Source organism: Balaenoptera ricei, chromosome 16 (genome assembly GCF_028023285.1).
Source record: "Balaenoptera ricei isolate mBalRic1 chromosome 16, mBalRic1.hap2, whole genome shotgun sequence".
Taxonomy (NCBI): Eukaryota; Metazoa; Chordata; class Mammalia; order Artiodactyla; family Balaenopteridae; genus Balaenoptera; species Balaenoptera ricei.
Window position 1 is genome coordinate 117,439,699 of NC_082654.1, and position 144,179 is coordinate 117,583,877.

The following is a 144,179-nucleotide window of genomic DNA, read 5'->3' on the forward strand; positions in this document are numbered from 1 at the left end:
TGGGATGGTCTTTTATTACCCTCTCCTCTGTAGCTGGCTTTGACCCCTCTGCCTGGCTACTCACCTGAGGTGGAGAGCCAAAACTTGGACTGGGAATGGGAAGAGGGAAGGTGGGCCTGAGAGCACAGCTACTCAGCAGTAGAATAGAGAGGGAGAGCCGAGACAAGAAACCAAGGACAGGCTGCTTTTGGGGAGGGGGTGGCATAAGCAGGTCGGCTCTTCCCATAGTGAAGGGCACTGCCCTTTGAACAGAGAAATATGCTGGAAAACCATTAAGAATCAGCCAAGCTGGAATGGCATTCTGGAGAATCATTTTTAACAGATGCTTCTTGTCATTACAACAAAACACATGCTATGCACTGATGAAATACGCAATGTTCAGATCAAATTTTAAAACATGTTTATTTATATACTTTGAAAATATTTCTTTGATCAATCAAAGGAATGATGTATGTATCAATGGTTAACTCTTTCCCATTCTTCAGAGTTAACACCACTGAGGAAATATCAAGAAAGAGGAAGGAGAGAATATGGACCTAATATTTAGTAGTCAATAATATTACATCACTACATGCCCTGTGCAAAGAGGGTATACTCTATGTATAGCCTCTATACTATATCACTACATAGTTACTCCGCCAGGATGAAAACTCCCCTTAGGAAGCTTCCTGTCTATCTGGCTCACCGTTGTCTTGCCTAGCGCTGCACCTGGCATGCAGTGAATATTCCTGTATTGCAATGAATGTTCCTGTAATATACAAAACGCTACAGGGTGTAACTGAATATTAAATTCCATCATGTAGTTTCCAGTGGTGTAGAAAGACCAAGAAACAGAAAGATAAATATAGCTGAGATAATGAGGGAAGTTCTGAAAAGGAAGTGAGACTTAGCCTGAGTTTTTAAGGATTTTAAGCCCATGAACCGCTTCTCTCCCCTCCCATCCCCTTCTAGTTCCTTCTTTTCTCTTCTCTCCTCTCTCTACAACCACTCCTTGGTAACCTCATCCAGTCCTATGACGGATACTGAACAGCACCCTGTGGGGTTCCTGGGCACAAAAGCCCTTCTGTGTCCCCCACTTCTTGGAAATAGGCTTCACTTAGCCTCTATGACCTTCCCTGAGTTCCAAAGGGCGGGTTCAAACAGCTGCTAATCAGGAAAAGGAGGGAATGCGGAGACGATGGAGGAGCAGTCAGGAAACAATAGCGCAGCCTTGGGGCAGGGTCCTGCTTCCCCCTTAAGGGATACACGTAATAATATCTTTGAGCTGGTTTGCAGATACTTCTCCCAGGTGGGAGAAGTTAACGGTCTGCTGCCCACAAGCACGTAGACCCCAGACAGGTTGGAACCAGAAGTTTGATGATGCTGACTCCCAATTACCTCACCACCAACCAATGAGAAGAATGTCCACAAGCTGACCACGCCCTCCTCTTTGAACCATTACTATAAAACTCCTCACTACCCCCTCCAGGTCAGGACACACAGTTTTGAGGGCATTAGGCTGCTGTGGCCCCCTTTGCCTGGCAAAGCAATAAAGCTATTCTTTTCTACTTCACCCAAAACTCTGTCTTCAAGATTTAATTTGGTGTCGGGGTACAGAGGCTGGATTCATTTCCACGACTTCAAATACCATCTATATAGCACAGCAATTCCACATTCGTATTTCCAGGCCTTAATTCTCTCCAGAAATCCAGACTCATATATCCAGCTCCAAATATGTCATTTCCATGTGGGGTTCATTCAAAATTGAACTTTCAATGCACCCCACCACTGCCACCCTGACCCTAATCAATCTTCCCCATTTTGGTAAATACATTCTCCAATTTGCTCAGGCCAAAAACCCTGCAATCAACCGTGACTCCTCTCCTTCTCTCCGTCCCCACTTCCAAAAGCAGGTCTTATTGGTTTTCTATTCATAACATATCCATAATCTGACCACTCCTCACTAACACTGTAATCTCCTGCCAGAATTTCTTCTATAATTTCCTGACCAGCCACCTGTTCCCACTCCTGGTTCCTTCCAGCCCCTTCTCCACACAGCAACCAGGGGAACTCATTAAATATCCAAGGGACCTTGGAACTCTTCTGATCAGAACCCCCCACTGGTGTCTCATCTCACTCAGAATAGTGGGCTACCCCAAGTCCTTACCACGATGCCACCTGATCTCACTGACCTGTCTCCTATTCCTTACACTGGATGAGATCAAACCACGCTGGGCTGTAATTCCTTTGACCCTTCAAGCGCACTCCAGGCTCATGATCTTTGAACTTGCTGTTCCTTCTGCCAGAGAGATTCCTCCAGACATCTCCATAGCTCATTCATGGACCTCTTTCAGGTCTTTTCTTAAATCTCCCCAACAACACTATTTAAAATAACACCTCACTCACTGCCATGACTCTTAGCCATTCACCCAGCTTTCTCACTGTCTAAGATTTTATTAGTTTTTTCATAGAATATAAATTCATGAGAGTAGGGACTTTGTTATGTTCACTGCTACATTCCCAGCCCAAAGAACAGTGACTGGCACACTGTAGGTCCTCAAAAGATATTTGTATAAATAAATCCATGCACCCCTATGTTCATAGCAGCACTATTCACAATAGCCAAGACATGGAAACAACCTAAATGTCCACTGACAAATAAATGGATAAAGAACAGGTGGTGTATATGTATACAATGGAATACTACTCAGCCATAAAAAAGAATGAAATCACACCACTCGCAGCAACATGGATGGACCTAGAGATTATCATACTAAGTGAAGTCAGTCAGAAAGAGAAAGACAAATACCATATGATATCACTTATGTGGAATCTAAAATATGACACTAATGAACTTATCTATGAAACAGACTCACAGACATAGAGAACAGACTTGTGGCTGCCAAGGGTGAGAGGTGGGTTGGGGAGGGATGGATTGGAAGCCTGGGATTAGCAGGTGCAAACTATTATATATTGAATGGATAAACAACATGGTTCTACTGTATAGCACAGGGAACTATATTCAATATCCTGTGATAAACCATAATGGGAAAGCATATGAAAAAGAATTTATACATATTTATAACTGAATCATTTTGCTGTAGAGCAGAATTAACACAACACTGTAAGTCAACTATACTTGAATAAAATAACTTTTCAAAAAAATAGAATGAATCCATGATTTAGGTTGATGGAAAAGAGGATAAAGATTTGCAGGGAGGGTCCCAGCCTAAGCAAAAGTCACAGGATAGGACGGTGCATGATATGGAGAGCAGACGGGAAAGAACATGTCTAGAATGTGGTGTTAAGTTGACATTAATATACAGTTGGAAATGGTTGGGTTTAAAACAAAGCTCTAATGAGATATACTGGGATAAATACTGTCTAGATTATCAGGGAAGAGTATCACAAGATAGGCATCCTAAAGAGAAAGAATAGTGCATGATAAATAAGACTATACACAAAAGGAGAGAGAAACTAGCAGAATATTAATAACAGTTACCTCTGGAAGGTGGAGTTAGTTATCTTCCTTTACTTTTCTATTTTTTTCAAATTTCCTTAATAAGTATGGATTAATTTTACAACTCGAAAAAAAAAGATCTTTGAAGTTGCTTTTGAGTTCTAAAGTACTGAAAGGTAAGTTCCTCTGTAAATTCACTATTCTGTTTGAAATAAGACTGTTTAATGAATTCCATATATATTTCTGAATAGGCAAAGACAGGAGAAGAGTTTCAAGAGAAAAAAAGGATTTCAGAACCTCTCTAAGAAAAGACTTTTGAGCTTGATGCGAATGACAGTATGAACCAGCCATAGCATAGAAGGGGAGAATTTTCCAAATTTTCCAGGTAGAAGGATTAAGTGCAAAGGCTCCAGGCTGGAATAATCTTCAAGTATTTGATGCTCAGTGAGCTTATAGGATCTGATTTACATTCTCTTCCTGCTGTGTGAAAACTGAAAGGGGTTGAGGCGGCACTGGGGAGTGGAGGAGGGGGGCAATAGTAGAAAGCGTGGAATGCAGTCAGAAAGGCTAATACAGGGACTTCCCTGGCGGTCCAGTGGTTAGGACTCCGTGCTTTCACTGCCGACGGCCCGGGTTCAACCCCTGGTCAGGGAACTAAGATCCCGCAAGCGTCTGGGCGCGGCCCAGAAAAAAAAGACTACTACATAAACCTAAAAAGACGACTTGCTCTGGGTTAATAACAGTAGACAAGGAGAAAAGTGCAAAGATTTTGGATCTACGTTAAAGGCAGAGCTAACCAGACTTGCTAATGAACTGGTTCTGGCAGGTGAAGAAAAAAAGAGAAATAAATTACTGCCAAGTCATATGGAAGCTTCTAGATTAGCATCACACTTAGAACACAACACTGAAACTCCCACATTACTTCTCCAAAGAGCTACACCCAGAAGAGAGAAGTGTCGATTACTCACTGTTATCAAGTGCCCTTTGGGTGCTAAAGCACTGCCCGGGAGGTGGGGGGAGCGGGGGGGGGGGGGGGGAACACTGTGAGATAGAGTGTAAAAGAAAAGGAACGGATGAATCTTTTCCTCTTGAAGTTTATGAACTTATAGGTGAGACAGGACAAAAACAAAGATATATATAAATGTGACTTCTTCATATGCTTGATCGTTGACATGAATGCACACTCTGATTCATCAAAGAGGCTCATGTGCTTGTTGCAATTTCATCAAGAATTATAGCTCTAGTAAATTACACTCAAAAATCCAACTTGGTGGTTTATAATTACAAGATCAGGAAATGATCACAGTTAAAAACATTAATGCATAGAGGGAAGTCGATTCAGATGCCCACCTTTATCCTCATAGTTATATAACGGCATGTCACTCAAAATGACAGGCCCATCAGTCTATTTTATTCTAGAGCTGAATTTAGCCAGCACCAAAATGAAAAGGCCATCTGAATGATGGGCTACATTTTCACTTGTCACACACGTGTTTTGAATTCTGTCATAAAGACAGAACAGAGGGAAATAGAAGAAACTTGCCTTCGGAGGAAGCTACCCAAGACAAATTTGCCATCAGGATGAACCAAGGATAGAAGTGGAAGAAATTCTGATACTTAGGAGTCACCTGCAAGCTTGTTATATGTAAACATGAACTCGGAAAATAGAGCAAATTTTAAAAGTTAGGTAATTACGGCATTGTTTTTAAATTAAGACTCATTCAGTACTGATAATTCATGAGATTCTGGAAAGTTTTACTTAACGCCCATAATAAAACCAGAGAATGAAAATAATTATCAAATTTCGCAGATGTTTTTATTCTACATAATTTATACCTACTGAAACTCAGCAAACTTCAGCAAATGACTAATCAGTTAACAACTTTTCTTTCTCTCCCTTGTGGTTAAACTATGATTGCTAATTTTTATTTTTCACATTTTCATTCACTACCAGGAAGAATAAGATTTTAACAACTTGTTCAATTACCAAAGAACCTACAGGCCAATGTATTAAAGGTATTGGGAAGATTTCCTTCCTTCTTGAAAAATGAGTGTCATATAGACTTCAAGGGCTAGAAGCTCTAGGAGTGCATTCTCTCACCTGGGAACTGCCAACAAAGGAATCAAGGCAAACTAATGGTTAAGAACATAGGAACTGGAGTCCAATACTGAGTTTTAAACCCACAGCTATCGTGTGTGCTTTGCGTGGGACCACTGGCATGTTATTTAAGCTCCCTCAAATGTAAAATGGGAATTCTAAAACCAACCCGTACAGATTAAGTAAAATAATGTGTGTTAAGTTTTGGGCACAGTGCCAGATATACAGTGTTCTAAGTTGGCTAAAAGGATTATCCAAGAAACCCTCAAGCTCTCTAGGTAGTTTACCATGACTGCTGCCTTCTCTAGGCTACCACAGCTCTTAAATTTTGCTCCTTTCCTGTTCCTGTGTTCATGCCTTCATTTACTCAACAGTTGTTTATTGAACATTTATTCGTGCCAGATATTGGGCCAAGTGCTAAAGATATAGCTATAAACATGATAAATGAGTTCCCCACCCTTATGATTTTATAACCTACTTAGGGTTGGAGAAAATATAATATGGTATTTGCCTTGCTGTGAGAAATTCAGGCCATAATTGGATCCCCTAGCACAGGTTAGGTTGGAACCTGAACTTGAGGGTCAGGGAAGGTTTTCTTGTGGTCAGTGTATTTAAGTGGTAAATAAAAGGGGAAGTAGGAGTCACTAGGAGAAGGGAAGAAGAATAGTATTTCAGGCGGAAAGATCAATATGAGCAAAATCCCATGAATGAAAAGCACTGGTGGGATTTCCCTGGTGGCGCAGTGGTTAAGAATCCGCCTGCCAATGCAGGGGACACGGGTTCAATCCCTGGTCCAGGAAGATCCCACATGTCGCGGAGCAACCAAGCCCGTGCACCACAACTACTGAGCCTGCGCTCTAGAGCCCGAGAGCCACAACTACTGAAGCCTGCCTGCCTAGAGCCCATGCTCCACAACAAGAGAAGCCACCACAATGAGAAGCCCGCGCACCACAACTAAAGAAAGCCTGCGCGCGGCAGCGAAGACCCAACACGGCCATAAATAAATAAATAATTTTTTTTTTTTTTTCTTAAAAAAAGAAAAACATTGGTGCAGTATTCACAGTGCTGAAAGTATAAGAAGGTCATGGGAGATGGCTTTGGAAAAAGAGCAGAGCCCAGTCATAAAGACACCTATTGCTTTTTTCTACCCAGTAACCACCAACCTGCCTCCCATTCTACCTAAATGATTTTTATAGGACCTGTCATGTGTTCACCAGACCCCATCCCTCTCTAGATTGATCCAGGAGTAGTCGCTGACCTAAGCTGCACCAATGACCACCTTCCCTAGGACTGTTGGTCTTCAAGGTGATGAGAGTAGTGTTATTCTTTCTCTGCTGGATGGAGCAGTAAGCTATAAATTCAGGAGCCACAAGCTCATGGTTTATGCGGTGTGGAGAAAGTGAGTCTATGGCAAGAGAAAAGGATGAGACTCAAAGAGAATCAGAGATGGAAGACAGAAGTCGAGTCTTGATTGTGTTTCAGTTCCTGTTTCCAGCTGTTACTTCCTAAGGTTTCACGGCACCTCTACCATCCACATGGCTTGCTTTTCCCACGAGTACCCCAGTACCCTTCCAATAAATTTCTCTTTTTACTTAGCCTGGTTTGAACTGGGTTTTTAATCAGCAAACAATTTTTTAAAAGAACTAAAAATATTGATACAAACATTTTTAAATTCAGTTTTTTCAATCAGTTCTCTATTTCAAAAGAAGTCTCATTTTGTGTTAAATTCATAGCTACTTCTTATTCAATAATGGAAGTAATATAATACATAATAGAAGAAATTTTCCCACAAGACTGATTTATAACAGTAATAGGAGATCAGAACCAATCTCCACTCCGCATCCTCTGAGAAAACTTCTTAGGGTGAAGTATGTTAGTTTGTGTAGAGCTAGCAATTATGTATGATGTATGAATTGGTTATGAGAAAGAGTGCATGTTGACTACAAGGCTCTCTGACAAATTATACAGTATTGATATCAGTCATCATAAATTATAAACTTGGAAAAATGAATCCTGTTAGGAAAAGACTGGAAAATACATCTTGAGAGCTTGAAGTCCTGATACTATTTTAAAAATATTCAGAATGCTGATTCATGAATTTGCCTTACTTTTCTTGCCTTAACTTTACAGATAAAGATCTGTAAAAAAATTAACTTTCCATAATGCATCAAAATTGATTGCATCACATGAAAAGATGCTCAACATCGCTAATTATTAGAGAAATGCAAATCAAAACTACAATGAGGTATCACCTCACACCCGTCAAAATGGCCACCACCAAAAAGTCTACAAACAATAAATTCTGGAAAGGGTGTGGAAAAAAGGGAACCCTGTTGGTGGGAATGTAAAATGGTGTAGCCACTATGGAGAACAGTATGGAGGTTCCTCAAAAAAGCTAAAAATAGAGCTACCATATGATCCAGCAACCCCACTTCTGGGCATATATCCGGAGAAAACCATAATTTGAAACATGCACCCCAATGTTCATTGCAGCACTATTTACAATAGCCAAGACATGGAAGCAACCTAAATGTCCATCAAGAGATGAATGGATAAAGAAGATGTGGTACATATATACAATGGAATATTACTCAGCCATAAAAAAAAATGAAAAAACACCATTTGCAGCAACATGGATAGACCTAGAGATTATCATACTAAGTGAAGTAAGTCAGAAAGAAATAGACAAATACCATATGCTATCACTTATGTGGAATCTAAAATATGACACAAAGGAACTTATCTATGAAACAGACTCACAAACATAGAGAACAGACTTGTGGTTGCCAAGGGGGAGGGTGGGTTGGGGAGGGATGGACTTGGAGTTTGGGATTAGCAGATGCAAACTATTATATATTGAATGGATAAACAACAAGGACCTACTGTATAGCACAGAGAAGTCTACTCAATACTCTGTAATAACCTATATGGGAAAAGAATCAATATATGTATATGTATAACTTAATCACTTTGCTGTACACCTGAAACTAACACAACATTGTAAATCAACTATATTCCAATATAAAATAAAAATTAAAAAAATTTTTTTCAATCCCATCACACCTTCAAAGGAGAGGGAAGGTGACACTTCACAGATTTCCTGTCATGTATCAGGCACACTGGGCAGGGCTTTCACACGTTATTTCATTGAATCCTAACAGCTCATTTATAGAGGAGGATACAAAAGTTCAAAGATGTTGCTCTGCTTGCTAAGGGTCATGCAAGTGTTTAAAAGGGGAGATAAAAAAAAAGGGGGGGGGGGAGATAAAGTCTTTTACATTCCAAAGCCCACACCTGAAATAATAAAGTCCTAATCATTCAGCAATTTCAATTCGCCAATCATCATTCAAAATAAATGGGTCAGGGACTTCCCTGGTGGCGCAGTGGTTAAGAATCCGCCTGCCAACGCAGGGGACATGGGTTCGATCCCTGGTCCGAGAAGATCCCACATGCTGCAGAGAAACTAAGCCCGTGCGCCACAACTACTGAGCCTGCGCTCTAGAGCCCACGAGCCACAACTACTGAAGCCCACACACAACTACTGAACCCGCGTGCCTAGAGCTGGTGCTCTGCGACGAGAAGCCACCACAATGAGAAGACCATGCACCACAACGAAGAGTGGCCCCCGCTCTCTTTTATAAACAAATTTATTTAAAAATTTTTTTTAAATGGGTCAGTGGCAGGCCTTGAAAATACTTTTTTTTTATAATTTATTTTATTTTATTTATTTTTGGCTGCGTTGGATCTGCATTGCTGCACAGGTTTTTTTCTAGTTGCAGCTAGCAGGGGCCACTCTTCGTTGTGGTGTGTGGGCCTCTCATTGAGGTGGCTTCTCTTGTTGCGGAGCATGGGCTCTAGGCACGCGGGCTTCAGTAGCTGTGGCTCGCGGGCTTGGTTGCTCCGCGGCATGCGGGATCTTCCCGGACCAGGGCTCGAACCCATGTCCCCTGCATTGGCAGGCGGATTCTTAATCACTGCGCCACCAGGGAAGCCCCAAGCCTTGAAAATATTTAAAAATTAAAACGGTATGATATTCTTCAGTAGAATGGGAAAACGAAATAAATGTATAATTTGGGGATGGCTTATTAAGAGCTGTAACTAATAAACCAAAACAGTTAAGAGCCAAAATGAAGTGAATATTTTAATTAGCTAATAATGACTTTTTAAAAATTGGGGTATGGGGGTAGAGGGGAGACAATGTTGGTAATAGTGTTTTTATTTTTTAATTTTTTTGTTGCTTGGCTTTGTTTTAGGTTATTATATAAGCTGTATTAAATCTGCTTAGGGGAAAAGATTTAATACAAACAAAGCACAAGAACAAATGTCTTCATTCAGCTTCTATTTTACTTCCATCTGCTCTGTCTAAAAGCATTGTTGTCACACTGGGAAAGGTGAAATTAATACTGTTAAGAGGGAATTGAAGCCACAGATGGATCGGGAAGTTGTAAATGAGGACCTAGGTGTCCTAAATGAGTTTCAAGCAGACAAAGAACAGGGCAGGGATCACAGAGAATTGCTGTTGGTAATCTCTGAGGAATCGGAGAGAAGAAAACGCATAATTATAATCCCCATCCTCACAAAATAAAAGAAGAAAGTGGATTCTACAAGCTCTAAGTGGTTTAAATATCCAAAGAGAAATAGAAGGCTTAATGCAATCTACCAGTGGTGCGATGGCTGTGTGGCTGGCCAGGAGGTGACAGAAGACATCAAACCCGTTCCTTTCCTCTAATTAACTTCACCTTTGTGCTTCATGAGGGTAGAGAGGAAGGGAACTGGATGTTCACTCCATGTCTGAACAAAAAGCCAGGATTTGGAGCAAAGATCCGTAAAATGGCCACAGCTGAGAAGCTGCAACTCTCTGGGAGTTGAACGGTTATAAGCATTCAGCCCCAAGTCTTCATCTATAAGTACAGGGTAGATGAAGCACTTGCAAAATTAATTTTTTATTCACATATATATTCCTTCCTGCCATATATATATATGTACAGTATATATATATACAGTATATATAATATATATATACTGTATATATATATACAGTATATATAATATATTATATATACTGTATATATATATACAGTATATATATGTACAGTATATATAGACAATATATATATATCATATATATAACTTATATAACATATATATATAACTATACAGTATATATATTATATATTTATATATATATGTATATAGGTACCTATGGCAGCTTTTGCTAAAACTACTTTAAATATTGAGAATAAAGGTCTGACACTACCTGTACACAAATCTCCCAGCATTCTACGTGGGAATATAATTGAAAGTACATCACAGGGCCATGTGATGTAAAAGACTCCTGAAAGGGAAATTTCAGGATGAACAAATTGTGCATGAACAAAATTAACAGGAAGATATTGCTATAGGCTACATGGCTTTTGGGTTCACTCTTCCAACGAGAGGTCGCAAGTTCCACGTGTCATCTGTGGTAGTGGGTACAACACATTTATAGCGTGTGAGATGACTTCCATCATGTCTCTGTGCGGCGCTAAAGAGCTGTCTACCCCCTTTCAAGAGAGCAGTGGCACACAGAGTCTGACTCATGCTAAGAGAGTTGAAAACTATAACCTTTCAGTAGCACATTAGTCTTCATTTCCCAATTTATTTGTAGCATTTTCAGGCTGCAAGGCATTTTTACAGCATACATATATTACTGAAGTTATGTAAAAGTCACATTTCATTCTAAAGCAAAGATGGGTAATGAATAGGCTGTCATTCTCCACTCCCCCAGAGAAAACAGATTGTGGCGCGTGAGCTTACCAATATAATTTGAGATCGCAATTGAAGTGAGATAAAGAATAGTTTAGCAGGCGTTGGAATACTAAACTGGGAATCAAGAGGCACAGTTGTATCCCTAAAATTCACGATGCAACCTTGAACATGTTAATTTTTTATCATTCATCTTCCTTTTTGATAACGTGAGAACGATATTCCACATCTCATCTATCTGCTGGGGATGTTCTGATGCCGGAGGAGATGAGGCTGGAGACCAGGGAATCAGCAGAGATACTCAAGGTCTCTACCTATTTCCTTCCCTTAACTTGCTCATCAGAATAATAAATTTCTCTCTAGTGCACCTACGGCTCTTACTCCATGCCGGTATTACAGTATTTTCTCAGTGATCATATGGGTGGCTTTTTTTATGTCTCTCTTTTTTTAATTTTATTGAAGTATAGTTGATTTACTTTTTTAACATCTCTTTTTCATTTTGTTTTGTTTTTTACTTTTTTGTGACTTTTATGATGATTTTTATTGATGAGCTTTTTTTTTTTATTATTTAGAGGGGAAAAAATAAATCCTAGCCACAGGCAATTTATAAACTGGTACTATAGGGAAAGACAAATACTGGAGTTAGCTGATGCAGAAATCCACTGAACACTCTGATACCAATGGGTAATACTATGACCAAATTATTCCAAACTAGCAGGAACTAGTTTGTCAATGATGTGGTTGGAGCCCCACACCCAGTGGTCCCTCGGTGCTTATCATTTCCGTGCCTATCTGCTCAAATTCCCACGGCCAATACCTCAGCTCTTTGCCTAAGGGCTTTGTCTGATCGCAGGAACCCACTCTGCTCCCGCTGGGCAGACCAGGAATGCCAGGGAATTAATGCTCCCCCAGGACAGCCTTCAGCCAGTGACTGATAGGAGCTGATGAACAGACACTCCAACTCTTGCCTGCTTCTAACGTCTCCTCTTTTTTAATTTTTTTAGCCATGCCACAGGGCATGTGGGATCTTAGGTCCCCAACCAGGAATCGCACCTGCGACCCCTGCATTGGAAGTGTGGAGTCTTAACCACTGGACTGCCAGGGAAGTCCTTGCCTCGTTTCTAGACCAATCAGCTCTCAGATCCAGAGCCAACCAGTTGAAGCCACTGAAGGCATTTGACCTGCGAAACCAGAGCAAGTACACAGAAGAATTCCCCTAATCCTATGCCCAAAGGACCCATAGCCATTTACTCATGTAATTGTACACCGAGGAGAAGAGAATGACCAGATCACTTGAAGATTGTTTGGTACAGGGTCCGAGCAAGTCACCATCCGGCCTCTTAGTGGGGTGGAGGGAGTGAAGGGGAGACTAGACAATAAATAGAGAACTGGCCCAAGTCTGTCTCTCAGTGGATCGTTTTCTCCATTCCCAGATGCATAATTTAGATAATATCCTTACCCCAGATAAAACTCCCACGTTAGTTTAGGTCTGGGGAATAAGGGTGTGGATGGGCCAATGGTGAGGGTAATGCTTCTACCAGAAGAAACAGTAAGGGTTCCACCAAAATCTCTCATCATGGGCAGGTCAAGCAAGTAGTGTCTACATTGCCAGAGCTCTGGCACTGTAGCTCTGATAATTATAAGCAGATAGGGTTGTTGCTATATCATGGGGCAAGGAGGAATAGGTCTGGAACCCAGAGAAGTCATCAGAGCCCCCCTGATGCTTCCATGTCCTCCAGGATCTCTAACCAAGCAACTGTAACTACAGAATCACTAAGACTCTAAACAGCGGTCCAGGCCGCAGGAGACAAAGGTGTGGGTTCCCCCACTGTGTAAGCCAGGGGTCCCCAACCCCCAGGCTGCGGGCTGGTACCAGTCTGCGGCCTGTTAGGAACCGGGCCGCACAGCAGGAGGTGAGTGGCGGGCGAGCGAGCGAAGCTCCATCTGCCGCCCCCCATCGCTCCCATTACCGCCTGAACCATCCCCCCCCACTTCCCCAGTCTGGGGAAAAACTGTCTTCCACAAGAGCGGTCCCTGGTGCCAAAAAGGTTGGGGACCGCTGGTAAGCGACCTCCAGGTGCTCAAGTTCGGGCTGAGGGTGAGGGGGATTTCGGTGGAGGAGAGAGACGATAAGTAGCAGTGATGTCCTTGAAACCAGTGGCAACAGCGGGGACTGTAGCTTGTCCACTAACTCCTAGTGACTGGCCTCAGACTTGCAGAAATAGTATGAGATAAAGTTAAAATGGGACACAAGGGGATGTGTGAGAGGCAGGAAACAGACTGTAGCAGAAACCGTCAAAGCCTTGCTGCATCCCCTTGACACTTAACAACTTTCTTCACTCAATTTCCAATGGCCAGCACGCTTAACTGCTTGCCTGGGGGCTCTCTCTGTCCTGGAGCTAGGGGACGTGCCAGGGAATTAATCCATTCCCACCCTGGAGCACACATCCTCCAATGCCAAGGGGAGCTGGTAGGCAAATACCCAGATCCCTCACTCCTGCAGTGAGATAACGCTGAGTCCCAGCTTCTCCACTGTCTCTCAGACTTCTCAGAGGAATTCAACTCCTGCTGCCTATAGTGGTATCTTGTTGATAACACATCCTTTTGTGGCTGCCTTTCCTTCCTTGTTTCATTTGCCTACTCCTCCAGAGTGTTTTCTCTGATCACATTCTAAATAAACTTCAATTCTTATCTCGGGTTTGTTTTTGAGGGCACACAACTTATTAGGGATGTATATTCTGTTAAACAATTGCAAAGGAAGAGGTATTTACTGGATAACATCTCTTTTGTAAATAAGCAAAGTAGATTCACTCCTCTCCCTTGTGTAAACCCATTGGGTTCATCCCCTCCTTAATAAGGGACCAAATACAGCTAGTGCTTTTTCCTATAGACCTCCATGTTCTCCTTGATGAGGGGGTGGGAGCAGCTATGGAACTCTGAAATTCTTCACTTTAGGTAGAAATAATCTGAATGTGAATGCATGCAGAAAGGAAAGGTTATGATCAAAACAGGTAATTTATTCAGCACATCTGTATACCAGATCCTCTGTAACGTACCTTGCATGCATTACTATTTCCTTTTATTCTCACAGCAACTTTATGAAGTAGTGAAGATTATTATCCCCACTTTCCTGGTGAGAAAATGGAAGCATGGAGAGTTCATACAACTTGGAAGATTCAAGTTTGGGCATGGCTGCTTTGGAATTCCACGCATGCATTTTCCCCTGTGCTACAGAGACTCCTTGCAATAAAGTAAAACAACCTTTGTACATCTCTTAGGTTTGTAGCTTGGAGCACAGACCACCTAGTGCAATCCCCAAAACCAGAACCACTAAAAAGCCTGAGAAAGAATCTCAATTGTGAGAACAAGGAGGAAAATGTCTTAATAAATGCAGTCAGCACTTCCCAGGACTCCAGTCATCACATGCACTGCTCAGCTGGCTATAAAGCAAGTAATCAAAGTTCATCCAACATGAGTAAATTGCTGAGTATGAAAACACAGGGAACTCACAACAGTGCCCTACTCAAAATTTTCCTTTTAGCTGCAAATATGTATAACTCAAGAAAATAGACAGGGATAAAAATAAAGTGTAATACCAAAAACATGATCCATAAGAGGAAACATTGATAAAAAATTGAAAAATAGACTTCATTGAAAGTAAAAGAAAAAAATTTTTTTTTGCTCTGTGAAATATCCTGTGAAGAGGATGAGAAGACAAGCTACAAACTAGAAGAAAATATTTGCAAACCACATATTTGACAAAGGAGTTGTATCTAGAATATATAAAGAACACTTAAAAAAACAATTAGTAATAAACATTTAGAAAGTGGGCAAAAGACAAGAACAGATATTTCACTGAGGAGGATAAACAGATGGCAAATAAGCACATGAAACAGGGTTCAGCCCCATTAGCCACTAGGGAAATGCACGTGAAAACCCCAGTGAGGGGCTTCCCTGGTGGCGCAGTGGTTGAGAATCTGCCTGCTAGTGCAGGGGACACGGGTTCGAGCCCTGGTCTGGGAAGATCCCACATGCCGTGGAGCAACTGGGCCCGTGAGCCACAACTACTGAGCCTGCGCGTCTGGAGCCTGTGCTCCGCAACAAGAGAGGCCGCGATAGTGAAAGGCCCACGCACCGCGATGAAGAGTGGCCCCCGCTTGCCACAACTAGAGAAAGCCCTCGCACGAAACGAAGACCCAACACAGCCAAAAAATAAATAAATAAATAAATAAAGTAGCTATATAAAAAAAAAAAAGAAAAATAGCAAGAGACCTGAACAAGATTTTTAAAAAATAAAAAAAACCCCAGTGAGCTATCATTATATACCTATCAAAAGGGCTAAAATAAAAAATAGTGATAACCTAAAATGCTGACAAGAATATGGAGAAAGTGGATCACTCATACATTGCTGGTCCGAATGTAAAATAGTACAGCCACTCTGCAGGAGAGGATGGCATTTTCTTATAAAAATAAGCATGTGCTTACCATGTGATCCAGCAGTTATTCTTGGGCATTTACCCCAGAGTAATGAAAAGTTAAATTCACACAGGAACCTGTACACAAATGTCCATGGCAACTTTACTCATAATATCCCCAAACTGGAAGCAATCCAAATGCCTTTCAACCAGTAAATGGTTAAACAAGCAGCGGTACATCCAGATGATGGAATAATACTCAGCAGTAAAAAGGAATGAACTATTAATACACCTAACAACCTGAATGGATCTCAAGGGAACTATGCTAAGTGAAAAAAAAATCTCAAAAATGTATATACTGTAGGAGTCCATCTATATAGCATTCTTGAAATGATAAAAGTATAGAGATGAAGAACAAATTAGTGGTTGCCAGGAGTTAGGGAGTGGGGCAGGGAAGAAAGTGGTCGTGGTTATAAAAGAGTAGCGCAAGGGTTCCTTGTGATGAAACTATCTTGTATCGTCAATGTGGTGGTAGTCCCACTATTCTACACATATGATAAAACTGCATGGAACTAAATACATACACACACATGAGTGCAGGTAAAACTGTTGAAATCTGAATAAGGTCAATGGTTTATATCAATGTTAATTTCCTGGTTGTGATATTGTACTATAAATTATGCCAGATGTTACCACTGGGAGAAGCTGAGTGATGGGTACACGGACTCTCTATAATATTTCTTATGAGCACATGTGAGTCTACAATTATCTCAAAAAGTTAAAAATATCGGGCTTCCCTGGTGGCGCAGTGGTTGAGAATCTGCCTGCCAATGCAGGGGACACGGGTTCCAGCCCTGGTCTGGGAAGATCCCACATGCCGTGGAGCAACTGGGCCCGTGAGCCACAACTACTGAGCCTGCGCGTCTGGAGCCTGTGCTCCGCAACAAGAGAGGCCGCGATAGTGAGAGGCCCGCGCTCCGCGATGAAGAGTGGTCCCCGCTTGCCGCAACTAGAGAAAGCCCTCGCACAGAAACGAAGACCCAGCACAGCCAAAAATAAATAAATAAATTTTAAAAATAAAATAAATAAAATAACAAATGTTCAAGTACAATTGGTGTCTAAAACAAAAAAGTTAAAAATAATTTTTAATACAGTGGAATTGGATTATGTAATATAGCAAATTTTATGTTTGCTTCTATTGCTTAAAATGTAGTTTTACCTTCACAAAATGATGGACGGGCAGTTTATTTATATTTCGATGCCAAAGTTGATCACTTATTTCTTCAACATAAATAGAGCAATGAGATCCAGCAGTAAATTAAAGTATTTTTGGATCTCCAACAAGAACTTTTAGTTTTTCATGTCCACATGTAACTCTTAGTTCATGAGTCCACAGAGCATAGAGCAAATGACCTTACATGGTAGTTAGGAACCCTATGTTCTAAGTCTGGTTTTGCCTCTTTCTGGCCTAGGCCAGATTTCACCTCTAGTAGTAACACAACACAATATAATTTCCTTTAAAACATCCGTATTTAGAATGTCCCTCCTTACTGAATATTCTTGAAGTATCTTATTTAACTTACAGCAGGCAAGAAAAATTTTTCTCATATTTCTCCTACTGAACTCATATGCCATGATCCAACCTTTTTTTCTTTTTAACAAATGGTTGGAGGACCTCAATCATATTTATGAAACTTTAGACATCTGTTTAAACAGCAAAATGTCCCCAAGCCATAACCTCTCAGATCTCCTAGCAGACTTCGTCCCTTCCACACAATGCTGATATCCTAGGAGAGCAGACTTTCCCCAATAACTCACTCCCTCTTCAGCCAAAATAAAACTTGAATTCATTCCAAATAACTGTGTCATTAGAGGAACATTTGCTAGCTGGGTGCAATGATCTAACTCTACTTTCAATAAGAGCATAGCATGATTTATAAAGCCGAGGAGGCACATGCTGACGTGGTCTCACGGTTTTTCTTCATCTTTGGTTTATATCTGGACAAAAAGGTTATGAGCCTTAAAAACGCCAAGCCACGACTTTGTATTACAAGTAATGTTGCTGTGTTCACGTTCTAATCCATAGCTGACTGATACTATTTTTTTCTCTCTTGAACGATCAGTCACAATGTTTGGAATCCTGGGGGGACACATTATAACGTGGGGACCCCTATCCCCAATACATCTTGCTTATGACTTTAAATCAGGTAGGTTTTAAAGGAACTTTGGAGAAAGAGATGGCCATTCTCAGTAAATAGACAATGGAAAGAGAATCTGGTAGAAATACCTTTAGATTATTGTTGCAAGCGAAGGTTTTGATTAAAAGAGTTTGTAGCAAATATTCTTTAAGGTAAGAAAAGCTTTGAACTTGGGTGAATACATTTGAAACTTATAAGCTAAGAGATGGTAGATACAAAGTGATCTTCAGAATAAATTCTGAGGGGAAAAACAGGACGAAGATTTGCGGGACCATATAAATAGGCAACATTTAAAGCTACTATCATAAAGGGAATCAAACCTTTAAGTCACCATATAGGGTCTAAAGATCTAGAATTTTTTTTTCTTTTTTCTTTTTTCTTTTTTTTCTGGATAATGCACTGGCCTGTAGTGGGTCTAAAATTTTGACGCAGCTGGTACAAAGAAAAAGAACTTAACTTCAGAGACGAATGGATCTTTGTCAAACAATAAGTAGCAAATAGTTATCACCATATTAAAAGGTTATTCGTCCCTAAAAATAAATAAGCAAATAAATAAATACATATGCGTTTCTATGCCACTGACCCCTGCCGCCCCCCCGCCCAAGTAAGTCAAGGCCTGTTTGGGATCATTCCTTCGTTGGCACCGGCTTCCTGAGTGTCTCAGCGCTAGGACTTTACAGGGTGAAGGCAGACATGATGGTATTAATGGGGGAGATCTTGGGGTATATAGACATTTCTGGTGATTCTTGCCTAATCTTCCTCTCATCACTGCAGCCAGCACTCCCCCTACCACTATGTCAAAATAATAATTCTGAAACAAATAAAACCAGGGGAGGAAATCAGTGAATAAGTCAAAGAAAATCATTTTCTGGATTTCCCTCTTTTTCTGGAGCCCCACAGTTGGAACTGTGCAGAAACGCCAGCAGCTAAGCACCAATCACGTGCTGCAGGGTCCAGATTTCACAGTGCTCTCTGTGGCATGTTTCCCTTTTGCTACCACCTAGGCTTTAGCAAAGCCTTCTTCTGAAGTCTTCTTCTGACTGTCCCAGCTGCATCTCACAGGTATTGTGAGAAAAAAAGGGAAGAGTCAGTTGTCCATGGTGGGCTGGAATTCTAAAAAGAAGATGGGAAGAGTTGGGGTCTTGTGCTCCTGGCAGCCAACCCACAAAGACATCCTCTTACAGGTCAGTCTTGAGTCTCTGGGTTTGTTTCCTCAGTCACTTTGGTGATAATGGCATTCCCCATCTTCCCCCTCCCCCCTCTTATAACACTACTGAGCCCATTCACTGCCTCAGGCTTCACCCCATGCGTAGTCACCAAAGCCAATTTGTCCAGAAGAACATGCAAAGCTGGATATAGATCAGGCCCTAAGTGTGCCCATCAGGACCAGGCAAACTATGACCCTTTGGCCAAATCTGGTCCACCACCTGTTTTTATCAATAAAGTTTTATTGGAAACCTGTCATGTCCGCTTGCATTGTCTATGACTGATCTAGTGCTACAGAGTTCAGTAGTTGTAACAAAGACCACATGACTCCCAAAGCCTAAAATATCTACCATCTGATCTTTATAGAAAAATGTTGCTGACCCCGGTATAGGTAGTAAAAAAAAAAAAAAGGAAAATAAAAAGAAATGCATTCTTCATATTCAACTTTTTAAAGCTCCTTTCATATACATAACCCTATTTCAATCTCTCAGTATACTCTCTGGTTTTCCCACAATAACCCTGAATGAGAAAAACTACCTTTTCAAAAAATATCCAAATAAGCACAGAGCTCTAGTACAATGTGTGATAATAATCTACTTACTATAATTTTCACACACTCCACTTGCTAGAAAGGGCAAATGCCAATCATGTTGTTAATTCCTGACCTTCTCAGGCCTGGAGTAAAATTAACTGCAGACAATTTAATGAGCAATTCCCCCGTCTGACCTAGGGATGCAGCAATGAGAACAGGACGACAGAGGGAAGTGGGACCTTCTCTGCAGGATGTCCTGTCAGCCCTGACCTTTGAGAAGAGACACATGTAGAAGCTACTTCAGTTGGAAATCACCCATGGAAAGAGCTGCAGACCTTCAAGATATCAAATATCTTTAATGCCTTGTACATTGAGACTTGTTTTGAGATGGCTTTAAATTTTTCTTCTTTGAGCTTTTTGATATTTTTCAAATTTTCTAAGATAAATATAACTTTGTAATCAGAAAAAAAGCTATTTAAGAATTACACAAAAGCATACTCTTTTCATATGCATTATTTAGATTATATATATGTCATCTGCAAAGCTAATCTTATAAAAAAAAGAGCCATTAAAAAGTGAGTGTGTTGACGTAGAGAACAAACGTATGGACACTAAGGCGGGAAAGGGGGGGTGGGATAAATTGGGAGATTGGGATTGACATATATACACTACTATGTATAAAACAGATAACTAATGAGAACCTGCTGTACAGCACAGGGAACTCCACTTCATTGTACAGTAGAAACTAACACAACATTGTAAAACAACTCTATCCCTATAGAAAATAAATAAATAAGTGACTGTGTCGCCATATACACTGTTCTATGGCCACTTGAGTATTTAGTGTCTATCCCAGAACAATTCTTCACCTATAAGATCTAATACAAGATCTCCCCAAACCTCCTTGGTAGAGAATGTATTTTTTCAAAAATAGAGTTTTCTTTTAGAATAGTTTTAAATTTTACTCCTCCCGCAAATTGAGAAGATAATACAGAGAGCTCCCACATACCCAACCTAGACCTAGTTTCTTCTACTAAGGTTTTACATTAGGACAGTTACGTTTGTTATAATTAATAAACCAGTACCAATACATTATTAACTAAAGTCAACAGTGTATTCAGACTTCCTTAGTTTTTTACCTAATGCCCTTTCTCTGCTCCAGGATCCCAACCAGAATATGTTATATTATATCTCCTTAGGCTCCTCTAGGGTGTGACAGTTTTTTAGAATTTCCTTATTTTTGATGACCTCGACAGTTTTGAGGAGTAATGGTCGGGTGTACTGTAGGATGTCCCACTATCAGAATTTGTATAACGTTTTTCTCATGATTTGACTACAGTTACAGGCTTTGGGGGGAGGAGGATTGCAGAAGTAAAGTAACATTTTCTTTACACTGTATTAAGGGTATATAGTATTAACATGATACGTAACTATTGATGTTGACCTTGATCAACTGGATAAAGTAGTATTTGTCAGGTTTCTCCATCATACGGTTACTCTTTTCTTCCCCTCTCCCTTTCCATACTGTTCTCTTTGGAAGGAAGTCGCCACGCACAGCCCGCAGTTAAGGAGTGGGGTGCTAGGCTGAACCTCACTGAGGGGGGAACAGATCCACAAATTATTTGGAATCCTTCTGCATAGGACATTTGCCTCTTTGCCCCCATATTTTAATTTATTCTATCCTTTACTCATCAGTATGAGTTCATGGATATTTATCGTATGTTTTGTGCTATATAAGGGAATGCACTCTTACAGACCTATAAAATGCAGTCTTCCCAAAGAAGAATTCAGGCCCTGCCTGAACTGCTGAAACAATCAATACTGGTTATTGGAACAATCTGTTTCCACGTCCAGCTCCATCCCTCTGGGGATAATTCTTCCGCTATGGAAAACAGAAAGGATTCAAACTTAAATGCTGAGCCCAGCCTTTCTCATTCCAGCCACACCTGACTTGTGGCTTCTGCCCGCAAAGGTCATTTAAGAAATACTTGCAAAATGATCAGTCAGCAGAAGAATGAGTCCCTAAATCTCTTAAGAGCGCTGAGTATCAGAGAATGCGGTAAAGAACATTTTCCCCCGGATACACTGTGGTTCAGACAGAAGCCTTGATTTTGCAAAAAAAATCTTTCTCATTTATTTTCCCACATATAACCATTGGATTGTTGACTTTCCCCACAAACGGGCGAAGACACACGCTTGCCCCTGTCATTGAATTTTGATGCTGAACTCAGAATCTCTTATTTCTCACATGAAAATTTATACAAGCACATTTGGATTTTTAGTTCATTACCCAAAAGACAAGGATCTTTTGAACTAGGGGAGGGCATTCCCCGAGAAACAAAGCACTAAGAGGGGGTCAGGATTGTGGGCCGGAGCGGTACCTGCTTCACTGTACCCCTCACACCCACATAGAAGAGATGATGATATACGATGAACAAACTATTGGAAGAAAGAAACCAAGGATCAGGCATCAGGAGGCCTGTGTCTGTCCTCTAAGCAGCTGTCTGTCCTAGAGTAATCACTTCCTGACTCTGGGTCTCAGGTTTTCTTGGGCAGGGATATGGAGAGGCAATTCTTTCCAGCTATTAAGAAGCAAAAGTATTCAACATACCTTGCCCTGGACGTTCTTAAGCTTTAAAATATGTTCCAAGAACCCTACTGAGAAAATGCCTTTGCTGGGTGGAAGTAGCCAGATTGATTACAATTGCGTGACAGTCACAGAAAATATTTAAGGCGGCCACTTCCAGCAGCTTCAACAATTGCTCCTGAAGGGAAAGGGGGAGTGAGAATAAACAATACAGCTAGTTTTCAGAGCTGTTTTTCTAGATCGAGCCAGATTTCGGCAAAATTGAGAATTAACCAGGCAAGGCTTTTCCATTCTCTCCCCTCTGTGTGTTTGGTTTAATAATTTTTAAAATAACCTTTTAAAATAAGCTGTTATTTATAGAAACAGGACCTATGCATTGTGGAAAATAAAATGCAAACAAGTAAAACTTAAAAAATAAAAACATCACCTTTCAACCATGCAGAGACCACCCCTGTTAATACCTTATTTCATGTCATTCTGGGTCATTTTCTACATATATATCTACTTACGTTTGACATAAGATCATACACTATTATCTATTTTTTCAGTGAATGATCTCTACATTATTACATCAGCTAACATCCAGACAATATTCAAATTTCCCCAATTGACTCCAAACGCCGTTTAGCCGGTTTGTTCAAACCAATATCTAATCCAGGACGATGATGGCATTGCACCTTTTTCTTTTTTCCCTCAGTCTCTTTTAACTTAGTTCTGACATGAAATAGATAGCCCCAAATATCCTGGAAAATGCCCCACCTTCTGGACTTGGATTTGTCTTTGTTGTTATCTTACAGTGTTGCTTAGCTGTCCCTGTACAACAGAAGCTCAGTCTGAAGGCTTGAATGGATGCAAGGTGTGTCACATCAGAAGACTTGTAATATCTCCATACACCACTGGTGGCACTAAGCCTAACCCCTGGATTAGGGTACTGATGGTCTGGTATCGCACTGTACTGTAAAGGTTGCACCTTGCCTCTGAGCGTGTACCTGTGTGGTATTACTTGTACACTATAGGAGTGTTCAGTTGTTCCTTGACCATCCATCTAGTGACCTTTTACACAGACTGATCGTGCCTACCTGGGTCAATACCCTCATTATAGTTTCCCAAATGACATTTTCCTATTTCTTTCCTTGTCTGTGTATTTAGTGTCTACGCTCCTTTGAGCATCACAGATGTCCTAGTCACTTGTGGTTCAAACCATGTCAATGGCCCCTTTAACTTTCCTGCCACGATGGCCACATGTGAATGTGTGAGTCCCCACATCTGCCTTCTGTGTTAAGCACGGTGTGGGGTGCGGTGTCAACCTTGTCACATCTTTATGAAATAATGCCCAATGCCTTTCTGCTTTATAACCACACTATTTGAAATGACACCCACATAAGGCAGCTAGGAAGGGGTTGTCAACTTCCTAAGTGGGATCATGAAATGAGTCTTGGAAATGTGCACATTCTGAAGTACTTTGTGCATAGTAATAGAAAGTATTCAAAACTGGTTTTCTTTCCTTGTAGAGTGTACCCTCTCCCACTCCCTCTTCCTCATCACCACCCCATCATGCTTTTCTGTGAGGTCTAGTAGGAAGGAGCAAACCCTATCTACGTCAAGTTCACTTGTCCCCATCATTTGTACTGTCTGGCCCTCATGACCAAAGAACACCTGACCACTGGGATGACACAGCTCTGAAATTCTTGAGCTGTGGATGCTGGAAGCAAAAGAGTACACTTTTATGAGCTCAACTCGTGTATCAAGAATTCTGCTAGGAACGTGTCTTAGCTCAGCTGCTGTAACAAAAAACCACAGACAGAGCAGCTTATAAACAACAGAAATTTATTTCTCATGGTTCTGGAGGCTGGGAATTCTGAGAGCAAAACACCAGCAGACTTGGTGCCTGGCGAGGACCCTCTTTCTAGTCTATATAGACGGCTGTCTTCTCACTGTGACCTCACGTTGGCGGAAGGGTCAAGGGAGATCTCCAGAGCATCTTTCATAACGGCACTAATCCCATTCATGAGAGCTCTGCCCTCATGACCTAATCACCATCCAAAGGCCCCACTTCCGAATATCATCACTTTGGACCTTACGATTTCAACCTACAAATTTTGGGAAGATACAAATATTCACTCTATAGCAGAACATAATTCTGAAACACCAAGTTATGGATGAAGAAACTGAAGACAGAGATATTAAGGTTCTTGCCCTGTGTTTCAGTGACTTAGTTGTCTCTCTGACCACATGACCCCTATTCCTTCCCTGCTGGCAAAGTCCACTTCCCACACTAGAGTCCAAAAATGTCACAGCCGGGGCAGGAGCATGGGACCCATCCAGATCAGTGGTCCTCAACCAAGGGGGGGAATGTGTGTGTGTGTGGGGGATGAATTGGGAGATTAGGATGGACATATATACACTAATATGTATAAAATAGATAACTAATAAGAACCTGCTGTATAAAAAATAAATTAAATTTAATTTAAAAAATTTTTTTAAAAAGGAGGGGTCTTTGAGGAGCTTCTGAGATAGGTGTCCATCCTCATAAAAAGGAGTGCAGAAGAGGAAACTGCCCCTTCCACATTTTTTTTTTTTTTGCATTCTTTCCTCTCTAATCAGTTCCAAGTCTCTTGTCCTCTGCTGTTCTTCCCCCAGTAGTCCCTGCTAAAACTTCCTCTCAAGATAAATCTTTGGAAAATGTTAAGGACAGGATAAGAGCTTACTGTGTTGTTTTCCGGAGGTCTTCTCATGCCTTACCCTAGGACTGAAGCCCTTACAGTAAAATCTCAGAAAGAGAGAAAGGTGATGAGAACAGGGCTGTCCAGCTGCCCCTCAGAATGTCTCCTTGGTTCACTTTGGACACAACAATAACATTAACACTCCGAATAATGCTGTTACGGATCGAATGTTGTGTTGAAATCCTAACCCCTAATGTGATGGTATTAGGAGGTAGGGGCCTTGGGGAGGTGATGAGGTCATGAGGGTGGAGCCCCCATGTTGGGATTAGTGTCCTTATAAGAAAGGAAGAGAGCCATCTCTCCCTTTCTGCCCTCTGTCATGAAAAGATACAATGAGAAGACGGCCCATCCACAAACCAGATGGTCCTCGCCAGAACTCAATTGTGCTGGCACCCTGATCTCAGACTTCCAGTCTCCAGAACCATGAGAAATAAATTTTTGTTGTTTATAAACCACCCAGGCTGTGGTCCTTTGATACAGCAGCCCAGACTGACTAAGGCAAACGTCATGTCAGTATCAGCTTCATCATTATCATTATCATCAGGGCCAGGACATGAGTCAGGCACCCACTTGTAGAGTCATTCTGCACCCTCACTTGCCTCATCTTAGCCCTGATTCTCAATGTCAATGAATCCTTAGCAGGTCCCAGGCCCTGCTGTAAGGCCTTTATATGTTATTAATCCATTTAATGAGAAGAGGAAACTGAGGCACAGAAATCTCACCAGTAAACATTCCGCCAAAGTTACGCAGCTAATGAAGGAGAGAGTTTGGATTTGAATGGGTGACAACAGTTAAACACATCCCCTAAGGTTCTGGTGTTTGGAGATGGGGGCCTCTGGATACTAACTCTATTTATCACTCTGAGTATAAGCATATCTCTGCAAAAAAAAAATAAATCTGATGACTTATTTTTAATAGGAGATCTGTGGGACGAAGCAGTCAATCATTATGAGTGGTAAGTTACTCAGTGAGAGTCTGCCAGTGACTAATGGTGTGACCACAGGTAATCAACTGCCCTCTCTGGACCAGTAAGGAAACTGTAACCTTTCTGCCAGAAGCAAATGATAAAGGAGTATGGGTGCAAGATAATAGGGAAGTAAGTGAGGTTATAGATATGGGTTAAGCTTCTGCCCCATCTACCCATTTTCTAATGCTATTTATTTTCAACCAGCGCTGGCCAAACCCACATATCTTAGTGAAATTCATCTGCAGGTCGAGTGAATGCAGTTTTCAGGGTGTATCACCGACGGCCAGGAGTTAATTCCTAACTTGGAGCAACTCAAAACATGAGCTCAACATTTTACAGTAACAGCAGCTAGAAATGCCAAGTTCTCTGGCTGAGCTGAGTCATCTGTGCAATGTGGACACAATTCAATTTAAATAATAGAACAGTAGCAGCCAGGATTTATGTTTCTGCATGACTCTCTGCTTAGTTCAAATTGGACCCACTACACCGCCTGATTTCTCAGCAGGCAGTTAGCCTGTAGGAGATGTTCCATATCCAGTAACAAATCTCATTTCCTCTCAGCCTCAAGGAGACAACAAAAGCCAGATGGTCCTTCAAGGCTGTTAATTATGCTCAATGATCCCAAGATGGATGCGGCCTACTTCTGGACTTTTCCGCCTAAACCACAAGGTGGCACTGAAGCACAGGAAATGCTTCTGAAGCTGTGGGCGTCACCTGCTAGGAGGAGGGAAAAAAGGAAAGCAAAGATCCCTCATCTCAGGTGGCTGAATTAACGAGGAAGATGCAGGCCTAGGAAGGGCCTAGCAAGGAAGGCAGCACGCAGAGAATTCCCAGTTAGCCTTGTAAATCCGCAGGTGTCTGAGTTTCAGGCTACAGGTAAATTAGGCTTGAAAATTCAAAGGAGCTTAAAGAGTAATTAAGTCATGCTTTGGTTTGTTAATGAAGCCAGCACTAACCAACGGGGCAGGTAAAATGTAATTGAGCTCAGAGGTGAAAAAGCCACCGGGTCTCTGTTGTAAATTCTACAGCTGTTAAGGTCTGTGTGCATTTATAGGTGGGCTAAACACTGACGGAAACCACACAAACATCCCGCAGGAAATTCTAGACAACTGGGAGGTCACCTCTCCTAAAATCCAGGGAGCAGAGAGAGAGAAAGAGGACAGCCTTCCCCACAATCTTTCTAGACCTGCGCTGCCCAATACAGTATCCTTATGTGCCCACTGGGTACTTTCTGAATTGAGATGGGCTATAATTTTAAAATATACACTAGAGGGACCTCCCTGGTGGCACAGTGGTTAGGAATCCTGCCAGTGGAGGGGACGCAGGTTTGAGCCCTGGTCCAGGAAGATCCCACATGCCACAGAGCAACTAAGCCCGTGCACCACAAGTACTGAGCCTGCACTCTAGAGTCCATGAGCCACAACTACTGAGCCAGCGTACCTAGAACCCGTGCTCTGCAACAAGACAAATTACCTTAATGAGAAGCCCACACACCACAACAAAGAGTAGCCCCTGCTCGCCGCAACTAGAGAAAGCCCGCGTGCAGCAACGAAGACCCAACGCAGCCAAAAGTAAATGAATTAATTAACTAAATATATATATATATATATATATATACACACACTAGATTTCAAAAAAATGTAAACTATCTCATTAATCATGTTGTATATTGATTACATGTTGAAATAGTAACATTTTGGATCTAACGAGTGAAATCAAATATTAAAATTAATTTCCCCTTTTTTTAAATTGGGTTCCTAAAAAATTGTAAATTACATATGTGGCTCTCATTGTATTTCTGTTGGATATTACCGCTCTAGGAGCAAAGCACTGATACGCATGTCGTTTGTAAAATACTGAAATACTTTCATACCAGCAGGACGATAACACCGCCCTGGTCCCCCAACCCCTCCTTGTGTCCTCACAGCCTTGGGTGCTCAAGTCCCTCAGCCTTGCAGTGTCCACCCCCCAGCCAGCTCACGGTAAGCTCCTCATCTCCTTGTGTCCATCCCACCACCCCCAGAATGGGCCTGGACCCATAGGAGAGTTGACACTCTTGGTGGTAGTGCTGGCCCCCTGCAGACAAATGCCCCATGCACATCTGGCCTCCACTTAGTCACCTTGCCTTGGTTGTTGGTGAGAAATGCCACCTTTGCAGGGACTCTACTTGTCAAATATTTTGCATCTCACCCACGCCTATAAAGCTTGCATTTTCTGTATCAGTGATATTCCTCAATTTGTGTTCTATGTATTTGTGTGTTGGTTTCCCCAAGGAGACTGTGAGGTCATGGGTGGCAGGGTAAGTCTTAACCACACCTTTATTCCCAGCTCGCAGCACTGTGAGAAAATGCATACATGTATGTTGCACGTATGTCCTTTGTATGTATGTTGGTTGAAGGTAAGAAATGGAAAGACTCTTGAGCAGGGTCAGGAGGCCACATAGTGGCCCTCAGACCAGCCTCCACATCCAGAAAGGAGGCTGACTTCTCCTAAAGAGATTCCGAGGTCAGTTTCCCCCTGGGGGTTAATCTACTTGGGAAAAACGAGGAGCAGGAAATCTCTGAGGGGTCTGCAAGGTGAAGAAAGCTAGAATCTACAGTTTATTTTGTCGGAAATCCTCATGGTGTAAAATGACCAAGTCACTTTCAGTCTGTACTTCACGGTCTCAAGCTGATTCTTCAAATCCCCATTCATTCTGTTTCTCATCCATAGATGTCTTTGTCTCTCTGAACCCGAGTCCCCCTAAAACCGAGTTCCCTTACTGTGTTTATGACTAACCTCCCTATCCAAAACTTCATTCCCTTTCTGGTCATCAATCCTGTGCTGAGCACTCATCAATCAGAGTCATATGAACGAAACTGCTGTTGTTGATAACATCGTTAATGTACTAAAACTGCTATTATAGGTATCATCATTAACGCACAAACTCAGGTTGTTTCTCCAGGGCAAGATGAGCTAACAGGCCCCCGGGCCGTACACTACCTGGCCAGAGAATCCTAAATCAGAGACATCCTGACTCCCGAAATGACAGTTCAGAAATGTCACAAGACAGTGATTAATCCCAGCTTCTTTGTTCTTCCCTGTTTAAAAACCTTTCACTCAAAGACCGAGTGGAGTGGATCTGAAGCTTGTCTTTCACTCCCTTGCTTGCTGCCCCGCAATAAACACTGTACTTTTCTTCACCACAACCTGGTGTCAGCAGATTGGCTTTGCAGCATGTCAGGCGAGCGGACCCAAGTCCGGTCTGGTAATATCTCCAAGCTGTTACTGGACTCAAAAATTCCTGGCTAGAGGATAGTTAAGTTTTCACCTCTTGGATTGTAGCTCTTACATAATCCTTGCAACAACAGGCCTTGGAAATGAAGCCATTTTTACCTAGATCTTTGGAGGAAGGGCAGATATTTATGCCCTGGCTCACCAGTGATGAATCCCTTGTCAGCTTGAGAGGACAAGGCATTGGATTACTGTGCCCCCTGGGGGACATGGAAACTTGTCTGCACATCTTAAGGAATCAGACCCACGGCCCTACATCTGGCAAGCACAGCAAGGCTTTTGTTACCGTGGAGAGTAAGAACTCTGCTCCAGGGCTTTCTCTCAGCCCTCTAGTCACAGTTGCTCTGGAGCTCAAGGAGGCTGCAGAGGAAATGTCTTGCCCATCTAAATGCACAGCACTTGCAGTGGTCCCCCAGACTCCCAGTGCTTCCACTAGACGAGGAGGCAGAAGCGGCAGATACAAGCCCATGGTGACAAAAGTAGTGTGGACTTGACTGAAGAGGAACATGGTGCCTTCCAAGAGTACAGCCCCCGGCTGTGGCCAGCCTCACAGTTACCCTTTACTATGTGCTCATGATGTCCCAAGCTCTATGCTAAGGTGTTTCCAGACCTTACCTTAATCATTCCAAACAAAGAGATGAGTACCACTATTTATTCCTACTTTACAAAGGGGGAAACCGACACTCAGAGGGGTTAAACAACTTGCTTAATATCACACAGCAAATCGGTGCTGTGGTCTTTCTAAATTCAAAGTCCATGAGGCTTCCCTGGTGGCGCAGTGGTTAAGAATCCTCCTGCCAAGGCAGGGGACACGGGTTCAAGCCCTGTTCCGGGAAGATCACACATGCTGTGGAGCAACTAAGCCCGTGGGCCACAACTACTGAGCCTGCGCTCTAGAGCCCACGAGCCACAACTACTGAAGCCTGCGCGCCTAGAACCCGTGCTCCGTGACAAGAGAAGCCACCGCAGTGAGAAGCCCATGCACCACAACGAAGAGTAGCCCCCCTCGCCGCAACTAGAGAAAGCCCGCGCACAGCAACGAAGACCCAATGCAGCCAAAAATAAATAAATAAATAGTTTTTTTTAAAAAGACACTTATTGAAATATTACTCAGCCGTAAAAAAGAATGAAACAATGCCATTTGCAGCAACATGGATGGACCTAGAGATTATCATATTAAGTGAAGTAAGTCAGAGAAAGACAAGTATCATATGATATCGCTCATATGTGGAATATTTTTAAAAAGTGATACAAATGAACTTATTTACAAAACAGAAATAGACTCACAGACTTTGAAAACAAACTTATGGTTACCAAAGGGGATAGCGAGGGGTGGGGACTTTGAGATTGAAAAAAACAAAAGAAAGAAACCTATGGTGTCAGCTTCTTAAATCTCTCTCCTTTCATCCTCTCCTCCACCACAATTCAAGTATCCATCATCTTCATGTGGACTCTTGAAATGGTCTCAGACAGCCTCCCTGCCTCCAGTACTGCCCCTGCCTTCTACCACCTGCTTGAGATTGCTACCAGAGGGATATTTCTAAAATGCAAATTTGACATCACTCCAATGCTCAAAATTCTTCCATGGAGTATAAAATGAAAAACTGGGAGTTTGTTATAACCAAAAAAAAAGCATTTCTACCTCACAACCCAGCAACTCTACTTCTAGATGTTTCTCCCAAGAGAAATAAAAACATATAACCACAAAAAGACTTGTACAAGAATGTTCATGGCATCTTAATTCACGTGAACCAAAAGCAAATTAAATAATCACTAACAGGAGAAAAATCAGCTAATTGTGGTACATTCATACTACAGAGTACTACTCATCATTTTTCAAAAAATAAACTACTAAAAATAAAATGATATGGATTACAAATATATAATTTGTATCAAATTACAAATATTGCATTAGACATAATTTTACTACAAATTATTTATTATCTGAAATTCAAATTTAACTGAGCATCCTACACTTTATCTCACAAACTTAACATGGCTTAATCTCAAAAATATTATGTTAAACAAACGAAGTCTGACACAAAAGCATAGATCCTAAATGATTCTTTTTATATGAAGTTCATGAAGAGGTGAAATTAATATTTGGTGATAGAAATTAGAACAGTGGTTGCTTCTGGGTAGTGAGGCTTGAGTGGAGGGGAGCCTAAGGAAATTTCCAGGGTAACAGAAATGTAGATTGGGATGGAAATTAGGCAGGTGTATACATTTAGCAAAACTCATTAACTGGTACACTTAATTTTACCTCAATTTAAAAAAACAAAACCTGGGGACTTCCCTGGCAGTCCAGTGGTTAAGACTATGCTTCCAACTGCAGGGGGCACGGGTTCAATCCCTGGTCGGGGAGCTAAGATCCTGCGTGCTGCGCAGGGCAGCCAAAAAAATAATAATAATAAAATAAAAAAACAAAAACTATTTTCCAAGGATCCTCAATACCTAAACGCTTGATGATAGCACACAGGTGTCTTCTTCCTCTTGCCATTACTTACCCACTATCCTCCCCTTATCCTTAATGAGTTCTGCTGGCCAAGTGTGATGACACTGGTATCCATCGTTTCAGCTCTGGCTCTACCTCCTTTAAGATGAAGACTTGCTAAGAGAGATTTAGAACCACTTCCTTTTCTGGTCCATTGTACTTTGCAGTCCACCTCCATTTACAGTCCTGTCCCATTGTTAGGGAATCACTGACTGAAACCACCCACCCTGGCCAGGCACGATAATAACCGAATTCGTGAGTTATCTCACAACAGGAGGTCCCGGTAAGGAACACGGAACTGACAAGCTACCGCCAGCTGGAAGAATTTGGGAGGGGCCAAAAGGAAGGAGGACACACCAGCCCATAATATGTCCTGCCAAACTCCCAGAAACCCCTGCGCTGGACTCCATCTTGACTGAGAGGTGCACACGCCACCAGGAAGGGCCCCGAGTCGGACCAAATATGGGCACAAGTAAGATGATTGGCCAGAGACAACCCAGAAGGCTAACCCCACCACCATAAACCATGAGACTGCACCCCACGAGGCAGAGCAGTTCTCCTGGGTTCCCTCACCCTCCTGCTCTCCTCCCGGGCGCCCCTTCCCAATAAAGTATTTTGCTTTGTCAGCACATATGCCTCCTCGGACAATTCATTTTCGAGTGTTAGACAAGAGCCCACTCTCGGGCCCTGGAAGGGGTCTCCCTTCTGGCAACACCACTGCTTTACTGTCATCTTATACACCTCACTAAGCTGTAAATTCCTGGAGGGCAGAGCCCTTTCCTCTTTGAATTCATGCCATACAATAAACATAAAGCACCTAGTAACCATCCACGAATGAAGGCACCAAACATTTACTCCAATCTCTCTTCTTAATTTCCTACCAAGAGGCTCAATACTTTCATTTTAAACTTTTTTCAAATACAATATTAAACACATATGCACATACATAAAAGATTTTCAAATGGTCAGAAAAGAATTAATGAAGGGCAAGTCTCCTTCATACCCTAGTTGCACAGTTGCCCTAACTTTCAGAAACAGTCACTATATTCTACAAATGTATGCATAAGCATATTTTACGTATATATATGAATTATATGCATATATATTATGAATATATATTTCTGCATATGTGCATTTATCTACATATCCTCCTGTTAATATATTTTTTAATTAATTAATTAATTTATGGCTGCATTGAGTCTTTGTTGCTGCACACAGGCTTTCTCTAGTTGCGGCGAGTGGGAGCTACTCTTCGTTGCAATGCGCAGGCTTCTCACTGGGTGGCTTCTCTTGTTGCGAAGCATGGGCTCTAGGAGCGCAGGCTTCAGTAGTTGTGCCTCATGGGCTCTAGAGCGCAGGCTCAGTAGTTGTGGTGCACGGGCTTAGTTGCTCCGCGGCATGTGGGATCTTCCCAGACCCGGGCTCAAACCCGTGTCCCCTGCATTGGCAAGCGGATTCTTAACCACTGCGCCACCAGGGAAGCCCTCCTCCTGTTAATATTAATGGAAGATACTGTGCTACTTATTCTCCACTTGCCATTCCTATTCTCAATCCATTTTATGTCCTATTTGTCCCCAAGAGGTGGCCCCTGCATACTTCATTACTCAGACTCCCTTGCTGGCTGGCTTCCAACTGGGTCTGTCCAGTGAGTGACATGGAAGGAAGGGGGTTGGAGGATGGGAAGAGAGAGAGGTTTGGGTATCTCTTCTTACTCTGCTTTGGCCCCATGTCCCTGATGGTAGCTGCACGCCTCCACACCTCAAGCTGCTGCGCACAGCCCCTACTCTAGGCTCCAGCGCTTCAGCCCCTTCAGCTCCGAGGATGTACCTTAATCTAGGTTTCCTGGAAACAGACTGAGATGGAGAGGTGCATGCACATAGCTTACTGAGGAATGTCTTGGGAGACATACCTGTAAGGAAAGGAGGAAAGCAGGACTGGCCAGAAGGAGAGGCTAACATGAAACACAGTTCAGTGAGGCCTCAGATGATACTACAGGGAGCTCTGCAGCTGGGGTGGCCCTTCAGAAATGTCCCAAATTGAGGAAAGGGGGTTGGGCTTTTGTGTTCCTGCATCAGATAGTCGTTGGCCGTGGCCACCGCCAGGAGAGAGTGTAACCTGAATGAAGCTGTCCCTTGTGGTGGCTGAGGGCAACCCAGTGAAGGGTCAGCTGTGAGCCAACAACAGTTGATATTCCCAGTCCCTGGGAATGGGTACATCAGCCCCGGAAAGGAGATCTGGGTAGAGAACCTCAGTTTCCATTATAGGGAGGTAGTGGCTTCTTCCACTGGTGCTGGTGTCTAAGTGTCTCTGCCCATACTTCTGTAAACAGTCCGTTCATTACAGTCTCAATATTTGAAACATCAGAGGCAAATTTTGTTTCCCAATGGGATCCTGACTGATACACACAAAATACATGCAACCCCTGACCCACTCACACACACATACACTTACACTTTCACTTAGTATGTCTTGAAACACATTCCATCTAAGTCTATAATTATCCAATGGCTACACTATGATTCACTGCATCAGTATAAGATAACGCAATTATCAACTTCTCTTCTTAGACATTGAGGTTATTTCCAGCTTTGCTCTTGCAAAAAATGGTGCAATGAGCACTTGTGTACATCTTTGCACACGTCAACAAGAAAAGGATAAATTCTTCATAGTGAACTTGCTGGATCAAAGAGTATGTCCATTTTCATTTTGATAGATATTGCCAAATTGTCCATGAAGAGTTGACTTCATTATCTGTTATCATAAGCATATGAGAGTGGCTGTATCAGCATTTATTCATCAAATGTGTGTTCACTATTTTCAAGGCAGCCTGTTGGATCGGAGGTCTCCCAAGTGCATGCATCCTCTTACCCTTCTCTTCCCCCGCCCCAGCCAACATGCCTCTTTGGATACATGCTCATTGCTGGGCTGGAGGGCGACCACTGTTAGACAAGCATGGCTTCACCACCCATTTTCCCACCATCTTTTTGCCTTTCATTCTGGTAGACTGACCTATGATGCTTGGCCCTCAGGGCTACAGTGTCAAGTGTGATTAGTGAAGGAATTTCCATCTGTTCTCTCTCCTCTCAGAGTTCAGGATGCCCTTAGTAATTCCATCAAGTGTCTAGAGCTAGAAAACTGGAAGTTAACCTGGAATAATGAAAGCTGGCCTGTGTAAATGCACCTCACTGTGTAATTAGTAATCAGACCAGTGCCCCACATTCTGCAGACTCTCAGACACTCTACATGGGTTCTCCGCTTGAGGATACTAGCAATCTCACCTTGAGGCCTTTTTAACTAACATCTCAAAGGAGGCATAATCCATTTCAGAAAAAAGTTCAGCTTCATCAATTCCACCACCTCAGTTCCAAATTGCCCCTTAATGCCCTCCTATCCAAGCATAACATATAGATGCACTTCATTTGTTTTGACTAGGAACATTGATAAGTGAATTACACTCTCTAAAATTAGTTCTGGAACATTTTTGGAAATGGAAGAGAAGTTACATAATTTCAGGAACACAAAATGAAGGGCCCCCTGTCGTTTCACCTAATAGGTCATTTCACCTAATGCTTTAATCTCTTGGTTTTAAAAGGAGCTACACTTGATTTTAAAAGAAGTGGATGTTATCCAGCACAATCTGATAGGTTTGTTACAGCCCATCAAACTTTGAGACATAACCCATGAAAAACAATCTGGAAGGGCCCAAGAGAAGAGAGCAGAGCTTAGAGTTGATGACTTCCAGACACTGAGGCAGGACAGGGCAGCCTCAGGCTGTTCAAGGATGACGGTCAAAGCTAAATGCTGCCCTTCTTTCCCTGCCTGTTAGCAGGAACACATGACACAGGGAAGCAGATCTAGCTTGCTGATCACTCGAGCTAAGTGGAATAGGGCTGACTTAGCCAGTGGAATCTGACCGAATAAGATGGTCAGAGGTCCTAGGTGCTCATCCCAGCTCTAAAGCAATGCCTCAGCCACCGGAGTCTTCAGTTTCCTCCTCTGTAAAATGGTGAGAGCATCATCTGCCTGGCCAACATCACCGTGGTTTTTACGAGGAGCAAATGAGATACTAGATAAGAAAGCACTTTGTAAACGAGGCAGTGCTGTACAATCAAAGGGGGGTATTATTTTCCACCCTCATCCAGAGCACCTGCTGTCCAGCAGGCCCAGCGCGAATGCCTTGTCCCAGTTTATTTCACCTAGTAGAGATAACTTTCACAGCAGAGAAGGCCAGGAGTCACGTGTTAGACAGACATTTCAAGTTGTTTCTCTAGGACTGTGGGTGAGTTTGTAGTGATTTGTCCACGCTCTCTCAGGTCATCCCCAGAGGTGATTAACATGCATGATCAAAGTCAAGAATTTGTTTTTGGCCATGAAACAAAGCAAAACAAATTGGCCCTGTCCTTAAGGCTCACAGAGGGACAGAAACAGTAATTTGGGGCTAATTAGCACCAGGCCCAAGTCACTCAACAGAGTTAACATATTTTCATCATACGTAAGAATAAACCTCCTTAAGAGTCATTTATATTCATGGTCTCCCATCACTTTTCTCCATTCTCTTTTGAACCTACTCTAATAATACCCTTGTATGCTGACTGCTTCTCCAAATAACTTATCAAGACCACCAATGGATCTGGGAATGTAAACTGGTGCAGCCACTATGGAAAACAGTATGGAGGTTCCTCAGAAAACTAAAAATAGAGCTACCATATTATCCAGTAATCCCACTCCTGGGCATATATCTGGAGAAAACCATACTTCAAAACATGCACCCCAATGTTCACAGCAGCACTATTCACAATAGCCAAAACATGGAAACAACCTAAATGTCCATGAATGGATAAAGAAGATGTGGTATATACATACAGTGGAATACTACTCAGCCATAAGAAAGAATGAAATAATGCCATTTGCAGCAAAATGGATGGACCTAGAGATTATCATACTAAGTAAGTCAGAAAGAGAAAGACAAATAGCATCTGATATCACTTATATGTGGAATCTAAAACATGACATAAATGATCTTATCCATGAAAAAGAAACAGACTCACAGACATAGAGAACAGACTTGTGGTTGCCAAGGGGGAGGGGAGTGGGGGAGGGATGGGCTGGGAGTTTGGGATTAGCAGATGCAAACTATTGTATATAGAATGGATAAACAACAAGGTCCTATTGTATAGCACAGGGAACTATATTCAATAACCTGTGATAAACCATAATGGAAAAGAATATGAAAAAGAATATCTATAACTGAATCACTTCGCTGTACACAAGAAACTAACACAACATTGTAAATCAACTACACTTCAATAAAGTAATTTTTTTTTTTTAAGAAGACCACCAAAGGATCTCCACACTGATCAAGCCAACAACGTGTCTGCAGTGCTCACCTTTTGCCTGACCCATCAGCATCAGTAACTCAGTTGATCACTCCCTCCTCCTTGAATCATTTCCTTCACTTGGGTTCAGGGACACTATTCTGTTTTTCCTCCTGTCTTACAGACTTGCTCCTTTTCAGCCTCCTTTGTTGGTTTCATCTTATCTTCCAAATTTTTAAGTGATGGAATATCCAGACCCAGTCCTTACCCTCTTCTCTAACTACGTCCACTCCCTAGAGATCTCACCCTGACTCCTGGCTTTACTCCAACTGCACAGACAGCGGCCCTAAGCATTGTGCCTGTGCATCCAATTGCCTGCTCAGCAGCTCCACACGAATGTGGAGTAGCTATCTCAAGCTTGACGTGTGCAGAGCAGAACTCTTATTTTACAGCCTGCAAAACATCTCTGCAAATGGCAACTCCATCCTTCCCGCTGCTGAAGCCAAAAGCCTTGGAATCATCCTTGCCTCTCTCTCTCTCTCTCTCTCTCTCTCTCTCTCTCTCTCTCTCTCTCTCTCTCTCTCTCTCTCTCTCTCTCTCTCTCTCTCCCTCTCTCTCTCTCTCTCTCTCTCTCTCTCTCTCTCTCTCTCTCTCCTCTCTCTCTCTCTCTCTCTCTCTCTCTCCCGTATCCCACACCAAACCTGTCAACATCTATTCTTAGCTCTACCTTCAAAGTAAAACCAGAATCTGGTTCCTTCTCACAACCTCTCGTCTGTTCCAAGTCACTTCTCAACTGAATCACTACAACGGCTTCCTACCCCATCTTTCGGCTTCCCACCCTTGCCTCCCTATAGTTCATTTTCAACACAAAAAACAGATAGATCCTCTTAAAACATTATTCGGATCTATCCCTTCTTTCCTTCCCTCCGTCCCTCCTTCCTTCCCTCCTCCCTTCCTTCCTTCCCCTCATCACTAGAGTTGTCTCAGCCTCATTTAGAGGAGAAGCCAACATCCTTCCAACAGCCTATAAGGCCCTGAATGAAAGCCTATAAGCTCCTTCACTTCTCTTCAATTCACACTACTCCACCCCCCAGTCCGAAGAACACTCCTGCCTAAGGGCCTTGGCACCTGGTTCCTCCACCCAGACTGCTTTCTCCCTATAATATAGCTTGTTCTGCATCACACCTCTATTCAAATGTCACCTCCTAGTGGAAACCTCCCTAACAATCATATTTTAAAACACTCCCCATGCTCTAGCATTCTCATCCCTCTTTTTTTTTTTTTACTCTGCTTTTCTTCCATTGTATATGTTCAATGTACACACATACACACACACACGGAATATATTTGCTCATCTCTCTTCCTTATCTAAAGTCTAAGCTTTTTAAGGACACCATGTGGCTGGCACATAGTGGGCATTTAGTTATTTTTATAATAAATAAGATACAGGTACATTTAAAGAGTTGATATTTTTAAAAGCTAGCATATCATGTGACTTCTCAGCAGAGGATTCAAGATTTTTAAGTTATGTTCCACACTCTGTCCGTCCAGATTTTAGATGGAGAGAGAACATCAGTGATCAAGTTCCTGCATTATGGATTTGGTATGTGTGAGAATGTGATTTGAAAGTGCTGTCTCATGGAGTTTTATGTAAGATTGTGAACTGAAAAAGCTTGACCCAAAATTCCCATGGTGTCAGCAGATTTTCCTCAATGTTTCCTCTTAGAAACTGTCGTAAGATAGCCGATTAAAAAGATAAATGATTTCATAAGTAGGACACTTAACTAGTTGTTCAAGGAAAAAATAATAAGCTTGATTCCTAGCTTACTGCTTATACCAACATATATTTTAGGTGGATCAAAGATTTATATGTAAGAAATAAACCTGCAGAACTACACAGGAGTGATTCCTTCCTTTTTCCTTGCTCACAAAATCCAGATCAGGCTCAGATATGTGATGATCACTTGCTTTAGGCTTTTCTCAAGTCCCAGGGTTAAACCTTCATTAGTCATTCTTGCCAGTTTTACCACCAATGCCAATGACTGCATTGGAAATGAGCACAGGACACAATTCAGAATTAAGACTTGCCACAGGGCTTCTTGAGAACGATTTTCTGTATTCTCAAAACCTGAAATCTGAGGAGGTACCTTCTTTTCCTATGTCTGTAGTTGTTTGCATGTGATACCTGGAAAAGTGGTGGCTCTCTGAGGCCAGGAGAAGATTCAGCCTAAGAGGATAAACTGTTATGCTTACGACTGCAAAACAAAAAGATGAAAAGAGACTGGGTCCTTGATGACATTGTTGGGCTACAAAATTAATCAATGCTGTGATTTTCCTAGCTCCAGATTTTTTGCTATGCAAAATAATACATATTCTTAATATACTCACAACCTTTAATTTGATATTCTATAGCTTGTAGCCAAAAATATTCTCATCCTTTTTTTTTTATCATCTTGCTATTGAGAAGGCCTTCCTAAGCATGACACAAAACTCATAAGCCATAAGTGGAAGTATTCATAATGTTCACTCCATAACTCATAAACTTTATAATTACAAAAATAAGTAAATAAAAAACTTAAAACATGCACATAGCTAATATGTAAAATATACAAATTCTTAATTAAAATCAATTTGAAAACATACTATAAAAAATGAGCCAAACATAAAAATTTTAAAGCTTCACCATGGCAAAAGACATCATGAACAAAATAAAGAGACAATGACAAACTGGAAAGATCACAAAGGGCAAATATCCTTAACATATAAAGAGTTCTTAAAAATAGAGAATAAAAAGGCCAATAACCCTATAGAAAAACAGAGTTTACAAAGAAAGAAATTAAAATGTGTCTTACACATATGAAAAGATGCTCAACCTCGTTCATAATAGGAGAAATACAAATTAGTATTGCACAAGTAAACCTAGTATCAAGTTGTGACTTAATCACATGGAGAGGAATTATTTCAAGGGACTAAAACATAACAATCTGATTTCACATCCTGAATAGGTTACCCTAAGGACAAAAAGAGCTGCAAAGCAGTTTTAAAGTATTTTCAGTAATCATGTTGTTCATAATAGTTATATCATTACTTTGAAAATGTTATATACATGGTAGGATAGAACACTGTCATTAGAAAATTAGGATTTTCACTACTCAACCATAAAAAAGAGCGAAATGATGCCATTTGTGGCAACATGGATGCAACTAGAGATTATCATATTAAGTGAAGTTAAGTCAGAAAGAGAAAGACAAACAGCATATATCACTTATATGTGGAATCTAAAACGTGACATAAATGAACTTATCCACGAAACAGAAACAGACTCACAGACATAGAGAACAGACTTGTGGTTGCCAAGGGGGAAGGGGAGTGGGGAGGGATGGGTTGGGAGTTTGGGATTAGCAGAGGCAAACTATTATATATAGGATGGTTAAACGACAAGGTGCTATTGTACAGCACAGAGAAGTATATTCAATATCCTATGATAAACCATAATGGAAAAGAACATTAAAAAAGAATGTGTGTGGGCTTCCCTGGTGGCGCAGTGGTTGAGAATCTGCCTGCTAATGCAGGGGACACGGGTTCGAGTCCTGGTCTGGGAGAATCCCACATGCCGCGGAGCAACTAGGCCCATGAGCCACAACTACTGAGCCTGTGCATCTGGAGCATGTGCTCCGCAACAAGAGAGGCCACGATAGTGAGAGGCCCGCGCACCGCGATGAAGAGTGGCCCCCGCTTGCCGCAACTAGGGAAAGCCCTAGCACAGAAACGAAGACCCAACATAGCAATCAATCAATCAATCAATCAATCAATTAAAAAAAAAAAAGAATGTGTGTGCATATATATATATGTATACATATATACGTATAACTGAATCACTTTCCTGTACAGCAGAAATTAACACAACATTGGAAATCAACTATACTTCATTTAAAAAAAAAAGAAAAGAAAATCAGGATTTTAAGCATCAAAGAAAATGAATGAAGTTAGGTAAAAATATGTGATTCTCAATTTAAATTAGAATTATTGGTATTAACTCATGATGCATTTTCTGTTGAAAAACAAAATATCTATTTTGTAGAAATGATCTCCAACCCACTAGTGATGAACAGCCCTAGTGCCCAGATTGTGGTCTAAAAACCACCCTGCAGGGCTCCTTGGAGGAATGACTAATTCCAGATCTGGGACAGAAAATGTACAAGATGAGCCTAAAATATCGTGGCATCTCAAAAAGTAAAGAAACTAGCAAAGACTACCGAGTTTGTGTCCTTAGGACTCAGGAATCAACTTGATGGGAAGTTTTGAGCATCAAAAAAGAAAAAACTGCAATTACTGTAAACTTACCACCCCGCAAAATATTAAATCCATGAGTTCATAATGAGGTCTTCCCTCAAGGCGGGGCAGGGGGACTCACTGGTGACATTTGGAGGATGTCAGAAAACCAACCTATTTTTCTGAAACTGATAAATAAAGAGAAAGAATCAAATATGTACCTTACTTTTCTTGTATCTGCTGTTCCTTGGGGAAATTGGTAGTTGACAAGGAGGTCATCTCTTTATAGAGGGACGTCAGCTAATAAATGAAGGAATGATAGAATATCACCATTTTGCAACCTCTAATGAAATAATGAGCATAAGCAATGATCATAAACAGCTACAAAAACCATTACGTGAAGAAAGTATTATGGGAAAATGTATAATGGATAATCATGCTGAACTCACTGCTCAATCTTAACACCAAGAAAATGATACAACCAGATAGATATTCAGTGCACCTCGATGGAAGTACACACCCACCAATGAATTTTTCTTCCCCAAATGATCAAACCTCAATGTGACCAAGCCTCTAGATATAACTCCCAGTTTCCAGGTAATACAGGCTACAAAGGAATATATTAAATGACACCAGGGGACTTCCCTGGTGGTCCAGTGGCTAAGACTCTGAGCTCCCAATACTGGGGGCCCAGGTTCGAACCCTGGTCAGGGAACTAGATTCCACATGCCACAACTAAAAGACCCCTCATGCTGCAACGAAGACCCTGCACAGCCAAGTAAATAAATAAATATATTTTTTAAAATGACGCCAGGAGTGTGCAATCAACAAGATCCAGAATGTGGGAAACTCTACAGGCCAAAAAAATCTGATTTCTTTAACAAATAAATCGTAGAAAAATCTTAAATTAAAAGACTTAAGATTCATATCAACCAAATATAATGTGTGTTAAGATTGCTTAAATATGCTCTTGGATGATAATATCTAGAATAATACTGCCCAATAAATATATAATATGAACCATATGTGTAATCTTAAATTTTCTCATAGCCACATTAAAGGAAAAAGAAACAGGTGAAATTAATTTTAATAATGTATTTAACCTAATATAGCTGAAATATTATCTAATTATAAAATAATCATTAAACATATACTCAATATTTTAAATTAATAGGTATTTTACTTTTCTTGTGTGTACTAAGTCTTTGAAATCTGGTGGGTACTTCATACAACACATCTCAATTTATCAATAGGTAAATCTCGTTTCAAGCGCTCAGTAGCTATGTTTCCAGTGGCTACGCCATTGGACAACACAGAAGAAGGTTCTTACTAATCATAACGTTCTGGTTACCTAGTAAATGCCTGTTTGTTTTCAAGGGGAGGGAGTGATGTCATGAATTTCCAGGTGTAAAGAGTGAGGCAGAAGAGTTCTGTTCTGGACCCTGTCTCTTTCTGGCCCACGGTGTTTTCTTCTGTGAGCTCAGAGGGGTGGATCAGATCATTTCTGAATGTGCTCTCACCTTCCCACCTCCATCATTGGACAGGAGCTGGGCCTGAGCAATGGCAGGGTGACCTGGAGCATGTGGCTTGATTCCCTTGATTCCTCGGTTTCCCCACCTGTCTCGTGGTGATGGTGGCTCCCTCAGCAAAAGTTATGTATTGCCTAAGTAGACTCCCTTCTGAGCAGTATGAATCAAACATCATGCCTCTGAGCAGACATTTGCACAGTGGTTCTGACCAGCAGCACTTGGCTGTAGCCTGATTAAAGGTATTAACGCATCAGGGGAGAGAACAGGGGTTGGTCAGCCATGGTGCTGATTGCCACAGAGGCAAACAGTCTCTGTGCTCAACTATGCATGGTCCAGAGGCAGTGCCTTAGAGAGGCCAAAGTTGAACCTGGTTATCTTCTCGTGATGCTATTAAACACTCATGTCACTCAATGAGCCCACCATGGCCCTGATTCCAAGAACCTCAAACACCTTCTGATTAGTATATGGCTTCCCACTGTACTTACCTACCAGGAAAGGGTGACTACCAAGTGAACTGGAAAGTTCTCATGCAAATTAATGAACTGGCATTTTGGCCCCTATATCCATTCTTTTGGGAATCTTCGTGTGAGTCAGAGGTGACTTAACTAAACTGGGACAATGCTGAAGGGCCATCTCATATCCAGAGCTTCCCATAAGATCTGAGGCTTCTGCTGAAACTAGCTCTGGGGCCCTGACAAGCTCACAGAGGTCGAGGACCTTGCCCATCTTGCTCACAATTACATCCTTGGTCCCTGGGAGAGTGCCTGACACCTAGTAGATGCTCAGTTAATATGCATTGGGTGAATAAGAAATGAAGAATCTGGATCTGCCATAAGAAAGAGGCATCTTTGTGGCATCTTGATAGTTAAATAGCCAGCAGCACCTGATGACACCCAATCTTTGCCAAAGCCTTTGGAACTTAAACAGGACAAGATTTGGTTGTGAAGTATCTGGAATAATACTGGGCACATATAGGCCCTCAAGAAAGATGTCTCCCTTCCCCCTCTGCTCTGATGAGCAGAGCATTATCCCACTGTATTGGGATCACAGGTGTCTTCAGTCAGGTTTCCTTGTGAAAAGCTGACTATGCAAGGGAGTTTACACACAGGAAGTTGATTGGAGTGTGCTTTCCAGAAAAGCACCTTTAAGACAGCAGGGGAAGGGCTTCCCTGGTGGCGCAGTGGTTGAGAATCTGCCTGCCAATGCAGGGGACACGGGTTCGAGCCCTGGTCTGGAAAGATCCCACATGCCACAGAGCAACTGGGCCCGTGAGCCACAATTACTGAGCCTGCGCGTCTGGAGCCTGTGCTCCGGAACAAGAGAGGCCGCGATAGTGAGAGGCCCACGCACCGCGATGAAGAGTGGCCCCCGCTTGCCACAACTAGAGAAAGCCCTCGCACAGAAACGAAGACCCAACACAGCCATAAAATAAAATAAATAAATAAATAAATAATTTTTAAAAAACAAAACACAAGAGCTGAGAGATGCTCATGATAGCTTTCACCTTGCTCTTTGAGCTAAAAAAAAAAAAAAAAAAAAAAAAGAGAGCAGGGGAAGCAGCATTGGGCAGTAGGAAAAGTTGAGCTGTGATGCAATTGCAAGAGGCCTCAGTTCCTACAGGAAACTCTAGAGAGAGAACAGCACTTCAGAGTTGTCCCAATAGAGTCAAGGAGGCCATTCATTAGTATTGAGGCCAGGGTTACTGGAGTCCGGCTTCCCCTGAGGAGGGAGTGGAATCCCTTCAGCTGAAGGCAGTGCCCAGAGCACGGCTCAGCTGTGAGCCCTCAGCAGCCAATCCCAGCCCCTGAGGGAAGCAGTGCAAAAGTCCTGCAGGGATGTTAGGGTGACAAACCACAGCTCCCACCACAGCAGCAAACATGGCTATCTTTTTCTCCCCCAGGACAACCTCATAGACACAATTGCCCTTAAATCCCAAATACTAGTTAGAGTACCATGGGATCTACCTTTTGTTTTAAGAAATCATTGTGAACACAAGGACTATGTCCATCTTGTTCATCAGCATTACTTCAACGCCTGTGTACTTGGCACATGGTGTATGCTAGATAAAAATGTGTTGAATGGATACATAAACTGTTTAACGAGTAAGTTTTTAAAAGCAGTTGATGCATTTATACTTAATTGGATATTAGTTGCTCCTGTTAAATCATCAACTCCTCAGGGCAAGAGGCTTTTCTTAATTATTCCTGTATTTCTAGCATGTAGGACAAGTCCTAGTAGTAATACACTGTCCCCTACCACCACCAGCACACACACAAAATTGTTTGCAGAACAACAGCTTGATACTATGCCCAGTGAGACAAGAATTCAATCTACCATATATTGTGTATCTACTATTTTACCATATACTTCCTCCTTTTATGATATTGGGGTTCACTTTCTAAGATGCCCCTTTCAGGAGCAGGGGTTAAAAATAATTTCTATTTTTTTAGAAACAACTACACACTGGACATTTTGCAACTATTATTTCTAAACGTTCCAGCAATACATTCAGCAATAACAAAAACTGAGTTCAGAGAGTTTAACAAACCCAAAGATTACCCATCAAGTGAGGTGGTAAATGGAGGAGCTGGGAAGTCAAAACCTGCTCTGCTGGACTCCAGAGCCCAGGCTTCCTCCCCGCTGCCAGGCTGTTTTCTTATTACCACCTATCTTTGATGTGCAGCTTACCAGGTAGTTGCAGCAGCCCTCGGCGCTCCACCGGATTTCCTAGGGGTACGCTCGCACTCACAGACCTGTCCCAGCAAACTAGGCACTGACCTGCTGTCTCAAGACGGAAAGCCCACGCCCTTCCCGAAGTTCCTTGGGGAGGGCGGGGTTAGGCAAACCCCTCTAAGGCAAAGCCAATAACCCACAGAGGAAATCTACCTCGAACTTCCCGAAGAAGCCCAGCTGAAAAGAATCTTCCTCTTGCCTAAAAACAAGCCAGAGGTTTTCCATTTGCAGGTCTTTCTGGAAAGACGGGGATGCCCCAGGTCCTGAAACAAGATCTTCCTGAGATGTTTCATAGTGGGCTGTGGGCTGAGATAATGAAGACACAGCTCTCCCCATCTTTCTCTCAACCTCTCTCTCTTTCACGCACGCACGCACACGTGCATGCATGGACACACACGCTTTCAGATTTCTCTGGCACATCCGTTCCTAGTCCCATCAGAGCTGACTGCTCGGGTTCCTTGGTGCTTCTATTGTCACCTTTCTTTGGTTCACACCACTTCCCAGAGCTTTGAGAATTAGGCACAGACAGAACTCTTGTCCCCGCTTATGCCTCTCACCTGGTGACTGCTAAATGCCCCGTGAAAGTTACAGTCGTGTTTAGTCTTGGACAATGGACGGTCCCATTTCATGGAACAAACCTGCACTCTACATACAGTTCGGTCCAGAGGCCTGAGCTCATCCCGACTCTGTGTGTACCACGGCCCTCTCACCGGCCTACAAATTCCTCCACCTGGTTCTTGTTCACCTTTGACCTTTAGGGAGATACATTTCCCAGGACTTTTCAAAATGGCAAACTCCCGGCAGCCTTGGCGACTGTATGCAAATGAGCTGCTGACCCAGGTCCATCACTCCTTAGAGGTTGATTTAACCAGTCCCACCTGGTCTCCTTTGTTGTTATGGTGCTAGAGTCACCTGGGCTAGTCCTAGAAATGCCCTCTTAACGCTGTAATGTTCGGGAGTTTTCAGATGTAAGCTGGATGAATGACAACTTGCCTTATCACATTAGGGACGTTCCCAGGAAGAAAAACCAGGCTTATCCCTGTGGCTATGTAGTTTTAAGGTGACCTACAGCAGTTCAGCACCTTGACAGCAGTTCATTATTCTTTGCCGAAAACATGCTGCTTACCGAAGATTTTAGACTATCACATAGAGAAAACTGATGAAATTTTTAAAGATATATCTTTTTATTTTTGAAGGGAAAATAAAAGTAAATGACTCTGTGGGACAAGGAATGTATGTAGTAAAAAGCAACTAACATGACTGTTAGGAATAGAATCTGCTAGGAATAGAGGACCTGGCAAGGAATTACACTCCCTCAAGGGTAAATCTCAAAGGCCTACTGGGCAGGCAGTGAGGTAAGGGCCCTGAGCTGAAGCCAATTAGTGCTCAGTAAACAAACGGGAGCATTTTGCTTTCTGCCCAATTTCAGTCCCGCCTTCCAAGCAGCTTGGGTGATCAGTTCTTAAGGAAAAAAATAAAAGTTCAAATTCCCATAGTAATTCAATTTGCAAAGTGGATTCTATGTGATTTGTGGAGGAACAGCGTGTGTTTTGTTTTGTTTTGTGTCTCAGGGGTTCTGAATGGCAATTTCAGAAAAATGTGCTGAGTCATGAATCCCTAAGGATGCAAGATTTTGACAAGAACATGCATGGGGGAGGGCAAGAGCTGTGACAGAAGGCTCATTCTCCTTCTTCTAAATGAGACCCTTCAGTGCAAACACGTACCCCACACCTGGGCCCAGGAACACTGGATACTTCCCCTGGGTACTGAGAAGCCACACACTCACTAAAGAATAATGACCACAACAAAAATAATAATAGCTAATATTTACTGAACACGTGCCAGGTATACATATGGGTTATCTTATTCAATTCCCACAATAGCCCTATGACGTGTATGACAAATGAGAAGACAGGCTTTGAGAGGCTAAATAATTTGCTGACAGTCACCCAGCCACGGGAACTGGGCTGGGATTTGAACCCAGGAATCACAACCCTAATAAGTATGTACACTGTCTCTCCAAGTATTATCTATGTATTATTCATGGATCTCAGATCATTTTAACTGATTGTAAACTCCTTACTCAGAGGCATCTTAGTAACTGGCATTCTTCAGTCACAATCAACTATGGAACAAAAGGTCCCAAGATTGTTAATATTAATGAAGGAGAAATTATATGGCACTGCTCATGTAAGTTGTGTATTTATGTGTTTAATATAACACTCCTTCCAAGTCAAAGAAAAAAGGAGACATTCTTTTATTAAAAACAGAGCTCTTCATTTCCTGTAACGTCCTGTGTTGAGATAATCCTACAGTAATTACTAGAAGTTGAGGCTGTCTGAGGTCACGGGCCTTTCTGGCCAGTACAAGACAACTGCCATCCTGCTCGGTCATGACCTCCCAGAGCAGGAACTCCTGATTCTTGGGATTGTTTCTCATGGGGACTTTAAAAGTTGGTGGCTGAAACTTCTCCCCCGAAGACACGGTCACCCTAGAGAAAATTAGATCACCAACCGGCTTCTAGGAGGCCCATCAGAGAGAGAGAGAGAGAGGGAGAGAAAGCAGAAAGCAGAAAGCAGAAGTGAGATGTTAGAGTCAGTGAAGACTTTCTTATTTCATATATTTCCCCAAATCAGCCCCAGGCACTTGGAATGTCAAGAAATATCTTCTGAGTCACAAAAGAAAGATCGTATTCTAATCAATAAAATTTCATTATTAAATGGGTTTTTTAAATGCTTAGGAAAGAGGCAAGTCAAGAATAATTATTTACATAAACATGACTCCTCTATTCCCTAAAGGACTGGCTTTACAGCAACCCTCCCAGCTCGGCCCCATTTCCTCGCCACGTTAGAAAGCAAAGGGTTTGCTAGAAACCTTTCTCATTTTGCTTTTGGAAATTACTTGTGTATGTTGTTTATGGCATGGCAATTATGTTTCATACCATACAAAGAGGGTCATATACCCCATCTCACAGGGCTATTATGAGGGATGAATAATATAATGTGATTGGAGCAGACCAAGAATTCCATTAATGAGTAGCAAGATCAATACTAATAATTCCAAAGGGGCGTCCATCTCCCTTTCCTCAAAAGGATTCCGTAGGACTCATATTTTAGCTTTTTGGAAGGCAATGGTCAAAATGGTTTAGCAAATTGACTTTTGAATATGCTAATATCTATATCACCAGATTCTGGATCTGAAGTGAAATCAGAGAATTCATATTTTTACCTTCAAGTAAAGTATGACTGAAATTTGGGGGGCTAAGAAGAGAAAAAGCAACCACACTGAGGCAAAACAAACAAAAGGTATTTTATTGTAACTTAAAATTCATTCCCTAGACAATGGATAATGTGCACGCTGCAAGACATTAGTAGACATGGTAAAGACGCACTTGGACAAGTATTAACATTGATGAATGTGGGGATGGCATAAAAGTTAAGAAAAGGTTAGTGGATTTCCCGAACATGATATTGGCAAAAAGGAACTTTTATCACAAAAACATTTCCTTTAATATTTTTTGAATGCTATTTATTTTACTTACTAACCTTGGCAGTGACTAAAGAGTGAGGCATAGAAAAGTTTCCAGAAGTCTGAATACGGAGCAGAAGTCCAAGGTGCTTTGGAGCCCCATTATTGGGTTATTGAGTAGGATTCACTCAGTTACGAAATTCCCCACACTCCAGGTTTACTGCCTAGAAAAGCACTATTTACCGACCTCACTGAGGTGCTGTGGGGATTCATGCTTATAAAGTGCTTCAGGTGCCTTTGAAGAAAGGCAACATAGAAGTATAAAATAACCTTACATATTTCAAAAGAAATGAAAAGACAATTTTGGCACAATGGGAAGAGTGCCTCCTATTTAAAGAACCAAACTTGGCTATTTATTAAAAACCCCTCACCTCAATGGTTTTTTTGTTTGTTTTTTTATTTAAGAGAAAAAAAAATGTTTCTATACTGTCAATCTTAAAACAGTCATTCTCAACTCAGGTTGTGCTCTCAGAATCACTTAAAGAGTTCATTAAAAATACAGATGCTTAGCCCACAGCCTAGAACTACATAATCAAAGTCCCTACTAGTGGTACTCAGGCAACTACATTTTAAAAAGGATCTATAGAAGATTCTGATGCATAGCAAAGTTTTTAAAACATTTCTTTAGAAAAATGTCAACATATTAAACGTTGATTTTCTTCCTAGAACATTTTTCTTAAGAGTGAATAAAGTTGGAGGAGGGTATCAATTTCTTATTGCCTTTTTCCCTTCCCATGTACTGAATAGCACGCAGGCTCAGAGCACAACGTGTGTGCATCCACACACATCCACACACACACAGATTTTTAGTTCTGCCCTTGAATTAAAATTGGATAGTCATAAAATCTGATAGTAGCAAATAAAGGCTTCACTGACAAGACACGCAAGGACTTGCAACTCATCCCCACTGTGCCCAAAGCAAATGGATGTTTCCCATTTGCCAGAACGGAATGGTTTAAATATGCATTTCCAATTTGGAAACAGGTAAAATCAGCACTTCTTGGGAAACATCAGCTGAGTGGATGCTGACGAACAAAAGTGAGCGAGGTTCCAGCGGCCAACCATGAAGAAAGGCTACAGTGACTCTACTCCTCTGTTTGGAGATTGCCTGCAACTCAGCAAACACCTTAGGAATTGAAAGGATGTATCCTCAGTGGGCACCAAACATGTGGGTGGTTCATCAAGGTAAACAGAATACAATAAGTCCCCTACATACAAATGAGTTCCATTCTGAGAGCGCATTCGAAGTCCAATTTGTTCGTAAGTTCAACAAAGTTAGCCTACATACCCAACTAACACAATCGGCTCTATAGTACTGTACTGTAATAGGTTTATAATACTTTTTCACACAAATAATACATAAAAAACAAACACAAGAAATAAAGAAAACATTTTTAATCTTACAGTACAGTACCTTGAAAAGTACAGTAGTACCAGCTACATCATCACTGCTTTTATGCTTGCTTCCGGATATCCTGGACTTGAAATAAAGATACTGTACTACCGTACTCTATACAGTACTTACAATAAAGTACATAAAAGCACAACCACTCGTAGAGGATGCACGCACATGACAATCTACGCCAGACACGTGAACTAACTTACGTGATTAGACGTGCGAACGCACTTCATATCTTTGAAAGTTCGCAACTTGAAGGTTCATAGGTAGGGGACTTACTGTAATGAAAACTGGTGACGGTAGTTTAAAATATCATTTTTAAAAAATGATCAATTTTGTGCCACCACAATTCTTAACGCTGTTTTAGGAACCCCTTTCATTTCCTGACTGGCTCGAAGTCTTCTATTTACTAGCGAGGCTAGCAGAGAGAAGAGAGTGATTTAGTCCCTGGCAGGATACACACATATCTCGTCACGCTGCTTGCACCAGTTTTAAAATAGCTAGAGTCTCCTCTGGCTGCCTTGTAATGGAACTAATGGAGTCTGCAGAGAAATTATATTTCTTTACACAGAGAAAGCCTTCTGAGGCTGGCCAAAATGATCACAATGTCCAGAACTCATGAATAATAGTAAAACAGAATAGTCCCACTTCTTGGAAAAAGGAAAAAAGAGAAAAAAAAAAATACAGGAGATAGAGGCTACATATACAGTACACAGAGAATAGGATATGTAAAAAAAAAAAAAAAAAATTCATTCAGATCAGCCACAGTGAAATTTTGCTATGAGAAAACAGTCTTCAGTGCCTTCCAATATTCCTCTAAACATTAGAGGAATTAGAGGCAACTTTGTACAAAAAGGTTGTTGGAGCTGGCTTGGGGAGTTCCTTGTTGCATGTATCCCAGGAAGGCAAGGTTGCCAGCAGCAGAATAAAACCTCCCAGCAGGACGCAGAAGCCACTAAAATAAAATGCAATGTCATAGGTGTGGGTCCAGTCATAAAACCAACCTGAAAAGAGAGGAAGAAAAAAGTGAGTTTGATAGACATAGTATGAATAGGAATACTCTAATTTCATCAATTTATATACAGTTCATGGGACTGACATATACACACTACTATATATAGAATAGATAACTAATAAGGACCTACTGAATAGCACAGGGAACTCTACTCAGTGCTCTGTAATGATAGAATCTAAAAAAGAGTGGATATATGTGTATGTATAACTGACTCACTTTGCTGTACAGCAGAAACTAACACAACATTGTAAATCAACTGTACTCCAATAAAAAAATTTATTTACAAAATTTATATACAGTGCAGATTAGGATATATATTACCCAATCTACTCCCAAAGTGGCCTACTGGGAGTGAGAGGAGGAGAATTTCTCAAATAGTTGGACAAGAATAAGTAGGCATTCTGGGTTTCTCCCAGATGAAGAATAAACACAAATTCCTGAGCAAGTGTACTGGCTTTTCTACCTACATCAAAGTGATTTTGAATAAATCACGATCAGGAGACATTCCACGCAGATTTATTTTGTATATAAATCTGTGCTATTATTACAGTATGAATTTCTGTATCCAGAGATGTTACAAAGAAGAACAGTAAATGGATTGACTTTAAGATAAATATCTTACCAACAATTGGTGGTCCAAGGCTATTTCCAAGTCCAGCAAAGAACATTAATATCCCGTAGGCATGGGCTAATTTTTCAATTCCCACAGTCTTCGTGGTCACATAAGGAAAGATGGACCAATTACCAGTAAGAAACCCTAGGACCCCAGAAAGTAGTGCCAACGTGACATAACTTTTGGCAAATGGAATTGCACACAAGGCCAGGCTCATAATTATTAAGGTAGCTACGTAAAGATACAAGGTATTAATCCACTTGAAGTCAGCCAGTATCCCTAAAACGAGTTTACCAACTGCTGTCATAATGCCAATAATGGAAATAAGTGGCATAGGAAACTCTTCTTCTTTCACATTTGAACTTCTTGCTACATCTTCCATAAGTAATGAAGGTGGAAATCCTCCGATGTCAAAAAGAAAGATGGCGATGAAGAGTGCTGAAAATACTTTGTTTTTAAAAAGAGCCCCAGTTTCTTCACAGTAGTTTTTATATAACTGCCATTTCCTCTTGGCAAGCTGTTTGCAAAAATATGTCCGTTCTGCAACTTTCTTTTTGTACGTTTCAGTCTCTTTTGTGTGTGCCATTGTTGTTGGGTTTTTATGAAGTAGCCTCTCTGGTTTCCAGTCACCGCTGGCTAAAGTGCTCTTACATGGTTCCTCACCACGGTAGGTCTTTTCAAGAATGTTTATGTTTTCTTCCAGGTTCTTTTCTTTTTCATTGTAAATCGAGTATCTATCTGGTACATTTTCCAGAGCTATTTTTTCAGGCAAAGTGCAATCGGAGGACTGAAGGGGTCTCATTAGACTGCCACAGGCTAATATATTTAAAGCTAAAGCACCTACAATCAGCAGGCAGCCATCCAGCCCATAGAACTCAATCAGCAGTCTCTGCAGAGCAGCATATATAAAAAGTCCAATGCTTGAACCTAGGAAAGGAAATGGGAACTGTTTAATCTCTTATCATTTGGGGCTCTCAGGACAAGCATTATTAGTATTACAATTTGATTTCTTCTTTTACACTGGCATTCATGTGTGTGCCTTCATATTAAAATCACAACAAGAATGCTGAAGATAATAACAACAACAATAGTGCCAATTTATTTTAAGAATTCGCATTTGTAGGTCAGACACTGTGTTAAACACTTTACATTGCACCATCTTGTTTCATCCTTACAATAACCCTATTGGGTAGGTCCTATTATTATTCCCAGTCTACACTTGAAGTGACCTAGGGCTAGAAAGTTTGAGAAATTTGCCACACATCAGAAAGCTGTAAATGCCATAAGAAGGATTCACACCCAATCAGTCTGACACAAGGAACTCAACGTCCTTAACAAATACCTTATGCAACGCCTTTTTGGGTACTTAAAAAACTACCAAAAAAGTACTTTTCTGGCTCCATGTTATGTATGCATTCCTTTTGGAAAAGAAAAGTTCTCACGTTTTATTTTTTGAGATGAAAGATATATTTTAGTTTTAGGATATTTATAGTGGTTTGATAGCTCAAATCCATTGCTAACCACCAGAATGGATGCTTGATATTAATAAACTATGAGAAGAGTAAAGTGAACTCTGATAGGGTATTAAAATTACAAAATATGCCTGGTTTGCACATTTGGGCAACACTGTAAATAGTCCATTTTTTAAGCATAGATCACACTAACCACACTGGAATGGAATGTTACATTAGCCCAATTAATTTGCAGTGTTCTTATATGGCTCTGATTTCAAGTTTTTGATTGTTTTAAAAATTAAATACCATTGAGAAATGTCACGTGAAAACACAGGAAAGAAATAAGTAGATCTGTAATAAAAAAAATAGTCTAAATAGGTTGATCATACTTTTTAAATGGTCTATACCAAATTATATCAAAACCCCAGTAGGATGCCAAGCTAATGGTAAAAACCCATCAAAAATTCTTACAAATGACCAAATGGCTCTGTCTTAGAGTTATAAGAAAACTTTTTTCTTTTTGGTACCACAGTTGTCCCTTCCTAATATATTTAAAGTTAACTCCTTCATCCCCAAAGAAAAAAACCTTTGCTTGCAAGCGTTAATTAATAGCTCACATTAATGTAATGACAGCTAAAATAGTATCTTTTTGTGGCTACCAAGAAAGTATCTCTTTGCTGACTACTGAGAAGTTATAAAAGTAGACGAATTGAATTCTGCCTTATCTTTTTAAAAGTGGCACATACTTCAAAAGTTGAAAGCATTTCAGAAAACGAACTGAAAGAATTGAAAAGAGGACCTTTCATATAATTCCATACTGCATTAGCATCCATTCATTATTAATTCATGTTTTTCTCTAACACCATTTCTTTGTAGAAGTTCTAACAAAGTGCCATATAATTAGACACTTAAAAATATTCTTGGTATTTTGAAAGTTCTGTATTTTGACCTTAAGTTGAGAAAATAAATAATTCCCCATTGCTCACCAACTAACTTTACCTGTCAACATCATGAAATATAAGGGAAACATATAAAATCAATTCAATAGGTTTTATCAAACACCTATGATATGCTAAGCGTACGACAGGGCAGCAAAATAAAATTCCACTTTGGACACTAGTTTCTTTAGCCCACAGGCCATGAGAATGTAGTTATGGCTTAGAACGATGCAGGAGGGAATTCCCTGGTGGGCCAGGGGTTAGGACTCCGCACTCTCACTGAAGAGGCCCAGGTTCGATCCCTGGTGGGGGAACTAAGATTCCACAAGCCACGAGGCTTGGCCAAAAAGAAGAGAAAAAAAAAAGATGGGGGGATTCTTTCAGGGCAGTGAAGAGTAATTAGAGCTCTCTTGTGGAACTGTGTAAACTGTAAAACCGTAATTTTTAATCTTCAAAAATAAAATCCCAATTTAAAAATCATCACTATAAAGGAAAAAGTGAAATAAAGCACTAATTATGCTTCCAGCATGCCTAAAGTATACATTATCACAAAGAGGGAAAATATGAATTGATGTTCAGGGAACCTGAAACAATAAGAGATACACTCATGCTTTGATTAAGACCAGGAGTCAACAGACTTTTTCTGTAAAAGGCTAGAGAGTAAATAATTAAGGTATAGTGGGCCACACAATCTCTGTCACAAATGCTCAACTCGGCCCTTGAAGCGTGAAAGCAGCCAGAGAAGAATCATGAAGGAACGAATATGGTTGTGTTTCAATAAAGCTTTATTTATGGACACTGAAACTTTAATTTTACCTAATTTTCATGTGCCATGAAATATTTTTTTTCAACGAAACAAAAATGTAAAAACCATTTTTAGCTCACGAGCTGTCCAAATACAGGTAATAGACCAGTTTCGGTCCATGGGCATTAGTTTATCAATCCTTGTTCACCAGGGATGAAGATCGTTTCCCCAAAACCTCTATTTCATGCCCATGTTTCTTTCTTTCAACTGGATCACAATATTTCAACTAGGTCTCATTATTTCTTTTTTTTTTTTTAGATTTTTTTCTTGACATGGACCATTTTTAAAGTCTTTATTGAATTTGTTACAATACTGCTTCTGTTTTATGCTTTGGTTTTTTTGCCCCGAGGCCTGTGGGATCTTAGCTCCCCAACCAGGGATCGAACCTGCACCCCCTGCATTGGAAGGCAAAGTCTTAACCCCTGGACCGCCAGGGAAGTCCCAGGTCACATTATTTCAACTATTTTGCTTTTGGGTTTTTTTTTCAACTGAAGAAAAACTCTACTGTGAGTTTTGTTTTTCTTGTCACCACTTTCACTGAAGGTGGATACTACAGTGTGAAGGTTTGTGTCTCTCCAAAATTTGTAAGTTGAAATCTTAACCCCCAGTGTGATGGAATTAGGAGGTATCTCCTTTGAGAGGTGATTAGGTCATAGGGTAGAACCCTCCTGAATGGGATTAGTGCCCTTATAAAAGAGAACCTCAGAGAGCTTCCTCTTCCCTTCTGCCACGTGAGGACAAAGGGAGAAGGTGGCAGTCTGTAACCCAGAAGAGGGCTCTCAGCAGAATCTAACCACGCTGACCTTGACACCCTGATCTCAGACTTCCAGCCTCCAGAACTGTGAGAAATAAATTTCTATTGTGTATAAGCCACTCAATCTATGCTACTTTACAGCAGCCTGAATAGACAAAGACAGTGGATTCATGCTGCTCCTGAATTTTTCCTCATCTAACTTCCTATGTGTTACAACTAAAAACTCCCCAATTCTGCCAAATCTAGATTGTCCACAGTCAATCCATTTTGGCTCAGTGTGCCACAGCCTGGTCTCTTATGCTCTCCTCTTTAGACTGAGTGAAAGCAAGAGCAGCTCGCTCAGCATACAATTTCCAACATCTTCATCACAAATAAATTCGGACGTTAAAGGAAACCTAGGTCATAATTATAATGACTAACACTTTTGGAGCCCCTGCCATGTGCCTTACACATATGTTCCTTTAATATTCCCAATAACCCAATGTGATGGTGTATGGTCAGGCCACCCAAGATGGCTGTTCTCTTGCTCTCTGTACATCCCCTGCCTGACCAGTGCCCACTTCACCTACACTTACTCGCATGACTGACCTTCCTATATACTGGCCCCAGGCCCCACCTAGTGATTGTTCTTATCCAAGGGGTGGGGAGGTGTGTGCCTCTCTGCTAGTTTCCCGGTAACCAATGAGCCAACCTGATGTCAATTCCCCTATAACTGGCAATCTCCCCTCCCCACCCCGGGAGTGAAAACCCGCATCCATGTCCTGCCCACCCTCTACCACACACAGTGGGGCATCACTCCAGGATCTTGCTTTGGATTTGTAAGCTCCCCCCTTCCATTAAACCACTGATGTCTCTGTCACTGACTCCAGGCTCTTTCTTCTGTCTTGAAGCTGGGCAAGCACAGGCTTTACAGGGTGTAGCCCAACAGATGGGTACTATTATTATCCCCATTTTACAGTTCAGAAAACTGAGGCTTAACAGTTAATTTCACAGAACAGGTAACTTGTCCATCACCAGACAGTTACTGAGTGACACAGGATTCAGAACCAAGCAGACTGGCTCCAGGGTCTGGGCTTGTCACTACGTCATAGTGCCTCTACAAAAAATACAGTATAGGTAAGACCTATTATCCTTTAAGCTGCCAGGCCTGCTCTCACACTCCCTCCCACACTTGTGGGAGATGCTGTCAGGTTCTTTAAACTGCCTTCCAACTGCTCTGGATTCTCCATCTTTTGTTTTTTCTCTTTCTTCTCCAAGTTTTGCCTTAGCCATGCCCTCAGACTCCGGTCCTGTTTCGTCCTAGGCCATGATTCACATGTCTTTCCTGGCAATGCTTCCTTAAACCACCTTGGGTAAATATCCAGCTCGATTTAATTTGATCCGGAAAGCACTTTGTTGCCACTGCGTTGGCCTCAGGAACAAAACATTAGTTTGGATCCCGCTGCCAGATACGCCACTGAAGTACTTCAGCTTATCTGAAAGTCTGACTTCCCAGGAATATCTACCCACGAACAGTAGCAATGTAAACTTAAATACAAGTTTTAGTAAGCTTGGCAGCTTTATCTCCAAAGCAAACTCATAAAGCATTGGCCACAGAAATTTTGATAAGTTCTCTAAATAGCTTAGAAGAAAATCCATCTGAAAAGTAAAACACCACTTTACAATATCAGAGCAAGTCCAGAAGGCTTTTACACTTACACACTTACACCCAGCACCCCGCCCCCCACCGCCCACAGTGATTCATCTCTTGATTATTAAAAGAATAACAAGAGTAAACAGTCTGTTGTTTGGATATGCAAATAGAGCAACGAGATGTATTCACAAACCAGTACTTTGGGAAAACCCTAAGTTCCACCATAAATGGAGCTGGAGAGGTGTCACCATTGTTCTTCCTGACGGTGGCCTGAAGGGACCCATTTTCCTTCCATTTCTCCTCTCTTTCCCAGGGATCGGGTGCTTTACTTAAGTGCTCTCTGCTTCTTTTAGCAAAGGCTCTCACCAGCATGTGACTCTCCATTTCCTGGACCCATAAGTTTTCTTTTCCTATATTATACTGGACATCTAATGCCCCAGCTTTTTCATACATGTATCTTTAGGGTTTTTTGAAAGCTACACCCATATTTACAGGGGAAAATAAAATTTCCTTCTAGGGCTGGAGTAAAATAAATTGTGCTACCTGAATGGCAGCGGGGGCGTGGTTGGTTAAACATATCTGTGCTTTGTAACTTCTAACTTTGATTAGAAGGCTGAAGAGTGGCAATGTTGTACTTATATTGAAAGTGTACCTGTTGAAATCAGGCCAAGTGCAAGGCCTCGGCGGCTGTCGAAATACTGGCACGTAATGGTCACCGTTGCAGTGTATAATAAACCACATCCGAGACCTAAACACAAGAAGACATTGCATAAATTAAGCCAGACAGTATTACTTCAATGCAAGAAAAAAAACAGGTGTAATTAAATAACTCTAATAGGACATTCTGTTACTAACTGGCTAAAACTCTTTGTATGGGTTCCTAGATCTCTCTGATGTTAGTTGTGCAGTTCCAATGAACACATTGGGCAGCCTTGGTTTTCACTCCACACCCACCCTAAGGTCAGGGCCAAGTCAAAAAAATAATCCAATTTCTAAAGCACGAATGAATAATGTAAATTTAAATTAAGACATTATGGAGAGATAGAGAAAATGGTTAAGTCACACACCAAATAGCAAAATTTAATCAAACTTGCCCATTAAATATCTCTGTCTCTCTTCCACACCTTTACTCTTGGCTCAGTGTTCTTCCTCCTCTAGGTCCTCTAAACAATTTTATAAAATCCCCTTCATCATGCCAAGCTATTTTGCTAGACTTCATAGCCTGGCACACCCCAGTCTGCAAAACAAAGGCCCTCTGGCGCTCTCAGATCATCCCATCATCATAAAATGTATATTTGTAAGTTTTTATCTTTTAGAGATGCAAAATACCTTATTTAGGAGTAAAATGTCATGTCTTTAGTTTAAAATATCTTCGCAAAAAAAAAAGAGGAAGAAAATGCAATAAAATATTAACAACGGTTACATTTAAGTGGTGACCATATGGTTGCTTGCTATGCTATTCTCTACTTTTCTGTAAATTTGAAATTCTTTTACAGTTAGAAAAAAAAAAACCCTTACAACTCACTGTCCCTTTCTTGAGACCCCAGGGCAATATTGAAGGCTCTTGTTTGTTGGCTTAATCTTTTTCTCCCTATTAAGTATCTAATAACCCCAGTTTTGTTTTTCATAAAAATTTCCTCTGGCTTCTAACTCATAACATTTGCCTTTCTTCTGCAACATCGTCTGTGCTTGGGGATCACCCTATATACAACACAAAAGCCGTCATCTAAAAACTAATTTTAACTATGACTCATTAGGTGAGTTATTAAGGTCATTTTCATTACTTTCAAATTGCGACCTGGACTATCATTAGAAAGAATACATGGGTTTAACAAATACAATGCATAAACATTTTAGGAAATTAGCATTTAACTCAGGACCCAGATGATCATCTGTGATTGCGTTAAAAAGTATTCTTAAAGAAATGAGATAGATGAAAATAATTATACTTTAAATAAACCTTTTAAAATATAGCACACTTTTGTATGATTTAAGGGAAGAGATACTATCTCATTAAAACATGAGTTGGATTGATTTATACATTTATCATTATTACATATAATATACTTCGATGAAATAAGACCTGTTCCTGAACGATCAATTTTGTGAAGCCAAAAAATGTCACCCTTAACTAAAACTATATTTCAGAAAGCCTTTGGAGAGGGAATGAATTTACTTTTGTGTGATTTGGTTGTCAGGGCTCTGTCAAATGGTAGGCATTAGAGACAAGAAAAAAAAAAAAGGCATTTCTGATTACTAAATGCCAATGCTAGAAAAGTTAAAACAGTAACTTTTAAACATTTTACCTTAGATTGAAAAGAAAGAAATTTTAAAAAACTATTTCAAGGCCATGGATTTCAGATAAGATCATCTCATTTTTTTTAAAGTAGCAGAAATTTGAAATGCTTTTTCTCTAAACTTTTCAAAAAGCAGAAGGTGACATGATGCTTTCCCACATCTGTATTAGGATGACCTTAAGCCACCAGTTATTAAAAAGATGGTCCTCAAGGTCTTTCAATGGAGTCCATGAAGTCAAAACTATTTTCATAATGATACTGACATGTTTCCTGCTTTTTCCACTGTGTTCACATTTATGCTATTGGTGCAAAAGACATGGTGAGAAAAACTTCAAGAGCCTTAGTACAAATCAAGATATTGGTATCCAACTTCATACCTTATATGTTTCATCACCACTCACTCACAGTAAAAGCAAACAAATTTTTAAAAAATGCTTCATCTGAATTACAATTGTTGCCAAGAAAAAGCACTTATGCAATTGTTTTAGTAGCCAGCTAAAGTAGCCACTTTTTCCATGTAATAACCCTGTATGTATTTGAAAGAATGTCTGACAGACACAAACTATGGTTACTCAGACTTGAGTATTTGGCAGACATTTTCTTGAAAACAAACAAGGAAAATAACTGACAATAACTGTTACCAATGATAAAATTTGAGCTTTCCAGCAAAAATTAGAATTTTTGGAAACTTTTATCCAACACCGTGATTTGACAGCTTCCCAACACGTAAAGATTTTCTGATAAGCCTATTGGTGATACTAACAAAAGTGATTTTTTAGCTGTTGTTTAATAAAACGTGTCAACATTTTAAAGTTCTTGCATAACTCAGAGAACCAATATTTTTCACATAACCAATTCATGATGTTACAAAATCAGATTTGAATGCTGACCTATTCAAACTACAGAATAAACAAATTGTTGAATATTACAGAGCATGAAAAGTATATTGATGTGGTTTCAGGTTCCATATTGCAATTAACCCTTGGAAAACTATCATACATCAAGTCTTGGGATAGTATCAAAGAAGAGTTTCTACAGTTACCTGAAAAGACTATTGAAAACCCCTCCCTTTTCCTTTGTGTGAGACCAGATTGCCTTCATAAACTTCAACCAAAAAAGCACATTGCAACAGACTGAGTACAGAGAAGACGTGAGAATCCAGATGTCTTCCACGAAGCCAGGCGTTAAGGAGATTTGCGAAAATGTAAAACAAGGCCGTCCTTCTCACTAAACTTTTTCTTTTGGAAAATAGAATTGTTTTCATAATAAGTATGTTATTTATGCTAACGTGTACTGGGTTTGTTATTATTATCTTTAAATGAATTACTAAACAAATATTTTTAAATTTCTCACCTTTGAATACAGTAAATTTTAACCGAATAGATATAAATAAGTAAAGTCCACATAATTAAAAGTTCCTTGGGGTCCTAAATAAAAGAGTGCAAAGGGTTCCAAGAATATAAAGTTTGGAAACCACTTCCTTAAAGCCTTCTTTGGTCTCCAATCATTTTTAAAAATTAATTAATTAATTTGGCCGCACCACGTCGCTTATGGGATCTTAGTGCCCTGACCAGGAATTGAACCTGGGCCACGGCCATGAAAGCACTGAGTCCTAACCCCTGGACCGCCAGGGACTTGCCTGGTCTCCAATCATTTTTTTTTTAATTTATTTTATTCAGTTATTTTTGGCTGCGTTGGGTCTTTGTTGCTGTGCGCGGGCTTTTCTCTAGTTGCGGCAAGCGGGGGCTACTCTTCATTGTGGTGCACAGGCTTCTCATTGAGGTGGTTTCTCTTGTTGCAGAGCACGGGCTCTAGGCGCGCAGTCTTCAGTAGTTGTGGCTTGCGGGCTCAGTAGTTGTGGTGCACGGGCTTAGTTGCTCCGTGGCATGTGGGATCTTCCCGACCAGGGCTCAAACCTGTGTCCCCTGCATAGGCAGGCGGATTCTTAACCACTGTGCCACAAGGGAAGCCCCTCCAATCATTTTTGATCACACTCCTACCAATAAAAAAATTTTGAGAATCGACCTCCAGTATAAGCATAATCATTTTTAAAATGAAATACCTAAACTACTAACGATTCAAAGCATAATCATTAGCAAAATATAATTGTTTTCCTTTACTTACATAGGTGAAACTAAACATACTTACATGTTCTAGCATTTCCTTTCCATACCTTATGTTTCATTCCACATACTCTGGGTGAGACCACAACCTCAGAGGCCTCTTTTCCCTGATCTCCTCCCATCAAACCAGACATCACGCTCTTTATCACTCCCACTGCCTCAATTATCAACCTCCCACCATGTGAACTACCACTGCCTCAGTTCACCTCCTCCAGATCTTTTCTGTTCTGAACAATGGCCTCCTAATCACCATCTCAGCCTCCAGTACTTTTTCTACCAATCTACTGTCTAACCCACTGTTATACAGCTCTCATCACATTACTCTCCTGCAATAAAGTCCAAATAAACCCTCCATCATCGGGTCTCTGTTGCAAACCAAGCTTTGACATATTTGCAAGTCCCCTCGTGACATGTGCATTCCTTAAACAAATATCTCTGAAAAGACCCCTATTATCCACTGTATCACATGCCTCTGAGCATTTGAGCTCCTGGAATGTCCTTCTCCCACCACCCTCACTCCTTTTCCAACCCGTGCCCACCTGATCACATCCCACCCGCCCTTCAAGACTCAGCTCAAGCACCAATTCCTGCATGAAGTCTTCTTCTGCAGCCCCTCTCCCACACATACATACTATACCCGCACTGAATGCTGCTTTCATTTTATAATTGCACTTATTTTACTGTGTTACAAGTTACATATGTACAAGTCTCCTCCCCCAACTAGACAACGAGCTACCTGAGGGCAGGTTGTGTCTTATTCATCTGAGTATCCTGGTTCCAGGTCTGAGCCTGGCACAGAGTGTTAAAGTTATTCTACTACTTTTTCCCATAAACTTCATTTGAATTCCCCAATGTTAAGTCACATTGGCTAATTTCAACCATTTCTATCTATTCTTACTCTGTCACTCTCTCTTGCATTTTTCTCTTCCTCTCTGTGTCTCATCTTCTCTATTCATATAACAAACACACACACATGGTTATGTATGTATGCTTGTATGTGTGTGAATATATATTTAAAAAAATATATCTTTACATCTGCTTTACAATTAAATGATGCTGATTTTTTTTACTTAGGCCAGAAAATAAATCTTAGCTGTAAAAATATTTAAGATTTTTTTACTTTCACAATAATTCATGTAACAGGATGGCATCATTAGAATACAGAATTAGAATTATATAGCTTGAAAAAAAAAAGGATACAACTAATTTACAACTTGTATGTATTACAGGATGATGGTTTGGGCAAATCACACTAAACAGCCTCATTTCCTCATTTTTCTTAATCTCTGTCTGTAACTAAAAAACACCCAGATCAATTAAATTGATAAGAGAGATATAAGAAGAGAATATAACTGAAGTAAAACACTCTAATATGATAAAATGCATCTAATTCAGAAATATAATATAAAGCAAGCATCTCTAAGGAAACAGCATATGAATAAAATCACACAAAACAGACAAGCGGTAAACATTGGAAATTGTGTACATATTTTGAAAATTGTCTATGAATTGTTTTTAAATATTCTTTCATTATATACATATTTTTGTGTATATAACTAAACAGACATCTATCAAGCCCCTACTTTTATATATGAAAATTTCTCCCTGCAGTATTATCTCTATGAAAAGGGAATATTTTAGTAATAGTGCATTCTAATATGGCAATCTTAAAAAGTGATGAGGGTAAACTTACAGAATCCAGACTCTATGTGTAAAATAGGGGTTAGGTATAGCACCTAGGACTTTCTTGGTTTGGCCACTGGAAGTCTCATATCCTGAAAACCCCTTCGTCCTGGGCAAACCAGAACAGCTGGTCACTGTGTGTGCCTCTTGGACCTGCCTCTTGGTCATCTGGGAGAATTTCCCTTCTCTATGTTCTGCAACAAGTATTTGATCACCTCTTAGAATAGCTGAGCCAGTAGGATTTATCATCTTGACCAAAGGTTAAGGTAGGCAATTGCCTATAATATTCCAGAAGTATCTACTTCTAGAAATAAAATTGTGAGGATGGAATTTTGGATGCTGAAAAAGATAAGTTTAGAGCATCCAAATGCAATTACTGTTTATGTTTCTAGCCTAAAACATCTGCATGGAAAAAGTTTAAAAGTTTAAGCAGGGACTTCCCTGGTGGCGCAGTGGTTAAGAATCCGCCTGTCAATGCAGGGCACACGGGTTAGATCCCTGGTTCGGGAAGATCTCACATGCCATGGAGCAACTAAGTCCATGTGCCACAACTACTGAGCCTGCGCTCTAGAGCCCGCAAGCCACAACTACTGAGCTTGCACTCTAGAGCCCGTGAGCCACAACAAAAGAAGCCACCGCAATGAGAAGCCCTCGCACCGCAACAAAGAGTAGCCCCTGCTCACCACAACTAGAGAAAGCCCATGTGCAGCAACGAAGACCCAACACAGCCAAAAATAAATAAAATTAATTAAAAAAGAAAAAGTTTAAGCAACTGGCTAGCTTTTTGATTGACATGGCTTTACAAAAGCATATAGCTTTGACACTGGCTTGATTAAAGCACAAACTTTATACGCTTAGCATGAGTACCCTGAACATGACACTGGTTAGTCAAGAGCACAGGCTTGGGACCAGGCAGGCATGGATTCAAATGCCAACTCTATCACTTATTGGCTGTGTGACTTTCAGTTTCCTTATCTTTAAAACAATCTCATAAGATAGTTGTAAAGATTAAGAGACATAAAAAATGTAAAAGTTTTCAGTATCTGTGCTTGGAATATAAAGAAGTACCCAAAAATAGTCATCGTGCTGAAATATTTTTTCACTTTTCCACCTGAGTATTACAGCATTGTATAGCTCTAGCCTAAGACTAATTAGAAAATCATAGTTCCTTTTTATAACTGAACACCCATGAGAGACAAAAGGCGATCTTTAATGGCACAGCTAGTAAAAACAAACGAAAAACAAGGGCTTATAAAACTAACTGCTAAAGCGAATATCCAGAAAACAACTTTTATCTCATTTGCCGTCACTAGAGAAGGAGAATCAGATTGTCTATGAAAGTGGGTTATGCCCTCCTGAAGCTCAATGGACTATGCAGATATTACCAAGAAAAGGAAGGAAGAGAAAATTGAATGTTTCCAAAATCAAGAAGAGATTATTAAGAAAACAGTAATCAGGTAGCTAAGGAACAATACAATCTGAAGAAAAGAGAAAGCAAGAAATTGATTTTGAGTTGTGCTTTTCAGAAAAGCAAAGGGAAATAATTGGGAAGAAGCTTGAGCAAGTCATTAAGGGCATATTTCCTGCGGCCCCTCTTCCCACTCCTCACAGTGTCCCACCACATATTCTTTTTCCTGATTTTAGTAAAGTTATTGAGAACACAGGAGCCTGAATTACCAGGTTTGGCAGTATGACATACAGTCACTTGAAAACCAGCAAGCTGCCATTTTATTCTAGCTACAAAACCCAAACAAGATAACATCATATTCTCAAGACAGTATTTTTAAAAAACTGGTAAAACAGAATTATGCCAACTAATACACTTCAGTATTCTTTTTGATGTTTTATATTATAAACATACCATATAACTTTAATTTTCTTTCTCTATATTATTTAATCTGTTATACAAATATTTCTGATTCAACAGAGCTTCTTCAGTTACAAAAAGCTGCTGCTGTGGTCTTGAACTAACAGGTCAGAAAGGAATTTAAGGGGAAGGGAACAAATATTCATTACACACCCGTGTGCCTCTCTACATACATTATCTCATGAATAGTCACAATATCTCTGTGAAGTCACGTTAGTCTCATTTCATAAGCAATACAAACGGAAGCTCAGAGAGGTTGGATAATTTTCCAAGGTCACAAAACTGATAATGATGGTGATGCTAGTGAATATTTATTGCTTTAACTCATCCATCCACAAAACCCTAGAAGGTAGTTACTACTATTATGTTCAGTTTTAAAAATGAGGAAGCAGTATGTAAGTGACATGTCTACAGTCCACGGCTGGCAAGTGAGTAAGATAAGATTAACCCACACGGCCCAACCCCAGAATTGGACTGTTAGTGCTTTCTCCTGCCTGTGCCATATTATCTTAAGAGACCATCTAGTTCATTCCAGAGAGAGGAAAATGCTTAGAATACTGCACAGAATGGGTGCTCAATATATGTTATCATTAGACTGAATCTTTCTTGTTTTTTCTAAGGAATTCATAATACAGAAGGGAGGAGTTTAGACGGTGTAATAATTTCCTGTCACTTCCTTTTCAACTGGATACTCTACTTCCAATGGCGACAGAATGGAAGTGTCATTGTTCATTAAATTCCCATTTATTTACCCTACAAATATTCCATGAGCCTTATATTCTGAGCCTACTGACAAAATAAAACCACAAAGAAGTCAACCATGATAATAAGTGTTAATAATCTCCTAGCAAGAAGTAGCTCACAGGGGCCCAATAATTACTACAGTGCGTGACTTTTTAAGTATTGAAATTAAAACTTTAAAATTTTTTTAAATTATTTAAAATTACTGGAACCTGTAAAATTATTATTGAAATTAAAATTAAATTGATTTTTGACTATTGAAATCCAACTCAACTCTTTCATTTATCTTATTTTTATTTTGCTCGACTTCACTTAGTCCTTACAAGACCTATGTGAGGCAGGTTTCTTAGTCTGCCTTCACAGATGAGGAGACAGTCATTCTTGGAGACCGAGGGGCTTGCTCAAGCTCACAGGACCTATGTCTCCTGACCCAAAGCCCAGGGCTCCCTCCATGAGCTAACAATCTCCTCCTAGTCACAGGGATTCAGAACCTGTTGCCAAATCAGAGTCATATACAATCTTCAGACGTGAGCCTGTTTTCTGACCCAGATTCCATTAAGTGAAGGAAAGGCCAGGATTCCAGAAGGAAGGACGTTGCAAAAAACACTATGGCAAATATATAGACAATAAATTTTTCCCCAAAGAAAACTACGATCACTTATTTAGGTATCATACACAAGGGACAGTGGGATGTCTTTTGAGCACTGTAGGACACAGGAAATGAACCGGCACCGTTAACTAGGGGCCTGAGGCACTTACATGGCCTCCCCTTAGAGGGGGTCACATGAGGGCCAGGTAATGTACGGGATCATGGCCCAGCTCTGGCTCACAGTGGGTCCACTGAGTCCATGGGCCCAACCTAGTCATTTCCCCAGTTCCTGATATTTAACTGGAGCACATGAACATAGTAGTTGGTATAACCTTCTATCTACATTGTTTTTGGCCAGTGAAGTAAAAGCTACCATAGTGGGGAAAGCCAAGTGGAAGCCCTGTAAGCCCACCACCGCCAGCAGCAGCCAGAAGAGTAAGTCAAGGCCAATATCAAATCCTATCTCATTAATAGAAGATCACGGGTTCATGGGGAGAAGGGACAGGGTTAGCTACTGAAAGGTTCCAACACCATAAGCCAAATCAAAATCAGTTTCACAGGTTAGTAAAGCTCTCTCCATTGCTACAGAAATTCTGAAATTTAGTTATGGGAGTTACCCAATTTTGTCTTTTTCTTTCTATATACCTTTAGATATGCTTCCAACACAATCAAATGTACATAAAATCTTAAACAATGTACATTAATTTTTTTCTTTTTAAAAATTCATTTTTATCTATGGGGAATACAAATACTATGGTATCACTCACTTTGGGTCAATTTTTAAGTCAGTGACAACTTTGGATATGTACTCACAAAGGCTATACCTTAACCTTGAAACCATGAGAAGGAGTAAAACCCCATGAAATTTTAAACGCTTAGTCCAAAGTTTTGGGGAAATGCCCAAATCATGCCGATGGCATAATGATTCAACTTTCTATGTAAAAAAGGGGTTTGTCCTAAAAGGAATAATCCGATGCTCATACACAAACACAGATATCTACCTTTTTATTTTCATGATTTTAGACAAGAATGCAAGATGACTATTCAATGAATACCTTCAAATTCTACACCAGAGAGCAACATATTTGCATGTATAGGTTTAAACTGTATTAAGCACTACAGGGAATAAGTCATATAAAATATCAAACATATAACCTGTTCTCAAAGAACTAACAAGTGACCTGCTTATTTAGATTATGATCTGAGTAGAATTTGGGTATGTAGTTAAATTTAAAATAAACTTTAAGAGTTCTAAAAGCACTACAAATAATTACAAATATGTAAAAGAGGTCAGGATCTGGTGTCAGACTGAATGGATTCAACTCCAAATCTCCTACCTATGTGGCTTTAGTTAGTAATTTCACTTTGCTTGAGCTTCACTTTCCCTCTCTGTAAAATGGGCTCACACAAAGACTGGATGAGATCATATAAAGCAGAGCCTAGCACACACTACCTACTGGAATATTAGCGGCTATAATTTCTATTATTTATTATTGGGGAAATATTCCCATGTGAAAAAGAGGAATATTGGTAGTCAAAACAATTAAATTCTTTCAGGCTTGACTCAAACCAACCCTTTTTCTGGAATTTGTCTCTGAAGTATTTAAACACCAAAATCCTGAGCCGCAGCGTCTGTGTCCCTGCCTGGGTTGTGTCCGGCTCAGCTGTGCTTTTCCCTTCACTGCCACATGTAGCAATGAGCTCTTCTCTGTTCCAGTCTTTTCCTTTGCAGCTTCTCCTCCTGTTAATTAGCTGTGTCAGCATTGGCAGGCACCTCTTCCTCCACCCTAATATGCTGTGTTCTAAGAATTTTGCCATCATTTCTGAACAACTGTCCTATAGGTGGTACTACGGAACTCATGTCTAGCAAACTGGCTCTTAACATACGTTTATCAAATGTGTTGTGACTTTTCTGACACTAAAGCAAAAACATGTTGATCAGGAATAACTCATTCTTTATATAAAATGTTTGAAACTGTTTAGCCTTTTATCGGAATTTCATTTGGAAAATATCAATCTTTCTACAGATTTATAACTTATGTTCCTCTGATTATAACCCAAATCATTTCTTAACACTTTCATTACTTAAGCAAATATTCAATTATGTTTTACTGTATAATAGAGTGGGCATAATATTTTTATGATCTAAAATAAAATATTTCATTCTCTCTATGTGACTAATATACTTTTCTATTTGTTCAAATTGAATATGAAAAACTAGAACAACTTCTGCCTACACTGTATTTCAGCTGTCATTCCCTCCAATTGTATATGATAACATTGGTGTATTATTAAAAAATTCTAATTCCTAAACATTTGGACTGACATAGAGGATACATTTGAAAGTGATTATTTGATTTACAAAATAAATTTTTATTATTCAAAAGAAACAAAAATTCAGTTCTTTCAGACGTTAAGAAGAAACTTTGAAAGTCGGAGTCTTTTAAAAATTCCTCACCAACAGCTCCTCGGGATTCTGAGTCTGGTGATGCTTGACATTGAATACAATGAGTACAATACATCACAAAAGCACTCCCCCCACAACTGCCAGTGCCCTCAGGCCCTGAGCCCTGTACCCTTTCCTCTGCTGTAACCAAGATCATCATTAATCATCCCCAGCACTCAGTTTTCTTCACTCATGCCTTACCTTTAACAAAAATAATCATTATTATTATGTGCTTTAAAATCTGCTATTTACTTCTGCTATCACCTTGTGATTGGGGCCCTGGTGACAGGTGCTGTGGAACCGCAAGGAAGTTTAGAACAAAAACAGTTCAACAGAGCCCTGCTTCACCGCCCAATAGGAAAGGGACCACTTCGTACATCAGTGAGAAGTGGCAGGTGTCAGTGACATCTAAGTTGCATGCTTCTCTCCCTCTTTTCCTTTTTTGTGCTAGAGAGACAAGTGCTGAAATTAAAAAAAAACCTCCCCATGCCTTGCAAGAAAACAAAATGGGCATTGTTAAAACACATTTATCCTTTGAAGTATTTTGATTCACTGGGTGGACGTTTTACTAAAGCAACCATTTTTGGTGAAGCGGTTGCTGAAAGTGAATTATTCCTGAGCACTTTCACTCCTTACATTAACTGAATAAGAAACGTCACAGGGGTAAAACATTTAACTCTCAAAGCTCAGAAAAGCGTCACGGGGACCAAGTTTCTTACCTACAACAATGCCATAGGAAAAAAACAGAAAGTAGATATTGGGGGCAAAACTGCTCAACATGAGACCTCCTGCCACCATGAAGCCACTGAAGATTGTCACGGCTCTTGCTCCAAAAGATGAGACACACAGGCTGCACACAGGACCTAAAATCATAAATGAAACCTTCACTTATTTAATAATAACCTCCTCTCCACATCCTATCATCCGTCCGAAATTTAAAATGATTCTTTCCATCGTAAAACAACAACAGCAATAATAAGCTGCCGTGTGTTCACTATGGGTTGCACACCCTGCTACTTCACATAAACAATCTCCCTTCATCATAACCTCACTGCATTCCTGGGAGGTAGGTGTTTTTGTTATCCTCATCGTTCTGATAAGCACATTAAAGTTTCAGAAGAGGAAGGTCACGTAGCTAAGAAATCGGGGCTCTGGAGTCAGACTTCATTAAATTTTCAATGAGAGTAATAAGCCGCAGCCACCCTCAGAGTAACAATTAAGAAGTAAAAACCCAGGCCATCTGGCTGTTGAGTCCATCACCTTAACCGCCACACTCTTCTGAGGGTTTTGGTCCCCTGTACTTGCCATGCATCTTTCCTACCCAGAGCTCCTATCCAGCACAAGGCCAGTCATATAACTGATGATGAAAATAAACTTAATGATTGACTCAATGCTATCAACAGCATCCTTATAAAGGGATGAAGTGAGGGTAGTTACTCCCTTCCTAGAGAAGATTTTGGCAGGTGGGGCAAATGCCTCTACCTTACCCACCCAGGCATGACTTTGTCAGTATCACTGCCCTACACACTACATGTAACCTGGAATTTGGGGGAGGAAGTGCACTGTTGACTGACAGGTAAAAGGGACCATTACCTGGGCCAGTTCTATGCGGAAGTGGGCAACTGCTCATGTACTGGGATTTAAGTGATAGTGAAATTCTCTCTCACTAGCACTGTACCTTGACAGTATCTACAACTACGGAGCTTAGCATATTAGAAATAAAAGGACATGAAGGGTTACTCAGCCCAGCAGTCTTATTTACGTGGAAGGGAACTGAAGCTCAGAAGGGCTGTCCATGGTCATGGTTAGAAGAAAGAGCCCAACATTTAAAAGCAAAGAGAAACATCTTAATTGAGTTCACAACAACCCTTCAAGGTACAAATCATTATTCCCGATTTTTAAAAAGCATGCTCACCAGAATGGCAAAAGACAGACAACAATAAGTGTTAGCAAGGATGTGAAGCGATCACAACTCCCATAAACTGCTAGCGTGATCTCCTAAAGTGGAACACAGCGCTGTATAACTCAGAACTTCTACTTCTATGTACACCTACACCAAAAGTCATGGACATAAATGGTCACAGCAGAACTAGTCATAGTAGCCATCACCCACAGATCCAGATGTTCTCCAGTAGTAGAAGGTATAAGTAGATTCTGGTGTATTCATACAATGGACTATCATATGGCCATGAGAATGAATGATCTACAGCTACACACAGTAATGCGCGCGTATCTCACAAATGTATGTGGAGTGAAAGACACAACAAGAAAAAGTACACATTGTGGAATTCCAATCATAAGAAGTACAAAAACAGACAAAATTAATCTATAGTCAGAAGTCAGGATAGTGGATCTTTGGTAGGGGGTAGGAAGCTATAACCAGAAGGGAACACAGCCCAACTTCTAGGTACTGCTAACGTCCTGTTTCTGGATGTGAATGTGCTCATTACATGGGTATGTCTGGTTTGTAAAAACAATTCACTGAGCTATACTCTCATGATGTGCACACTTTTCTGTACATATCTTAAAACATTTTAGGAAACCTCAAATGGAGAGATAGTGTCACCCATCCACAGTCTCACTGTTAGTAAGTGGTGGAGCCAGGATCTGATGATCCCAAGCCCATTCTTAGAATAACAGAGAGTCTCTTAAGCACGTATTTAAAGACCAGGTTATGAACACTGAGATACCACCGGCTTTCAATGCCTAGAGCCATCCCACATTCCTCCCTGGTCATGAACTGGCCCCTGTCATTTCAAGCCCTCTTGTGTGAGCCAGTATGGAAGAGCAGACTGATATATTTACATGACAGAGGGGAATATTCTACTCCAGTGTTTTAGGAGGAAAATCCATTTGAAAGACCAAACTTATCTGACAGTTGAGCTATGTGTATACCCAACGAGAAACACTTAGATACTTCAAAAATAGAAATGATTTGAAGAGTCAAATTTCATAAATGGATGTTGACATCATAAAGTCATGACCCTTCTATGCTGTTTACCAAACTGTACTGACATTGACAGTCAGTGTTTACAAATTTAACAGGCACATGGAATTGAAATAGATATTGTTACTGGCATACTTGAAAAGTTTCAAGTTTCATCCTCAAAGCAGGACTTCAAATTTATGCTCCTTAATGCATGTTAACTCTACAAGGAAACGCAAAGTTTGGGAAGATGGGGGTGGGGTGAAGGGTAATAATTTTCACAGCATGTACCACCAAAACCACTATTTTATCAAATGTATAATATTATCATCAATTTTGTGATACATTCTTAAATCATGTTTGCCTAATACATGACTCTTTGAATAAAACTAAGCCTAAGGAAGAAATGAGCAGAAGTTCTTTGACAGATGAAAACAGCAAATTGAAAACTGGTTTTAAAAACTTCTCACCTCACACCTGTCTGGCCTTTATCAAAAAGATAACAAATAACAAGTGTTGATAAGGATGTGGATAAAAGGGAGCCCTCATGCACTGTTGGTGGGAAGGTAAACTGGTACAGCCACAATGGAAAACAATATGGAGATTCCTCAAAAACTTAAAAATAGAACTACCATACGATCCAGCAATTCCACTCCTGGGTATTTATCCAAAGAAAACAAAACCACTAATTGGAAAAGATATATGCATCCCTATGTTCACTGCAGCATTATATACAATAGCCAGGATATGAAACCAACTTAAGTGCCCATCAATAGATGAATGGATGTGGTATATATATACAATGGAATATTACTCAGCTATAAAAAAAGAATGAAATCTTGTCATTTGTGATAGCATGGATGGACCCAGAGAATATTATACTAAGTGAAATAAGTCAGACAGAGAAAGACAAATACTGTATGATTTCACTTATATGTGTAATCTAAAAAACAAAACAAATGAAAAAACATATTTAAACAGAAACAGAGTCATAGATACACAGAGTCAGAGAACAAACAGGTGGTTGCCAGAGGGGAGGGGCGTAGGGGGAGAGAGAAATAGATGAGGGGAATTAAGAGGTTAGAACTTCCAGTTACAAAATAAATGAGTCACAGGTATGAAATGTACTGTGTGGGGAATACAGTTAATAATTATGTAATATCTTAGTATGGTAACATACTGTAATTACACTCATTGTGGTGATCATTTTAAGATGTGTAGAAATATCAAATCACTCTGTTGTGTACTGGAACTAATATAGTGTTGTAAGTCAGTTATACTTCAAAAACAAACAAGCCAACAAAAAAGCTCATAGAAAAAGAGATCAAATTTGTGGTTACCAGAGGTAGGGGATGGGGGAGGGGGACTTGGATGATAGTGGTCAAAAAGTATAAATTTCCAGTTATAAGATAAATAAGGGGGCTTCCCTGGTGGTGCAGTGGTTGAGAATCCGCCTGCCAATGCAGGGGACACAAGTTCGAGCCCTGGTCTGGGAGGATCCCACAGGCCGCGGAGCAACTGGGCCCGTGAGCCACAATTACTGAGCCTGCGCGTCTGGAGCCTGTGCTCCGCAACAAGAGAGGCCGCGAGAGTGAGAGGCCCGCGCTCCGCGATGAAGAGTGGCCCCCGCTCGCCGCAACTAGAGAAAGCCCTCGCACAGAAACGAAGACCCAACACAGCCAAAAATAAATAAATAAATAATTTATTGAAAATAAATAAATAAATAAGTACTAGTGATGAAATGTACAACATGATAAATATAATTAACACTGTTGTGTGTTATACATGAAAGTTGTTAAGAGGATAAATCCTGAGAGCTCTCATCACAAGGAAAAAAATACTTTTTTCTATCATTTTAATGTTGTACCTATATGAAATGATGGAGGTTCACTAAACTTACTGTGGTAATCAATTCATGATGGATGTAGGTCAAATCATTATGCTGTACACCTTAAACTTATACAGCGCTGTATGTCAATTATATCTCAACAAAACTAGAAGAAAAAAAATTCTCTACTTTCACACCACCACCTGCTGCTTACTTAGAGGAAAAAATCTTGATGTCAGAGGTTAAAGACAAAGAATTTTAGAGCTGAATGGGGCCTTGGAAAGGGTCCAAAGACCTCATTTTAAAAATGATGAAACTGTAGTTCAGAAGGATCATGTGATTTGACCAAGAATCCACAGCTAATCAATGACAGGGCTAAGGCCAAAGTCAGCCCAGCATTCTTCCCAATTGAGACGTATTTCCATTGGCACCTTAATGTTTTTCTAGAAATATCAGTTAAAAAAACACCTATGTACTTTTGTTAATATCTTACAGCCTAAGTAATTTTATGAATTTACGGAAGATGAAAACATGACACTTATGCTCATTTTGGTGTTTAAAAGTTTAGAGCAAACTATTTTATTCTCATCCTCAGAACCAGGGTATTTCTAGACTCGATTTACACAGATTTAAACCACAATAGCCCCAGGTTTCATCAATAACAATTAGGGCAAAGTATAACTGGAAGTGACCACTAAGTCACATCGACAAAACTGACACATTTATGTGTTTAGCTCTTCCTAGTAACAGGCAAGTTCTCCAAGATGATAAACCATAGATTACTCCTCAGCACTGGACTAGTTTCAATTCAAGAGATTCATTAAATCAAAGGACTACTGTCAGGGGAGATTTCTTATGAGGCTTCAGGTCTTTTACTTTGCAGAAGGGACCTTTGGAACAAAAGTTAGTTAACTTGTAATATGAACCAGTAACTCCACTCCTTGGAATCTAGAAAATTTTAGAAAAAAGGGAGGGAGGAACGTCATCACTGGGTTGCCAATTTTCCTATTTTAACAAGTAAAGACATTTTTAAATGTAATAACTATCTATTATCACTTCCATTCCATTAAAGAGGAAGAAGGAATATTTTAATAAGGAAGTAGTGAGAAGGATACAATTTCAGAGTAGAATGGAAGCCAGTAAGAAGATACTTACACACACACACACAGACACACACTACATATCACTGCCTTTATATTCATTTTGTCTTTCATAAAGAGTTTTCTTGAACTCACGGTTGTATGTGTATTGGGGTTTAGGGGCCATTATTACTATTACTACCTTCTGTCTGGGTGATTCATCTTGATTGGTTGGATGAACTGAAAATGCTAAGTAGCAGAGCTAGCAGTCAGAACAGAAGACTGGTCTGAGGATGGCAGGCGGCAGGTGGGGCGCTAAGACGTATGCAGGGCTCTTAAAAGATATTCCACTCTCCTGCATAGTAGCCTGGCAACATCTTTGGCACAATGCTGACACGTTCCCTCAAAAAAGGTAAGAACCTATACATTAGGGAGTAACTCTATAAACCAAGGGTCCCCAAGCCCTGGGCCGCAGACCAGTACTGGTCCCGAGGCCTGTTAGGAACCGGGCCGCACAGCAGGAGGTGAGCGGTGGGTGAGCGAGCGGAGCTCCATCTGCCACTCCCCATCGCTCCCCATCGCTTGCATTACTGCCTGAACCGTCCTCCCACCCCATAGAAAAATTGTCTTCCACGAAACCGGTCCCTGGTGCCAAAAAGGTCAGGGACTGTTGCTATAAACCAAAGTGATGAATGAGGAACGAAAGGAGGATGCGGTTGGGCTTTCAAGCCCTACAACCTCTTAAATACAAACGAAACAAAAACATAAAATCATTTGTTAATGGTCATCTGCAAATCAGACTGAATGATATCATTCTCAGCCAATGAAGGGAATTAAATGAAGGAAATGAAAATGAAAACTCTTGCGGGAAAGGCGTTTTGTTATGATCAAGGGTGAATTAGAAAATGAGAAGGATGAGAAGATGTGATACATATATACAATGGAATATTACTCAGCCATAAAGAAGAACAAAATAATGCCATTTGCAGTGACATGAATGGACCTAGAGATTATCATACTAAGTGAAGTAAGTCAGACAAAGACAAATATTATATGATATTGCTTTTTGTGGAATCTAAAAAATGGTACAAATGAACTTATTTACAAAACAGAAACAGAGTCACAGATGTAGTAAACAAACTTATAGTTACCAAGGGGGAAACAAGGGGAGGGATAAATTGGGAGATTGGGATGGACATATATACACTACTATATATAAAATAGATAACTAATAAGAACCTACTGAATAGCACAGGGAACTCTACTCAGTACTCTGTAATGACCTACATGGGAAAAGAATCTAAAAAAGAGTGGATATATGCATATGCATATGTATAACTGATTCACTTTGCTGTACAGCAGAAACCAACACAACACTGAAAATCAACTATACCCCAATAAAAATTAATTTAAAAAAAAAGAAAGAAAATGAGAAGGGTGAGTTGTTCTAAGGAAGTCAGAATGATGTACACGTTAAGGGATGAAATTGTTTCCTTTAGCCCTTCAGGGTAATGTGGGAAGAAATGGAGTTAAATTTTTTGCTGGCTATTAAAATTAACGTGGAGGAAGAATACACATCTTGAAAAGTTTGCTAGTAACATAAATTTCGGTCTGCATTAATCAAACAAAAGAGTAGATATTTGACCATTACCATTCCTTCACTATTCACCAAGCATCCGTTAGAGCAGCACTGCTGCGAAATAGAAAGATAAAGAGCCACACATGGAATTTTAAACTTTCTACTAGCTACACTAGATACATAAGAAGAGGTAAAATTGATTTCAATAATATATTTTATCCAACCAACTACATCGAAAACATCATCATTTCAACATTTCAACATGATTAAAGAGATATTTTACACTCCTTTGTTTTGTACTAAGTCTTTGAAATTCACTGTGTATTTGTTACACTTAGAGCACATCTCATCTTGAACTAGCCACATTTCAAGTGCCCAACAGCCACATGTGGCTGGTGCTTACTGTACTGGACCACACAGCACTGGAGTCTCATATCATGGCAGATAAGGACACAGAGAAGAAGACACAAAATTTCTGACCTAGACCAAAAGGCAAAACAAACACATATCAAAACCTAAGGCCATGGGCAGTAAGCACCAAAAGAAAGGTTCAGATCATGTGTTTGGGGATTTCAGAAAAGGGAGATCACCATGGGCCAAAGAACTGAGCCTTGAACTGGGCTGTGAAGTATTGACAAAAGAGATGAAAATACACTCTAAATGCAGAGAAGAGAACCATAATGTGGTTCTCCAATTTGTAATTTTTATAAGACAGCTTTGGAAAAGAAATTATTCCCTTTGGGAAAGAAATCAACTTCCATGCACTTCTCTCTCCCAAAAAGTTTCAGAGAGTCCCCAGAGTGGTAGGATGGCCAGGCCTACTGTCGTTAAGTAGGCTGACGGTACAATGAGAAATAAATTACAGCAGTAACCAGGCTGTGTGCTTGTAGCGCTGCAAGGATTTCCTAAGAGAGCAGATTGATTAGGCCCACGAGTCCTATCCCTCTACTTACAAGGCGGGGAGCCCAAGAAACTGGCAGGTTTCTCACTTCTTACTCCCCACCCCCCCACCTTTTTTTTTTTTTAATTTTTGGCCACACCCCACAGCATGTGGGGCCTTAGTTCCCCGACCAGGGAGGGAACCCGTGCCCCGCACTGGAAGGCGGAGTCTTAACCGCTGGACCGCCAGGGAAGTCCCTGAGACCAGGAATTTTAAGTTCATCTTCCTGAGGAAGAGAAAGGCACTACGGAACCACACCCACTCAAATCCTTGCTCTCCAGTATACGGATCACCTTGCTTATCGGTTGCTTTGGGGTGTATCATGTACATTTGCCTTCTTCAAGTCAGCAAAACCTGCCAAGATTCTCACCAAACCCTAGACCTGCCTAGCACACTGGGAACGGGCCAATGTAACAGAATCTTTGTAGGAGGCAGGAATTCAGTCCTACGCAAGGAGTTAAGAGGGGGCAAAACTGTATAGATATGCTGAAACCCAGCTCTGCCAACACGCACAACTCAGGCAGCAAGCCTGTTGGCTATAATGACTCATTATATTAACCTGGAGATAGATGTACTGACTCATTAGGGATTTGAAGGTGTTTGGAGGAATTAAAGACAAAAAAAAGAGAGAGGGAGGGGACTGTTAAATCTATTTGGAGTACAAAACTACAGAACAAAAGAGCTCCCTGCTGTATCAGCAACTCTGTGGTCAGAAAAATGGTCCCACCCTTCTTTTTGAGTGTGAAGAATAACACCCAACCAAAGAGTGCTTTCTCCCAACTTAAAACAATATGAGGCCATGATCGCCCTTTAGTTCAGTTACCTTCCATTCCTTCTGAATCCTTCAGGTTTCGACCAGAGAAATTGAACCAGAAGAAGACTTGCATTGAGAGATGTATTGCAAGGAACTGGCTTATGTGGTTTTGGGACCTGGCTAGGCAAGGACAGCATCCACAGGACCAGGTGTCAGGAAGGACAGATTGGAACTCTCTCCCATAGGATGAAGCTATAGTCGTAGGCTGGATTTCTTCTTCTGGAAAAGCTCATTTCTACTCTTAAAAGACTTTCAACGAATTGAATCAGATCCACTTAGATTATTTAAGATAATCTCGCTTACTTCAAGTCTTGGAGCACATCTATAAGATACCTTCACAGCAATACCTCCATGAGTGTTTGCCTAACGGTGGAATGCAGCCCTAGCCAAGTGGACACCTACTATCACACCTCCTAACACATCACTCCTTCTCCAGCCAAATTTACTCTACCAGACTGCATCACCTGCAGCGCGATGCCAGGGCTTTGCATACGGGGACTCTGCGTGGACTGCCCTCTCCCTGCCCATGCATCTGGCCCAGCCCACCCTCCCTTCTGGCCCACTTCACAGCCTATCTCTATAAAACTCCAGAGACTGCCCTGTTCTTGCTATTCTTGGTAGTTGTGGTGAAGTCTCAAGGCATTACTACCCTTTTTTCCTGTCTCTTCCCTGAGACTCTAAATCCCTTATAGCAGAGATGGTGTCTGGGCCTCCCTAACACACAGGAGAAGAGACTCTCTGAGTGTGTGCAATGACGGTGTATAACCCAGGGAGGCCGAATCCTTGATATTCAGCTTTATTCATCCTAAGGATCATCTGGAAAAACAATTCAGATGAGAGGTCTACTTCTTAGTATTTTCTCAATTACTCAAGTTTCAAAGAGAAAGAATTAAGATTATAAAGAGTGTAAAGTTAAGAATTGCATGTCTTTTCGTTATTCTTAGCTACTGTCCAAATCTGGGTTTGTTAAAGACAATGGGTGGGCCTTTAAATTCCAGATGCTTAGGTACAATCTTGACAGCTCTCCCTCCTGCCCATCCCCCTAGAAATGTCTTTGTCTTTCAGGCTGAAGGGTCCCTTTCTTTTGCAGATTCCACAGTTTGGTTGGGACTGCCTGGGAGAGTAATTTTATTTGTGGGGGATTATTGTTCTTTAATAACTAATATTTGTTGAGTACCTACCATAAGCCCAGCACCATCTCAAGTATTCTACATGGCAATCATATAAGGTAGTTACTTTTATTTTTTATTTGTTTATTTTTTTGGCCGTGCCGCGCAGCATGCGGAATCTTAGTTCCCCAACCAAGGATTGAACCTACGCCCCCTGCAGTGGAAGCGTGGAGTCTTAACCACTGGACCACCAGGGAAGTCCCAGGTAGGTACTTTTATTATCTCCAATGTAAAGATGAAGAAACAGACTTAACAGGTTAGAAAAACCATTGCTTGGTTGTCAATCTTTCTCTCCTTTTTTTTTTTTCCAATCTTCCTCTTAGACAGTGTGTTCATCTTGGGCAGGACACTAAACCTTAAGGACAATAATGCCTATTTCAGTGTGTTGTTATGAGGATCAACCAAGATCAAGTAAGTGAAGGTGGCTGGTATTGAGCCAGGCACACAAGGGGCACTTTTTGAACTAAAGGGGGCAAGTACATGAAAAGTAGAATTTGTATGTTGCTTAGCAAATGTACTTCTGCTGTGCTTGCTTAATTATAAATCTCCAGAGGTTGGATCACAGAACTAGTCAAGGATGACACTTACCAGGCCTTCTCTGGATAAAACTGGGTAAAGAAAACAACTCATGTTTCTCAGCTATGATATGGCTTGCTGCATCAGAATCATCTGGGGAACTAGTTAAAAAGAAGATTCCTGGGACAACCCTCCATCCCCACCTCACAGCACTGATGAGTAAGAAATTGGCTTTTTAGACAAGCTCAAGTAATTCATATATACTCCTGAATTTAAGAGCAATTATCAAAGATGTATTTATGTAAATATATACACACACATATATATATAAATTAAATTAATTTTTATCAAAAAGAATGCAAAGATGTCCGTTTATGTGGTTTTTCCCCAGAATTGGGGCCACTGGACACAATTTGTCATGGTTTAACATGGCATACACAGTGACACATTCAAGCAGAAACCTACAAGAGTTCCCTTTATAAATATGTCAACACCAATATACATTTGAGAATCATCAAGAAGTGCAAGACCGCAATCTAAGTAGAGAGGGCTTAAGCCAGTGGTAGCTCCCAACTGAAAATCACTTTGGGGGCTTGACAAAGATTCACGTATGTGGGCCCCACTATAGACTTGACTGAATTAGAATGTCTGAGGGTCAAATCCAAGCATTTATATGCTGAAATCTTTCTACAGATGATTCTGATTATCTCCCTGGTTAAGAATCACTGACAATCATGATGAGATGTACTTTTCCTATTTCCAAGGTAGTAGTGATCCGTTTGTTTTTGTGTAGAAGAAAGTTGTCAACAAAGTAGATGATGAATGCGGCTCAAACACCGCTAGACCCCTCTTGCTAATACTGTATTACATAGCTTTCAGGATTTGTCCCTTAATTTATGCTATGAAGAGCCAAGGGAAGCCAACAACACAGATACGCAGTGGCCACTAACTAAAGTGCACACAGGCATGTGCACAAACACACACAAACACACACCCATACGTCTTAGCTCTCCAGTCATCATTTTTTTCTCACTGCTTCCTCATTCTGGAACCCTTTAGTCTCCGTATTCTATGTTTATCTACAAAAGCTTTGATTAGCTGCTTCAAGTGTCTTCTCATCTAGCTGAAGACACTGAAGATAAGTTACTTGCACAAGGTCCCTCAGCTACAGGGTGGTACAGCCAGGACTCAGATTAGCTCTGACTTCAGCCCAACACTCCCCCAGTACTTGTTCATTCCCTGGACGTTTGGTGGGATGCTCTCTCTCTCTCCAGACCATCAAGCGGGGCTGGCCTCGTAGGCACGCAACCAGTGCAGCTGCACAGGACTCAGCTCTGAGAAGGGCCATGCACTTGGTTTGCTGCCCTGCTGCTGCTGTCTTGAAATTCTTAACTTTTTTAACTGGAGGCCCTGCATTTTCATTTTGCTCGTGGTATTGCAAATTATGTAGCTGGTCCTGCCTACAAGTGAAGGGGGCTGCTTGTGGCCCCTGAGATAGACTAGTCCATCCACTTAGGAACTTGCAGAAAGTGGAGAGCTGCAGTTCAGTTTTCAGAGTCTCAGCATCAGCTCTGGCCACCAATACCCCATCCATCCCTAAGAAGATCTCAGCTTCCCTGAACACCTCAAACCCTCAAGTCTTACCTGGACAGACTTCCTGAAAAAGAGCTTTGTTCTCCAAGTATGTGCTGACGGAGATAGCATTTCAATTACCCTTTGACCCTTGCTGGAAGGCAAGGTAATTGGATTTCTGTTTAACTTTGTACTTGCTAATAGAAATGATGACTAATTGGGACTTCCCTGGTGGTCCAGTGGTAAAGAATCTGCCTTCCAATGCAGGGGACTCGGGGTTCGATCCCTGGTCGGGGAACTAAGATCCCACATGCCACGGGGCAACTAAGCCCACGCAACGCAACTACTGAGCTCTTGCGCCTCAATGAGAGAGCCTGCGTGCCGCAAACTACCGAGCCCATGCGCTCTGGAACCCGCACGCCACAACTAGAGAGCCCACGCGCCCCGGAGCCTGCCCAGTACAACTAGAGAGAGAAAACCTGCCGCCACAACTAGAGAGAAGCCCACGCGCCACAACGAAGAGCCCGCACCACAGTGAAAGATCCTGCATGCCTCAACGAAGATCCCGCATGCCGCAACTAAAACCCGACACAGCCAAAAAAGAAATGATGACTAATTGGAAAATATTTAAAAATTCTCTTCTCACCAGATTATTTTCTAAAAATGATATTCTCAAACATATCAATCATCATCCACTTGTACTTTGACAGCTTTACAAACAATCCACATTTTGAAAAACTCTTTCAAACAAATCTTGGCAAATGTTGCCTGCTTTGCTGACGTTTATAATGACAGTGTTATTTCCATTTGTTCAGTTACGTTTAGTTCTCTTATCTGACATGGCCAGATGATCTAGCATTGTTTTTCAAGTCTTGTTTTTAATTTAACAAAGTAATTCATCAATTGGAAGCAACTGTTTTTGTTTTGTTTTGTTTTAAGAAGTCCCCTTTAGTGATCAGGAAAGATAACAGATTTAAAAAGAAGGAATGGCCAATGCATTTTCTTTGTAAATCATTTTAGAGCTGAAAAATACCTTATAAATCACCACATTCACTGCCCTTATTTTCCCCATAAGAATAGAGATTGTGATTTGCTCAATGAATCATGTAAAGGTCATAGCTCAGGATGAGACTCCAGGGCTACATCTTAGCATATCTGTTCTTTTTTAAAAATTTTTATGGGGGTATACAGTTGATTTACAATGTTGTGCTAGTTTCTGCTGTACAACAAAGTGAATCAGTTATACATATTCATATATCCACTCTTTTTTAGATTCTTTCCCCATATAGGCCATTACAGAGTATTGAGCAGAGTTCCCTGTGCTATACAGTAGGTACTTATTAGTTATCTATTTTATATATAGTAGTGTGTATATAGCATGTCTGTTCTTAACTAGTTCCAAGTAAGTTAGACTGATGATCACTAAATACTACTGCAGAGTTCAAACTACGACTCCAGAAATTGAAGTGCATATGATTTTAGTCCTTAAAAAAAAAGCCACTCTACTGTGCTCTCTAAAGATGTTAAGAATCACTATTATATCATACTTGATAAATGTTTATCAAGAATATTACTTTTGGGGCTTCCCTGTTGGCACAGTGGTTAAGAATCCGCCTGCCAATGCAGGGGACACGGGTTCGATCCCTGGTCCGGGAAGATCCCACATGCCGCGGAGCAACTAAGCCCGTGCGCCACAACTACTGAGCCTGCGCTCTAGAGCCCGCAAGCCACAACTACTGAGCCTGCGCTCTAGAGCCCGTGAGCCACAACAAGAGAAGCCACCGCAATGAGAAGCCCTCGCACCGCAACAAAGAGTAGCCCCTGCTCACCACAACTAGAGAAAGCCCGCGCGCAGCAACGAAGACCCAATGCAGCCAAAAATAAATAAATAAATAAATAAAATTTAAAAAAAAAAGAATATTACTTTTGGAGACATTTTATGAAGGTCACACAAAATGCATCACATACATCTTATACATAACACTATATTTAAATTCTTAATGTCATTATCATCGTGAGAAGGGACTACTCTTCGTCATGTCCAATTTTTCTTAAGAAGGTGACACAAATGTAGGACATGCAATCTGATCACAGTGTATTCGAATCAGAGAGGAGTAATTATGAATCACAGAGGAACTGTTCCCAGGACTGCTGAAAAATGTTTGGTCCTTTGGTCACCAGCATTCATCGGACATACCTGGATCACTGCCCTCATGCCCCTGCATCTTTCTTATTTGTGGAAACATGTGTCTCACGAGACTGAGCCTCTTAAAGGCAGAAATGATGTGTTTGCCATTCATCCTTTCATATCCAGCATCTAGCACACTGCCTGGCACACAGTAGCAAATAAATATATAAAGGAATGAATGAATGGACAACTGAATCTCTGATGGAATTCCTGAATTGTCACAAAGATTTATGACAGTGAAAGAGTAGTTTATGATCTCAGTGAAGGCAGCAAAGTAGGTGCTATACTTTAAAAAAAGAAAATAGCCTCCTATGTCTTGCACAATGTGAATGATGCAGAAAACGTAATTAAATGATTAATGAGTGAGGAGAAGCACAAGTTTCTCCACTTACTTGCAAGCAAGCCAACTCCACTTGCAAGGGATCCGACCCAGGCTGTTTTTCCCTTCCCTTCACCAAAGGCGTCCAGCCATTCTATGTACAAGACTCCAACAGCTAGCGGAGATCCGTAACACAAAAACTGAGTAAAGAGGGAGGCCAGTACAATCACCCAGCCCCAGCCACCGTCAGGTGGCTTCTTAAATTCCATTGTAATGTGAGATCAAGGCGGTGTTTCTCTGTAGGTCCTAAGCAAAAACGAAAAGAAAAAAAGAAAAGCATATTTAGAGTGTGGCAAGGCATGGTATTTTAGATTAAAAATATCTCCTCCCAAATTGAAACATAAAAAAAGTTCTCTAAAAATATAAGAGGAAAAGGATAAAACATCATCGATATACCAAGTTAACTTTAAAATTTTGATTTCTGATTTGAATAAGTAATACATCCACATGTTTCCAAAAAGATGTTTTTTATATCATAAAAAGGATAAATTTGGAGTTTGGGATTAACATATACACACTACCATATATAAAATAGATAACCAATGGGGACCTACTGTATAGCACAGGGAACTCTATTCAATATTTTTGTAATAACCTAGAAGGGAAAAGACTCGGAATCACTGTGCTGTACAACTGAAACTCACATGACATTGTAAATCAACTATACTTCAATTTTTTAAAAAAGGCATACATAGAGTGTAAAGTCTTCTTCCCAAACTTGCCCCCATTCACCAGGTTCCCACCCCAACCCGACCACAGGAAATCACTGTTTTTGGTTTCCTGTCGCACGTTGAGTTCCCCAGGAAACACTCTTACTTAGCAAGAGGAGGTTTACTAAAAGTGTTCTCTTTCTATGGAAGAGACCAGACAGCAGCAGGAGAAGGTAAATTGCCATGCAGCTTAAGGAAGGGGATTTCTAAAGTTGGCTGACCCTTCAGAGTTGCCCTGAGTTGGGGATGGGAAGCTGGCCCTTCACACCCCCATGTTGTTAATTCACTGACTGCAGGCCACCCCAGAAGGGGGCATGACCTCAGGTGAGGTGACTCTCTTCAAAAGAGGCAATCATTACCCATGGGGTTTGTCCCCTGAAGGCCATCTGTCAGCAGCCCTTCAGCTGCTTCAGCAAGAAATCTTTCATTCCTAAGGGGGTCTGGAGGCAGCACATCACAATGTTCACACCCGAGTATCCTTCCAGAGTTTCTTTATGAGTATGCAAGCAAAACCAAGCAAATAGTCTTAGATTTCCTTTTTTCAACAAAAAGTGGATATCATACATTCTATTCCATGCCTTGTTTTATTCACTTAACATCTTTGGGAATGCTTCCCTATCAACACATAGAGAGCATCCTTAGTCCTCTTTCTTAAATACACACATATGGCTGTATACTTGTTTGTTTGTTTTCCTTATTGAATAGGCAAAATATTCACATGGTTCAAAAATGAAAAAAATGACAACAAATACACAGTCTCCATCTACCTAGTTCCCACCTAACTTCCATTCTCTCCACCAGTAACCAACGCTTCTTGTTTCTTTTATATCCTTCCAGAATTAATTTATGAGTATATAAGCTAACTCATATACAGATTTCCTCTAATTTTTTACACAAAAAAATAGCATATTATATACATTGGTGTGTGTCTTGCTTTCTTTCACTTGACAAACACCTTGCAATGCATACATAGTAACGTTCCTCGTTCCTTTCTTTCTGCTACATTGTGTTCCAGTAATTCTTAATTCTTTAACCAGTCCCCATGGCTTCCAATGAAAAACAATGCTGCAGTGAATAACCTTACATACACATTTATCTTCCTACATACCTGTCAGGAATTGCTGAGTCAATTACAAATATACATTTGTAGCTGTAATTAACATTAGCAAATTGACTTCAAGGGATTAAACCGATTTATATGATCCCCAGCAACTTTGGGCGTGTTGTGAAACTTCTGGATTTTTGCCAATTTGTTCGCTTTAAAACAGTATTTCATTATAGTTTTAGTTTGCATTTCTCAGCATTCTCTGAATGATGTGTGTCGTTTCATAGGGGAAAAGCCATTTGTAATTCGTATCTAATTCTTGGGAATATATGGGTGTTTCTGGATTTTTCTTTCTGTTCCACTGATCTGTCTATTCACTCACCATACCACATTTGTTTAACTACTAAGTCTTTTTTTTTTTTCCAGCCGCGCCATGAGGCTTGTGGGGTCCTAGCTCCCCGGGCAGAGATTGAAGCCACGCCCTCGGCAGTGAGAGTGCAGAGTCCTAACCACTGGACCACCAGGGAATTCCCTAAGTCTTTTTAATATATTTTAAGTTCCAGTAGAAATAGTTCCTTCCCTCTCTCTCCATCATTGCACACCTTTTCAATATTTTCTTGGTTCCTCCTGTTTGTTTACTTTTTTATATGAACTTCAGAATCAGTTTGTCTGCTTCTAAAAGAAATCTGATGGTGTTTTCATTAGGACTGAGTTAAATTATAAATTGATTTAAGGAAAAATACTCCTTTTATGATGTTGAATCTTTCTATCTTCCATTTCATATCTTTCCATTTGTTCAAGTCTACTTCTGTGTCCTTAGTGTTTAAAATTTTCCCCAACAATACTTTTTATTTTATTTTTATATATCTTATCCTTTTTGCTAATATTATAATTGGGCTTATTTCTTTGATTTGTCTTCTGTTTGTATGCGTAAAAGCTATTAATATCTGTATGTTAATTTTGGACTCCACTACCTTACTATAAAATCTCTTGTTTGAAGTAGATTTTTGGATGATTCTCTTGGATACATACAATCTATAATACAATACAGTTATATAACCATCTACAAACAGTGGTAGTTTTACCCCCTAACTTTGGATTTTTATGCATCTATCTAACTTCCTTCTTTTACCTTTGCGTGGGACAAGCATCTAGAATAATGTTAAATAATAAGAGTACACATCGTTGTCTAGTTTCTAAATTCAATGGGAAAGCCTTCAAGTGTCATGGTGCTGCTCTGAGGCTGAGATAGATATATTTCACAAAGTTAAGAAAAAAAGTTTCTACTTTTGAGTATTATTATAAAGAATGTTTATTACACTTTTCTCAAATGCATTTCCAGTGCATAGGGAGATAATTATGATTTTCTCCTTTTAATTTTTATTGTAACAAAATCTGTATCTTATACTATTGAACCATCCTTGAATTAGTAGACTAAATCTTCCCTGGTTCATGCTCTACTTTGATTATGTCAGTCTATTAGGGGGAGGGTTAAATTCATAAGTGAGATTTGTCTCTTTTTGCTTTTAATTTTGACTAGGTTTTGGTATCAAAATGATATTTTAAAAGAATTTGAAAACATTCATTCTTTGTAAGTTCTGAAACAGTTTACATGGCAACAGATTTGGAGGCCCAAGGCCTGAACTTCCTGCCCCCAACAGGGCCTCCCACTTAATCTTCACCTCCTGTCTCTCTTCACCATGCCAGGTTTACAGTCAGGTTCAACAGTCTTCTTTGGCCACAGATTTTGCCAAACCATCCCCTTGGCTGCAGTTTCACCAGATAATAGGTAAAGAGAGTAGGAACACCATTCATCCATTCATGCATATCCCTAATTAGATGGTGAGGCATTTGGCTACCTTAAGAGAGTCATAGTTACACCCATCAATTTACCTGAGCCTCACTGAATTTCTCCATTTTGCCATTCAAAGCCCTGGGCAAAAATCACGTCACCACCTGCCACAGGATTTTGTACAAATTAACTTTCAATATTTCATAACTGAAAACTGAAAGATATTACAATTTGTGCACAAAACTGTGGAGTCTAAAATCCGGTCTCCCAGACCACATGATTGTGTTAGCAGACAGAATACTCCAAACTTCCAAATATCGAAACCCTTTGAAGTTTCAGATATGCCCCTTCATCAGAAGTTTACTCTCTCCAGTACCTACTCTATTGTAAAAGTAAATAATAAAATTCTGTTCCTCCTAATGACAATGTAGTACTCTGAAATTCCTGTTTAGAATACCTTTTAAAGAAAAGATAGTCTTAATTTCCTAAACTAGATAATATATGATAGCAATAGCCAAACACCTAATGAGACTAAAAGGTTGTATAAAAACAAATGCATAAGACACTGTCCTTCATTTAAATCTTCAAATTACAGCACTCCAGGAAAAGTACACATTTACAAAGGCAAAGCACCACAATCATAAGTAAAGCCAGTATTTTCTGGAGGGCAGGGGGAAGGCAGTGAAACGGTGAGGAATATCTCCCTTGCCAGTTTGCAAACTGAAGTAGACAGAAATGCCTTTATACACCAAGTACCTTTGCCTTGCCTTGTTTTGCTTTGCCTTGCCTTGGGTGACATTTCAACACATATGACAGGAGCCAGAGAAATTCTTCTCACACTAAATATTTGGGAGAGCAAACCTTTGAAATACAAAGCTTCCACATATATCAACTTAGACTAGAAAGATGAGTTTTTATAAAGAGTTGGCTAAGAGCTTCTGACCTTTAATTGTCACATAGTTTGAGATACTTGTAGCCTGAAGAGAACATGGTGAAAAATACCATTTAGTGATTTCTTGTTTTCTGTCAGGGCAACACCTTTCTCTTGTACTTTCCGCTATTCCTTAGATGTCGCTCACCTGCTATTTCTCTGATATTCTATGTTTTGTAAGGTGATTTCACAAATAGACTAGCCTTTCCTCCCTGCTGTAATGGTACTCAATTTCCTTTGGAGCGCTTGGATCTTCCTCATGGGTACATGGTTGGTGGGACTATTAATCAAGGTTCCTTGATCTTGACCTATAGAGTAGAACCTGATCCAAGCAAGGCCAGTAGGACCCCTCTCCCAGGATCCTGAATCTCAAGTGAAATCCTCTAATAAAAGAAAAATATTTGGAGTTTATTGATCCCAGTGGTAGTGTATTAAAGAAACCCTCTGTCAGATCCCACTACCTTCGCTCCCTAGGGATACCCAAGCCTGGTTTCTCCAGCCTTCCATTTCATTCTATGAGCTAACATAGTAAATTATTTTGTTAAGTTAGCTGTTATTTGTTTAAGTGCAACAGAATAAACATGTTGTGAGTATGCAGTAATTTCAAGTTGATTATTTTAACCATCCATACTCTGCTTGATCCTATTTGGGCAAAAGGTTAAGCTTAGGAGTACAGTCTATGACCACAAAATATAGGAAATATAGACATGCCATACCTTTTTTCCTGAAAATTTCATCTTATTAATCCTCCTCTTGACAACCCATGATCCAATATGATAAAATGCCTTCCCTGGCATTCTTGTACATAAAAAGTCTAAATTAACTGAAATTTCCACTAAGCCCATTTATCCTAATATTTACAGAAATGCAGTGTTATAAAAATGGGATCTTCATTCAAAAAGCTTTTTGATCACTTTCAATTTAAATTATATTGCACTTGATACCAAAGGAAATTAGAAGGAATATAAGGCATCGCCCTTGACATCTAGGAGCTTATAACCCCATTAGGAAGGTAAGATACACTCACAAGAGAGTATATAGTTAAGTGCCACAGAGGTGGGTAGGTAGTAAACCTTTAGGAGTCAGAGGGAATGAAGGCAATCAAGGCAGGAGCAGGAGTGGAAGCCCTCACAAAGCAGGTTTGTTCTAAAGAATAATGTAGAGACTCATGAAAGGGGGGCTCAGACAAGAGGATCAAGATTAATATGGGTGTGGAATCAGGAAAAGGCTTAATAGGTTTCATGTAAAGTGAAGAGGGCAGACCTTACAAGGCTCCCAGAGGAAAATTAGATTAGAAAGATGGCACTCTCCACTGAAACTTAACAGGAAAGTGTCTCAAGAAGCCTGTGTTTATAGCCCCAAGATAGGATTCTTTTTACACTTTTTGTAATAAACCCTGGCACTAATAATAACCCATTTATATTATCTAAGTGGTGTGTTTTTTCCCTAAAAAATAGCAAGATCAATAAGTACCAGAACATGTTGTTTTATTCCATGAGTATATTCAAAGGTTTGGGAACATATTCATATGACTGTATAAAAATATGCTTCTGGGAAACACATGCATTGTAGTATATTCTAGTACATCCTTTGAGAATTTGGAATCTTTTAACCTGTGTTAACAAATTCAGACTCTGCATGACAAGACATCTTATAAAACTCAAAATTAGAAGCCATTTTGAAAGACAATTTGAACAGCACTGTAATTTAGGGGTAGTTTTGTCACACAACAGAGTCTGACGGGATATCACAAAATTAACTTTAACTTATAATTTAAGTGTATTTCTTATCTTTAACTTAAAAATTAAATGTATTCTGGAGAGCAGCCAAGATGACACAGTAGAAAGACGCTGAGCTCACCTCCTGTCATGAGCACACCAATATCACAACTATCTGCAGAACAGCTATCGATGAAAATGATTGGAACCTATCAGAAAAGATCTTCTACTGAAACCGAGCAGGACCCTGTGGGGCTCCTGGGCACAGACCCTTTCTGTCCTCCACTCTTTGTAGGGAATGACCTCCATGACCTTCCCTGAGCCCCAAAGGGCAGATTCAAACAGTTGCTAATCAGGAGGGAAGGAGGGGATGCAGAGACAAGGAGGAGCAGCCAAGAAACAACAGTGCAGCCTTGGGGCAGGGTCCTGGTTCAGCCTGAAGGGATACACGTAACAATATCTTTGAGCGATTTATAGAACTAAAACCCCCAACAAATGGAAGATGTCAGCATTCTTCATTCCAGAGATGACCACCTGGGACCAGATTAAAGGAACCAGAGAAGCTCATTAAAAGATTACCTGAGACCAGATGAAAGGAGTGCAGGCCGTGTACACATCCTAGTCTTACCAGCAACCCCACCCTTGAACCATTGCTATAAAACTCCTCACCAAATCTCCCTGGGTTGGGACACATAGTTTTCGAGGGTGGGACGCCACTGTGTCCCCTTTTGCCTGGCAAAGCAATAAAGCGATTCTTTCCTACTTCACCCAAAGCCCTGTCTCTGAGATTCGATCAGACACTGGTGCACAGAGGTCGAGCTTTCAGCATCACTACAACTAAAGACGTAAAGAAAGAACCACAATGACACAGGTAGGAGGGGCAGACTTGTGATGTAATCAAATCCCATACCTCCAGGTGGGTGACCCACAAACTGGAGAATGACTATACTGCAGAGGCTCTCCCACAGGAGTGAGGTTCTGAGCCCCACATCAGGCTCCCTAGCCTGAGGGTTCTGCACTGGGAAGATGAGCCCCCAGAGCATTTGGCTTTGAAGGCCAGCAGGGTTTAATTTTGGCAGCCCCACAGGACTAGCAGAAATAAAGACTTCACCCTTAAAGGGTGAACACAGAATCTCACAGGCACTGGGATCCAGGGAAAAAGCAGTAATTTGATAAGAGCCTGGGCCAGGCCTACCAGCTAGTCTTGAAGAGTAAATATGTATGCACCCAACATATGAGCACCTCAGTATATAAGGCAAATGTTAACAGACTTAAAAGGAGAAATCAACCATGACACAATACTAGGGGATTTTAACACCCCACTTACACCAATGGACAGATCATCCAGACAGAAAATCAGTAAGAAAACACAAACCTTAAATAACACTTTAGACCAAATGGACTTAATTCATATATAGAGAGAGCATTCCATCTGAAAGCATTAGAATATACATTCTTTTCAAGTGCACATGGAACATTCTCCAAGATAAATCACATGTTAGGCCACAAAACAATTCTTGGTAAATTTACGAAAACTGAAATCATATAAAGCATCTTTTCCAACCACAACACTTTGAGGCTAAAAATCAACTACAAGAAAAACTGCAAAAAACATAAACATATGTTGGCTAAACAACATGGTACTAAACAGCTAATGGATCACTGAAGAAATCAAAGAGGAAATTTAAAAATACCTAGAGACAAATGAAAACAAAAACGCGATGATCCAAAACCTATGACACAGCAAAAGCAGTTTTAAGAGGGAAGTTTATAGCAATACAAGCTTACCTCAGGAACCAAGAAAAATTACAAATAAACAACCTAATCTTATACCTAAAGGAACTGAAGAAATAAGAACAAACAAAACCCAAAGTTAGTGGAAGGAAAGAAATCATAAAGATCAGAGCAGAGACAAATGAAATAGACATTTAAAAAACAATAGAAAAGATCATAAAATGATACTAAAATCTGGTTCTTTGAAAAAATAAACAACAAAAACAAATATATATATAATGATGGGAATTCCCTGGTGATCCAGTGGTTAGCATTCCACCCTTCCACTGAAAGAATCCCTGGATGGGGAACTAAGATCCCGCATGCCACATGGCATGGCCAAGAAAAAATAAAATAAAATAAAAAATTAAGTAAACAAAATTGATAACCCTTTAGCCAGACTCATCAAGAAAAAGAGGGCGAGTGCTCAAATCAATGAAATTAGAAACAAAAAGGAGAAGTTACAACCAACACCACAGAAATACAAAGGATCATAAGAGACTACTATGAACAACTCTATGCCAATAAAATGGACAACCTAGAAGAAATAACAAATTCTTAGAAAGGTAACAATCTCCCAAGACTGGACCAGGAAGAAACAGAAAATATGAACAGACCAATTACCAGTAATGAAACTGAAGCAGTAATTTAGTGCTCACTTCAGCAGCACATATACTAAAATTGAAGCAGTAATTTAAAAACTCCCAGCAAACCAAAGTCCAAGACCAAATGGCTTCATAGGTGAATTCTACCAACCATTTAAAGAAGAGTTAACACCTATCCTTCTGAAACTATTCCAAAAAACTGCAGAGGAAGGAACACTTCAGAACTCATTCTATGAGGCCAGCATCACCCTGATACCAAAACCAGACAAAAATATCACAAAAACAGAAAATTACAGGCCACTATCACTGATGAACATAGATGCAAAAATCCTCAACAAAATACTTGCAAACCCAATCCAACAATACATTAAAAGGATCATACACCATGATTAAGTGGGATTTATCCCAGGGATGCAAAGATTTTTCAATATCTGCAAATCAATTAAAGTGGTACACCGCATTAAAAAATACAAGAATAAAAACAATATGATCATCTCAGTATATGCAGAAAAAGCTTTTGATAAAATTCAACATCCATTTTATGATAAAAACTTTCCATAAAGCAAGTACAGAGGGAACATACCTCAACATAACAAAGGCCATACATGACAAACCCACAGCTAAAATCATACTCAATGGTGAAAAGCTGAAAGCATTTCCTCTAAGATCAGAAACAAGACAAGGATGCCCACTCTTACCACTCTTATTCAGCATAGTTTTGGAAGTCCTAGCCACAGCAATCAGAGAAGAAAAAGAAATAAAAAGAATCCAAATTGGAAAGGAAGAAGTAAAACTGTCACTACTTGCAGATGGCATGATACTATATACAGAAGATCCTAAAGAAGCCACTAGAAAACTACTAGAGTTCATCAATGAATTCAGTAAAGTTGCAAGATACAAAACTAATATACAGAAATCTGTTGCATTTCCATACACTAACATAGAAATATCGGAAAGAGAAATTAAGGAAACAATCCCACTTATCATTGCATCAAAAAGAATAAAATACCTAGGAATAAATCTACCTAAGGAGGTAAAAGACCTGTGCTCTGAAAACTATAAGATGCTGATGAAAGAAACTGAAGACAACACAAATAAATGGAAAGATATACCATGCTCTTGGATTGGAAGAGTCAGTATTGTTAAAATGACCATACTACCCAAAGCAATCTACAGATTCAATGCAATACCTATCAAAATACCAATGGCATTTTTCATAGAACTAGAACAAATAATTTTAAAATTTGTATGAAAATACAAAAGACCCCAAAGAGCTAAAAACAATCTTGAGAAAGAAGAACAGAGCTGGAGGAATCAAACTCCCTGACTTCAGACTACAAAGCTACAGTAATCAAAACAGTATGGTACTGGCACAAAAATAGACACATAGATCAAAGGAACAGGATAGAAAGCCCAAAAATAAACCCATATACTTATTGTCAATTAATCTACAACAAAGGAGGCAAAAATATACAATGGAGAAAAGATGGTTTCTTCAATAAGCAGTGCTGGGAAAACTGGACAGCTACATGGGAAAGAATAAAATTAGGACATTCTCTAACACCATATACAAAAATAAACTCAAAATGGATTAAAGGCCTAAAGCTAAGACTGGATACTCTAAAACTCCTAGAGGAAAACAAAGGCAGAATACTCTTTGACATACATTGCAGCAATATTTTTTGGATCCGTTTCCTAAAGTCAAGGAAATAAAAGCAAAACTAAACAAATGGAACCTAATTAAATTTAAAAGCTTTTGCACAGCAAGGGCTCTCCTGGTGGCACAGTGGTTAAGAATCCGCCTGCCAATGCAGGGGACATGGGTCCGAGCCCTGGACCGGGAAGATCCCACATGCCGCGGAGCAATGAAGCGCATATGCCACAACTACTGAGCCTGTGCTCTAGAGCCCGTGAGCCACAACTACTGAAGCCCATGTGCCTAGAGCCTGTGCTCCACAACAAGAGAAGCCACCACGAGAAGCCTGCGCACCACAACAAAGAGCAGCCCCCACTCACTGCAACCAGAGAAAGCCCGCGTGCAGCAACAAAGACCCAACGCAGCCAAAAATAAATAAATAAAATAAATAAATTTATTTAAAAAAATAAATAAAAGCTTTTGCAGAGCAAAGGAAACCATAAACAAAATGAAAAGACGACCTACTGAATGGGAGAAGATATTTGCAAATGATATGACTGACAAGGGATTACTATCCAACATATATAAACAGCTCATACAACTCAACACCAAAAATACAAAACAACCTGATATAAAAATGGGCAGAAGAACTGAATAGACATTTTTCCAAAGAGGAAATACAGATGGCCAACAAGCATATGAAAAGGTGCTCAACATCGCTAATATCAAGGAAATGCAGATCAAAACCACAATGAGATATCACCTCACACCTTTCAGAATGGCTATCATCAAAAAGAACATAAATAACAATGTTGGCGAGGACGTGGAGAAAAGGGAACCGTCGTACACTGTTGGTGGAAATGTAAGTTGGTGCAGCCACTGTGGAAAACAGTATGGATGTTTCTCAAAGAAATAAAAATAAAACTACCATATGACCCAGCAGTTCCAATCTTGGGTATATACCCCCCCAAAACGAAAACAGTAATGGAAAAGATACATGCACCCCAATGTTCATAGCAGCATTATTTATAATTGCCAAGGTAGGAAAGCTACCTAATTAAGGGTCCATCAACAGATGAATGAATAAAGAAGGTGTGATATGTGTATACAATGGAATACTATTCAGCCATAAAAAAGAATGAAATTTTGCCGTTTGCAGCAACATGAATAGACTTGGAGGGCATTAGGCTAAGAGAAATAAGTCAGACAGAAAAAGACAAATACTGTATGGTTATCACTTATTTGTGGACTCTAAAAAGTATAACTAGTGAATACAACAAAAAAGAAGCACACTCACAGATACAGAGAACAAACTAGTGGTTACCAGTGGCGAGGGGGGAGCAATATAGGGGTAGGGGAGTGGGAGGTACAAACTACTGGGTGTAAGATAGGCTCAACAATGTACTGCAGAACAGGGGTAATACAGCCAATATTTTGTAATAACTGTAAATGGAAAGTAACCTTTAAAAACTGTATAAAAATTTAAAAATTTTTTAAAAATAAAATCCCTAATGAAGTAAAAAAAATGTTGATCTTTTTAAAAAAAATTAAATATATTCCACATATTATAAACCTCCCTTGGACAAGAAAGGAGAACATGAAGTAAAACAAACCATAATAAAATATCATTATTCAACAAAGTTCTATTATCATTAGTATAAAGGATAGCATGTCTCTTAAAGCTAGAATTTGTTTTGTTAAAGGGAAAGAAGAGTTAGGTAAATTCCAAGACATTTCCTTCGGAAAATGAAAAGGACTGTTGAAAGTCTACTTTTCACTCATGGTAAACTTTTAAGCTCCAATGTCTAGTAGGGCATTCAGTTCTGTTCAAATGATGCCAAGTCTTTGTTATTTCCTTAACTCTACGCTGGCTGAAAATTTCTATTCTCCCAGATATAGGATGTCAGAATTGCGTATTTGACATTTATGAACATTTAATGTTGACACAGAAGCTTCCTGTCCCTGAAATGTATGCAAATGTTCTGTACTATTTTTTGCCAAATACAGAGTGATTTACAACTGTTTGATCTTATTTTCAGTTAATAGCTGCCTCTTGCCTTTGTTCCCCCCATAATTATTTTTCTCTAATAACTTCTTTTTTGAATGTTACCTTTAAATATCTCATTAAAGAGTCCCAGATATATTTTCTACTTGAATTACAGAAGTAGGTAAAAACAGCAAATTTTTATTTGAACCTCAGACACTACCAAATTATCTGGCGCTGAATTGTCACTTTAATTGAGAGCCTAGCTAGGACCAGGGACTACATCCTGGGAAAAAATAGTTGATTTCCGAGTTGATTTTGTCTTGATCTAGGCATCTGTGAGGAGAGTCAAAAGTCTGAATCATCCTGGGTTTCATGACCTTCCTTCAGTTACATTAATGCCACTTTTATTATGTGGGAAGCTCTAAACCATCGGCCAGGAGGTGGAGAATAGAAACGTTTCCATGCTGCTGGTGGGGATGAAAAGGCTGCCTCCACTTTGGAGAACAGCTTGAGGAGTGGGCATGGGGAATGACTGTTAGAGGGACAAGGTTTCTTTGGGGTGATAATAAGGTTTTACAATGATTTTTAAAGGTTTTAAAAGCAGATTGTGGTACAGTGTGCACAACTCTTGAATAAAATCCACTCAACAGCACACAGTAAGTGGGGGCATTTTATCATATGTGAATTTTATCTCGATAAAGCTGTCAAAAGAAAACACATTCAGAAGCTCCTAGAGGGGCTTCCCTGGCGGTCCAGTGGTTAAGACTCTGCACTCCCGATGCAGGGGGCCCGGGTTCGATCCCTGGTCAGGGAACTAGATCCTGCATGCCGCAACTAAAGATCCCGCATGACGCAATGAAGACCCAGTGCGACCAAATAAATAAATAAATATTAAAAATATTTTTTAAATATTAAAATTTAAAAAAAAAAACACAAAAGTGCCTAGAAATTATGTTTCAGTTCTGACTCCAGTACAGGTAACAAGTTTCTGCTCAAACTAAAGAGCAGACCTGCTTGGCCAGAACTGTTCTAGTGTTAGTATCCCTCTTCCCCTATTGTGCCTTTTGCCCATCCAGCCATGCATCATTTATTCTCCACCACCACAGTTTGGGAAAAAGGTATTCTGGGAATTGAGAGAAACAATTATTTGGGAATTCTAACAAAAATGTAGGTAAACAGATCATTCTTTGGGTGTTGTAATAAAAATGAAGGTAAGCAAATAATTCTTTGTGAATTCTATTAAAATATAAACAAACATACACTAATACATACTAAAGCTCATAGTTGAACATAAATTAATTAAATTTCATTTACTGGGAGACAGTATAAGCAAGGTAGTTAAGAGGTATATCATATCACTTATATGTGGAATCTAAAAAAAGAAGTGATACAAATGAACTTATATGCAAAACAGAAATAGACCTAGAGATATAGAAAACAAACTTATGGTTACCAAAGGGGAAAGGAGGGGGAGGGGTAAATTAGGAGTTTGGTAATAACATATACACACTACTATATATAAAATAGGTAAACAACGAGGACCTACTGTATAGCACAGGGAACTATTCTCAATATCTTGTAATAACCTATAAGGGAAAAGAATCTGAAAAAGAATATATATATAACTGAATCACTTCGTTGTACACCAGAAACTAACACAACATTGTAAACCAACTATACTTCAAAAAAAAAAAAGACTTATTACCCAAAAAAAGATGTATAAGTAATGATGCCTGTTCCTAGTTCTTGAGTCCTCTTTTTATCACAGCTATTATTCCACTTCTACTTTCACTTTCCTAGTTCTTAAGCACTTCCATTCTACCATGTGTCTGAGGGATGAAAAGTGCAGCATCTGCAGTTATCAGTAGCAAAAGTGTCAACACTGTTATGACTGATTTTTGATAATTTATGAGTAATATAAAGCTTTAAAATAATATATAAATTCCCTCTGGGTCAAAAACGTAAACTTTCAAGTGAATCTATTTGTTGATTCATATATTAGTGAATAAAGTCACATTAGCACATTAGTCCTTCAAAAGTTATGGTCACTGGATCAATTTTGTCACTTTCCAATGACATTTCATAATCAGTGCAGTTTATGATTTCTCCTCTAAAGTAAAACAATTTTAGTTATATATCAGTATTATTTTTTTATTATTTTATTTATTTATTTATTTTTGGCCGTGTCAGGTCTTAGTTGCGACACTAGGGATCTTTCATTGCGGCACGTGGGCTCTTTGTCGCGGCACACGGGCTTCTCTCTAGTTGTGGTGCACAGGCTCCAGAGCGCATGGGCTCAGTAGTTGCGGCACGCGGGCTTAGTTGCCCACGGCATGTGGGATCTTAGTTCCCCGACCAGGGATCGAACCTGTGTCCCCTGCATTGGAAGGTGGATTCTTTACCACTGGACCACCAGGAAAGTCCCCAATATTATTTTTTAAAGGAAAAGAAAGAGAACCCACCCTGTTGTCCTTCTAAATTAACTATTAAAACTCTTTGTAAAATCATATTGCCATCCTTATTTTATATATACACATGCACATATATATTTCTATATCTACAATTCTATAAGCATTTTCTACAATATTAAATAGCTATAAAAGAGAATGAACTCCAAAAAATAATTTTAGTACAACTGTAAATCCCACTGTGGTGACCTAATCAGATTGTCTCAGAAGTCAAGAAAGGAGACTAAGCCACTTCAGACTCCTGGCATATTAAATAGTGTAGGGGGAAAAAAGCCTAAATGAGGATATAAAAATCAAGATATCTGTTTAATTTAATTTAACAATTAATGCTATCAGGGACTTCCCTGATGGTCCAGTGGTTAAGACTGCATGCTTCCACTGCAGCGGGCACAGGTTTGATTCCCGGTCAGAGAATTAAGATCCCGCATGCTATGAGGTGTGGCCAAAAAAAAAAAAAAAAAAAATTAATGCTATCAGCCAAAAAAGTGGAAACAACCCAAGTATCCAACAACTGATAAATGGATAAATAAAATGTGGTATATCTACACAATGGAATATTTTTTTCCTTTATTATAAACTGTATTTACCTTTTGGTCTCCAAGTTAACTGAGGTGGTAGGTAGTTTTATTTTATGTATTTTTTAATTTTTTAAAATTTATTTTATTGAAGTAAAGTTGATTTACAATGTTGTGTTAGTTTCTGGTATACAGCAAAGTGATTCAGTTATAGATAGATGATAGATAGATAGATAGATAGATAGATAGATAGATATTCTTTTTTATACTCTTTTCCATTATGGTTTACTATAGGACATTGAATATAGTTCCCTGTGCTATAAAATAGGACCTTGTTGTTTATCCAGTCTATATGTAATAGTTAGCATCTGCTAATCCCAAACTCCCACTCCATCCCTCCCCCACCCCACCTCCCCCTTGGCAACCACAAGTCTGTTCTCTATGCCTGTGAGTCTGTTTCTGTACCCAATGGAATACTGTTCAGCAATAAAAAGGAATGAAGTACTGACACATGCTACAACATGGATGAACCTTAAAAACACTATGCTAAGTGAAAGCAGCCAATCACAGAAGACTACATATTGTATGGTTCCCATTTATATGAAACTTCCAGAATAGGCAAGTCTACAGAAACAGAAAGTAGAATAGCAGTTGCCTAGGGCTAGGAGGGTTGGGAGAAAATGAGAAGTGAATGCTGAGCGGTATGAGGTTTCTTCCGGGGATGATGAAAACGTTTTAGAACTGATGATGGTGATGGCTACACAGGTCTGTGCCTACACTAAAAATCGTCAGATCGTACACTGTAAATAGATGAATTATAAGGTTTGTGAATTATATTTTAATAAAGCTGTCATTTAAAAATTAATGCAAACCCCAACGGAATACGTTTGTCAAAATTCATCATATTGTACACATAACTATTGGATTTTATTGTATGTAAATTACACCTCAATGAAGCTGATTTTATAAAGAAAAATAATTAATGCTATAAACACACACACAGTTCCAGTGACCGTATATATGGCCTGATCTGGAGATAAAATCAACAATATCTGTTTGAGGCCTTTCATAAATGTAAGACCCCTCCCCCAGGCCAATGGTGCTCCTCCCCCCCCATGCCCACACACCTCCCAACACACACACACCCAGATTTTTTTTTCTTTTTGGCCTGACAGTTTCTTTAATGACACCTTCAGTTCATGATTCTTTCATGTAACTTAACTAATGCAGACACGGTCACCTCCCAAATCAGAGCATCAAGTTAGCTCATAATCACACCCAGATTTCTAACCCAGAAACAGGTTTAAATAAGGGCAATAAAATCAGATTACATTTTGCTTATTCTGTTGTATTGTAGCTCCTCAAAGAAAGCAGTAACAGAGCTTCTGTTTAAGTGCAGGAACAACTACACATCATAAAAGAATCTAAGCAATGAAAATAAAACATAAATTCCAGGTTTCTGAAGAAAATGTCAGGGATCTCTGGCTGCTTTGTGTACATATAGAAGGACGTATAGAAAGTGATATGGAGGACTTCCCTGGTGGCGCAGTGGTTAAGAATCTGCCTGCCAATGCAGGAGACGTGGGTTCGAGCCCTTGTCCGGGAATATCCCACATGCGGCGGAGCAACTAAGCCCGTGCACCGCAACTACTGAGCCTGCGCTCTAGAGCCCACAGCCACAACTACTGAAGCCCGTGCACCTAGAGCCCGTGCTCTGCAACAAGAGAAGCCACCGCAATGAGAAGCCCGCGCACCGCAACGAAGAGTAGGCCCGCTCAACCCAACTAGAGAAAGCCCGCGCGCAGCAACGCAGAAAGAAAGAAGGAAAGAAAATGATATGGAGCAAGTTAACAATAGTTTAAATTGCTTGATAGCTTCCCTTTATTCCTCTTAGTTTCACCGTAAAGAAAGACAGGGTAAAGAGGAAGAGAAGTTTTTCTAGTATCTGGTTCCACAGAGGTAGGAACTGAGTAATGGTTAAGATCATGAGCTTTGTTATTACATGTATATCTGGGTTCTGATCCAGTCTACACTATTTACCATGTGTTTTTGAGCCAACTACTTAATGTTTCTGTGCCTCAGGCTTCCCATCTGTAAAATCGGAGAGTAGTGAGTTTAAAGTGCAAAGCTTGCTTATATGTGGAATCTTAAAAAAGGGTACAAATGAACTTATCTACAAAACAGAAATAGTCACAGATGTAGAAAACAAACTTATAGTTCCCAAGGGGTAAGGGAGGGGGGAGGGATAAATTGGGAGATTGGGATTGACATACACACACTACTATACATAAAATAGATAACTAATAAGGACCTACTGTACAGCACAGGGAACTCTACTCAATACTCTACAATGGCCTATATGGGAAAAGAATCTAAAAAAGAGTGGATATATATATATGTATAACTAATTCACTTTGCTGTACAGCAGAAACTAACAACACTATAAATCAACTATACTCCAATAAAAATTTTTTAAAAATTAAAAAAATAAAGTGCCAAGCTCAGTGCCTAGCACATAGCACTTTATTAAACATTACCTCTGATTTTATAACTATAAGGGATTTCTAGGAACCTGATAGCTATTTTCTGAGAAGTAGCTCCTGGTTACTTACACCAGAGCTCGACAGCAACTAGTTACTGAATCATTTATCAATCTAGGGCTTCTAAGACTTTTTGATCTTTAGTTATTTCTTAATACTTAGAACATTTAAACCAAGATCTGGATATTGGCAGACCGTAATTTGGAATGATTTGAAACTGGTGTTTACTACTAGGATTTTGGTTTCAAGTTTAGGAATCCCAGAATTTGCATTTTTAAAAAGTCACCCTATGGGGAATTCCCTGGCTATCCAGTGGTTAAGACTCGGCGCTTTCACTGCTGTGGCCCCACGTTCGATCCCTGCTCAGGGAACTAAGATCCCAAAGGTCGAGCGGCGCGGCCAAAGAAAAAAAAAAAAGAAAATCACCGTATGATTCTGACCCAGGTCATCCATAGATACACTCCGAAAACTGTCGCCCAACCACGGTGGGCACTAGAATCATCTAGGAAGCTTTTAAACATCCCTGATGCCAGGTCCTACCACCAGCCTGCTCCGGGGTGAAGCCTAACCCTTCCTGCCAGTCTAATGTGCACCTGCGGTGAGAATCACTGCCCTATAGGATAGAGCACCTTCTGACCAACTGTGCCATATTCATCCCAGTGGGGGAAGGACACAGGCGAGGGAGGGAAGAAGATAAAAAGCAGCTGGCGGCAGGGAGCGAATGGACCAAGTGGGAACTCTCTGCCTGGGGCCCATCCACTCCAACGCAGCACCCAGCACTTGGCTGTCCTTTTCGCTCTACCCTGTCATCTATACTGTCAAGGACAAAGCTTACTTACCCGCCACCCTCTCTACTGATCATCACTTCTAGGTTTCAAATAGAAGCAAAAGCAAAAATTCTTATAGGAGGGATGACCATGGTGAAAGTTAATATCCTGCTTTTCTATAAAATGGGAAAAATGCAGGAGGGGATCAATGCAGAAGGAGATCATGATACAAAAATTAGAAGATGATTACATCCATTTATCTGTTTTTTTTTAATGAAAACAGGAGAAAGTGGTATAAGACAGTATATCAAACAAATAAAAAAAACCAAAAATAAAATACCTCCACCATGCTAACACACCTAAGTGAACTGAAAGCTTACAGGAATGTAAGCATCTCTCTCCAAAGAATCAAAAGTTTACAAAACAAAAGAGCAGAATAATTGGACTGTCTCAGGAGAGCATGACTTTTATTTTTCTAAGCACCCTGGAGTGCAGAGGCAAAAAAAAGGAGTGGACAGTTGCCTGCTCCGTCTTCACTTGTGACATTTCGTTCTGTCCCCAGTGGTGGTGGCAATGCTATTAACCCCACCCTTTGATGTGGCAAGTCCTCAAAATCTGTTAGCCGGTTTCTGGCAAGAGAATGAGCAGTCTCACCCTTGCAGCTCCAAAGAGCGCAAACATGAACACCACTGCCAGCCAGGGGAGAAAGAAGCCTTTTCCTGTCTCCTCCCATTGTCCCAAATGGCCGAGCCTGGGTGCACTGCTTCTAGAGCATCACGCAACCTCCCATAATGCCATCCGGCTGCTGCCCAGCAGCTCAAGAAAAGCCCCGGGAGGAGCAGCTTCAAGAATCTGCAGGCAGGGCTTCCCTGGTGGCGCAGTGGTTGAGAGTCTGCCTGCCAGTGCAGGGGACACGGGTTCGAGCCCTGGTCTGGGAAGATCCCACGTGCCGCAGAGCAACTGGGCCCGTGAGCCACAATTACTGAGCCTGCGCGTCTGGAGCCTGTGCTCCGCAACAAGAGAGGCCGCGATAGTGAGAGGCCCGTGCACCGCGATGAAGAGTGGCCCCCGCTTGCCGCAACTAGAGAAAGCCCTTGCACAGAAACGGAGACCCAACACAGCCAAAAATAAATAAATTAATTAATTAAAATAACCACGTCCCTTTAAAAAAAAAAAAAAGATATATGTGCTTACATAAATAAAATTTAAAAAAAACAAAAAGAATCTGCAGGCAGCCTGCGCCGAGACAGTCGCCCCACTGCTCTGGGTCCAAGCCACACGCCCCGGCCAGCCTCTGCAGTCCCCAGCCCAGCAGGCGTGAGGGCGGGAGGGGAAACTTTGAGAAGATTCTAACGATGATGATATTGTTAATGGTGATGATGATAATTATAATAAAGCTGTCAACATGACTACGATGTCACCTATCAATGTGGTCAAATCAGCAGAACACCTCAAGTTAGGGGAACATAGTGGGAGAGAAGCTGGGATCTTTTAGTAACGGTATTATGTGGTCCCAAAGGATGGTTAGAATTCCACTTTTCTGTTATATCAATAGTTACAGTTTCTGGGAATTCCCTGGCGGTCCAGTGGTTAAGACTCTGTGCTTTCGTTGCCATGGGCTGGGGTGCGATCCCTGGTAGGGGAGCTGAGATTCCACAAGCGGCACGGCATGGCCAAAAAAAAAAAAAAAAAGGTACCTAAGATCTTGTGTTCTAAACTAGTTCTCAAGAAAAAATGGTGACTCTATGGGCATCAAAAAAGCAAACACGGGACCCCATTTTAAGGTTGTATCTCCACAGGAGCATGTTTCTAATCATCAAAACATATACTTTGCAGGGGATTTCAAACCTGGCTGCACCGTGGAATCACCTTGAGGGCTTAAAAATGACCAATGTCGGAGCCTTCTCTTGACCCATGAAAACAGGATCTCTGGGGTTGAGGCCAGGTTGCTAAAGGGCTCCAGGTGATCTCCATGTCAAGCTCCTGACCGAAAGGAGTGGACCACCGCACTAGCTTGCATAATTGCTCCTCTTGGTAGACAAGCCTAAAATGAAAGACCTGACTGCTTTTAGTTATTTAAATTGATAGGTTTTTTTTTTTACCCACATCAAACATGGCTATGGAAAAAGATTTCAAATATCCTGAAATCCCAATGGTATCATAATACTATCCTTTCTTAGGAATTCTCTAAACAGTGGAACTAAGAAAATGTCCAAGGATTAAATGTACTCTTACTTAGCCATATCAAGGAATAACTTTTAATTACCATTTTCTAGTAACACTTTCTATGTATCAGACACAGTGCCAGGATTTTCAAACGTTATCTTTTTAATCTACATAAGATATATTAGGAAGATATTAATAACCCTCCTTCTACCTCCAGTATAACCACAGGATTTTTGCTAGACTCTACTTAAGGCTCTCTCCATTTAACCCTAGCATTTATTACCTAATGCAGGTTCATAACTGGTCCGTAGGTTTGCATTCTTTTACTTTGGGAATTTGACTGGAAACCTTTTTTTAATGGATACTCTTTAACATAACTGAACATGCTAACATCCTTCAAGGGCTTATACTGGACAAACTAATGTCTAAATAATAATAATGATAACTTGACCACTTCAAGCACCTTTGAGAATAATACACAGAATACTGTAGCCTTCAGATCTTCTTTGGCCCTAAGTCCCAAAAGTCTTTACCAAAGACATTTCTATTTATTGATAAAAGTCTTTTAATGTTCTTGTAGCAGACACACACACACACACACACACACACACACACACACAAACCACTAAACACTACTAGTTAAATCAGTATATACACTGAGAGCCAGTATTCATCACTCCTTCTTCTATGTTCCCACTACATGTGGCTTGTGTCTCTCTTTTCTTTTTTTCTTTTTTTTTTTCTTTCCTGGCCTGCATTATTATTAGCCATTACTTGTCTTTCTCTTCACTATACTGAAAATTCCTCAGGGTCAGGCCATACCTTATAGTCTTTATGTTCTTTCCACATTCCTGCATGTAGTAGGCACTGAATAAATGTTTGCTGAATTTAACAGTAAAGGGTATTAAGCTATAGTTTGGGAAGCAGTGCAAAGTAGAGGGCTAGAGGAGCGTTGTCCAAACTCTGTAATGCATCGTGGGTCCTCAAATCAATAGTGGATTGTGAACAGCACCGTTTAAAACTGAAATTCAGACTCAAATGAAATCGATGAAAGTAGAAAATACAACAGCACCTCCTGCATCACGGTAAGGGTTAAGCACTACTTTGAGACTTGGCTTCAGTGTTTCTACGCGTGCCTGTGTAGGCAGGCAGGGCTGGGCTGTAAAGCACATCACAGTCAAACACACTGAAAGCCCCTCGTCTAGAACGTGGACCCTGGAGTCATTTTTCCTGAGTTCCTAGTTGAGGTTAGACCACAATCAATAGCAGACTATTAGTCATGTGACTTTCAGCAAGTTAAAAACCTTCTCAGTTTCTTCATCTATAAGATGAGAATCGAATAGGAAGAACCCCTTCTTCTTAGGATTTTTATGAGGAATATAGGACATAAGCTCTATGAAGCACTAGGTGTGGCACTTGACACAGAGTAAATGTTTATAGGTATTGTTACTGTTGTGGCATCTTTTAAAGGTTTGCTTAGATAAACTTGAAAGAGTACCCCCCGCTCCAATTTCTCACTTCCCAATCGTTCCTCAACTCAATATTTTCTGGCTTGCACATCCAGACAAGAAAACTATCCTTACTGTGGTTTTTGTTTAATTTCTAAGTGCAAAAGACAACCAAAGTTGATTATTCCTGCCCTCTTGGAGCTTCTGGCCTGCCATAAATGAATAATGTGATTCAAAAATTATAAATAAAAATGATTTTACAAATCCATGTTTTGTTCATATGATATTAGGTATTTAGATCTTTCAATACCCAGCTAGCTACCTAATTCTTTCCGTTTTCCTCTAAAGACTTGCAACGATTCAGTCCTAACCACCCTTCCAGGATGTCCCAAAACCTGTGCTTCCCAAGCCACTGTCACAATTCAGCCCTTAAGCTGGGCTCCTTCCCTCCTGTGTGCCTTTGACTCTTCGGTCCCCGACCAGCTGCTGGAGGGCTGTAATTCTTTCTCCAGCTCGCCTACTGGCACACTCCTACTCTTCCTTCAAGACTTAGCCTAAATGTCTCCTCCTACTTGATGCCATCCAGACCCTCCAACAGTCAGTCATTCCTCCTCGAAGGTCTCACAATACTTTGGGCAATCTTTGCTCTTACTACTTTTATCACAACATGTTATTATTTGTTAAGGTATGTAGCCCACAAGCCCTAGCACTAAGTCCCTAGCACTGAGAACTGTGCTTGGCATACAGTGAAAGCTCAACAATTCTTTATAGAATGAATAAATGAATGAATGTGTAGAAAACCTACTGACCTAAATCTCCTGTATATCAAAATGATTCATCAAACAGCTTTCATTCAACAAAAAGAATTGAGTACATTTGGAAGGCATTTCTGTATTTAGAAGAAAATGAATTGAATGCATTTAGAAGGTATTGTGGAGTGAAGGTGATGTGGTCTCTGCTTCCTTGGAGCTTAAAGCCTGCTCCCATCGTTGAATCTGAAAGGCTAGCTAAATACACGGGTAAACATAAAGTTGATTTTTTTAATTCAAAGTTTTTACCAATATAATATCAGGTGGTATGTCTTCAATGATCAGATAATTACCTGATTCTTTCAGGTTTGGGGTATGTTAATTAATTTTTATTGGACTATAGTTGCTTCACAATGTTGTGTTAGTTTCTGCTGTACAGCAAAGTGAGTCAGCTATATACATATATCCCCTCTTTTTTTAGATTTCCTTCCCATTTAGGTCACCACAGAGCATTGCGTAGAGTTCCCTGTGCTCTATAGGGTTCTCATTAGTTATCTATTTCATACACAGTAGTGTACACATGTCAATTCCAATCTCCCAATTCATCCCACCCCCCTTCCCTCCTCGGTATCCGTAAGTTTGTTCTCTACATCTGTGTCTCTGTTTCTGCTTTGTAGATAAGTTCATCTGTCCCATTTTTCTAGATTCCACATATAAGCAATATTACACGATATTTGTTTTTCTCTTTCTGACTTACTTCACTCTGTATGACAGTCTCTAGGTTCAGATTAAATGTTAAACGTCCAGAGTTGGTTGACACACTCTTGGAAGTGCAAGGGAGGGTTGACTCATCACTGGAGCCAGGACAAGGCCAAACGGTGGCTCAGGACTGTCATTGAGAGCCTTCTGTCGGTCCTCTCTCACTCAGCTCAGTCACAGTAAGGTATGTGGTTTCTCTGAACATGCCATGCTTCTTTTATTTACTCAGATGCTTCCTTCCTAATGTCAATGTCTGCTCTGAACTTTTCAGGTAGAGTCAGGCCCACCTGTTTGTAAAACAGCTCCTTGGCATAAAGCGAAGAACACATCACATCCAAGAAACTCAGCTTTAAAAATATTATATTAAAGAATTTAACTGCATAGTTCTCCTAGGAACCAGAGTTATTAAAAAGAATTTGGGGTTGCAATCACATGCAAGTCCACTAGTTTTGTACTCATTTTATTTTTTTGGATCCATATACATACACTTTAAAAAAAAAAGACCCTAGGGGATGTATTGTATATGTAATAAGTGATTCACTTTGCTGTATACCTGAAACTAACACAACATTGTAAATCAACTATACTCCAATAAAAATTTTTTAAAAAGGGAATTCCCTGGCAGTCCAGTGATTGGGGCTCTGAGCTTTCACTCTTGAGGGCCCAGGTTTGATCCCTGGTTGGAGAACTAGAATCCTGCAGGTTGCGTGGCTTGGCCAAAAAAAAAAGGGGGGGAATGAAAAGAAAAAACTTAAACTAAACTTCCGTATTAACACATCTCACAAAAGTCAAACCCTTAACTTATTCACCTTGTTGCCATTCAAGGACATCCCCAGGTAGCTCTCTTTTAAGAAGAGATACAGACTACATGGTGAAATCTTGCCAGGGTAAAGATAATGAAGATTTCTTTGTCTAAACACTGAAAGACAAGCCTATAAATACACCTTGTCCAAGTGGAAACCAGGATCGATTTTCCAGCTGATTATTATCTCACACTGGGGTGAGAAGGAAGAGCAGGAAGGAAAATATTTAGAGAACAGCTCTGAGTCCTAGAATTAAACCGCACTAATTGTCCCTGAAAGGGATAATTAACACAAGCAATTAACTGCTGGGGCCTCTGAATTATGTCAACAGCATGGCCATCGGAAAAAGGGCATTCTTTGACCTTAAAGGCCTTGTAAATCTATCATACTCCAGCATTTGCCAAAGAGCTCTTCCAAAGCTATCATACTTTAGATATGGTGCGTACTGGAACATGTTTCAGCAAAGGAGAAATGGGTTAGAGATCTCATGGACTGAGTGTAGGATCATGGAACTCTGAAGCCAGAAGGAAGCCTGGAAATCATCTAGCAAATTGACAGCATACGGGCCAAATCTGATCTCTAGATCTCTAGAGGTGTTTTGTTTGGCCTGCCCAATATTTTATTTTATTTTATTCTATTCTATTTATTTTATTCTATCTTATTTTATTTTTTATTTTTAGCCATTATGAATGAATTGCCAACGTTTGCACATCAAAATCTGAATTCCCAGATTCTCTTGAAAACTCAGAAGATCTGGCAACACTGGGCCCTTGTTCTTATGTAACAATTGGCTGGAACTGAGTAGCTCTGGCACTCGTTGAATGGGCATGTTCTCTCCAGTTCCTTCCACTCCCTGACCCACGACGTAGGTTGACTTGTGTTGAGAGTCTCACCTGTGCTCTCCCCACCTCCCATGCTGGTCTGCTTTGCTCCTCTATGATGCCCATCTGCCCTGGATGAACCTTGTGAACATGCTATCCTCGATCTTAAGAACTCAATTTCCTCCTCTGTACAAGCAGCCTGAGGTTCAGAGATGTCTTATTAGGGGAGAGATCAGTCTCAAGAGCCCTTACTGACCCATCCAGCGAATGGCCACCACCTATTTCCAATCCTGCTCTCAGGTTCAGAAGAGAAAACAGTGGAATTCGTAAATCATTCAGAGTCTGAGAAAAGATGGAAAGATCTAGAGATTTAACAGAGTCATTATAGGCAAACTGAGGGCCAGACACTCAGATGCAAGTTGGTACCATCATTTCCCGTTATCCCACACTCATATCATGCTATCCTGCCAGGCTCTTGTTACAGCTTATCTTGATTCCACACAACCCACATCCCACAAAGCTCGGTCCAAGTAGTAGTGGTGAAGTTCTGGTGAAGAAATCTCTGATGATGCTATCTACACTGGCGTGTCCTTTTGCTTAGTATGTGTTTTGCATAACTTGCACGTGATTACATAGAATCCAATCTGTCGTCTGAATATACACTTTTAGCATGTCGTGTACAAACGAGTAGATGTGCTATGTCACTTTCAGAGTAAAAAAAATCAAGACACATGGTATTATATATGGGAGGCTGAAACACAAAAAGATATGGTGCATTTGGGGGGATCTGCTGGGAATAGTGAAAAGAATATATGAGATTGACACTCTTCCAGGGAATCTGGCAGGTCTGGTCGTTGTATTTAAGGCTGCTACACTCACTAATGTTTTTCTCATCTCATATGCCATCTCTTCTCAAAGAGCTTAAGAGTTTCTTTTGAGTGGGGCATAAAAGTACAAGATCATGTAATAGTTTGAAGATGTGTTAAAACACTGAAATATGTGCCATCACTGAATCTGTAAAGTAAAATTAATCAGAATGATGGCTAATGTAATGGATAATGGTGACTATAGTTAACACACTGTATTAAATACTTGAAAGTTGCCAAGAGAGTAGATCTTAAAGGTTCTCATCACACACACGAAAAAACTGTAACTATGTGTGGTGATACATGTTAATTAAACTTACTGTGGTGATCATTTTGCAATATACACATATTCAGAATCATTGTGTTGTACACCTAAAAGTAATATGTTATATGGCAATTGTATCTCAATTAAAAAAATAAACTAAAATAAAATCAGAATGATGGGAATGAGAATGCAAAGAAAAAACAGAGAACCACTTCTCCTACAGGTAGCAGGCCCAACCGCTAACTACTATTAATAACAGTCATCATATATTATTCCCCTGCCCAAAGGATAGGCTCTCGAGACAGACTTCTTGGGTTCAAATCCTGGTCATGCCATTTACTTAGCCGAGTGACCTTATTAAAATTCTCAGATTAAGATAAAAATTATGCCTCCCTAGATAAAATAAGGTATGTGGCTCAGTTGACATACCGTGTTTAATAAAGATGAATAATAATAATTATTATTATTATCTGTAATTGAAACAGTGAACAGAAAATGTCTTTACCCTGCACAGTGGCCCAGGAAAGTGGAGGTGTTTTCCTGTCCAAAGTTTTAATCAAACTAAAAGTTGTTATACCATAAGATTACAGATTCGGAGGGAAAATAATTGTTGGATTTGAATAAAGCATTGAAGGCTATTTGAAACACATTATTAATCTTTTACATTTATAGGAAGCAAATACTGTTAATATTTTATTCATTTACTTCTTTAGGGAAAGCTCACAAAATTGAACTTCAAGGAATAAACTACAGTTAAGGACGTTAACAATGTAGGTATAAATACAATAATAATGTTCAACCATATTTTAATTTCTTAGCATGGCTTGTCATGTCCTCCATAATCTAGCCCCATCCGACCTCCCAGCCTTATCTATCTTAAATTCCAGGCTCCAGCCACTCCAAACTGCTCTGCTACCTTGGAACACACCAGGCTTCCAGCAGCCCTCATTTCCACCAAGAAAATCCTCTTCCTTCTTCAAGTGCCAGATCAAATGCTACACCCACCATGCAACTTTTCTCAGTTCTTAACCTTGAATACACCTCTCCTTTTCTCTGCCATTCAATAGCACACTATTGATGTCACTGCCATATGATTCCATTTTTACTATCTTGTATTATAGATATTTGTAAACATGCCTATCTTTCCCACCAGACTAAACTCTGAAAGCACGGGTCATGTGTTCCTTCCTTGAACTCAGTTTTAAGTCACAGCTCAATCTCATTATCTGCAGGGAATACATTGATGTCTGCAAAGGACCTCCCAAAGAAAAGGCCAACTAGCTCAAAATATATGCATTCCTGCAATCTTTAATTAAAATTAAAGTCACTAGGTGATACTTTCTTGTAAAGCTATAGTCAAACCAGCAAGACATTGTTTCTTTTGTACTTTCCCATTGGCTTTCTATACCCAACTGCATTGTATGAATTAAGTTCAAGAGGTAGCTCGCTTCGGAAAAAGACTACAAAACCTAGGGGTTCCAAAGATTGAGGTGAGAAAATAAAGCTTGAAAATCTGACTACATCTAATTGTCATCCTCTAGCACTAGTTTCATGACCAGGTCCACCCCCAAAGCACCACAATCTGCCCTGATACAGATTCAGACACCCATCACCACCATCTTTTGAGTCGCAATCAGAAATCAGAAAAGATTTCCTAGTGTCCTGATCTACCTCTGCGTATCTTTTGTCCTTTTCTATATTCATCCCACAGACAGGAAGGGTCCTTGTTACCCCTCTTGCCTACTCACAGAAGAGAAGAAACAGAGAAGGACGTTCTTAGGCAGTCAGTGCAGAGTTGCTGCAGAATTGCAGGTTAAGCTATTTTATTATGTCATTTCCACTTCCCAGGGCCTCCTTAAAAAAAAAAATTTTTTTTTCTAGCAATGATATGGGTAACCCTGTTATCTGGATCCACGAGGTATTTAAAAGAAGGTGCAATCCTATAATGAATAATTGGTGCTTTCACTTCAGAATCTTCTCTATCTTCTTCAGTCCTCTGCCTGAACCAGCCAGAACAATTTCTCACAGCTGAAGCCAACTCAAATCTAAGAAACTTAGGACATACCAAATTAACAGGATTTGATGGAACAACTGAAAATCCTACTGAGGGGAGGGGGAGGAACCCACCTGCAATCTGAACTAGAATCCAGGTAATTCAAGATTTAAAAAAAAGACATCCAAACTAACTGTGACCCAGGAGATTGAGCCAAAAAATATTATAGTAAATAATTTACTATGTAAGTAATATGCGTATTTAGTGTAAATCTTACCTACACCTCCGGGATGGATGGCCTTGGGCTAGATTAGACAAGGCATCCTAAGAAACACTGACCTGTTTTTGCTGACCAAGGTTTTAAGTGGTTGTTAGTTCCCTCCAAAGCCTCTGGCAGCTGCTGAAGCTAGAACAGGTTGCCTAGGGAGAGCCACAGATGGAGCGTGAACCCTAAGTCCTCCCAAGTTCCCGCTCTGTGTCCAGGTGGCCGAGGCGCCCGTGCCTCCTGCGCTCGCCCGAGCTGCGCGCTGCCTTCCTCCCAGCTCAGGAGCCCCCCGCGGGCGCCCCCAACGCGACCCACCCGGGGACACCTGCGTGCACCAGCGAGGCCTCGCTGCCCTCTGGGAAACTGGAGCTCACCTGGGTCGCTTCCCCCCACCCCCTGGCTCTGCCACCAGCAGTCCCAGAAGCTGTCTCGGGAGTCCCGGAGCAGATCTCTTCCCTGAGCCCAATCCGAGGGCACCGTCCTCCCTCCAGGACTCCCTTTCTCCCCTCTTCCAACTCTGTGCCAGATGCCGCCCTCGGAGCCCCGGGAAAACTGGCCCACCGCGGAGAAAGGGTTGCGGGGGTCATGGGGTGGGCGCAAACGCACCGACGACGCTCTCAGCCCCCGGCACCCACTCCAAACAAGGAACCGGTTCCGAGCTGCTCGGCCGTGGATGGCAGGGTCGCCTCCTCCTACCGCTCCGAGACGGAGGAGGTACTTCTCGCCTCCGGGAGGCCAGGCAGACGGGCGGCCGCCGACCACTGGCACCCTCCCCGCGAGCTCCAGCCCTTTACCTGGGTACCGGCCTCGGCGGGTCTCCGGGGCGCAGCACAGGGCGCAGTGCCCCGGGCGGGTGGTGCGGGGAGGACCGCGGCCGCCGCTCTCCCCTGCAGCTCCGGGCCTGCCGGGCGGCTATTTATCCGGGGGCCCGGCCCCGGCCCCTGCCGGAGTATTGGGCAATCGGCCCCGCTACGCGCTGCCCCGCGAGCCGCCGCCCTCTGCCCCCGCCGAGCCCCGCGGCGGCGGCGGCGGCGGCCACGTGGAGGGAGGGAGCCGGCCCCTCCTGTGGGCTCCACCTTCTCGTCGTCCTCCTCCTCCTCGGGAAGTTATTCCTTGTGTTTTCCCCCCCCGTCTCTCGTCTTTGCGGGGCACCCCGGCCAGTCTGAACCGGTTGTGACTGAGCGAGTGGGGAAGGAGGAGGAGGCGGAGGAGATGGAGGTGGAAAGGCGGGCGGTAGGGGCGCTGCTCTCGCTCTCGCGGCTCCCGGCCGGGCCGGGCCGGCCAGGCGGAGGGAGGGCATCGCGGGGGCCGCTGCCCGGGCCCGGCTCCGGCCCGGAGCCACCGAGGCCGCGGGAGAGCTGGGCACCGGCGGCCACGGGCCCTCTCGGTGCGCACGCGAGCGCGTCCCCCGGCGCCGCGGCGCCCCGCCGCCCACCGCGTGCCCGCGCCGGCCCGCCCAGGACAGTGTGTGCAGTTGGAGGGAGCCCGGGTCTGAAGATGAGTGCGAGTCTCCCCGGGTCTCCCAGGTTCCTGGACGGCCGGGCGCCCTCCTGCCCGGAGCTGTATCCCCAGCTGGCAGCGATCCCAGAGAGTCGGGCACCAGAACTTTGTGGAGTCGGTGCTCCTGGGCAGTGAGAAGTGAGGATGCCAAGTGCTGCCCTTTGTGACAGCTCTGTGGAAAAGGGGGGCGCCCCTGAAGTGCACACAGTGTGCCGAGGGAGAGAGGCTGCATCTGAGGACGTTTAGTCTGTATGGCAGGTGCAATACACTCCTATCTTCAGCTGAAAGGTAACGAGCGTGAGTGCTGAGATTCCCACAGTCGCTGCGGCAGACTGGGGACAGTCCATAGGTAGGTACCTAGGGCTTAGCAGGTGTGGCAACCCCGTAAAGTCATGTGCACTTTTTGTGTTCCTGTGTATATAGGTCTTTCTGAGAAGGGACACCATATCTTCTACTAGCTTCTCAAAGGGGGCTGGGACCACCCAACACCGAAATGAAAATTTCCTTTAGACACTGAACCTCCCCTAATTCTGACCTAGACAAAGACCCTACACCTTGCAAAGGGTTGGTTTCTCAAGTCCAGATGAGGCTGCATAAGCTTCCTGAGCCGCGGTTTTTCATCTTGCCCACTTCTAGAAGTCTATGTGAGATGAAAGTTCCAAAAAAACCTGTGGACCCTGGCCACACTGGCGAGTGTTCTTACAGGTAGGAAAATAGCAGTTCATCTATTTGTCTCACATCATTCCTTTCCACTCAATTTACCGACTTTCATTCAGGTTATGGGGAAAAGAATGGCCAGTGATAGTTGATATTATTTTGTTTTGTCCTAAGAGGAAGAAAGATTAGAGGGAAGAAAGTAACAGTAAGAATCAGAGGAAGGTGGTCCCAGAACTAGTTTCTGGAAGGAAAAATGGAGATGGGATCCAATGGGGGCTTCTCATCCTCTTCTATTTTTGACCTGGTTTGCGGTTACTCAAGTGCGTTCACTTTGTAATAATGCATTGACCTGTACACTAATCATTTGTGTACTTTTCTCTGCTTGTTTTGATAAAAGATATTTTTAGAAAGCTTTTTCTTTGATTCAGATACCCCCTAACCACCAGAGCAAATATCTTCTTGATAGTTGGTCAAACCAATCAATGTATATGAAATTACATTTGGGGGACAGGGAAACCCTGCTTGAAAATTATTTCTGTGTTCACCAGTGGGTTTCTGAAGTTGCCATGTCCCTGTTCTCATCTCCACTGAGTTTTCCCAGATTTCTTTTTATTTATTTATTTATTTATTTATTTATTATAATTAATTAATTAATTTTTATTTTTGGCTGTGTTGGGTCTTTGTTTCTGTGCGAGGGCTTTCTCTAGTTGCGGCAAGCGGGGGCCACTCTTCATCGCGGTGCGCGGGCCCCTCACTATTGCGGCCTCTCCTGTTGCGGAGCACAGGCTCCAGACGCGCAGGCTCAGTAATTGTGGCTTACGGGCCCAGCTGCTCCGTGGCATGTGGGATCTTCCCAGACCAGGGCTCGAACCCGTGTCCCCTGCATTGGCAGGCAGATTCTCAACCACTGCACCACCAGGGAAGCCCTCCCAGATTTCTTATAAAGAGAATGTGTGACCAGCATTCCCATGTCTGCTCAGCCAGTCTACGCCTATCAACTGAGAACCGAAAATTAGCTCATTCTGACACCCAGCATGGTTCCAACTTTAGTGTAAGACTGAATTCCGGGGTCAAAAACTCAAAATGGCTGGGGATCCAGACTCAATAATGTCGTGAATGAAGTGGGCAGAATGCAGCCTGGAGAAGGCAGGGAGCCTGGAAGCTGGCTGGCTGCTGGAGGTGGGCGGCAGGGGGGGGAGGCGCCCCTTGGCTTAGGAAATTATTGCCTGCCTGGAATGTGAAAATTGCCTCCACCTTCTTGTGAAGGTTTACTGTTCAGTCACACCTCAGCAGAGCATTTAGACAGGCGAGAGAACTCAGAAATCTAGTCCAACCTTGACACTTTACCTATGAATGGAATTTGACCCAGAGGAGCCACGGATGAGTTCCTGATCAACCCCTGCCCCAGGACAGAGCGCGGTGGGGAACAGGTTTTGGCAGAGACAGACTGTGCTCTCTTCTGTGCTTCTCAAAGCAATCTCAAGTGGTTGAGTATTGTTAGCTCCATTTCACAAAGAAACTGGAGTTGAGAGGGTTGTTAACTTGCTAAATCTCTCAATCGGTAAAGACCAAAATGACCTCTCGACCACCCAGAGGTTTTATTCGCGGTGACGTGAAGATGCAAGATCTGCTTGTGAGGGGAGGGTCAGAGAAGTTCAATACTGCTGGCTCTCCAGCTCTGTGCAGCCCCTGCCCTTCTGGGTCTCTCTTGGACCCAGAAGTTGATGCACTTTCAACAAGGTGGAGTGAGAGGAAAAGGTGGGTCATGAAATAAACCGGATTTAAATGAGCCTCCCTTGGGAAAAAAGAGACCTAAAGGAAAGCATTTCAAGAAAAATTGATACAGAGGTGGTACCCTGAAGGAAGGCCCTTGTTTTTTGCCTTGTTAGTTATCATTTTGGAGCATTTGTTAAGAAGTCTGTGATTTGTTAAATATTCTAAGGTCCCCCCTTCTTAGACTATCTGCTGCCTCAAGCTTTTAGAGAATAAGACAGAGAAATTAACCTAAAATCGCTCTGCGGTCCTCAGCCCAGCAAGGGAGCCAGAAACATGGAGGACAGAGGCAGGCATTGGTTGGTAGGGGAGGGTTAGGACATTTGCACAGCCCCTGAGATGCTCGTCTAGAGCCTGCCCGGCTGACCAGACTTCCCTTCTCGACTTAGTACATCAGGGCAGGTTTCTTCTCTTTTGTACGTCTTGTTCTTCCCCTGTTTATGAATGGCAGCACAGCTACATAGACACTACACTTTGACATAAAAATAACTTAAAAAAATAGACTTTAGAGTTTTTATAGCAGTTAGCTCAGAGATCTGAAGATCATGCTATTAATTTCCCTTTCATTCACTCACCCTCTAACAGATAAAAGATCAGAAAACAGTAGAAGTGGATTAAACCTTCCCCCTCGTGCTTACAGAGCTTTTGTTGAAAAGGACAAATTTTCAAATGTCAAAAATGACCTTAAAGACACACTATATCATTTTTTTCTTGCAACTCTCCAGAATATTGTTTCATCTTTTTCTTGCCTTTTCTTTCATCATGCTATCTGGCTTAAACGATTTTTAATCTTAGAGGAAGGGGGGGAAGAGGGATAAATGCTATTCTTTGAGTGCCTGGTAATTGCCAAGAACTATGCAGTCTCATAACCACAAAGCAATCTCATGTGGTTAAGTATCGTTATCTTCATTTTATAGATGAGGAAACTGGAATTCAGAGAAGTTAAGTTACTTGCTGAGTCACTCAATTGGTAAGTGATGGAGTAAGATTCAGGCCCTGGTCTGGCTAATTGCTAAGCCTGTGCTGTTCCCAGTCTACCTTAGAAAACTGAGTCAAGGCTGGTACAAGCTAATGGAGCACTGTCTTCTCACTTGTATTAACTCATCTAAGGCTCACAGTAAACCTAAAAAGTAGGTGCTCTTATTATCATCCATGTTCTGCCAGTGATGAAAATGACTAGAGAGAAGTTAAATAATTTAACCCCAATCACACAGTTAATGAGGGGTAGGCTAGGTCCAGATCCAGGCGTCCAGGCTACAGAGAACCATGCTCTGAACCACCACCCTGTCTCATGAAAATGGAAATGAGAAATGTACAATTACATAGAATGTACGTCTCCTTCTGTGTGTGTGTGTGTGTGTGTGTGTGTGTGTGTGGACACATATACACACTTTCCACTTTACATCCTTCTGACCTGCATTGCATGGTTTCAAGGCCATAACCAAAAACAACCTACGTCTTCACGAATACTGTTTCCGAAACGCCCAGTTTATCTCCAGGTGTTGGATCGACAGCATCTGTAATGTGCTCATTGTCTGTCTGCACAGCGAAACTATAAACTCCCGAGAGCAGGTACCAGATGTGTCCTGTTCGTCACTATTCCCTAGAGCACAGTGGCAGCAAGAATAGAACTTTGCTTAGTGAGCTTTCATTGAATGAAGGAATGAAGAAATGAATGATCAAACAAAGGAATGAATGCATGCTCCAACTGTCAGTAATATATATATATTTTGTTTGTTTGTTTGTTTTTTGGCTGCACCGCACAGCATGTGGGATCTTAGTTCCCGGACCAGGGATCGAACCCATGCCCCATGCATTGGAAGGCAGAGTCTTAACCACTGGACCACCCGGAAGTCCCTCTGAGTAATATTTTTGCTACAGTAGATCACTGAAATTCTTCAGTTGCCTTACTCAGCCAAGCTCTATTCTATTCTAAGTAGTTACAATCATCTCATTGAATCCCATAGAGCAACTACTGCTTTTTACTCATCGTATAGATGGGGAATTAAGACCCCCTGAGGTTAAGTGAGCTGCCCAAAGTTGGGGCACCAAAGCGGCAGAGACAGGAGGTAAGCACAGGCGGTGTGAGCCTAGCACGCCCACTGGTAAGGCCAGGCTGTGTGGCCCATCACTGCGCTCGTTCACAGCTCTAGCCCAGGATCAAGCGCAGTGCTTGACACATAGTAGACCCGCCATAAACGTATTGAAGGAGAGAAGGAGGAAATTCCCTCACGTGTCCAGGACAGTTTAAGGCCATTTCCCACATCTGAATTCACTCATGGCATCGTGTATCTTACAAATTCAACTTGTATGATCTATGATGTAATCACACTAGATAATAGATGACCACGGAAGGGTTTACTTCCAAAGGTAGGCTGCCCAGTTCAAATGTACCAGTGGTTCCAGTTTCTTCTTGTGAAAATACAGGTGCAATTGATAAATGTTATTTTTAAATGATCATAAGACCATTGAATTGAATCTTTTATGAAGCAGTGCCAATTTTTTAAATGTGCCTCTGCCTCAGTGTCTGACTTATGTGCATTAGATAACAAAGTTTCAGACAGCTCCAAACCATATTTCAGGTCAACATGGCAAGTTTTGGCCTTCTTGTCTTCTTCATTACATGACATGGGAGGAAAAAGCATCACCTCTACTCCATGTTCAGGGTCTGTTCACCCCAAAATCTGTGGACAGTCCAAATACTTTGCTCCATGGTTTCAGCATGTAAACATTTTTTTGGTCACCTATTCAATATGCTACAACTTTGGTTTGTTGGGTAAAGTTTAGAAGATGGTAACTAACCCATGAAACAAAAGTTATAAGGAAAAAATGTAAAGTCAAACATGTTCCATAAGAACATTTGAATACAGATGGAAATTGATGACTTGATGAATGAATTTCCCCTATCCACCTCCCCACCAGGGCTGTGCTCACACAGAAAGGTATGTTCACCCCTATCCCTACCACCCACCACAGTGTAAAGCTTCTTATACTTCCCCATCAAAGTGCTTGGGAGTTACTTCAAACCATAGGCAAAACAACCAGCTGTAGAAGTAAAATGTGTTTGAGATCTTCTGCTTGATTTTAAAGAGGCATGTGAATCCTGCTTTCTCCTCAATAGCCATGTGTATTTTAATACTATCATAATGTTTAATATTAATAATTACCTATTTAATTTATATATTTGTTCAGATTAACAATTTAATATAATAATAGCTCACATTTTTAAGCAATTAATATATGCAGCGTATTGTCAAGGCACAGGCAGGAAACAGAATTTATCCCAGATAGCCAAGAGAAGGAATCTTAAGGGAAAGAATATCTATAATTAGATATTTAATGCAATGTGGACAACATTAAAGGAATAAACAAGAGACACCCATACTAGACGGTTGGAAGTGATTACTGCTCCTGGGCTTTAAGTAACAAAGGGAAGACCTAGTGTTACCAGTGCCTGGAGAGCAGAACCTGCAAAGGAGGGACCACCCAAAGGGAGCAGGAATTGGGAAGAGATATCATTTTATCGCCAGAGACAAAGAGTCAGAGTGACTGTGGAGAGAATACCACTACCTCTCTCTTTGCTCTCAAATCTCTTGGTGGCACCTACCACTGGCCAAAGCCAGGCAGAAGCCAGGCACCGAGGGAGCCCACGAAATGCTGCCCACCAGGGGTCAGCCTCCTGGGCACAAAGCAGGGCAATGAAGGCGGACATCGGATTGGGCTGGGGAGAGTGGCTAAGAGAGAACGACCAGGCACTGTGCTGCGTACTTTGCGTACATGTATATATCCCTGTGAGGGAGGTACCATTTCCCTCATTTCACAGACGAGAAAACCGAGGTACGCAATTTCAACCAAGGCTGTCTGACTCTAGATTCTGTGCTCTTAATCACTACACTATTTAACCAAGCAGTATTAAAAATAATGTCTTAAAATTACTTACCTAGTTTAAAAAAAAAAAAAAACTTAGCTTGTAAAATAAATGCTCAGTGTTTGCCGCATGACTGTGACTTTACCATTGCTACTTCGATCACTTTGCCTTAATCTCATCAGCAATTTACCTTATGGTGAGTCTCATGCATTTTATGTTGATTCTGTGATCTGCAACTTGCAACCCATTTCTTGAATTCTGGAAATGTGCCTCGCTTGTCTATAACATAAATCTCCACACATGGACTAAAAGCTATACTGTCAATTCTTACTTATTCACTCTTCAAATAATTCTTAATCATTTATGCTGTGTCAGGCATTATATGAAAACAAAGGGTTTTGCAATCTGGGAGGGAAGACTGTCAGGTGAATAATCACTAGAATGTGCTAAGTACCTCCGTCACGGTACTTGTGCGACCTTAAGAGAACAGAGAGGCGGAAACACTGCTTGGGTTGAGAAGGGGGCATTCCAAGACTGGGGGAAGAGCGTTTGCAAAGTCTTAATGGAGTAAAAGACTCCCAGGCTAGGGAACTACAGTGGATAATTACAAATGATTCAAGGTCAGAGTACTTGTAGGAAGTGGGAGGTAAACAGGAATAGGGCTTTCGATTGTTAGCAACAGCTCCCATCTCTTGGCAGGACAGCATGAAGGGAGAACCCAGGACTCCGGTCCACTTGGAGATCTAGCTGGCAGGGGCTACAATGCTTCATCAGGAAATGAATGGGCTCTGTCTTATCTTCTCCATCCTTGCAGGGTTTTGTTCAGGATTCAAAGTCCCAGAAGAGAAAGTGTGACTGGCCCAGTTTGGGCAATGTAACCATCTCACTCAGAGGAAGACAAGGCACTTTGAGAGGACTCTCCAAAAGCAAATTGGGATGTTGACTAGCCTAAACACAATAAATGTCCTCTACAGTGGGTTAGACCCTGTGTCTCTATATGAAGGCGTTCTCCAGGAAGCAAAGAGGCACCACTGAAGGATTCTAAACATTGGATGACGTGGTTGGCTTTGTGTTTCAAAACCATCACTCTTAGAAACCACGTTGGAAGATGGACTGGGAGAGAAAGTGGTCAGAGGCTGATTTAACAGCTGAGGCAAAAATATATATTTGAAAATTTAACACCTAGAGAATTTTGAAATAAGGGGACCAATCTGAGAGATTAAGAAACGCCATGTAACTGACGGGTGTGGGGATTAGTGGAAAGAAAGGTTGGGGATGGATTCCAGGTTTCCCCTAAGAGCTTATAAAGAATTGCTGTAAAATTAAGAGAAGTGTGCCTCCCACTGCAGGATCCTCTAGAATAGTCCAAATTTCAAATATTGAATCTCATTGTTCTAATAAAACATAAAAAAATTTCCAAGAAACTCCAATTTAAAATATATTTCCAAGATTTCTTTTGCACTTGGATATGGTAGAAAGTTCTTCTGTCTGACTCAAATTTCCTGATTTATGGTTTGGATAATATGATCATAGGTGGGTGAACATATGCAACAGAAACAAAGAGCAAGAAACCTATTCAATACCAGTATAGTGAGTAGTGGTACGTGCAAAGTACATGCCAAAGTTTTACTGGAAAAAGGCTTGTCCTCACCAAGAAGAGTCAGGGTTGATTATTAGGTTAAAGTGACCTTAGAAGGAAGGGGCCACATCCTTTGGCAACACCAAGCAAACATCAGTCAAACCCCAGATGTACAGCTGGCTCAGACAGAGGCATGCCAACAGCTCTAATATCCACAACCAAATCCATCAGTCTGTATGTAAAGAAAAACCACTACATTTCTAAATCTAGAGTGGTATGACCCACAGTGTAAATACTTGGATTGATCACACAGATGCTGGCACCCACCAAGTGAAAGCTGAATTTACTCTCAACATCATGGACAGCAATAATTGTGGACATTTCCTTCCATGAACCTGGTCCTCCAGACATCCTTGGAGGCTCAAAGAGGCTGCTTTTGAGTATTTCAGCACTCAGGATACTTTGTGCCCTGATTATTTCTCTTAGTTACACGCGGTCATGCATGTTCTTTTGAGACTGCTGAATTTGAATCAGAGTCTTAGAACTAGTCAAGAGGCCTTGAAGATCAGCAGGTAGAGCCTCACACTTGCTGTAGCATTTAATCTACTAAGTTTTCAGATGAAGAAACAGAGACTCCACGAGGCTGAATAATAAGAGGTGGAGAGAATAGAGGATAAGAGCACACAACCTGAAGCCTGACTAGTGATTAACTCTGTAACCTTGAAGAGGTTCATTCTCCCTGTGCCTGTTCCTCATCTGTAAAAGTGGGAGAATGATACCTATCTCATATGGTAGTTGAGAAGAATCAGTGAATTAAACCACATAAAGTGCTCCAAATAGCCTAACATAATAAGTGTCATACAAGTGCTTGTATTCATGAATATACCAAAGAACCCCACTACAACTGGGAATCTGATCCTACCTTTCCTATACACAATTAGAAGAAGAAAATTCTACTCATTGACAAATTTACAATGATTATGAATAGTTGTCATATACAGTATCCTTTAAGGATGTCTCATCAAAACCTGCATCTGAGTTCTTGAAATTCACTCAAGAAGAGCTCCTATAGTGACAAGCAGGTATGATAACCAGCCCAGGAAATCAACAAAGTTCAGTGACACACAAAGTCTGAAAATTAACCTTTTTACCAAGTAGACCTGAATCTCTCCTCAAGGGTTGCTCGCACCCCACACCACACCAATATTTCTACAACTTGGGTCCATCTTCTGTCAACTATGGTCTTAATGAACTGAAGGGATGGATTTTGACTTAGATGTCATTCTTGGCAAGGCTGTTAGTTCAACTTTTCTTTGGCTGGCCAAGATTATTTTTCAACAAGTTCTTTAGCCCACAGTGTTACAGTATACCACCAAAGAAATCAAGAAATGAATATTGCTGTGGGTGGGAAAAGGAATACCAAATGGAACTCCTGTCATGCTGATAATTGTAATCTACAACACGTTTGATTCACTAAGTGTGGCAAAAGAGTATATTTTATAAGAAGTTTGCAGCTGATGAATACCAAAGGCCAAAAACTCAATCTGCAAAGAGACTGCTTATGAGCTATGAGAATTATTTGCACTACAAGGTACTCCTCCAACCACACGACTAATAAAGTGAACTTCCTAGAATCGAAAACAGCACAGAAAATATCCAGCACCTTGAACATGCCTGGCTTACAGTAGGTATCCAGTGAAAATTAATTGAATAAATCTAATTGCCATCAATGAAAAAATCTGATATTAACTTGGATCTTTATTATGTGACCTAAGGTACTTGAAAGAAATGTGAGGAATTTCTTATGTAATTAACTCTTTGATATGAAATGGGTAAAAAGGAGCCCAAAGAATGAGCTCTGATTGCTAGATAGCATAAAATAGAGATTTAAAGAAAACAGATGAAGTTTTAAAACTCAAATCAAGAGGAAGGGAGCAAATATTTTCATCTTTAGCCTTTATTTCATGACCTACTGTTTAACATTTGAAATCCTGAGGATTATCAGGGTGACAAAAATGTTCTTTTTCCTTTAGAGATCAAGAGAAACCTTTTCAAGGATTATAGATGTGGGGCATCTGCTTTGTAAAATAGTCCAGCAGTTCCTCAGAATTTAAAGGAAGAGTCACCATACGACCCAATAATCCCACAAGTTGGGGTATACCCAAGAGAAATGAAAACATATGCCCTTGCAAAAATTGGTACATGAGTGTTCACAGCAGCATTATTCATAATTGACAAAAATAAAAACAATGCGAATATCCACCTACTGATCAATGGATAAATAATATGTGGTATATCCATACAATGGAATATTATTTGGCCATAAAGAAGCCAGGCACAAAAGGCTATATATTGTATGATTCTTTTTTATATGAAATTCCCACATAAAAAGTAGATTAGTGGGGCTTCCCTGGTGGCGCAGTGGTTAAGAATCTGCCTGCCAATGCAGGGGACACGGGTTCGAGCCCTGGTCTGGGAGGATCCCACATGCCACGGAGCAGCTGGGCCCGTGAGCCACAATTACTGAGCCTGCGCGTCTGGAGCCTGTGCTCCGCAACGGGAGAGGCCGCGACAGTGAGAGGCCCGCGCACCGCGATGAAGAGTGGCCCCCGCTCGCTGCAACTGGAGAAAGCCCGCACACAGAAACGAAGACCCAACACAGCCAAAAATAAATAAATAAATAAATTAATTAATTTTAAAAAGTAGATTAGTATTGCCTAGGGCTGGCGGGAGGGGTGGTTGGGGGCAGGTTAGGTTGAGGGAAAATCGGAAGTAACTGCTCATGGGGATTAATGGGTACGGGGTTTCTTTTTAGGGTGATAAAATTGTTCCAAATTCATTGTGGTAATAGTTGCACAACTCTGTAAATATACTAAAAAAATCATTGAATTGTACATTTCAAATAGATAAATTGTATGGTATATGAACTATATGTCAATAAGGCTGCTGTTAAAATAAGCTACAGCAGATGCAATTTTAGCTCTGCTTACAGCTTTTTCATTCATCTAGTAGAGCCATGAAGCTCCCTAGCATTGTGACAAGTTAGGGGCCAGACATGATCAGCCTGGAATAATCATGGAAAAATTGCAACCCCTGGAGAGAGGATTCCTTGTTTAAAGTAAGTTGTGATGTGCACCATACAAAGGACACAGAACATCAGAGAGTCTCACATTCTCTCTTTATTCTGCCATGAGAAAGTTTCCCTAAACCAGAGAAGTTATGTAGAAGCTAATCTTTATCAATCCTACAAAATTAACTCCCCACTTCTTCACTAAGCTGTAGTCACACTGGCCTTCCTAAAGGTTTGCTGAGCTCTACCTACCGCAGTGCCTTTGTACCTGCTGTCCTTCCTGTAGGAAGTCCTCACGTGTCCCCAGATCTCCACCTGGCTGGCTCCTCATCAGTCAAGCCTCTGCTCCATTGTCGCCTTCTCAGGAAAAGTTCCTTGGCTCCTCCTAGTTAAAATATTCTTTCCCCACATAAACCCTCCCTCTCATGGCTCCACTTCACTTTCTGCACAGCATTTGGCACTATCTGAAACTCTCACGTGCTTATCAGTTTGTTGTCCGCCTCCCCCGGCAGAAGGCAATCTCCCTGAGGATGGTACTGAGCAGCACCCTGTGGGGATCCTGGGCACAAAAGCCTTTCTGTGTCCCCCATTTCTTGATTACAGGAAATAGGCTTCATTCAGCCTCCATGACCTTCCCTGAGTTCCAACCAGCAGCTTCAAAGAGTTGCTAATCAGGGAAGGGAGGGGATTCGGACAAGGGAGGAGCAGTCAAGAAACAGTAGTGCAGCCTTGGGGCAGGGTCCTGGTTCCCCATCAAGGGATACACGTGTAACAATATCTTTGAGCTGTTTTGCAGATACCAAAACCCCCACCAGGTGGAAGAAGTTAATGGTATGCTGCCCACAAGCACGTAGACCCCAGACCGGTTTGAACCAGAAGTTTGATGATGCTGACTCCCAATTACCTCACCACCAACCAATCAGAAGAAAGTCCATGAGCTGACCACGCCCTCCTCTTTGAACCATTACTATAAAACTCCTCACTACCCCCTCCAGGTCAGGACACACAGTTTTGAGGGCATTAGCCTGCTGTGGCCCCCTTTTCCTGGCAAAGCAATAAAGCTATTCTTTTTACTTCACCCAGAAGTCTGCCTCTGAAAATTTATTCGGTGTCGGGGTACAGAGGCCGGATTCGGCTTCACGGACAGGGACCGAAATATTTCCCTGTGCCTACAAAGCTAGCAGATGGGCAGTGAGCACTTGATAAAGATTTATTGAGTAAATGATCTCCATGGGGCAAGTCACAATCAACTTTGTAAACAACATCCGAAAGGTCAGCCTCTGTACCTGCCACACCTCAGACAGGAGTCCAGGGACACTAGCCCTTCAGGGAACAGTCTGTAGCCACCTCTAGGCTGAAAGGGCAAAGGGCTGAGACTGAAAACCCAGTTGGCCACCGAGGACTTCCTGCGCTCCTTCACTCATCTTCCCTCACCATGGTCCCAGGTCAGGTGGCGGAGCAGCTCTGGGGCCTTTCCTGTTGGTTTATAAATAAGTCTAGGCTCATTGCTGGTCCCAGAGTGGCCTACGTGGCAACGTGCCTTCAGCTTGCTCAGCAGGACCGCTTGCAGGAAGGGCAGCAAACAACAGCCATGTAAAAGCAGCGCAGAACCGCAGCCCGCATCTGTGCGGTCACGTGCGCACCACCCGCTTCAGATCTTCTCTCAAAGGACCTGCTGTAGAGCACAGGGAACTCTGCTCAATATTCTGCAATAAGCTACATGGGAAAAGAATCTGAAAAAGAATAGATACATGTATATGGATAACTGAATCCCTTTGCTGTACACCTGAAACTAACACAACATTGTTAATCAACTGTACTCCAATATAAAATAAAAATTAAAAAAACCAAAAAAATCCCCAAAAACCTTGACCCTGGTTTCTACAGAAGCAGTTTGTCCCAATCACGCCCCAAAGTTAGGAACTGTCCATTCTAACTCAGAATGGCTATCTGGCTTAGTTTTCTTGTAAGTTATTTCATTCGGGTGAACACTTAAAGAATCACTAATGCTTCATCAACTGTAGAGTACTTGTCACTCAATTCCAGAAAACTCGTGTTTACCTAACCCAGACTGCATACATACATAGACGCCGTGGATATTGTTGCCACTTAGGAAAACAATCCTAAAGTAGGTAGTCACAGGTCCCTTACTTCACAGAGCTACTCCTGTCTTCTTGATGTTTATAACAATGTCTTAATAGATTTCTAGGACTCCTTTCCGTTATCTACCTTCCTGTAGGTATCAGTCCAGTTCATTTAAGAGTCACAGTGTTTCTATGTGATACGTGAAGCTGATGGTATTAATGCCACTTCTGGTTTTTTTCTTGGTTCTGTTTTGTTTTAACACGGGAGGAGTAGGAGACCCAGAGAGGTTAAGCAACTTGCCCCGAGGTCACATACCTGTTCAGTGCCAAACAGTAGGAACACGGAGTCCATGAGCTTCCCTCCACATCAGCACTTCTCAATGCATCTGAACCACTGGGGAATCTGGTTACAATGCAGATTCTGAATTCAGCAGCTCTGGGGGGTTGGGGGGGAACTAGGATTCTGCATGTTTCCCAAGCTCCCAGGAGTTGTTGCTCCTGGTGGCCCTCAGAATATCTTTCACCACACCCTTCATAACACCCCAGGCATGTCCATCCTAATACTTCCCCCAATGGCCATTGCACTATTTGGGTATTCGTTCATTTCCCCCACTAACCTATGAACTCCAGGAGAGCATGAACTATGTTGAATTCACTGGTTTGACCTGGGCGCCCAGCACCACACGTGCCAAAAAGGAACTGAACAAATATTTTTGAAGAGTGGAGGAAAAGTGACCTATTTCCAATTACAAAGCCACGTCGACTGCACATTAAGACTCTGATTTCTTACACAAAACAGAAACAGACTCACAGACTTAGAAAACAAACTTATGGTTACCAAAGGGGAAAGGTGAGAAGGGAGGGATAAACTGGGAGTTTGGGATTGCCATATACACACCACTATATTTAAAATAGATAACCAACAAGGACCTACTGTATAGCACAGGGAACTCTGCTCAGTATTCTGTAATAACCCAAATGGGAAAAGAATTTGAAAAAGAATAGATATATGTATAACTGAATCACTTTGCCGTACACCTGAAACACAACATTGTAAATCAACTATAGCCCAATTTGAAAGAAAAATTAAAAAAAAAAAAGAATCAATCGACCAATCAATCAATGAACATTTTTTTAATAGGCTATTCATCAAGTATCCTCTGTTGTCTGGAGTCACATTATGACATCCAGTTGTCATCGCCAGGTCCCCAAATAACATAACCAAATAAAAGCCCCATAGGTTCAACCAGTTTATACCTACACTTGCCGCAGAACTCTGCCAGGGGTCAGGGGGACAGAATCACATCCTTGGGCCAACGGGATGGGATAACATGAGGTCATTCTAAGGGCAAGGGGGAGGTGTAGAACAGGCAGGGTGATGGAGGCTCGCTAACACTCAGCATCACCTGAGGATGTTGACGACAGCAGTCCTCCACGGACTGTGCGTTTTCCATATGCCAGGCGCCCGGCTGCGCACGTTGCACCCGTCAGCTCATGTCATCCTGTCGACAAACCTATGACACAGGCACTTATTTTACATGTAAGGAAGCAGAGACGTAAGGTTATTATACAATAAGCGGTGAAGCCAAGATCTGGACCCAGGCAGTCTGGCTTCAGCATCCGTGCCTCTAACCACACTGTTGACGGCCTGGAAGCACACGGAAAAGAAGCAATTGCCTGAGCCCGGGAGTGACTTGACTTCCCTGTCAACAGCCTGATTAATAGGCTCCAACAAATCCCAAATAGAGGGGCTTGGGGAGAAACACATCACATCCACATTATATCCAAAAGGAAGTGTTCAACAATACTGTGTAGGGAAAAAAAGAGATTCTGTTACAGCAAATGCTCACATAGTTTGTTTGGCTTATGGTTAAATATACAACACCGCTGAAAGGTTAAGTAAGAGTCAGTGAAGTAATAAGTCTCAAAGGTCCCAGATTCCTTTCACACTTCATTAGGTCTCTTATGAAACCTTGCATTAATGTCTGGGCCAAATCTGAGAAGATGGTCATCACATGGAAGAGATCAGGATTTTATGAAACATGTGTGTCCAATGTAAAAAGTCAAAAGGACAGAGAGAACTTTGTTTTTCAAAGGCTTAAAGAGCAGAGTTCAACAGTTATATTTTAACACTGTCAGAAAATGAGGGAGTCAAGAAAACTGTGGAAGAGAATGCATCGTCCATTTGGATATGAGAAAAGGGTAAACTTAATCTCTCTTTTCAATAGAAGATTTTTAAATGTGGAATAAGAAAATAAATCAGGGCAATACTAAAGTATAGCCATAGGGTCTTGAATAAAACATAATTGTGAAAAAACGTTGAGCTCTACAGATTGTTTTTTAACCACACTTGTTTAATTATTATTTACCTTTGGAGGCAATATGATATGATGGATTGTGAAGGCCCAAGACCTGGTTCTGCCACATCCTAGGTATGATCTCCAGCTAGCATAATTCTTCCAGGATTCAGTGTGTTCATCTGTGAAATGGGACAACTCACTCCTGCCTCCTAGGATTACTGGGAGCCTTACATTAAATGACATACTGTGAGCATTTAGTCCCAAACAGAAAATCAACACAGGTTGCACCTTGTTTTCTCTCCTTTCTTACAAGTTCTATTTTCCTAAAAGAATGTTGTTTAAGCATTTCTAGTCCTAACTTTAAGTTTTTGTTAGTAGAAACATAAAATTGTGGAGGGTTAAGAAAAACAATCTACCTACACACAGATGAAATGTGTATGTAAGAAAATGAGAATAAACTGTTAGTATACAGTATGGAAAGATCATCTTATATTAAGCTTGATGTGTTAAAAATAGAACCATATAATAAACAACAAGGTCCTACTGTACAGCACAGGGAACTATATTCAATATCCTGTGATAACCCATAATAGAAATGAATATGAAAAAGAATGTGTATATGTATAAATGAATCACTTTGCTGTATAGCAGAAATTAACATAACATTGTAAATCAACTATAGTTCAATAAAATAAATTTTAAAAATAAATTTTAAATTTTAAAAAATAGAACCATATAAAATTTCACATAGGTACACATCCTTAAAAAACAACTTCACTCATAATTACACCTACAAATTTTAGTCAATCTATCAACTAACGATCATGTTAAAAATCAAGAAGTTTTATGACAGTAGTGTAGATTTTTGGAAAAAATTCCATTTCAACTTATGTGAATGTTTTATAAACCATAAAGTACTAAATAATACACAATCTTGTTTTTATTGCAACGTCCTGTTGGCCTCTAGAATAATTGGAGATGTCATCAAATTAAAATCACTCAACATACTAAATTACAAAATTTTATTCACTGTAATTCAATATGAAATTCACATGTAAAGTAAGGGAAGTCAGCTAAGAAGTTATAACAACATATATAATAGACAGGAAGTCAACAAAGATTACAAACAAAATTTTTAGAAGTCTTCCCACAATTTCATCTTCCAGACTTGTGGGGTTAGTAGTAGAAATTAATATCCAGTTTTTACACGTCATATCCAAAATGCTCCTGCTCCCTAGGGGGAAAAAGAAAGAGAAAATATCCTTAAATGAACACATTTATAATCCTGATTCTTTAAACTCAATCTAATATTTGCACTGGAAAGAAACAGTGATCAAGAAATGTCTTTCAGGGCTTCCCTAGTGGTGCAGTGGTTGAGAATCCGCCTGCCAATGCAGGGGACATGGGTTCAAGCCCTGGTCCGGGAAGATCCCACATGCCATGGAGCAGCTAAGCCCATGCGCCACAACTACTGAGCCTGTGCTCTAGAGCCCGCGAGCCACAACTACCGAAGCCCGCGCGCCTAGAGCCCGTGCTCCACAACAAGAGAAGCCACCGCAATGAGAAGCCCGCGCACCACAATGAAGAGAAGCCCCCGCTCGCCGCAACTAGAGAAAGCCCACGTGCAGCGACGAAGACCCAATGCAGCCAAAAAATAAATAAATTTGTAAAACAAACAAACAAAACAAACAAAAAACAGCTCAAGGAACTACCAGAATTACCCCTCTGTTTTCAATGTTATCCATAATTAGTTTATTTTTGAAGTCTTATCTGCAAAGTCATTTACAATCATTCTTATGGCATTAGTGAAATTGCCATTCTTCTAACCTGTACAGTGGGTGTTACCAGGAAATGAGAATTTGAAGACATGGAAAGAGGCATGTGATAAAATTTTTAAACATTAAACAACAAAAGGTTTTTTTCATTCCCCTGATCTTTCCTCAAAATCCTTTCTCATATTTTGGTCACTTAATCAGACATTAAATATTTTAATTTCTTCCACACTTCTGTGTTAATCAAACGGTTTTTTAAATATCTTAAATTTTTTTAAGTATTACGGAATTTTTAAAGATATTAATTTGTGGTCTGTAGAGCACACAGTCGGAACATTTCACATGCCTGTCAGGTAGGGAGTTTAGAACCATTCTTAACTCCTTTTTTCCAGGAATGTAAGGTCAAATGAGTTAAGTAATTTTCAAAGCCTTACATCCAAGTCCCTTATACACACTCAACTTAAAATCAGCATCAAGGGCTTCCCTGGTGGCGCAGTGGTTAAGAATCCGCCTGCCAATGCAGGAGACACAGGTTCGAGCCCTGGTCTGGGAAGATCCCCCATGCCATGCAGCAACTAAGCCCGAGTGCCACAACTACTGAGCCTGTGCTCTAGAGCCCAAGAGCCACAACTACTGAGCCCACGCGCCACAACTACCGAAGCCTGCGTGCAACAAGAGAAGCCACCGCGATGAGAAGCCCGCGCACCGCGACGAAGAGTAACCTCCGCTCTCCACAACTAGAGAAAGCGCGTGCACAGCAAAGACCCAATGCAGCCAAAAATAAATAAATAAAAATAAACTTTAAAAAATTTATTTAAAAAAATGAGCATCAATATTTTTAGAAAGTGGCAAGATCGGGGTGGGAAAATATTTTCTGCTATTTTTCACTCAAACCCAGAAAGGCAGGTCGAGTTTTAAGAGAGAAAGTGAAAGAGAGAGGGGGAGATAGATGAGATTTATACAAGTATCATCTTCTTCCACTTTTAGCAATCTTGATTAATTTCTGTAATAACTAACTCCGTTCCTAAAGGAGGGAATGACTTGCCCCAGATTACACAGCAATCACTGGCAAAGTAAACGCCTAGAATTTCCCTTAAGTTCAACAATTCCTTGTGCCTATGTTTGGGAAAGAAGGGGTAAGAATAACACATGGGTTCGCAAAGTGATTTTCCTTCCCTCCTATGACCTCCACCTCCATCTTGTGTTTCTTCAGTCTGTGCTCTGAGGGGTACCTTCAATTTTCTCCAATAGCGGTAAGACAGAGACTGAATAGGAAAGACCAGACAACTGGTGGGGGTCGAAGAGTGCACAGAAACCCATTTCTCACCTGACTTAATCCCGGGTAGTGGTAGGTAATGCTGCTCCTGGGTTTTCTCTCCAGCTGCTCTTGCTAGAACAAAGTGCATTCAGTACAGGTGGTCTCTTAGCAACCTTGGTTCCTGTGTCAAAGCACAGTGAAAGCTTTTATTGGATGCTGAGGTGGTCTGTGAAGTGGACGGGCAGGGAGCCTGCCTGGAGAAACTCTAAAATTACTCTCAAAGAAGTCAGGAAGGAGATGTCGAAGAGTGGAGTTTGGCAAATGTGACACGTTGATTTCAACATATCACAGAATTGTATAGCTGAAAACTAAACTTATCACAAAAAGTTTAAACTGAATTCTATAATGTTCCCGGCAGGCCAAACATTTACCACGCTTTTATTTCTTTATTTTATGTTTTGCCCATGCCATGGGGCATATGGGATCTTAGTTCCCCCACCAGGGATTGAATCCACACCCCCTGCAGTGGAAGCAGGGAGTCTTAACCACACTTTTAAAACAATAGTTCTCAGGGGGTGAGGGAATGGAAGAGATGTGTAAGGGGTACATATGTGCAACAAGTAGATAAATAAGTCCCGGAGACCTAATACACAGTACAGTGAGCATAGACGGAGAAGCGTGTTATAAACATTAAACTTGCTAAGAGACTAGATTTTCATTGTTTCCAGCACTAGAAGCATTAGAAAGTAGAGGAGTGAATTTATTACAAAAGACCAGGCTGTAACATTTGGCCATAAATGGAAAAGTATCCAACAAAATGATGGTTATTACAACTATGAAATAATAGAATACACTACTTAGAAAATTATGTTACAATATTTAATTATGATTAAAAGCCATACCTTATGAACACCCATTACACTCCTGGACAAGCATGGATAATCACACCAGGACACATATCCAAACATTATTTGTAATATTCTCAACTTAAAAACAAACCAAAAGCCCATCAGTAGGTAGATAAATGCATAAATGGAATATTATACAATAATGAAAATTAAGCTCCAGCTACATACAAAAACAGTGGTGAATTTTACAAACATAATATTGAATTTTTACAATAATGAAAATTAAGCTCCAGCTACATACAAAAACAGTGGTGAATTTTCCAAACATAATATTGAATTTTTTAAAAGCAAGGCACAAAAGAAAATGCACAGTGTAAATATATTTATGTAAAATAGGAAAACAGAGTTAAAGGTGCATGGTTTAGGGGTGTATATGTGGGTGGCAATGGTGTAGGTGGTGAATTGATCAAGAAAAGCAAAGGACTGGCTACCATAAAATCAGGGTAGTGGTGGTGTTAGTGAGGGGAAAGGAAGGGCTGCGTGGGTGTGGGGAGCCTCCAGCAGTATTTCATTTCTTGTCCTGGTTGGTGGTTACATTGGCAATCACTTTTTAACTACTTGCTAAACTGCACACAGAAATTTTATAGGCTTTTCTGCAGGTATGTTAGACTTCACAATCGAAATATTTTAAAAAAGGAAACAGGACTATCTACAAATGTCAGTAATGGTCATAGTGGTCAAGTTTGGGTGAAGGACTATATGTGATTTTTTTCCCTTGCTTTTTCCATTTCTCACATTTTCATTGAAAAGGATGTTGCTTATATAACTTCAGAAAACTAAAGAAAGTAGTCCCATAACTACCAAGTCCTCTTTCTTTCCCATATACTTAAAAGTAATGTATACTGATTTTATTTTTGTCAAACCAATCATTTTAACAAATATGAATTCGGGAAAATTAAATGTCAGTGAAAGATTTTAATGAAAATATTTAACTTACACTTTATCCAATAAATTACATATTTTCATTAAAATGTTTCACTGAGACATTTCATTTTCCTTGAGTTTACATTGTCTCTTTGGCTAAAGAACATGTTCTTGTCTCATTCAAAATGTTCAGGAGAAACAGCAATGTGAGTGGCTTCTGTTTGGTTCTTCTCAATGTTAGATCTGTTTCTAGATCTAAATCATTGGAAGGACATGAATCTGTACCATCATAAGTTTACTAGAACACTGAGATTTTACTGTGGATTAAAATTATGATTGTCACAGTGTTTGATTTACATTTTGCCTAATTAGTTCTTACTTACTTAGCTAGAAGCTTGGTAATCACGTGTTTTTTCTTTGCAGGGACATTCTTTTAGAGGAAAGGCTATTTAACAGCAGCATTTTCAGGAAAAAAATGATTTGTAGTGTTTTTTTATCGGATAAAACATTCACTAAATAAATGTAAAAAATAAATAAATTAATAAATAAATTTGAAATAAGCTAGGACACTTCTAAAAGTATGCTAGAATGTATTGAGTGTGACTATCTCAAGACCGTGGTCTTATCTTGAATGCAGTATTTAAAAGTCGTAGCTAAAATAACATCACCTCCAATTTCTGATACAAGACATCCTAGGTTATAGAAAAATGGTACAGATGAACGGTTGCAGGGCAGAAATTGAGACACAGATGTAGAGAACAAACGTACGGACACCAAGGGGGGAAAGTGGCAGGGGTGGTGGTGGTGGGATGAATTGGGAGACTGGGATTGACATATATACACTAATATGTATAAAATAGATAACTAATAAGAACCTGCTGTATAAAAAATAAATAACATAAAATTTAAGACATCCTAGGTTATTTGGGGCCTAATATATTTCATGTTGAAATTTCAGATGACCGCAAATAATTTTCCCTCCCATTTGAATGCCTCTACGTTCCTTTCTTTTCCCTACTTCCAAAAGGCACTGAGAATCAATTTATTTCATAGAAATTAATTTATAGAATGTTATACTTAAAATAGAATGAATACTCTCTTATCTAGTTTTAAAAACTTGTCTTTATTATATTTTCTTTTGATTCCATCAAGAGTCCAAATAATCTAAATCCAAACTGACCTGTTCATTGAATGGTTGAATAGTGGAATCCCACAAGGTAAGTTAGACTAATGGCGAGTAGCAGTGACTTTTGGTCTCTGGGGGTTGAACTTCATTGCATTCTCCGTTCTTCACCCTGCCATCAGTTTGTAGGCTCTGGCCTTTCAAACCTTTATAATCTTGTTTTTATATAAAACAAAGTTTCTCAAGTCAACTCTGACTCCTGGGACCATAGTGCATTTGTTAAATGGTTTGGTCCCCTGGCAAAAAACAAAACAATGCAAAACAAACAAGTAAAACGCCCTCTATTACATAAAATTATTACTGGTACTAAGACTTCACCTGTTTCTCAATCTCTCTCAGCCTCTACTATTTCCCCTTATTAGGTGTGGATTCCTGGTCAAGACAAAGAACAGAACATACTTTGCAAAGTCTCTTTTTCAATCAAAAGAAAACACTTTTCATTGGATTCAAGATTATAGTCTTAAACACATGAGTCACACTTCAAAAATATTTCCTTTTTTGATAAGAATTTGCTAATCCTACTCCTTGTTTCCATCAATATCTAATGGTCAAGATAATATTGACAGAAGTTCCCTAGAGACAAATGTTGAAACATGAGACACTCCTGTTGAAATCTGTCCACTCTTGCTGAATAGGTCACTTGAGTAAAGTATAATAATTACCATTTATTAAGGGTCTAGTATGTGCCAGGCTGTGATTATGCACTATTGGGGGATGGAGCAACTGCCCAAGGTTCTATGCTGGAGTCTTCATGCTGCTAACGCAGGACTCCCATCCCCAGATGCCACTCTGTTTCAACTACATGGATTTATTAATGTTTTCAAATGAAAAGGAAATGGGCTAGACTGAAATGGAAATATCCACATGTAATTATCAATGGCCACTCTTCTTCCTCAGTCCCGGCTCCTTTCTATATATGTGAACTGCTGGTTGAACAATGGGATGGATAGTCTTGCAGTTATCCCTCTGGGCCTGAGAACCCTACATTTGCCTGAATAGTTTTACAATAGTCAGTTTTATTCATATCAAAACAATCTGCTCTTTGTAAATGGATCACTCACAGGCCACTACTATGAGCTTACTGTCTAGCAACCCGATTAGGTGAAAGTTCAGTTTTTTTAATCTATGTTTTATTAGCTTTTACTCTCTGCAATTTTATTTTCTTTTATTATTAGTTTGTTATCTACCCACTGATCAACTTATGACTGACAAGGTCCTCCCCTTGAACTTTTTTTTTTTTTTTGGCTGTGCACGTGGCTTGTGGGATCTTAATTCCCCGACCAGGGATAGAACCCATGCCCCCAGCAGTAGAACTGCCGAGTCCTAACCACTAGACCGCCAATGAATTCCTCCCCTTGATCTTATTAACATTAGCTGGACAGAGAAATAACAAGAATGCTTCCAGGACTTGGTGGTTGAGAGATGGGTCTGGCATAAGACTGATAGGGTTTGATCTGCCACTTACTGTGAGACCTTGGACAAGTTACATTAACTCTAGGTGCCTCAGTTAGCACTTCTATAAAATGGAGATGATAATAAGAGTAGGGTAGTGTGAGAATTAAATGAGATAATATCAATACTTGTGCCAAGTGAGTGCCTAGTGAGTGCCTACTAGGTACAAGTCACTCTTAATAAGCAAGAGTTAACTATCATTGTTAATTATATTCTACCGTATTACCTCCTAGATGGTACCCCTTGAATAAATCAGTCTTCTCATTTTCTCTTTGGACACCCAAACATGCATAACTGTCACACACCTACTCATCCTTTGAAACCCAACATACCTCCTCTGTGATCCTTCCTGACATCCTCAGGCAGAATTTATTGCCCACTTGCTGTAACACATTGCAACTGACAACCGTGTATTGTGGTTATTTGTTTGCATGCCACCCCCCATTGGCAGGGCTGTCTTCCTAGAAAGTGGGGATGGCCTTACCCATCCTGGATCCCAGTGCCTCATGGTACTGGATGTTAATCAGCTTTCAACAAATATTGATTTAATAACTGCACATCAAGTAGAAGCTTTATTTGGAAGACCGAAAGTTCATTTTGTTCAAAAGACGATTACAACAAGAAAAACCATATATTAAGTTTACTTTTCCCACAAATTTTTATTCTTCAAAAATAAAATCACCAAGTTGGGTATTTTCAATATTGTCTCCATATGGAAAATGTCTCTTTCCCATAAAATTTATGTTTGATAAAGTTATCTTTTAGAAACTTGAAAAATCATATGGGAATTATATCTTGTTGATGTTTTTGCTTTCATTTTTATTTTTTTGCTTGTAATTAGGGAAGCTAGTCAAGTTGTTGGATGGCAACAAGAGTTTGGCACTGGCCTACAGGGTTTTAGGATTTGAAGTGTCCTGCTGGGACGGCCACTGTTTCTCTGGCATAATTGAGATTTGTCCCCTTAAGATTCCAGAAATAGACGATGGCGTGGTAGGACAGGAGACATAAACCGCTCAAATATGAGTCATTCAGAAGTCAACTGAAACTCAGGCATATGCAACAGTAAATGGGTTTTGTGTGTTCTGTAAGCTTCTAAAATGGAGTTCAAGGTGCATTTTCTGAACTAATTATGTGAGGAATTACATGAGGAAGGGAATTTAACAGACATCTGAGAAATTAACTCATCAGTGATATGAGCATTGTATGTGAGAAAGCTTGAATGAGAATAATAATAAATGGCATATGGTTTGACACTTAAATGATTACAGGCATGATTGTTATACCTTGTTTCCTGATTAAGATACGATTTCAAGGAGATCTTTCTCTCTCCAGCTACAAAAAACCAACTGTAGTGGAAAATCTGAAAGATTACAGAAATGTTGGCACTGGAAAAGAAATTTGAAATTTCTTAAAACTTCTCGTTTGACAAACGAGAGAAGGCACCTTGCCTGAAGTCACACAGGTACTTTTCTTCTGAGCTACTATAATAATTGCCTCAGCGAGTTTTTGACATTTATGATAAATTGGATTCTGTGTTTCACCAGACTTGGCTATTTGAAGATATTCTACCTTCATCACCTCCCAACTGCTTTGATTCAGGCCAAGGGAAGACCAGAGTATCCAGAACAGAATAAGTCACAAGTGAAAACTGGAAAACTTGGCAGGTCAGACTCACAAAACTTGACAAAGTGGACTTCGCCTGGAAACACAACCACGTGCCTCGTCACAGATGGTGGGTCAGCAAGGTTTGGGAGCCGGATGGAACTGGTTTGCGATCCTGGTTCTGGCTGGTATTAGTGCTGGAGCCGTGGACCAGGCATTTCACCTCACCTGCTACCCCATCTGGAGACAATCTGTTTTGCAGGGGATTGAAAGGATTTTATTCGTAACTACAGTTAGGAAGGGCCTACACACGTTGTGATTTTAATCTCACAAAGCCTTATGAGGGGAGTTACTAATTCTCCTATTTCCTTAGTTGGAGAGATTGATGACCCGAGACTTTAGTGAGCTATTCGCGATCACACAGCGGGGATGACCGGGGATTTGAACGGAAGTGTGTTTGGCTCCAAAGCCTTAGCCGCTGCAGTATCTCAGGATTGGTGAAAAGAGGCGAGCCAAGAGCCCAGCTTGCTGCCGGGCACTTGGTAAAATAATGGTTAGGGTATGACAAAGCATTGGAGTCAGAAAGGTGGCCACTTCCTGCAGCCCAACAAGGAGGGAGAGAGGTGAGCACGGACTCAGTGCACGAGGGCAAACAAATGGACCTCAGCGACGGGAAGCCCTGGGAAGCTGAGGCAGACGCACAGACATGCAGGCCACAGGCACCCACGAGGGTCCACCCGATCCCCCCCGGGGGTACCGGGGGGGTCCCAGACCTGTGTGGAATCCCTCTACTTTTCTCTTCAACTGTACCTCTCAGACTTTCTCTGCAGGTCAATATCTGTCCAGTTTGGGCCTTCCCAAGCCATCTATGACCGTGCCTCAAATGTTCTGAGTAAATATTCCGGCCCTAAAATGAACTGTTTTTCTACACACGAACAAGCACCTCCCCTTAATCAGCCACTACCAAGACTCCCAAAGGCTGAGATTTCCCGCTACCCCATTCCTGCCCACAAATAGGAGATGGCATTGCCCTTAAGGAGACATAAATTACTCGGTTACAGGCACTTTACATTAAGAAAGATTCCGGAACCAAAATAATCAAAATGTTTTCAACCTTCTCCCTGCCAAGTTCCCCAGCCCTCGCCAAGAATCACAGCTGCAGCGCGCTCTTACGAGGCCAGATGAACTGCCCAGAGCTGTGGCCCGGGAACCTCACAGGGCAGTGCCGCTCGCCGCCAGTTCTTCCACGTGTGACAGAGCAGGAGTGGGGCTGAGGCCAGGTGCTTATTTGTCGCGTTTGGGGTTTTTATCTGCAGAACTCGCATATCCAAACATGTGTCATTCCAGGTTTGGGGTGGAGGAGAGGTTTCTGGACTGTTTGACTTCGTAAAAGCATTTGGCAAAACCTTTAAACTCCCTTCTCAGCCTGCAACACACACGCCTCTGCCTAAATTCACTGGTGGCAGGTTTTTACCTATTATTAAGGTGCAGATTTGATTTCTGAAACCAGCCAAGTGTTATCTGGAGTCAAGTTTAGCTGAGAAGGTAGATGGCCAGGTTGGAGAACAGAATTTCAAGTTCAATGAAAAACTGTGACCTCTTCTAAGGCCAAATTATATTTCTTTTTTTAAAATTAATTAATAAATTTATTTATTTTTGGCTGCATTGGGTCTTCGTTGCTGCACATGGGCTTTTTCTAGTTGTGGCGAGCGGGAGCTACTCTTCCTTGCGGTGCACGTGCTGGTGTCTTCTCTTGTAGTGGAGCACGGGATCTAGGTGCGCGGGCTTCAGTAGTTGTGGCACGTGGGCTCCGCAGTTGTGGCTCACAGGCTCTAGAGCGCAGGCTCAGTAGTTGTGGCGCACGGGCTTAGTTGCTCCGTGGAATGTGGGATCTTCCTGGACCAGGGATCGAACCCGCACGCATCCCCTGCATTAGCAGGCAGACTCTTAACCAGTGCGCCACCAGGGAAGTCCCCAAATTATATTTCTAGCATTTAGCACAGGGCTTGGAACAAAACAGGTGCTCAATTTAAAAAAACTGGAGGCGGGGAGGATGACATGCGACTTTGTGGTGCGTTTTTCTGTGCCTCAGAAGCTTGTTACTTAGAAGGTGAACCCAACGAGGAACCCTGAAAAGCACTGAATCGTTTTCTAAGAATGTACAGCTCTCAAGGGGAAGTCTGACCAATAATGCCCACTTTCGGTGGGTAAGTATTGGATGTGATGGCCCTGTGGACTGCCAGCCAGATCCTGTCTGTACTTGCCATGTACCATGGAACAAGCCCATTCTGACTTGTAACAGAGTTACTCATGAAATGACTTCTTTCTCCTACCATATTTAGAGTTTACTGACCCTTTGCTAATCTAGCACTGTGTGTTCACACAGTGGGAATTAAATAAACATTTGCAGAATGACAGCTTGCAGTGGAAAACAAAAATCTCATCCTGTCTCCTGAGCGTACAGGGTACCACTTTGGGAAGCAGGTATTCTCTGAGACAACCCTCCTTTCTGTCCCATCCAGACACGGAATCGAAGCTAGCAAGGGGGGAAAGCAGTCCTTTGGAACCACAGAAGCACATAACCAAAAGAAAAAGTTTATTTTTATTTATTGATTTTTGGCTGCACCTCGCGGCATGCAGGCTCTTAGGTCCCCGACCAGGGATCGAACCTGTACCCCCTGCACTGGAAGTGCGGAGTCTTAACCACTGGACCATCAGGCAAGTCCCAGAAAAATTTTAGAATGCTGATTATAGTAGAGCAGATAAGTTTATTAAAATAATAGTTTATGCTTTGAAATTGTTTTGATGAAGTTCCCCACCATCATTGATCTTAGCCGTAGCCTAATGTCCTGAACTAACCATATGCCATCCTCCAATGCCCCCATCCTCAGCATTCCCACTGCTGATACCATCCTAAGGATGAAGTTATTAAAAGCAGTAAAAGCCAATTATTGTCTCTACAATTTAAAGTTTCCCATCAAAGACCACATTGGAGGCTCCAGGTTAAGAAGATTCAGGAAAAATTCAAATGAGGGGTTTCATCAATAATATTACCATACTTGGCCACTTAGATACATTATGAGTAAAACCCACCATGCTGTCAAACAGGTTATAACTCTCATCTCACAAACAAGGAAACCGAGACTCAGAGAGGTTGAGTACTTGTTTAAGTCACACAGCTTGTTGAGCCAGGGCTCAATACCAAGCCGGCATCTGCCTCCTTCCACTTCCCTGTGATGCCTCTCTTATTTAGAAGCCTGATGCACATGTTCAAGAGAATTGAACGTATGTAACCAAAGCAGAAAACTGTCTTAGTCCGTAGTCCTGAGGAGGGACCAGAGTGTCAGCTTTCACCTTTCCTCAGAGGACCAGGCAGGGCACCAGCTTCAGGGTCCTCCTTTTCCAGACAGAAAACACAGTGACCTACTTTGCAGGATTCTCAGAAGCAACCATTATCAAAAAGGCTACAAAGACAAAGCCTTTGGCTAAAATCTCAGGAAGGCAGTGAATCTGTGGAAGATGACAGGTGCCCTCTCTGAACCAAATCTCAAACATGGGAAATGACAGGGCCCAAGTCTCCCATCCAACATTCCCCTGCAGACACTTTCCATATGTGAAATTTCCCTTTGGAATCACTGAAATCCTCTCTTTAGGGAGGAAACACAGAAAGGCGGAAATATCTAGCATGGCCACAAGGCTGGCTCAAGTTGTTGAGCTCTTATTAACCCCTTGCTTCTCCTCCTGCCTTTACTGAGCCAGGAGGAAATGGAAGGAATCGAATTCTAATTCTTTGATCAGTCTTATAAGCAGCCTTATAAAAATTGGAACGCCGTTGAAATGCAGGGAGGGGAAACAGGCTTTCGGCGTCTTTGCGCTTACTATATTCCCTCTACCAGAAGGAAGCAAGATTACCGCTGAACTCTCCTCCTCCGTCAACATTTTAAAAGCCACGTTTTTTAAAAAACCAAAACTTACTGTTCAGCGGTTTGATACGCGAAGTCCAAAGTCAAGGAGATGATCTCTCTCTTTTGTGAAAAACACCATCTGATCCTGGGTGGCTTGGGAGGCTGGCTGGGCTGTTATTAATAACTGGCTGAGCACTTTCCCGAGAAACCTGAGCCAGGCTGTCACGGGAGGAGAGTGGGGAGGAACTGACAGACACAGGTGGGATAAATTATGACAAAAATACCCTCAGGCCCACACAGGAGCGCAAATAACCCATGAGGAGGGGATGGGCCCCTCCACAATCAATAGACTCTTAGGTCAAAGGTCCTCAGGGTTCAACAATCAACTAATCAAAAACTCTTTCTTCCTCTCTTGAAAAATGTCAGGACTCCTGTAATGTCATACTTTCCTTTGTTTTTCTGAGTAATGCTTTTCCATGGATATTTGAATATCTTCTCAAACTATGCACTTCTGCCTTGTTTACTTTGACTTCCTCCGTTTTTCAAATATATAAACAAATGGATTTTCAAATGCACGTGAGCGATTTGTTGAGGTTTGTTCACCTGTGAGCGTATGTTTACCTCTTTCCCTTAATGATTCCAAAACCGTTCCTGGCAAAGTGTATGTATGTGTGTGCTCGGGGGTGGGGAGGTGGAGCTGGTCTTGGGACAGCATCGTACATACGATGGAAACTGTAGAATTTAAGTCCGAAGAATGGAAGCGCAGCCGTGACCTGGCTACTGGTTTACAGTGGGTCTTCCCTTTTGAAAAGCCTTATTTCCAAAAAATTCCAAGTCTATGCCTCCCCTCCCCCAAGCACTGACATCATACTGTTCAGACCAGGAACGGCCTGTCTTCGGATTTAAATTATATTAAACACTGACTCTGTGTCTGTCTGAAGTGTTAAAAGAAAACTGAGGATCACACAAAAGTTATTGGAATATAAAAAGATACAAACTTGAAGGGAACAATGCTTGTCGACTTGCCCCATTCTTAAGGATCCAGTTGCCTTTCACCCTGGCTCAGGCCTGGTAACTATTCTTTTTCCAAATTAAACTTTTTTTCAACTAACTGCTGGCGGTGGGGAGGCCAGAACATCTCACTGCAAACCTCGCACAGTGAGTGTTTTTCCGTGGAGGCCATTGTTAAAAAGAGAAAGTAACACAGCAGTTGAATAGATGGGTGAGAGGCAGTGGAGCAGGTACAGGGCCTTAATTTTTTTCTTTTTTTATTCTATCTTAAGTATTTTTATGAAAAATATTCACAATTTTAGCATTCATTGTCTTTCTAGTTATCAAAGTTAAGAATCAGCATCATACTTCAGGGATATCACATCTAGAT

The 144,179-nt window shown here is 40.8% G+C and overlaps 2 protein-coding genes across 5 annotated transcripts; both read right to left on the bottom strand.

Moving 5' to 3' along the window:
* Positions 1–48,818: 48,818 nt before the first annotated feature.
* SLC16A9 (solute carrier family 16 member 9) lies at positions 48,819–113,999 on the bottom strand. 2 transcript variants are annotated; one of them, XM_059899404.1, is made up of 6 exons: positions 113,818–113,999; positions 84,415–84,647; positions 70,131–70,274; positions 58,318–58,413; positions 52,091–53,008; positions 48,819–51,457 (listed from the first exon to the last, which is right to left on the bottom strand). In XM_059899404.1, the coding sequence occupies exons 2-6, from the start codon at positions 84,608–84,610 to the stop codon at positions 51,270–51,272; spliced, it is 1,542 nt and encodes a 513-aa protein (XP_059755387.1). In that variant the 5' UTR covers positions 84,611–84,647; positions 113,818–113,999; the 3' UTR covers positions 48,819–51,269. The 2 variants fall into 2 exon arrangements, with proteins under 2 accessions (XP_059755387.1, XP_059755388.1); XM_059899405.1 differs by lacking the exon at positions 70,131–70,274.
* Positions 114,000–130,861: 16,862 nt separating this feature from the next.
* On the bottom strand, positions 130,862–143,038 carry MRLN (myoregulin). Of its 3 annotated transcripts, XM_059900351.1 has the most exons (4): positions 142,869–143,025; positions 138,967–139,144; positions 132,954–133,065; positions 130,862–131,088 (listed from the first exon to the last, which is right to left on the bottom strand). In XM_059900351.1, the coding sequence occupies exons 3-4, from the start codon at positions 133,030–133,032 to the stop codon at positions 130,928–130,930; spliced, it is 240 nt and encodes a 79-aa protein (XP_059756334.1). In that variant the 5' UTR covers positions 133,033–133,065; positions 138,967–139,144; positions 142,869–143,025; the 3' UTR covers positions 130,862–130,927. The 3 variants fall into 3 exon arrangements, with proteins under 3 accessions (XP_059756334.1, XP_059756333.1, XP_059756335.1); XM_059900350.1 differs by lacking the exon at positions 138,967–139,144 and having other exon boundaries at positions 142,869–143,016; XM_059900352.1 differs by lacking the exons at positions 132,954–133,065; positions 138,967–139,144 and having other exon boundaries at positions 142,869–143,038.
* Between the last annotated feature and the right edge of the window lie 1,141 nt (positions 143,039–144,179).

What these genes read in the sequence shown, in the direction of transcription:
- SLC16A9 (XM_059899404.1), bottom strand. Translation starts at nt 84,610, where the DNA reads ATGGAATTTAAGAAGCCACCTGACGGTGGCTGGGGCTGGGTGATTGTA. An exon ending in ACTTGGCCTGATTTCAACAG is followed by an intron (nt 53,009 to 58,317) that starts GTACACTTTCAA and finishes TTCCTTTCCTAG; the next exon opens with GTTCAAGCATTGGACTTTTT. An exon ending in CCTTGGACCACCAATTGTTG is followed by an intron (nt 51,458 to 52,090) that starts GTAAGATATTTA and finishes CTCTCTTTTCAG; the next exon opens with GTTGGTTTTATGACTGGACC.
- MRLN (XM_059900351.1), bottom strand. Translation starts at nt 133,032, where the DNA reads ATGCACTTTGTTCTAGCAAGAGCAGCTGGAGAGAAAACCCAGGAGCAG. An exon ending in ACTACCCGGGATTAAGTCAG is followed by an intron (nt 131,089 to 132,953) that starts GTGAGAAATGGG and finishes TTTTCCCCCTAG; the next exon opens with GGAGCAGGAGCATTTTGGAT.